Source organism: Mastacembelus armatus, chromosome 13 (assembly GCF_900324485.2).
Source record: "Mastacembelus armatus chromosome 13, fMasArm1.2, whole genome shotgun sequence".
Classification (NCBI taxonomy): Eukaryota; Metazoa; Chordata; class Actinopteri; order Synbranchiformes; family Mastacembelidae; genus Mastacembelus; species Mastacembelus armatus.
Genome location: NC_046645.1, coordinates 23,497,328 through 23,613,796, shown reverse-complemented (window position 1 = coordinate 23,613,796; position 116,469 = coordinate 23,497,328). Strand labels below are relative to the sequence as shown.

Genomic DNA, 116,469 nt, shown 5'->3' with positions numbered 1-116,469 from the left:
TTCTGCTGTACTAGGTGACAGATGTAGCTGAGTGGCAGGACGCGTGTGAGAGAAGAGCTCACTGAATAGATGAGGGTCACGGTGGATCAAAGTGTCTGTGAGTTTCAGAATAATTAACAGTGAAAAGGCTGCTAATAGAATTATCTTTCTTCTAAAGGAGGTGCAAATGACATACTGCACCACAAAAGCTGATGAATTTACATTGCGGGCAACAGGCATAATCTTTCAGCTACCACTCCAATAATTTAAATAACCCATTATTTTTAAAAAAACTTAACGTTTCTACTTCTGTAACTACAGATGCCGCTTCTGTTTTTATTAACGCAGCAGCTGACATTCTTTGGATTCTGACAGACTCATTTAAATTCCTACAATAACCATTAGCCTGACTAGGAATCAGACACTAGTTCAGCTGTAGGCTCGTCTCGCTGTCATGTACTTTATATTTCTCCAGGGCAGGCTGAATTTTGTTGTTATTGGAAGCTCAACCTTAACCTTCTGTTGTATGTGCCAAATACAGCACAATTCAAAAACTACTCTTCAGGAATTTCACTTAAAGCAGCCACATTTGATCCCTTCATTACACTGGACGTTTCAACAGGACTCTGGAATAGGTTTCTCAGGTCCAGTTCATGTAACGAGATAGTCACTGCCAGGGTCTGGGTTTTTCTCTGACGTTAGCACTCTTTTGAGGTTTCTCCCCTGTTAAATGCCCTCATTATGCCTTAATTCATCATTGAATACATTTTAATTTGCATTCTTATGACGATCAATCATTCTGTCATATCTTATTGTTGCTATAAGGCTGCCTCTATTTATTAATCAACATCCCATTTAAAAACTTGGCTTTTATGTAAATGGGAGGCACAATAAGACATCCTGCTAAAAAAAAGTAAATGCCACAATTTTTGCATCCTCTTTGAGTGGAACACTTTGAAGGGGATTTAAGACAAAGCTGTCCTTATTTGACTTAATTGTTATTGCATAAACAAACTGCGTATCATCTAGATTTTTTGTCAACCTGAGCCAGAGGGCAGAAAGTTGAAAAGGACAACTTCCAGACATTGTGGGTAAAAGTTGGCCATGCTCCTTCTGTCCAACATTGTCTGGTTCTAGTATGCAAAGTGTAACTGGATTCCTCAGTCTGGGAAATGCAGGACTGCAAACAGACACACACGCACAGACACACATACACACATGCGCCTCACGCACGCACGCACACACACACACACACACACACACACACACACACACACAGACACACACACACACAGACACACACAGACACACACACAGACACACACACAGACACACACACAGACACACACACAGACACACACACAGACACACACACGCTTTCTGTTCGCCTGTGCCACATTACTCAGCATATCATTCACCACATGGCCGTGATCATCAGGCCAAGCAGAGAGAGGGTCAGATTTATTCTGTTTGGATCAACTGCAGCAGATTAAAGAGCTGAATCACTCCTTGGCTAGACCTCGGCTCCTCTCTCTGTCTCCACACACTGTTTCTTCTCTCTGTAATAATCTTTTTCCTAAACCCTGTGTCACTGCCTGCTCTGAGATCCATTTTTAAAAGTCTCCACAAATGTAGAAAGTGGCAGGATTTTCAGAGCTACTCACAATTATTCTCCCATAAAACTTCTTTTACAATTGTTTTGGTAGATTAAAACATGATTTTTGTCAATAATGGAATCATAGCTTAGATGGGCTCTAAAAATACAGCAAGACTCCTAACACATAGGGCCTTCTTCACATAAGCAAATGGTCTTTTATGCTAGTGTCTACAGGATTTTACTCTCAGCTGTTGGTCACTTTGCTACTCTGTATCCAAAAAAACAAATTAAAAAATGCTCATGTATTTATACTTGCATATTCACACAAATCTACCTCACAGGAACATAAACTTTGAGTTAAATCCTTTCATTCATTTCACAACACATGTTCAGCACCTTCCACCCACTCCCTTTCTGTCATTCTCCCAGCTCACAGCCTTTGTTTCTGCCCAGTCTGCTGCTTCAGTCTGGCCCAAAATAACAAGATCTACACAACCTCTCACAGAATTATTTTTCTTCCACATGCCCAAAGCAATATGTCTGAAAAGTTAAACCATGTGGAAGATGGACTGGTTTATTTTATGAAAACACACACACACACACACACACACACACACACACACACACACACACACACACACACACACACACACCCACACACACACACACACACACACACACACACACACACACACACACACACACGCCCTGCTTGGTAAAATGAAAAATGAAAAGAAAGGATTTCACAGATTCTCCTCTGACTAAGGAATTTCCAGGTGAGATATTTTTGGTTTCAGCGCTGTGGGTTGGTGGTTAGCACCATTGCCTCACAGCAAGGAAGGCACCTGGTTTGAAACCCAGCAGGGCCTTTCTGTGTGGAGTTTTCATGTTCTCCCTGTGCTTGTGTGGGTTTTCTCCAGGTACTCCGGTTTCCTCCCACAGTCCAAAAACATGTATGTCAGGTTGATTGGTGACTCTAAATTGCCCATAGGAGTGAGTGTGAGTGTGTGAGGTTGTTTGTCTCTATGTGGCCCTGTGATGGACTGGTGACCTGTCCAGGGTGGACCCCTGCCTTCCACCCAAAGAGAGCTGGGATAGGCTCCAGCAGATCCCTGTGAACCTGATTAAGGAATAAGTGGGTATAGATGATGGATGGATATTTTTGGTTTAAAACTGGTGTTTGAAAGTGTGCATTCACTTTTTTAGTTTCAAACAAAAATGTTAAGGGAAACTGTTGATCAAGAATACTGACGTGGTTAGTCTGTCTGCTGCAGGAAACCATCTCATTGTGAGAGGAAGTCATAATATTTTGATGCATATACAATGTATTATTGTTTCTCTGCTATGATCCATTTAATAAAGCAAAAATGCATAAAACTTATATTCAAGAGAAGAATCTTAAATAGGAAATACTAGTGTTAGTGAAAGTGTCCATATCACAGACTGTGTTTCTGCCACCCAGTGAAAGGACACCTTCTGCAGAGCTCTTGTCTCTAGCAGCTAATGGACAGAAACAGTGACAGCGTTTTCTGATGCAACACTTCCGCTGGTTTACAAGACCATTATCTCTCACACACATGCATGTCATATAACCGACAATGCAAAAATATTGGGTGGCATCAAAAAGAAGTTTGAAAATGCAGACACAGAGTTTTAAAAGTATACAACTTAAGATCGGTGAGAAAAAAGGAATCACCATTAAAATGAAGATCTGGTACATTCAATCAACAAAACATCTGCCACTTCTCTGCACATACAAACACACTGAAAAAGAACAAGAAGAGCGGATATTGTATCTGCATAGGCAGCCTGGACTGAGGAGACCTACAGTAAGTCAACACCTGAGAGCCCGACAGCAGAAGATCCCCATTACACTAAAAACACCTCAGGCTAACTGTGTGCTCTGACTGTGAGGATCTAACTTTCTTTTATGCTTGTCAGCCAGTTTGTTTTTGTACCAGTGTGTATTTGTGTGATAATGTGTTTATTCTTAGGGGTCTGTGTGTGTGTGTGTGTGTTTGGCCATTAAACGCGTGTCTGTGAACTGTGTCATTGTTTGCAGGGTAGCCTGATCTCCAGAAAACGCCACCTGCTCAGCACCAGTTGCTGACTAACCGCTTAATTAGAATTACATAATCGCTGGCAGGAAAACAATTTGCATTCAAAAAGCCATGACAGTTACGTTTGGATTATATGCCAATAAAGTTTATTGCCAACACATATTTCAATTTGGTATCTATTTTTTCTATTCATTCCTTCGTTTTGAACTGTCATAAAGCCTAAATCTCATTATTGTTTGGTTGTGAATAGCTGTTAGAAATGACATTACTAAAGAACTTTCAGAATTTAAAATACACACTTTCACATACAGCGGCTTCAGGCTGCTTTTCTTTTTCCATATTTTATTGTTTTGTAGATTAAAAAGATTAAATTGCCAAAACTTAAAATTCCCTTAAAAACCTGCCACTGACATGCTCTTGAGCAAACCATTTTCAGGAAGATCTACTAAATCTCTTAAGCTCTTTTCCCAGCACTGCTCTGATTTACAGTCACACCTTCAGGCCTCAATCGGCTCAGTTTTACCACACTTTGCTTCTGCTGCCCACTGGTAAATGTCACCACAGCAACTGGGAGCTCAGTAACTTCCTCATAGGCTCTTTGGTAGTAGCTGTTAAGTCTAAACACATGGTAACTAAATCATCTCTCCAGGGATTTACGCCGGAAAGTTCCCTGTAACTGTCCCACTTCTCTGACCTTTGAGCTGCTGTCACACCCATAACACAAAATACAACTGAGATGTATTAGGGTGGCAAGTGTCCAAAGCAGCACACGACGACGCATAATGACCAATATAGGTCTGCTAATACAAACCCTCCCAATTCTTTCTCCATCACACATGGTTCGTTTGGCCTCAGAAGACCAGATGATTAAAAGCCTGGAGCTGTTTATGACTGTATCTGGTGTGTTTCTAGGTGAAATAAATGCCATCAGGGGCATCAGGGGTGGGTGCCAGCTTTTGGGTAACAAGTCAGGACAGTAAGCTCATGAATCATTCACTTGTCCAGGGAACACAAAAGCCCTGTTCTGCCCTGCAGTGGCACACACGAAAACATTTTGCTCTTTTCCTAATAACACAAAGCTGCACATGTGCATACAAGCACTCACCCACACCTACTACAAGACTTCCCTGTCTCTCTCTCTCTCTCTGACACAGAACACCTCACAATCAGCCCAAAGCAAAACAGCATGTCCATTCCCACAGTACAGCAGCAAAAAGCACAGACATACACGGACACCTATTTATTAGACTTATCCCACCCTTCATAGACCATAGTCTAGCTCTGTTTCTCCATCACATGGATCACTATCCTAAAGTGAAATGTACTATTATAACCCTAAGCCCGAGTGCAAATGCAACACTGCAACATTAGAGAAGACAAAATGTCCTTACAGGTTTTTCCTCAGTCTTCTTGACAAAACACAGCATGCTCTAAGAACAAAAATACAAAACAAACCCAAGACATACACACGTATGATGCAATTCTGGGCAATTAATCCGGAAATCAGACACAATACAGGGGTTTGAATGCAAATAGTTACAGTCTGCACTGTAAACCATTATAATGTTACAGCATTGTTAATTGTGCTATTCTATGCTGCTCTTTGTTAACTAGACAAGCTAACAACTAAACCAAACAAACAAACTGGGGATAAATAAATCGGTATCTAAGCTAATTAATTAATTAAGTCACAAAATCAAAATTAGAGGAATTAACTTTCAGTTAATTCAGTAGCACCATGTGTTTTTCTGTTTATCTCCAAGTGGAGACAGTTTCATAAACCAGAATATAACATTTTTAACCAGCACAGAAGCATGTAAGGCTGTCATTCAAACATGAACACAGCTAGCACTGATGCTCGGCTCGTTGTGTCGATGACACTGTGCAGATTTCATGTATTTTACAAGCGATACCTTTCTGATGCATGTTGTGTGTAAGAAGACAAGAAGAAGAAGACTTTGTGACTTTGGATCCCAGAACTTGGTGGGAGACAGAAGTAAAGGAGGGGAGACACGAGGAGAAAAACTAAAATGAGGCGAGGAGATAAGCAGCATTGGAGGGAACAGAGAGTACAAACGTGCAAATTGCAGATTGTGGTGCAAAAACTATGGCTGTCATAAGTGCTGTGACTGCTTTATAACTCTACGTGGTGATAATGATCTCAGAACGTCACAAAGCGCCAGGAGGATAAATATCACAGCTCAACTTGTGTAATGAAGTTATGACGGTCTCCACTCTGGGAGAGCTTATGAAACAGGCCAAATGTTAAACACACGTGTACATGTAAGGCTACAATAACAACACTACTATAATCCCAGTTATACACATTTACGACATCCACAACATTTATAAGTGTACACTGTAAAACATACATTTACTCCATTTGAGCCGCTAGGAGAATAAAATAGTGAATTCTCAGATATAACAGGCAGGATATCAGAGTCTATTGAAAACATTTTCTTGTTTCTTTTTTTAAAAGCATTTATTAAATAGCTCTTAAGCTAAGTGAATGTGTAAGCTAAGACCCGCTTTGTTAGAGGGCACAAAGGAAATAAGGAGATGGTTTCTTGGATCAAAAACAGCTCAAATCAGTTAAGAGCATCTTTATTACATTATAGCATCCACTGAAAATTGTATTGCTCCTCCAGAATCTGATCTTAAAGAACTTTACCCTTCCGCCATAAGAAAACCCTGATATAGTTAAAAGTTAAAGTTAAAAATATTCTAGATCAAGTCGCTCCTCAGAATTGTAATTCAGATTTGAACCCAAAGGCCACAGTTTGACTTGTTCTTCAGATGTTACCAAATTCTCATGAACATTGTGTCCTATACAAATGTTCCATTTACACATGTTCCCTTGGTTAAATAAATAGCAGACACATTATATTTCATTGTTACGCAGACAACACACAATTATATATTTTACTGCAAGGCCTCCTGACTGCAATGGAGATATAAAATGGTTAGCTTGCTGAGGATATGACTGACAGTTGAGGTAAATCATAAGCTTGACTTCATGCCCACAAACTTAATGCTGATTATGAGAAATCTGGGAGTAAATTTTAATTCATATTTGACCTGTGACAAACAAGTACAAGGAGTCCCACTCGTAATTATCATTAGTTGTTGGGTTCCATTAAAATCAAACCATTTCACTTTGCTGCTAAACTTATTCTCTCCCACCGGGTCTATTGTAGCTCTCTAAATAAATAAATAAATAAAAACACTGAATCTTCTGCAGGTGGACCAAAATACTGCTGGTGGACCTTTAACCTGAACCTCCAGATGAGAGTACATTATTCATCTCTGTCCGAACATTCAAAACAGACACCACATTTGTGTCTTGTGTTGTGATCTATCCTATAATCATCAATCTCATCACATCTCAGTGTTGCTGTTTTGATAACAAGTTGCAAGAGACATGGTGATCTTTAGCTCGAGCCGCTGTTCAGCGTAAATACTCTAAGTAACCAGAACTACTGTGTGACGTTGCCTACATATCTAGTAGATTGGCTATGTGAGAGCAAGTGACTGTGTGTTGTCGAAGCGTAGTTACGTAGGTGATTTGGAGGACCCCCAGCTGTTGCCATAGTGAGGTTGCTAACAAGAGTGGCTTGTGCCTAACCATGCACAGCAATTACTCTGCTGCCCGGCTTACAGCCAGTCTGCATTTCCATGTAGTATAAGATTTCACTTGTACCAGTTTGGACACTATATGTGTTTTTTTTTTTACAATGCACCACAAGGACAGGAAGCACATAAATATGACCACCTCTGGCAAAGGGCTCAGGACTACTGATTTCACGGTGGTGTGGCTGATCTAATAGCTCAGTAAGTTTTGAGAGGAACAGATGGCTTTTCCAACAGGATTTTACATTATTGCAAACTAAAATGATCATTTCACTTAAACTGCTTCCACAGTCAGAAATAATGGCTCTTTTATGCACAACACCAGCACTCACCAAGCAAACATTTGACAAAGATGGAACGGCATAAAGCATTTAACAAGCTTTGTTCATAATAAAATGTTTTATCACTGAGAAGGGAGTGACCTGTGGCACCTGGTTTTACTAGTAATCTCCTAGTAATTGTGTTAAAATCATTTGACCAGAAAGACTGTGGTTAGGTAAAGGAGCTTTCTGTTGTTATGACTGAGTTTCTTTATTCTGATTATCACTGGAATAAAAGGTTTTATTTATATGCAGTGTCACTTTTTGGGTGTGGCCTGACACAATGTATCTAAACCAACCACAACAGGTTTACATAAAAAGACCAAAATAGGCCTCGTCTTCTTCCACCTCTCCAGGCAATAAACACCTAACTGTAATAATCCACAGTGCGTCAGGAGCACGTCAGAAACCACACAGCGGGTTGAGTACGATACCAGCATCTCTCCCGTGTGCATGAACAGGGTATGTATGTCTCGCTGGCTGACATTCAAAACTACAGTCTGTAGCCAGCACAGAAAACTATATTTCACTCATGTCAGTCATTAGAGTTAGACTGGCCCACCCCAAATAATTGCGCAGATTCTACAGTCACAGTGGTAAAAGGTCACTGTGAACACCAGGTAACCACTGGATAAATTCTGCGACAGACATTTGCACATCACCTAAACAACAGACACAGGGATCAGGGTACTGACGACATACCCTTTAAATAACCTTTAGAAAAAAGAAGGGAAGTTGTCTGTATTTTGACAGCTGCCGGCTGGGGCTGCAAAAGGAAACAGCCCATTGTGAGAGCTTCAAATCTGAAAGGACTCACTGATGTTTCAAGCTGCTAGGTAGGTGCCCTTGAGATATAGGTGGATACTCTCTGTGCAGCTGCACTGCTGGTGCTCAGACAGAAAAACAACAGCAGGACAACCAGGCTACCCTGACACAGCACATTTTGTACCACTGGGTTGCCTGTCACCCGGTTTCATCAAACTGAACTGGACAGACCAGGTGCAGAGCTGGAAGTGAGGTGATGGAGGAGGGATGGACTGGCAGAGAAAATGAGAGATGGATGCAGGGCAGGCTGGGTGTGGAGAGGGATGGGTGGCCTTGCATCAGATGAATTAATTATTGATCAGTCGAGGGACGACAAACATGCGCTCTGAAGGCACCGGTGTGTGAAGGAGGTAGAGGTGAACATCCTGGGGCATTTATTTTGGAAAGTCATTGATCCTGTTTGTGCATTTTGTATGTGTGTACCCAGTGTAGCACACCTTAACCTCCACTGTCCCTCATCCCTCATTTCCCCGCCCATGTCCTCCTTCTCCAGCCTGGCTCCAATTGCTACATGTCCCAAATGAGTTGGGGGAGATTAGCAGGCGTCTGTCATGATTGCAGCTGCTCTTTGCACATGAAGACTAATCTCAGGGCCGGGGGGGGTATTATTAACATTTTCTTTAAAAGCATACATCCACATTGTAACCTGCTTCTGTTAAAGGTGACAGATGCACGTCCTGTGTTTTTTCATGTACTTACATGGTCGGGGTTCCGCTCGTTCCCAGGCAGTGCCGTGCGTAAAGACATTTTTGTCCCTGAGTGCGCTTCGCCGTCCAGGAGAAAAATCAGCCGGTTGTGGGTCTGTGTTCACACTGGGTTAGAAACACCCCCGGACCAGCCTGGTTGTCACTCACACCACCAGGCTGTGCGTCTCAAAAAACAAGCCTCACTTCTCATACAATCCTCATTGTCACAGTCCGTGAAGGCAGCACAGATCACCAAGACGGTGATCCAGCTTAAACTGATGCGTAAAAAAAAACACCCGAGTCTCTACATCCACCTCATGTCTGTCTGGTGGTGTTGGTATCGACCCAGACCGAACCCCCCTACTTGGCTTTTCACTTTCTGCCCGTACTTCTCAGACGTTTTCGTACCATTTCGGTGGTTCCCAGAACTAACCCTGTGATCACCGGCTGACGTTCATTGTCTTTGGGTGGGAAAGGAACGAAAACAAGAGTGAGGGTTTAAAAACACCAAACGCAATCGTGGACTCTGCGCGTCCCCACGACCACCAGGGCAGCTTTCTTATCAGCTAGCTAAAATTAATTTTCTGTGTCAAACGCTAAAAAAGGTGGTTCCCACGGAGAAACTCTCAGGAAAACACAACCAGGAACAGTCTAAGTCCCCGACAGATGCTCGGGGCTTTGGGGGATAAATCAATGGCAAACTGCGGTTATTTTAAAGAAAGCGGCGGATGTGCTGCCTCACGGTCTCCGGGCGCTTCCTCTCAGTCCAGCCCGCCCTTGGCTCCTCTCAGTCGGCTCGTCTCAAAGCGCCGTGTCGGGGAACGAGCAGTGGCCGCCGGGGCCGGACGAGCAGCGACGGGACACGTAGAGACGTCTGTTCGTTTTCCGTGAAAGGCACGACAGAAAGCGGGGACCCCCCCTCCACAGGGACGAGGGCACGCGGGAGCAGGTCGACGTGCACGGCGACAAGGCAGGGTTGCTGCGTCCGTGCCCGCGCACACGCACTGACACGCGCTTTCTCTTTTCACATGCTGCCTTCAGGCGCCCCTCGCAAAATCGGCATTCAGAGTGTCATTAACATAGATAAATATTTTGTTGTTTTCATGACAATATCTCTTGAATGGAAAATAACAGTCTGTAAAGACAACATTATTATCTCCTCCTAGTGGTCGAAACCATCTTCTTCTTCTTATTATTATTATTATTATTTTTATTATTATTACTCTTTTATTATTAGTATTCAGTGGTGAGTATTTCCATGTTGTGCTACTTCAACTTTGGACTTTTTCCTGCTCTACATTTTTCTGATAACTTTAGTTCCATTTCAGAATCAGATGGATCAAACAAAATACAGTCTGATCATCAAACTCTATTAATCCCTGGTGAGAAATTCCCAAGACACCCAGCAGTATATAAAGTACTTCAAATTAGAAGTATATAAGGTAGTTAACATCAGCTACCCAGCGGTATATAAAGTACTTCAAATTAGAAGTATATAAGATAGTTAACGTCAGCTACCCAGCGGTATATAAAGTACTTCAAATTAGAAGTATATAAGATAGTTAACGTCAGCTACCCAGCGGTATATAAAGTACTTCAAATTAGAAGTATATAAGATAGTTAACGTCAGCTACCCAGCGGTATATAAAGTACTTCAAATTAGAAGTATATAAGATAGTTAACGTCAGCTACCCAGCGGTATATAAAGTACTTCAAATTAGAAGTATATAAGATAGTTAACGTCAGCTACCCAGCGGTATATAAAGTACTTCAAATTAGAAGTATATAAGATAGTTAACGTCAGCTACCCAGCGGTATATAAAGTACTTCAAATTAGAAGTATATAAGATAGTTAACGTTAGCTCCAACTTTACCAGCTGCAACATTAAAGTGATGAACACAATATTTATTATTTATATGTAATCGGTACAATCCAATATTATCATCACACATACTCCTTTGTTGTTCTACCATGCCCTGTGCTCCATTAGGAACCAAATTTCTTTTCCCTTTATGAATGACAAGGATATATGTAGCAACAACAATAAAGCTAAACTTGAACTTGGTCAGTGTTGCGTCAGTCTGTGCTCAATGCTAAAACACAGACACAAGAGGAGTGACCCAACACAGCGTAAAGAATGACGAAAAACAGGAGAGACACTACAATCCAAAGAGAAACTACAAAGAAAACCAATATCATTAATGTGCTTCCATCTCATCCTTTCTCATATTTCTGTCCTGTCACATATCCTACATGACATACGTGCATTAACACTGGTGGTATTTATTCCATGTTTCTCCTGATGCCATTTGACATTTCAAGGTTGCAAAAATGCATGATGAAAAGCAGAAATGACAGGAAAGGAGATGTTATATAATATTAACACTGGGCTAAATAACACAGCGATAGTTATCTGTACAATGCAATACAGTTGAAAAGCACCACAAACTAGTCTCTCAATCACAGAGTTGAATAAACACTGTTCGAAAACAGTTTAAAGAAAGAATTAACTTCTTTTTTTTATCATGAATGAGAATTTATTGCATGACTGTTAAGTGACATTACATAGGTGTACCCAGTAAGATAGAATGTAAGTGTGTTTATTTAGTCAGCAAAGTAATTCAGAATCTGAAGTAATCACCTATTCTACAAGCAAAGGTGAAATTGTGTATTTGTGACATTTTTAACAGATATTGTGTCCAGCACATTCCCTGAAAAGTACAGCATTGTTATTAAAGAATTTCACTTTACTGATCATTATCATTAATGACATTTAATGACATCTTGACATGAAATGTAGGTGTAACTCTTGATTTGTCACCTGTACAATGTGTAAAAGCTAATTGCTTTACTCCGTCAAGCAACTTTATTCCTGAGTTTGTACCAGAATGAGTCTAAATACTGACACACACATATGACACTTATTCCATCTAATCTCCATATAAAATCCCTTAAAAACAGAATGGCCATTTGGAGAATATAGATTGTGGTTCTGTTTAACTGTATTGTGATTTTGAGAAGGATCAAGAGAACATGTACTCCTGATTAACTTTTATTTTAGAAACAAGTCTTACCTGGACCGATCTGAACCTGTTGGCACGAAACCAGGGACTCATCCTTCCTTTGCACCACTGTTTCCCGGTTATGACTGAGACCTTCAGTGACCTGAACCCCCACAGACAGAGGGGCTGATACTGAAACAAGCAGGTGAGCAGCACACAATCACGTCCACAGTAATCCCTCAGAGAACAGAAACAGAGAAAGAGTTTTAGCAGCAGAGCAGAGTGCTGCCGCTGAGAGAGAATCGATGCCGGAAAGAACAGCAACAGTCCATATTTCCAGGGATTGCAGGGGCTGTACCGAACACTGTGTTACAGAGCCATCAATGGCCTCGCTGTCCGGTCAACTGTGTATAAAACAATTACAGGAAAAAATACTGGATGTGGAATCATCAATACATTTAATGGTCTATGGAAAAGAATGGGAGGGAGATGAGTCTGCTGCTGTTGTTTTCTACTTTTTGAGGGAATGTGTGTATGTGTGTGTGTGAGAGAGAGAGCGCAACAACTACTGATTTGTGCTGCTCTGAGCCCTTCGACCAGGATTGATCCAGCCTGTGGCTCATACTGACCCAGAGGACATCAACAAACAAATAAACCACCACGATGTATTCCATAGCTCTTGAGCACAACCGTCGAGCCTAATTTCCCCACCTAGTTTCTCACCTCCATCTTCACCTCTCATTTCACTTGATTTTGCACATTTTTCTAATTCTAAACAACAATCTGAAACTTATATTTTCCATCTGTATGGATCATGCAAAGCTTAAACTGAACTAGAACATCTTTCTTTCTTTGCTCATTGACCAACATCAGTGTTGAGATTAAGTGAGTGTCATCATCCATAGCTGGATCCCAGCTTTGTCATCAACATAGACTGCCATCTGTTGGTGAAATAGTGTTACACATCTTGGTGACAATATAGTTTGCAAAACAATAAACATTGCTCTTGCAGCTCTCATATTAAAATGATTTGCCAGTGTAGATCCTAATTTCACAGTAAGTAATACATTATTTACACCAACAAAATACATTTTTTAAATTCGAAGTTATGTATATTTAGCTATTTGGGCCTTTTAAATAAATAACTCTAGGTTTTCATGAGAAGAGATAAGGTCAGTGCTACTCAACTCATATTCAAATCTAATTAACAGGGACAAAGTGTCTTGCTCAAAAGAAAGTTTGATTATTTTGTTGACATCTCAGAAAAGGTATCTAACTTTTATTTAATCAGCTAATTTTACTGAGGTTGCAGGAAAAAAAAAAAAAAAAAAGACATCCAGATAAACAAAATGCCTGTAACATAGAACATGCACAGCCAGACAAAGCCAATCATACATACAGCAATAAGTCGTCTGATAGATAATACTATAAATAGTAATAGTAATGATAGCACTGTTCACAGTGATGAGTACAATAATAATCTCTTAATGAAGCACAAAGTGTCAATGAGCTTTATTGTAATGCAATAATGATCCAATGATGTGGTGTGCCAGGGTGCTATGAGGAATTTGAAGTCTGACTTTACGCATGACAGAAGTTTTGCTGTTGTTCTAAGAAAACTCATTCGGTAACCACACCTTCCTCTGCAACACATAAAGACACAGACAGTCTGCAATTGGTGTCACTCAGGTTTCAGCAAAACCATCCTGCAAGAAAAACAACTTCAAGCCCTGTCTTCTCATCAGTGGTAAGTTTTGATTTAAAAACAACTTACAGAAGTCAATATTAGTTGTAATGTGAAATTACAGCTGTTACAGCTTCAATGCCTAATTGAATGCAGTGATCTCAAATGTATTATTCTTCAGTGCATAAAACACTGTGACACAAAATAATGTTCTAATGTTTGATTTCTCCCCAATCTCCATTTTAGTGTTCTGCTGCAGCTGACCATGCTGGCCTTAACCCTGGCCACCCTGGGCCTTTTGGTATGGGTTTCTGACCTCTGCCCCCCAAACTGCCAATGCGTCCATGACCGGGCATCTGTTACATGTCAGAGAAAAGGATTGGACCAGATCCCTGAGCTTCCAGAGGGCACAGAGCAGCTGTACGTCCCCTATAACAAGATACAGGAAATACCCTGGCGTGGGCTGGAGAAGCTGCAGGTAATTCAAATCTCTATTCTTATACTAGACCATAGTTAACAAGAAACACTGGCGGCCTGGAAGATCAGAAATATCAGATGGAAAATATGATCATACATTCATCAAACAGACAGAAACACAACTAATACGTCCTTACACATTAGCTTAGCATAAAGAAAAGATATATATGGTAAACAGCTAGCTTGTCTTATAGTATAAAAATCACCGGTGCCTCTAAAGTGCACCAGCTCACATGCTATGTCATATTAGTGAGCTAGTAGGCAAATTTAATTACCATTAGACAGAGTCAGGCTAGTTGTTTCCATATTTCATGTCTCTATATGCTAGGCTAACAGCAGCTGTTGACCTTTGTCTTTATTCAACACGCAGATATAAGAGTTTCTGGTTAATGTTATTTCAAACTGTTTCCTTAAGCTCTCAGAGTTGTTCTACACCTGTGCTTTAAAAGTGCAAATAAAAAACTCAAATGACTACTTTCATCATCACGACTTTTGAAACAGTGGACTGGCCTTCCAAGACCTTCAGGTTTGATGTATTACCTTACACTATTAATAATATTCTTGGATATCCTACAGATTCTGGACCTGGTTGAGAATCAGCTGCATGCCTTCCTATCTCTCAACCCAGTTTGGCCCAGGATGATGAAACTGTCTAAGCTGTTATTACGTGACAATGGCCTGAGGTCTCTACACCCTGATCAGTTCTTGAAATGCCCTGCTCTCACTGTGCTGGACCTGAGCGAGAACCAAATTGAGTACATACCAGTTGGATTCCTCCGTGGATTAGCTAATCTCCAGACACTGTTTCTGAACTCTAACCAGATTCAAAAGCTACAGGTTGGTGTATTGGAAGGAGCCTTCGCTCTTTCTGACCTCCACCTCAAACATAATATCATAACACAAATAGAGGACGATGTTTTCAAGAACGCCACTGCATTAAATGAGCTTATTTTGTCAAGCAATAGAATCACAAGTGTTGGTGAGGTCAGTTTCAGAGGAGCGACAGGTCTCCAACACCTTGACCTGAGTGATAACCTGCTGGTCACTGTTCCAGCTGAGGCAATCAGGGATGCAGCTAGACTCCAGTTTCTGTATTTAAAGATGAACAGACTCATCACCCTTCCAGAGGACTGCTTCTCTTCACTGAGCCTTTTGGTTAAACTAGACTTGAGCAACAACAACCTGACTACCCTGCCCAGTGGAGCACTGAGAGGTCTGACCAAGCTGAGAGAGCTGGACCTCAGTGACAACCTCATAGATTCTCTTCCCTCGAAAGTCTTCAACGAGCTGATAAACCTTCAGTTACTTTATTTGTATGGGAACAGACTGACATCTCTCCCTCCGGATGTATTTAGTAACTTGACTAAGCTGCAAGACCTGCTGCTGGACAACAATCAGATCTCTGCCATTCCAGATGGAGTATTTGATTCACTGTCCAGACTCAAGGTGCTACAGTTGTCAAAAAACCACATCCTGGAGCTCCAATCTGCTTGGCTCTCTAAGCTCAAGTCATTAAAGAACCTGTACTTGGAGCACAATTACCTGACGCACATTCCTAGAGGCCTTTTCCACAAGAAGAGGCACCTCAAGGAGATAGACTTAAATAGCAACAACATCAGCTCTCTACACCACTCAGTTTTTCATGGTTTGGTAAGACTAAATTCACTTAATCTCTCTTATAACCATCTCTGCTCTCTACACTCAGACCAGTTCAGTAACCTTACCAGTTTAAAAGAGTTAGATCTAGATAACAACTGCATAGCTAAACTTCCTACAAGGCTGTTCGAGAGTCTAGCAAATCTTACAAAACTGAACCTCGACAACAATCGCCTCTCAGAGATGTCTCATGATGACTTTGTTGGATTGACAAGTCTTAAAGAGCTCAGGCTGAGCTTCAATCACCTCCATGACATCCCTTTTTATACCTTCCACCTCCTCCCCAACCTCCGCATGCTTCTGCTAGAGAATAACAGCCTAAATAATTTACGACCTCAGCTCTTTGCACATCTTTCAAATCTAGCAGAACTCAACTTGGATGGAAACAAGCTGGATCACCTGCATCCTGATGTCTTTCAAGGTCTTACAAACCTGCAGACATTGAGTTTAAAGTTCAATCAGCTCAGCACAGTGGAGAGCCAAACTTTGTACCCTTTGAGAAACCTCAAAATTGTCTATCTGTCTGGCAATTTGTGGGACTGCACCTGTCCTCGTATTCTCTCTATCAGCTGCTGGCTCAACATGCACAAAAACAAGCTAGGAGATGTGCCCATCTGCGTCTCCTGCTCTTCTTCAAACTCAACATCCTTTACTGTGCATACCCCACTCTCACAGCCAGTGACGCCTCCTTTGCTGTTACAAGATCGTTGCATTGCATGCTCTGCAGGTACCTCATTGTGTCCATTTCCTCTAGAAGTGCTGAATCTGCTCACAGTGTTTCTCATAGCTGTCTGCCCACCATGATGTCCTTTTGTGGGGTTGTTATTTTCTCTCTTTGCTTTTCCTGTCTGACCTTGGCTTAATGCATTTGCTTGGGGAAGTCATTACACTGGAAGCTTCATATTCAATAAATGCATTCAGAAACTGTGTTAAACAGATATTACAAGGAAATTTCTACACTAAAATAATGTGCAGAAGTGCAAGCTAGCTATGCATGTGTTCATACAGTCTGTCAAAACTCTTGATGACAACAGACTAACTCATAAATTGCTGGGTGTGTAAATTTTAAGCTTTATAAACTTGTTCCAATGCATTATTAAAGTCAAAAGAAAAAAAAAACAAATATTAGCTCAAAATTTCAGTTTATCAGCTTAACTCGCAGTCACATAGTTGAGATATAACAAATATGGACACCAAATGAAAACTTACATATGAAACATTCTTACAAAATAACATTCAATATCTGTTCTCAAGTCTTCTAATGCACACAAGGCAACTTCTCAAAAACTCACAATTGCATTTATCTATGGGAAATACTCATCTGAAATGCACCATATTAGTTTTTTCAAGACATTACAAATATTAGTCTCACAACTTAAATTGGGTTATTTTGTATCCTGAAAAAGAAAGTTACATACAAAAAAAAAAGTCACTCCTCTACAGTCTAGACTTGACCTTTTAGGTCACTGTTCCAGTTTAATAGCTGCCATTAAAATACCACTAAATGTTAATGTAAGAGTGTTTATTCTACATAGCAAACAGGAGCTTAAATAAATTTTCCACATTTCAAATCTGTGTACAATGAAGAACCCTGGGTCTGTCACTTGTAAGACGTTCTACTCTGACTCTGTACAGAAACATTATTCAGCCAACCTAAATTAAAGGGAGTGTATTTTGGAAGTCTAGGCAGATAATTTCTAATGAGAGGTCTGTTCACTGTCTAAATTCTTTGTAGTGCTTAGGAACCAGGCTTTTCTGAGATCTACTAGCAAACACTGCTTACAGACACATTACGAGAAAAAAAAAAACAAAAAAAAAAAACTAAAAGTTCCTCTAGTCAAACACCTTTGATGCTTCTCTTTAGTCCTGACTGAAGAGTGTCTCAGGATTATTGAGGTTTCTTTAAAACTTGTTGCCTTGCACTCACTGCAGGTCTGCCTGTAAACAGGTAAATGCCTTAAAACAATAAAAGGTGCTCACCCAAGCCTACCTTTGACCTGTGTACAGAGAAACTGACCCTAAGATTCCATTTCGACTAAAAGGTTAGTTTATTTGTTCACTCGCCTGAAGTAAACACTGCAGTGAAAATAGCTTAGAGGTAAAACAGAACAAGTCTGGAAAATCTAACAAAACAACTTTCACTGCAAACTCATTCATTATTTTACCAATCCATTCAATCATTTTTTCCTCAGTGGGTAGAAAGGAGCTTACGCCATTCGACATCAGCAGACAAATATCACACATAGAAACACTTGTGGTCCTTTAGATTCCTCAGGTAGGAAAAACTCTTCCCACACTTGTCACACATAAACTGCTTCTCCCCGGTGTGTATTTGCTGGTGGGCTTTCAGGCTGTTGCCCTGATTGAAGCTGCGTCCACATGTGTCACAGCTGAACGGCTTCTCTCCAGTGTGGATACGCTGGTGTCTGTTCAGATTACCTGTGTTGCTGAAACACTTCCCACATGTGTCACAGCTGAACGGTTTCTCTCCTGTGTGGACCACCTTCGGAGAAGGAGGATGAAAGAAAAGCTGTAAACTGACATCTTAAGACTTTCACCTTATTGGTTCTTTCAGCAACACAACTAGTATCACAACAGGAAGTATGCTCTGCTGTATGTCTAACCACACACAAAGGCAGGTGTCAGGGTGACCTGATTGCAGCCTGAGCACACAGCACAGCAGCAGGGTGAGAACATTAATCAACAGTGAGGCATAATGTGTATGCTGGGGCTGAGATGGTTATAATTGACTAGTTTAATTAACCATCTAACTCTCTTAACTTCTCAAAGCAGCCTGTGATGTTCTACCACCCTCTGCCTATTTCATATTGTCTAATACTGTTTCATATTTGTTGTTCTGTCATCTGGGTTTCTGCATTTCAATTTACTTTTACTGTACTTCGCCCACTTCCTAGATACTCCACACTTTTGCCTTTACATTCTCTCCCTTTGTTTATGCATTCCTGTTACTGTTGTTTTGATGCACTATGTATTTCATGCTGTATGCTTCCTTTTCTCTCTGTAAGGTGACCTTGAGACTTTGAAAGGCTCCATGAAATAAAATGTATTATTATTATTATTATAGTAACTCGGCCGATAATACAATCTAGGTCTTAAAAAATTCTTTGACTGTCTAATGCTTTGTTTTGAGTCCTATGGCATGGATGGAGATATCTTCTCTCTTCACTAGACCATGTTATTGGACCTGCCCATTATGGAAACAATAGTCAGGGTAAACCTACCTGGTGTGATTTCAGGCTGCTGTGCTGTGTAAACATGCGACCGCAGATGTCGCAGGAGAAGGGTCTCTCCCCACTGTGTGTCTTGAGGTGAATTTTCAGGTAACTGGACGATTTGAAACTCTTCCCACAGAGCCCGCAGCTGTGAGGCCTGTCTACTGTGTGGTGCTGCTGGTGCGAGCGCAGGTCAGTGATAGAGTTCAGCCGCTGGCCGCACAGCGCACACATACATGGAATAGTTGCCGCATGTGTCTGAAGGTGTTTGCGTAGCGAGTCAACACAGGCTACTGTAGTGCCACATGCAACGCAGGCCAGCGAGTTCTCACCTGAGTGAGAGGTTTTCTGGTGCATCTTCAAAGCACTCTTCTGGATGAAACACTTGCCGCAGGTCTCACAGCTGAAGGGACGCTCACCAGTGTGTATCCGCTGATGGCCTTTCAGAGTGTCGGCCTGGTTGAAGCTTTTTCCACAAGTCTCACACCTGAAAGGTTTTTCCCCCGTGTGTATGCGCAGGTGGCGCTGCAGGTTACCCTGTATTGTGAAGCTTTTGTTGCAGTATTGGCAGTTGTAGGCCCGCTCTCCAGTGTGGACCATCTGATGCATTTTCAGGCCGTGGGCTCGGTAGAAGCTCTTCCCGCACTGCTCACAATGAAATGGCCGGACTTCAGCGTGGAGACGCTGGTGGTTCCTCAGGAGCTGCTTCAAGGTAAAACCCTTCCCACAAATATCACAGGTGTGTGGTCTCTCGCCTGTACGTACAGTTAGAACAATGAGTAATGTGAGGGAAAGAATATGGAATACTCCAGGCATTAAAGCTATAATGTTTTTTAAAGATGTATTAATAAACACTGGGTCACAACCACTGTCAAACATAGAGCTGAGTCCTCACCAGTATGGAGAAGCAAGTGTGCATTGAGGCTTCGCTGGAATGAAAAGCCTCTGCCACACTGAGGGCAGTGGAAAGGCTTCTCTGCGTTTGCCCCATGGATGGCCTGGTGGGCTTTGAGCTGCAGCAGCTTGGTGAAAGTTTTCCTGCAGTGTTTGCAGCTCAGAGGCTGTTGGATCTGACCCAGACTCTCCTTCTTCATTTGACGTTGATAGGACTTGGTCTTTACAACACGTTTAGGTCTGGAGGTGTATCCTGGGTCAACGTCATCTGGATCTTCTGGCTCCACCTAAAAGGAAAAATGTACAATTTAATCTGATACTATACTATTTTCTATTAAGCTTAACATCAACTGGCCTTCACATACACATTTACACATGGACAATTTAAGCACTACTCTCAATTAAGCAAATACAGAACATTATATATATGTTAAACTCTGTACATAATAAAGAGGCAAAAAACAAGAAAGAGAGCAATAAAAATGATTTAAACATTAGGAACTGACAGAATTATTGAGAAATTCATCAAATCAACCTGATAGTCAGGATCATCATCATCATCCTCCCCTTGTTCATCTCTGTTCTGACCAGAATCTGATGATGTCTGGTCAGCAAACGCCTCCAGTCCTTCCTCCTTTATTGTGACCGGTTGCACGTTGTCCTGAGAGAGACACAATAAGAACAGATTTAAGAGTCTGGGTTGTCCTGGACCCCAACTAAAAATAAAGATATGGATTTTTGGTCTCATAGGGGGGGGGCGGAGCCGATCCCAGCATGCAGTGGGTGAGAGGCAGGGTCCCCCCTGGACAGATTAGCAGTCTATCACAGGGCTGACATCCAGAGACAGGCACACACTCACATTCACACCTACGGGCAATTTAGAGTCACCAACCAACCTAGCCTGCATGTGTTTGGACTGTAGAAGGAGAAAACCCACAGGGACAAAAAGTAGACCCCACATAGAACAAGGTCTGTGACCAGAACCTTTCCGCTGTGAGGCAACAGTGCTCACCACATGCCTCCCCAGTACGAAAATAATAAATTAAAACTATGACACTATAGTGTTTTAGTGTTGTAAACCTATTGCTGGAGCAATACATCTAATTTGCCCTGATATATAATTAGTATCAGTGTGAGGAAGAAGAACAGAAAGCAGGAACAAGAGACAAATATAGAGACTCAAATAAGAAGTTGAACTTTACCTCATAGGTTCTGCCTTTCCACAGGTGAATTATAGGTGATCTCTTCACTCCAGCGTCCCCACTAATCACTGTAAAAATTCAAGAAGTTATCTGTACCTCTCTGGCAATTTCTGCTTTATCAGACCATGTGTAGCAGAAACCGAGTGAAAGTGAATAGAAGGATAACAATATGATTTGTTATTGTTAGTACATATTTTGTCAAATGTATACGTACAAAAAGTTGTTTTTTGTAGTTTTTGCAGTTTAATAGAGTTTAATAGAAAGTTTAATAGAGTTTCATAGAGTTTTTGCAGATTAAACAAGTTAGCTGTAACCGATTAATCAGTGAGTTTTAGATGAGTTAAAAGGTGGATTTTATTATTATTATTAGCCTCCTGCTTCAGAAACTATGCCAAGTTAAGCTAACTGACTTCTGACTGACTCTGACATTTTTTTAACTCATTTTCCATTTTCGTCTGTTTAGAGAAGTCCTCGGTTACTGTTTTTGTAACATGAGATCAGCAATGCAACTTCTTACTCAACATTTAAGTAAGAAAAAACAACACAGTGACAAGACAAACTCATCACCTCTGCGACTCTTCCTCCCTGAGCGCTGGCTGATCTCGACAGTCTCTCCTCCTGCTCTGTTGCTTGGAGCCGTCCTGCTGTTTTTCTGTCTGCTGCCTCCCTCTGTGGGCTCCTCCGCTTCCTTCTGGCCTCCACTGCCCTCCAACACCAGCTTCAGCTCCATCTCAGCCACTTCTAGTCTCCTCCTCAAGTCCTCAATCTCTGTCACACCCTCTGACACCTGCACAACAAAAACAAAAAATCAAGTCTTTGTAGTCATCTTGTGTGCCACTAAGGTTGGGTAATATGGTGATAAATATATATACAGTGAGACAATATACATTTGCCAACTATTGCATATTTTACAGTAGATATATTTATATTTCAAGTGTTTGTAAGAAAGCAGAAGTGCATGACTTTGTTGACTGATCAGTCACAATCTGAAATTATAATATTATGAAAATAGTTGTAGTAGTTGTAGAGATGTTTCACATGTTTATATTGGAAGAAATAAGTTATGTCAATGCTGTTGAAATCCCCTTCAGAATACAATGTCTGACAGTACATATAGATAACTGCTGCATCATTTCTCTTCCCCTCTGTCAAACAAAGACCAAATAGCACTTTGTTTATAACCTCACAATATTAACCAAGGCAGTGAAGAGAGGGAGAGAGACCGCTGTTTCAAAGGTAGCTCTAAATGGCAGAAAAACCATCGTGCTTCCACATGAGGAAACTGAGCAGATGTCACAACCCTCTGAACGTCAACAGACTGTGTGTGTAGAAATATCTACATATAATTTCTCTCTCAGAGACAGTGATGATATGTTGTCTCTTTCTTGCAAATAACACAAATCTACTCTTAAGGTAAAAAGCAGTCAGAGATTTCCCTGACAAGCCCTCGGAAAGCACGGTGTAGTATAAACTCATAAAAAGGTTCCCGATATAATAAAGCCCATTTCCTGACGATGATAAGATAAAGCTGTAAACAGAAGAAGGTGAATGTTTCTGTAGACAAAGACACCATCCAAGCAGCTGAGTGACGTACTTCTAGTTGCAGCAGAGACGAACATTCATGGAAGAGCTGGCAGATCTTCTCCACAGCTTCTTGAGCCAGAGATGTCATGAGGCCGCTGAGCTGGATTACCTGCAGAAAACAAAGAAGCTCACCGTTAGAGGCAGATAAACATGGATGAACATGTAAAGGGTAAAAAATAAAACAAAGAAATTAACAGACTAACCACTGTTAATTGGTTTTAAACATTTTTCCATTTTTTAAAACTTAATCAACTTACTTTCTTGTATCAGTGCATGTAAAAAGGGCAAAGCTTATTAAGCCTGTACTGCAGTTCAGTCATGCCTCTGGAAAGATATAGTGCAGTAAAAGTACACAGCTGCACAAAGTCCAACTATTCAAGAAAAGTATAAGTACCTCATGTTTGTACTTAACATGCGTAAAAGTATTTCGAGCAGGTCCACCTCAACATTGAGCAAAACTCGATAATCAGCTATAATTTTAAGGCGTTAGACCAGAGGTCTCATTGTAAAATACTAATAAATGATAGATTATTATCCTGTAGACATAGAGCAGATAGATAGGCCTCAGCCTGCTGTCCAATTCAAAATGGCGTCTGAAGATAGACTCTTCTCGACAGCTGCTCCACCTGGACCAACCACACCTGGACGTTTAAATGTGGTTTCACCTGGACACGCGCTCCGTCAGGCGGTGGGAGTTAGTTTAGTTTTAGCAGCAGCAGCTTCCTAGCTCTTCTATTTCTATGATCAGCTGCTTGTCTAGACAGGAGGGGGCACTAACACAGAGAGGGCTCTGGAAAACAACAACAACCAGTAAACAATAAACTGTAAACACAGCAAACTGTTGCACGCACCTTCTCCGAGGGCTCGTGCGTGTTTTCAGCCGCAGGTGACGCCGCTTGTGGTGTTGAACCGAAAACTTTGGTCATTTCTGTCACAGCCGCGTTGACCAACATCTCCAAAATGGCCCCGACCTGCGCCTTCAAATCGGACATGCTGGTGAATTATAACTATCGATAATTATTGATTAGCTCCAGGCTTTATAATCAAACAAACAGCTGTCGGTGCTGAAACATTGTCGTTACGATGAAAAGACACTCGTGCCCTCACCACACGGAAGCTCTTCTTTTTTCCTAGTTCCCGCCTTTCAAAATAAAAGTATGCATTTTTTTCTCTTACAGTTCTTAATATTTTATTTTTAAGTTAAAAAATCATTTAAACATCTTGAACAAACCTCATCCTCACCACATACATCCAACAACACAAAAAAACAACAAATATAATAAAAGGGGGCAGTGCTTAAAGACAAAATTAAATTGTAATAGTATAATAGTCTATCCTGTAAAGAGGTTTTCTAACCAACCAGAAATGATGAAGTCTCTATGACAGTGTCAATGATGTAACTATGTAATTTAAATAAGGCTGCCAAAATTTTCAAAAAGGTGTTATATAAGTGGAATACAGGTGAATAGAGGTGAATCAGATTTCCATGTCATTACTATACATTATCTTGCCACACATTAAGCAATTTCTATGAATTTAGTTTGAGAATTGAATAGAGTTCTGTTAAGATTTCTGAAATTTCCAAATTTCCTAATACTTATAGCTCTGGGTCCAATGGAAATTCTGTAATTTTGGTCAAAGTTTCACAAAGGTCATACCAAAAAGGTCTTGACCTTTATACAAAGCTAGGTAAAAGGAAGGAAAGAGCCGACCTCTATACCACATCTGAAACATATTTCTGACAATTCAGGATTGGATTTATGTCATTTCTGTGGAGTAAAATATAATTGACGAAGAAAGTTATAGTGAACTAGTCTATAATGTCCATTTATAGCGGCAGATAAGCTACTTCACACAAATTTGACCAGAGCTGTTCATCAATTGTAGTATCTCCCATCTCTCCCTGGGTTTGTGCATATTTGGCTTAGGACCCTCATTCAACAGTAAAGAACACGTTTTTGTATTTTAGTATGCAGGCTCTATGTAGTCCTCATCACACTGAATGCTGGTGACTAGCATCCCAAAGAGCACAACCATATTTAAGTCTTCATTAAAGAGTGGCATCACAAAAGGCTTAAATTGGTCATATTTAATGACAAACTTGAAAGATGTGGTAAAGTAACTAGAGGTAACCAGGGCAGCAGCACAACTGTTTCATTAACATTGTAAGTAAAGAATTATTGTTGGTTTGAAAGCATAGATTTACAGACTCCTAGCTCCTGTACCAAAAAATAACATGGCAGGTTATCAGGCATAAATGGACACAAATGTGAGAATTGCATTTAAGGTAAAGTGCATTTTAGCAAAACCTTGAAGGAACTGTGTCATTTAAGAAAAGGAATATCAAGCAACCAAAATAAAAGACAAGCAGGGGAAAGAAAGAAAACAGAGGGAAAAAGGTTATAGACAAACACAGAACGTTGTCAATACAACTTGCTTAGTGTTTCTCAGTGGTTTAATATTCCAAGCAGAACATGCATTTTTACTACACAATGTACTAATTCATTCTCAGTGTAGTACCCATAGTAAGATTACTTAAACAAACTTAAAAATGATATTCAGTTGTTACGACCCTTCATTGCACTACAGATGAGTGTGTTCACTTTACTAATAGTGTTTCGACCATGGCTTGTCATCTTCATGTAAATGTACAGGCACCGGGAAAGTAGCCCATACTAATACAACAGCAATAAAACTATACTAAGTTTTTAAATGTTATTTTTTATGGCCTGACTGTAATGGCTAACATGGTTGTTTACTGTCCCCCAGGTGGTGACAGCGATGAATGAATAGAAATCATCACCTTGATAGTTCCTAAACTTCTCATTATTCACAGGAATAACACAGTTAAATGACACAGTTCCTTCAAGGTTACTTTTAGTATTAATATTCATATAATATTGGTATCACTCATGGCATTTACTGTCTAGTCAATAGTGTCTGCACTAAAAATATAAGGTTGGTTAATAAACATTACATTGTTCTGCACTATTTTTGCTGTCAAAATAAAGGCATGGTATGTCATCACCTGCACAGCTGTTCAAGAAAATGTCATTTCATCCATCCATCCATCATCTATACCCACTTATTCCTTAACCAGGGTCACAGGGATCTGCTGGAGCCTATCCCAGCTCTCTTTGGGTGAAAGGCAGGGGTCCACCCTGGACAGGTCACCAGTCCATCACAGGGCCACATAGAGACAAACACCCTCACACACTCACACTCAGACTTCATTTCAATTCAAAGAATTTGTTTTACTGTGCTTATCACACAATATAATCAATTACTGAAACAATACAGAGTCTTAAAATTTGAAGCAACTTTTATTTAAATGCAGAAATTGTGGGTTGTCTGTATCTTTTCACACAGTTGACAGTCACAGCTGAGCCTCTAGAAACAGGCTGAAGTTATCTGAAATATAAATTCTCATTCAGGCAGCATTAATCCCATCTGACAATAATGTTATTCAGGATCCTTCTGTTACAGCGTGGTGGTTCAGGTTTCTAGTGTGCAACATCAGTTCTCCTTGCAGTTTTAGCTTGTATTTTTAATATCCAATTAATTTCATTTCTTGATGTTTTGTCCAGAGAGGAAATAACAATTTAAGATCTACCACAGGAAAGTCTCTGCCTGAGGCATGGTGGCTGAATCAATGTGCAGTTTCAGGAGGTAGTGACTGTGTTCCCCTGGTATTTCTCAGTACAATTATGTCTCTTGAGCAGTCTTGAGTCTGAAAATCCAAGTCCACAGCTGCTGCAGGAGTACGGCCTCTCTCCTGTGTGGACCTGCATGTGAAACTTGACGTGTCCAAGCTGCCTGAACCTTATTCCACAAACTTCACACTCGTAGGGCTTCTCCCCTGTGTGGATGCGTAGGTGTCTAAGGTAGTTGGTGTAGATCCTGAAGGCTTTGCCACACTCTTCGCACTTATGTGGTTTCTCTCCAGAGTGCTGGAGCTTGTGGGACTTGAGGGCCTGAAGGATGATGAACCTCTTCCCACATACGTCACAACAGAATGGCCGCTCTCCAGAGTGGCCTCGCTGATGGTAGTCGTATGTAGCTTTGTAGAAAAATGACTTTCCACATGTGTCACAGTGGTATTGCATCTGACCACTGTGAATTATCTCGTGTCTTTTCAGTGAACTCGCAGAGTCGAAGCCCTTGCGACAGGACTTACAGCTGAATGGCGTCACGTCTACAGTCGTTCTGTCTCGTCGATAGATAACTCTGCGATTTCCTCGCTCCCGAGTTCGTCTTCTGATGACCTGACCACGTCTTTCATCATGAGTGACTTTCTGGTGTTTCTGCAGCTGGCAGTTGTATAGAAAAGTCTTTCCACACAGGTCACACATGAATGACTTTGAAGCACCATGAAGGAGCATGTGGGCTTTCAGCTTGTTGTCCTGAATGAAACTCTTCCCACAGACTTTACATTTGAAAGGTTTTTCACCTGTGTGAATACGAATGTGTCTCTTCAGGTTGTGCTGAAGGGTGAAGCCTGCTCCACACGTCTCACACGTAAAGGTTTTCCCTCTGTGGACCGACTGGTGTGTCCTCAGTGATCTCCTCTTTATAAAAGCTTTGCCACACACTGTGCATTTATACGGATGTTCACCTGTATGAACACTTCTATGGCACTGCAGTGTGAAGGCGTACCTGAAACTCTCCCCACACTCCGAGCATTTGTGAGGCTTTTCAGCAGTGTGCACAACCTGATGAGCCTGCAGGTTGTGTTTGGTTTTGAAGCCTTTCCCACAGGTGGAACAGAGGAAGGGCCTCGTGTCGGTATGTACGAGCTGATGAGTCTTCAGGTGCATTTTTGTTTTGAAGGTCTTATCACAGAGCTGGCACTTGAAAGTAGCGTACTTCTTCTCCTCATGTCGCAGCAGGTGGTACTCAAACGTCGTTGTATTCCTGAACTTTCTTGGACACTGGTTGCAGGTGTAAGGCCTCTGCTCTTTGTGAGAGTTCATGTGTTTCATCAGATGAAACTGTCTGGTGAAAGTCTTGTCACAGACTTTGCATGCAAACACCTTCCCTTTGTTCCTGGGTTCTGCATCCTGTGAGCTTTGGCTGCCGGTGTTTTTGGATTCTGCTGCGATTTCTGTGGTGCAATCCTCTGCAGCTGTGGGAAAAACAAAAGCTACCACACATGATCTAGAGCAACAGCACTATACAGCAACAAATGGGAAATTGTGATAGTAAAAGAAAACATTATTACATATAAAACTTAACTTGGATCAAATGAAAGCACACTCAAGTAATCACACTCACTGACCAGTTGGGGAACTTCGCAATGTCTACATATCAACTACTCCTAACAATCTCACCTTGTCTAGCTGCTGTTGAGGACCTGGCTTCCTCTAATCCTTCTCCACCATCTGAGCAAGTAAAGAATACAGGCACATTAATCAACTGCAAACAGCAAAAGTTAGGCAGCCAGTGTCATTTATGCTGCCTGGGACAAAATTTTCTCCAAAACTGGACACAATGGCAGAATTGGTATTTTGCCACCAAGTCATAATATCACAACTACAAATAAAACTGCAGTTTTATAGAAGACCTTACAATTTGGTCAGATTTCACTTTTAATGGAAACGTACCATATGCATCATGTCCAGCAGCAGGCGATGATTCTGTGACTCCCTCTGTTGATTTTTCCAGATTTCTTTTTAACTTACCAAACGGCTTCAAGGTGAAAATCAGCCCACTCTGCTCAAACAGGACGGGGCAGCCATTCAAGACGTTTTCTCTCCACATTCTGGCGTTTTCAAAGTTTTCAGTCGCAGTCTTCAGCTCGCTCTCCAGCTGCCCCACTTTGGCTTTCAGGGTCTGGTTTTCACTGTGCAGCAGTGACGACAGCTGGGAGAAAATGGCGCTGATCTTTCTTGTTGCCTCTCGTGCCAACATTTCCACAGTGCAGTCCAAATCTGGCTGTGAAGATTAAAAAAGGTCACCACCATTTACTATAAAACATCTATTAGATAAGACTATCTTTGATATGAAGATGCATTTGTGGTGGATGCATGTATCTGTTAGTACCAGCTGTTCATGGACATCTGTCAGCATTCAGTTAAAATGTTCCTACAAATTAATTAACATTTCATACCAACTACTGGGAGAATTGTGGACAATACAACACTATCATACTATACAGTAACTATTAACAAATATAACAATACCTCTTGAATTACTATGTTATTTATCAATCTATGACAATGTTTACAAATGCAGTGGCACTAACATGATCAGGGGGGTGGTCATCACTGCTGTGAACACAGTAATTAGCCTGTTTACACTCTATTAATAAGTCAAACTGAATTAGGTCAAATATAAAAAGGAGAATTTTATTAGTGTAACTGATACAGTGACACACAGAGAAGAAGAATAGAGACTTGCAGTTTGAATTTAATATCTTACGTTATTATGACTACTGCTGTAACTATCAATTATTTTCATTATGGAATAATCTGATAATTGTGTGTGATGGATGTGATTATGTAAGTAAAAAGTTTAAAAGTAGTGACAGATGTTTGAGTGAGAGTCAGATGTAACTTATTGTTTTGACCAAGCAGCAGGGGAAAACAAACTCAGCTGTATCAAACCCTACGGCGATTGAAGAATATTGATAAAAATTTAAATATTAATCTACATATAAATATATTTCAAATGCCATAAAACCAGGATTGAGATTTAACTAAAGTGACTATAAGTAACGTCAGTCACATCACTGAGTGGCGGTAAGTTAACGCCGTTGACAGGAAACAGAAACGTAACTTTAAAACTCCAGATAAATATGAGTTTGAGACAATATTTATAAACAAACATGTATATTCTCATGCACCCAGAGCTCCATTTTCCTGATGAGTGTGAAAATGTTAGCTAGCTAGATGTTAAATGTGAGGACACTCCGCCATCTTTGTTACGCTGTTACTTCAGTGGATTTTACTCCGTCGGTCCAATCTCTCCCAGCTACAGCATTTCTGTCGGTAAACTCACCTTATTCTTCTCCTTTACGGGACCTTGTTCTGCTGAATGTCCAATAACAACAGCGGCCTTTATGACCGTCTCCATGATGGACCTCGTTTCTGAATAGAACACAGACTTTTCTGTCATTTTTTCCTCCAAACGAAGAGAAGACGCTCACAACGGCAACTAAACGGCACCATCTGTCCGGAAATGGACGCGTTTACGTACAAGCCTTTTTCAAAATAAAATGCTTCCAAGCTGCTTCGATCGCAAATTTCAATTCCAATTACAAACAAATAAAATGTACATACATAAACACACTATAAAACTATTTTATAATCTTAGTATTTACTGTGTAAATAATATCTTAATCGCACTCTATTGGATTAAATACATAAATAATTATTTCAAAATAAGACAATCAAAAATGACCTTAATTTTCTTTTTTAATATTAACAGGAAAAGAGAAACAGTTTCAGCTGTTGAAAAAAACAAAACAAAACACTAACTCTTAACACAGAAGTAGCTAGCTTTTTTTTTTCATCATCAAAACATTTATAGAGGCGTCATACCCTAGTACCTCTTTCTGGGGTTTCACAAGTTCTATAAAAGCAAACAGCCCAACATGTTTTTAGCCGCTGAGGTTATTGAACTTAAAAGAAATACCTAAAAATGCCACAAAAATTCTGCCAACCTTTACTCTGGAAGAGTCCTGTAACTACTTTTATTATCTAATATTACATTAACTACACCCTAAGTATTTCCTTAACTCTAACATATCAAGAGTAATAAGTGAGAGTTAGCAAAGCCCTTAAGTGTTAAAAGTCCCTAGTTTACCAACAGCCAAAACAAAACAAAAGTTTGCAATATCAAACTTCCCTTTGCCATTACGAAGCTATCACAAGCAAATGTTTCGCATTTTATCTGATAACTGCAGCAACTGGACGTATTTCCAACCATGGAAAATATTCATTTCCTGTTAATGAACTCTCTAAAATGTTTTAACTGAATGAACTGGACCAACAAAAGGTTATGAACAGGAAACTAAAGGTCATTTTTTCTGTCTCACTTGTGAACACAAAAGCACTGGGCCACACTCAGGTCATTTTGTTTCCCTTAATACAACCCGCCTCTCCAATTCAAGACTTTTTTAGATTAACAAGATTTCCAATTCCCCATGTAGACCTACTGAACATGCCGGTGGATAACACAGTGCAGCATCACATCATATGACCTACGACCCATCGCAGCTGTGCTTCTTGAGCTGCCTTGAATCAGAGAAGCCGCGACCACACTGCTGGCAGGAGTACAGCTTATGTCCGGTGTGGACCTGCAGATGGGACTTCAGCTGATTTGACTGGTGAAACTTCTTGTGACAGTACAAACATTCAAACGGCTTCTCGCCCGTGTGGATACGCAAGTGTCTGTAGAAGTTTCCGTCTGTCCTGAAGGCCTTGCCACACTGATCGCATTTGTATGGCTTTTCACCAGTGTGAATCCGCTCATGCTGCTTCAGACTACCAGCATGGAAAAATCTTTTCCCGCACACGTCACAAACGAAAGGCTTCTCCCCTGAGTGGCTTCTCTGATGATAGCCGAAAGAGTATTTGTTATGGAAAGACTTCCCACATAAGCCACAATTGTACTCCTTGTGCTCACTGTGGCCTCTTTCATGGAGTTTGAGTGAACATGCAGCGCTAAACCCTTTCAGACACACTTTGCAGCTGTAAGGTTTAACCAGTGACTTGTTTCGCTGTCTACCCTGGAAAAGTCTTTGTGTGCCGTCTGTTTCCTCGTTCCTGTCCGCGTGCACGTACTTCTGATGTATCAGCAGCCTGCAGTTGAAGAGGAAGGTCTTTCCGCACAGATCACACATAAAAGGCTTTCTGGCACCATGGATGAGCATGTGGGACTTGAGCTTGTTGTTGTCTGAGAAGCTCTTCCCACACTCCTGACAAGTGAACGGCTTTTCGCCTGTGTGAATGCGAAGGTGCCTCTTCAGATTGTTGTTCAGGCTGAACCTCGCTCCACAGATATGACAGGTGAAAGGTTTCTCTCCTGTGTGGACTACACTGTGTCGTTTCAGAGCAGTGCCAGTCCTGTACGACCTGTCGCACACGGTGCATTTGAACGGAGTAATGCCTGTGTGTTTCCTCTTGTGCACCGTCAGCGAATGGGCATATTTGAAAGTCTCATCACACATCGAGCATTTGTACTTTTTGGTGTTTGTGTGAACGATCTGATGAAAGCGAAGCGTGTCTTTACTCTTGAAAACCTTCCCACATGTTTCGCAGTTGAACGGTCTCTCCTCCGAGTGTACGGCCATGTGACATTTCAGCTGGACTGACGTCTTGCAAGTCTTGTCACAAAGTTGACACTTCAACTTTTGCTTCCATTTCTCGTGGCGTAGCAGGTGGTTTTCCAGCGACTGCTGGATTCTAAATGTTTTCCCACACTGGTCGCAGGTGAATGGCTTCGGTGGTTTCAGCTGCTGGTGACGCTTCAGGTGATTCTGAAGCGACTGCTCTTTTCTGTATGATCTTTTGCACTGAGGACAGGGGAAGGGCAGGGGGGCTTTGCTTGACTCGTGACGTAAAAGATGGTTTTCCAGAGACTTTTTTAACAGGAAACTTCTGCCACATTGTTCACAGGGAAAAGGTTTCTTGTGGACCCTCATGTGTTTGTTCAGTTCACCTTTCCAATGAAAACCGACGTTGCAGTGCTCGCAGAAGAACTGTTTCACTGCCCGGGATCCTTTTCTTCTTAATCTGTCACCTTCCACACTGTTGCCAGTTGAAACTGGAAATGGAGTTAAAATGGATAAAATTAGCCCATTATTATCTGAAGATATTGTTGTAATATTTACTTTTTTCAGGAAGGATGTATCCAAGGCCTGCTACACCTGTTTACAAGCTCAAATTTAACATCACATCATGTTAGAAGCAACAGTCTAAAATCTAATCTTACCTTTTTCAGCTTTAGAAGTTGCTCTCCTGGTTCTCCGTGATCTCCCTGAAGGAGGCTCATCCACAGATTTCTGTGAATGCACAAAGAAAAAAATCTGAGTTTCATGTAAAAAGGTTGAAACTGAAAAGATTAATTTACACTCTAAACAGCTGAGAATTATTTTTGGCTCAGACTGTTGCGTTAAGTCAACAACACTATTAGCATAACCCTGCTGCCCCTAAAGTACAGGCTGTAGCTCTACCAGGGTGGGAAATAAACATCACTACGCTGCTGGACATCTGTATACAATCACATTTGACAAGACTAAACTAGAATTATCTGAAAGGCTCTACAATGAAAAGAACCTGAACAGTGTAAGTTTGACGTGTTGCTAATAGACATCCACAGAGCTGAACCAAACATGCATGGAAACATCCCACCTTTTCCTGTGCAGAGTCAGCCTCACTGCTGGGGTCTGGACTGGGGACGTCCTGAGGTGTAGACCCTGGTGAAGCTGCAGGTTTGAGGATGAGCTGTGTTGTTCCGGTAGCTTCAGAGACGGCCGGCAATGGCGTTGGGGGCTGGGTGACGACTTGGCTGGCACCGACTAACAGCACCGTGGGAGCGGAACTGACTCTGCCGACAAACACCATCGGGGTTACTGCAGGTTTAGGGACAGTCAGAGTTTGAGCTGTGGAGCTGGGATCATGGTCGGTGCTCTCTGCTGAAAGCGGCGGAGGGCTGGAGTCAGATTCCTTCACAGAAACCAGAGGGGCAGCAGGTTTCTGGGCAGACTGACTGGTGCAGGTCACTGGGGCTTCTGTGAAGTTGAGACATAAAGCACAGGTTCTTGAAAAGAAGAATTAATGCAAGTGTAAAAAAGAAAGTTGTACACAACAAAGACCACAGTTAGTGTCAAAACAAACAAAAAAAACAACCAGAGATTTACATGTTCCAGCTTCTCAAATGTGAGGATTTGCTCTATTTGCATGTTTTCTATCATTTTACATTTGAAATTCTATTTATATAAAGTGATTCACATTAAAACAAAAATAAAATACAGAACCAAAATAAAAGGACAAGAACATCAAAACAAAAGTAACGCAGTAAAATGCTAGAGTGATGCTAAACGAAGGCCAGTTTAAAAAGACAGGTCTGAGTTCACAGATCGTAGACTGGGGGACAGTGAGTCCCATAGTCCGGGGCCCACAATGCAAAGGCTCTGTCACCTTTAGTTTTAAGCCTGGATTAACAAGCCCTGATCAGAAGACCCAGGAGTCCGACTGGTGACACAGGGCCACAACAGTTCACTAATGTAGGTGGGCCCTTCATCATGTAGAGGCCTAAGAGTGAAAACCAGAACCTTAAACTGAGTTTAACAGGAAGCCAGCTTAATGAAATCAGTAGAGGGGGAACATGGGAGCTCAGAGGATCTGGTCAGGAGCTTTGCAGCTGCATTTGGGACCAGCTGCAGACATGTCAAGACGTTTTACTGACACAAGTGAATACTGAAGTACAATAGTCCAGGTGAGATGAAATAAAAGCACGAATAACAATCTCCATCTCAGACTGAGATACCACAGGACCGAGTTTACTAACGTTTAACTGATAAAACAGGAAAGAACCAGAGCCTTAACAGGCATACATGTCCATCGACAGTCGCCTGTCAGCGGTCACATCACCACAGATCTTTAGGGGTTCACTGGGAGTAAAACACAGACATCACCTGGTCTTAGCTAACTGTCATTGGTATTTTCACTCTTTTCACACAGCAGATTCTCACAAATAACCACCTAGAACTTCTTTTTAATCAAAATTACTTCGACAAGTGTATTTGTCACTGGAAATGCCCTCAGGCTGCCGGTACATGACGTTTCTAAGCTCAGTGTGACCGACAGGTGAGTTCCACGTGCGACCGCCCCTCACCCAGCACCGGGACGTCAGTCGGGCCTCCGGGTGTCTTGGTGCTGATGCTCCTCAGCTCCTTCTCCAGCTGCTCCATGTCTCGGCCCAGCTGACCCACTCTGGCCTCCAGGTCCTGTTCCAACTGCCCGGCTTTCCTCTGCAGCACGTCCTCCAGCTGCTCCACTCTGGCCCGCAGAGCCTCGTTCTCCTCGACCAGCTCCGACGAGACCTCCGTGAACACTTTGTGGATCTGAACCACCAGAGTCTTCTCTATCTCCTGGATTTCGCCGAACCTGGTCTCTTCCCACTCCGTATTCAGCGCCTCTTTGGCCCAGACGTCCCTGAACACGGACACGGCCGCCTGGATCGCGACTTCCACGATCGAGGCCACTTCGCTGCCGAACCTCGCCTCCATTTTTCTGCGGCGACAATAAAAGCTCAGCCCGCTGGTTCCGAAAGCTCGCAGCGCATTTTAACATCAACTGTGACTGAAACTAAAGTCCGCCAAACTATAAACACAGCAGCTCTCTTCCTTCCGTCTTAATCCACATATGGCGACCTGTGCGCCTCTGAAAAGGTTCCGGCCGTGCCGCGCTTCCGCTTCCTGTGTCTAAGTTTTCACAATAAAAGCTCTGACGCTGATTGTGAAACATTTTTGTTGCAGGTGTGTCTGCTAGGATACTTTGTACTGTACTGCAATTATAACACGTTAAGGCAGAACTTTTTTTTGTTTGTTTTTTACTAAAATAGGTATTTTGATAAGATAAGATAAACCTTTTTAAAAAACTAGTTTAATTTTAATTAATTTTTAAATTTCTATTGCTTTCCTTCTTTTTAACTTCCTATTCCTAGTGAATCGGAGTCAAATTCCAATAAAGCTGACTCTGATTCTTTCTTCATCCCCAAAAGGGAATATATCAGGTAGTCTTGTAGTTAATCAGTCAGTCAGTAGTGAGAGTAGTCAGGTGTCATCTGCCATTGACTAAGGTGTTGTAGAGCCTGATGGCAGTGGAGACGAAGGATCTCCTGTATGGTTCAGTCCTGCAGCTGCTCTTCTGCTCCCTCAGGATGTAGTGAAGGGGATGGTCAGTGTATTCCATTATGGTCGCTACCTTTGTCTGTGAGCTTCTCTCCACCAGAGCCTCCAGTGAGTCCAGCTTCATTTCAGAGACTGAAACAGCTTTTCCCACCAGTTTGTCCAGCTGCCTTGCATCCTTCTGTTTTATGCTGCCTCCCCAGTAAACTGCAACATAAACAGCACACTTGTTACCATAGTTTGGTAAAACATGTGCAGCATCTTCCTGCAGATGTCTAAGGACCTAAGCTGCCTTAGGAGGAAAAGTTGCCTCTGTCCTTTATTATATAGAAAGTCCTTGTTCAGTTACCAGTCCAACTTATTGTCCAAGTGCACGCCTAGATATTTGTAAGCTGGGACCACTTCAATGTCCACACCACAGGTGTTGGTGTCTTCCTGTCCATTCCTGATACAACAATCTAAATTGATCATAGTATGTTGAATTAAATGCTGGATTACCAGGATTACCAACAAGAAGAACCTGATGTCTGAAGTTCTGGCAGTTTGATTAGTGACAATGTATGAAATTATGTGTAGCCTTTTACATCATATCAACTAATGTGGCTGATAATTATTAGGTAACTGACTGGGTCTCTTTTGAAGGGATCCTTTGTGAAACTAGCTCAAAGACCATTGCTGTTTGTGAAATCACTTCCTGTTTACTACACAGTGCACTGCATTTCAAATTGAAATGACTGACTAAGGAATGAAAAAGAGTGTACAAACACATGGTGTACAATAATATTTGCTAACAATCCTACAGAGCAACACTGTGTTTTACTGAGTTAGTGATGATGCAAAATGACTGTGTTTGATTAACTCTCTGACATATGAAATTACTGCACACGATCTAGGTAACTACTGAGGGTAAAGAGATATGCATCCAGTCTAACTATGGTAACATTATAGATGAAAGTTATAGCCCATATATTCAAATGTTGTATTTCTTACTTTTATAAGAAGAATATTAACAGCTTAGAAGAATTCATTATAAAAAGTAGACATCTTTTTTGTCTTTGTTGTTTATGTTATAAACCCACCCAAGAACATAAAGATGATGAAACATTTCCAATGAACATCAGCAAGGAATATTTTTCTTCTTAAATATGCAGAAATACAGAATGATACTATCTATTATATTACTACTACTAGCAGGCTAATTCCTGCTTCTGAAGAGTGCAGACGCTTTTCTGCTTGCTCCTGCTTCTGCCAGCTTTACTTTGCTTTTATTCCTTTTTATTTAATTTATTTTTACCCACTGATTTTCTAATACACTTTTTACCTCTTTTTTTAACTGTATTTGGAATTTTAGTGAGGATTTTATTTTTCTTTTTAACACTTAATTTGACCTATTAAGGGACTACAGCCATGGATTGTTTTCAACATAAATATTTCAACATGTCTGGAAAAGAAAACACATTGTGCCAAAACTGCAGGATATATCTTCAGGAAATCAATGTGTTACAAATGAAGATTCTTGCACTGGAATCTGAAAGAGGACTTCACGGCACGCTTCTGTTCAGACCCAGTGGTAAGAAGCCGAAACCTACTATCAATAATAAGTGCTATGTTGACCAAAACGCTACCTTGAACCTGGACGATACAGTGTCTTTCCCAAAACTTTTAAGAGTGGGGATTGTTCAAAATGAAGCCACCTGGCATGAACTTGGTGCCAAGCCAAAGCGTCACAGAATTAGAAAGAAGAATGGTGGCACCCCAGGACCACATGTAGCATCAACAAACATACAGCTCAGTAACAGGTTTCAACCACTGTCTGAACTAAATCTTATTGAGCAAGAAATGTCTGCTGTGACTGAAAACCAAAAAAGCAATAACTTTAAAAACAGGAGCCATGGAACCAGTCAGAGAAACAGATACAAAGAACCTGTGACAAATGTGAAGGACAGAGATATCCTTCTGCTTGGAGACGGTGCTATTAGTGACATAAACAACAGCAGAATTATTACATGCAGCTACCCAAGTGCCATGGTCACTGATATATCAGCTCTCCTCCCCCAGGTCATCTCAAAACACCATGGAGTCAAACAGCTGATCCTGCATGTGGGTGCCGTGGACACCAGAAAGGGAGAATCAGAGGTTTTAAAAGAGGACTTCTCTAAATTATTAGAGAAACTTAACAAACTGAAAATCCAGTCATTTGTCAGTGGGCCTCTCCCAAACATCGACAGGAGGATTAATAAATTCAGTCGGCTGCTTGCATTGAACACATGGCTGTCCAAGGCCTGTGAGATAACAGGAGTGCACTTCATTGATAACTTCAACCTGTTTTGGCAACGCGACGACCTGTTCAAGGGAAAGGGCCCATATCTGAGCAGGTGTGGAGTGAGATGGATAATGGATAACCTCCTCCACTCTCTGAGACACCACGCTGGGTCTGGATGGCCGTCTGAACAGCTAAAGGCTCCTCTGAGAGAAGAGAGGAGTGAAGTAAACACTCACACCATCAGCCAAGGATCCCCCCTCAACAGCACTTTCAATGGTGCCCCCTCCACTGCCCTGGGCCCCCCCAGCTGCATCTGCATCCTCTGCAGACTCATCATTGACCATCCCATCCACGGCTTCACCAATGGGATTTCCAAATCATTTGGAAACCTTGGTGAAATCAGGAATTAAAATGGTGCCTCTTACCCCTAACCTGGCAAGATCACGGGTATTATCATCAACGCCAGTGAATTCATCCCCCAGCAAACACCACCCCCTTTGCCACCCAGGAGCATGACCTATGTCCCTCAATCAATTAAAACTCCACTTTCCTCAGAGCACCCTGTCAGACCCCCCCCACCTGCTCCCGGACCAAAGATCCTGACTAGCATCAATGCTGCTATCAGCAACTAGGACACCCAGGCACCCAGGGCCTCTGCTGTTCTAGGACTTATAGCCATAATAAACCACTTATCGACCTGAGGCCCAGGGAGAGAACACTCTCCCCCAGTGCTATAGCTCCAGTCAAAACACGCAGAGTGGCTAAAAGAGTGACAGTTAGACTGTCCAATCAGAGAAATCTAATTCAAATCCCTTGCAGACAGATAGTTTCAGGTCCTACTCAAACTAATTTGAAACTTGCAGTGCTCAATGTCAGATCTCTATGTAACAAATCATTTTTAATCAATAATTTTATCTCCTCTTACAATCTTGACTTTATGTTTTTAACAGAAACATGGTTAGATAGCAGGACAGCAAATGTAGTTCTTATTGAATCCACCCCACCTAATTTTATATTTCTATCAGAAACACGAGAAAACAAAAAGGGTGGTGGCGTCTGTGCCTTTTTTAGGGATAATAACGTTACCCACAGGTTGTCATTTGGGGAGTTCTTATCATTTGAGTATGTATCTTTTAAAATGGAGCAAAAATTATCTCCCTCTGTACTTTTTATTATCCTCTACAAACCTCCCCAATGCTGTCAAAATTTTATTGATGAATTTACTGAGATGCTTTCAGTTGTCCTCACAGAGTTTGACTGTTTGGTTATTACAGGTGATTTTAATGTTCACATGGATAAGGCCTGTGACAGATATGCTAAAGAACTTTCTGCCGTCCTTGAAACGTATGGCCTTAGCCAGCACGTTAGGGAGCCGACCCATACCAGAGGTCACACTCTGGACCTTGTCATTACTAAGGGTGTTAACGTTTCTAATATCACTGTGATTGATGTTGCTTTGTCTGATCATTTTTGTGTCTTTTTTGATTTGTCCATAATTCCCAAAGATGCAACTGGACCTACACTTGTTCAGAAAAGACACATAAATGATAACACCAGGAAACTGTTTATGGAGATGATTAGGTTTGAAAATACCACTTTCTCTCATGTTGAAGATTTGTTGAATTCATATACTTCAAGTGTTCTAAATGTCATAGATGTGATTGCTCCTGTTAAGGATAAATTAATCAGGAACAGGCAAAAGCCACCGTGGAGAAATGATGACTCGGTCAGGGCACAGAAAAGGGAGTGCCGGAAGGCCGAACGAAGATGGCGTAAATCAAAGCTCCAGGTTCATTATGACATTTATAAGCAGATGCTGTGTGTGTTCAATGAAACTCTACGTAGAAAGAGAGAAATGTATTTTTCTGAAATCATCAACAACAGTAGTAACAACTCACGTGTTCTGTTTGCAACAGTGAGTAGGTTGACAAACCCTCCATCTCCATTACCATTGGAACTAATTTCAACATCTAAATGTAATGAATTTGCATTATTTTTTAATGACAAGATTCAGGGTATTAAACAAACAATAAATTGCACAAGCCAGATACTCTGCAGCCATCCAGGAAACACTTGGTAGAACTGAAACACTTTACACCAGTAAATGACATAACAGTTGAAGAGATCATCTCAAGTCTGAGCTCATCCACCTATTGCCTTGATGTTTTACCCACTAAGTTTCTGAAATCAGTACTAAGCAGTTTGTTACCACAACTCACTCAATTAGTTAATAACTCATTACAGTCTGGAACATTTCCAAGGGCCTTGAAAATTGCTGTCATCAAGCCTCTCCTGAAGAAGAGCAGTCTTGATGCCATGGTACTGAACAACTACCGGCCCATATCAAATCTGCCGTTTTTAGGCAAAATCATTGAAAAAGTTGGTTACCAACAACTTACTGACTTTCTCATGCTAAACAACTGCTTTGATGTTTTTCAGTCAGGATTTAGGCCCCATCACAGCACTGAAACTGCCCTCATCAAGGTGACAAATGACATTCGTCTGAACACTGATGCTGGCAGAGTCTCTGTCTTAGTACTGCTGGATCTAAGTGCTGCTTTTGACACAGTGGACCATGTGATCCTGTTACAAAGGCTAGAGGACTGGATAGGCATCTCTGGTACTGCCCTTAAATGGTTTAAATCCTATCTTGAAGACAGGAAGTATTTCGTTGAAGTTGGTCACTGTGTCTCAGATCAAATGGTGTTGACATGTGGGGTCCCCCAAGGGTCCATCTTGGGACCCCTTTTGTTCAATCTTTACATGTTTCCTTTAGGCCAGTTAATACGCAGCAATAATGTGTCCTACCATAACTATGCAGATGACACTCAGATTTACATTTCACTCACAGCTGGTGAATATGGACCAGTCGACTCACTGTGCAGCTGTATTGAACAGATCACTCTGTGGATGCAAAACAACTCTCTCCAAATAAACAGTGACAAGACTGAAATAATCATCTTTGGGCCTCAGAAACAAAGAGAAAGTGTCAGCAGTCACCTTGAGTCTCTTCCTCTAAAATTTAAAAATCAAGTTAGAAATCTAGGGGTAATCATGGACTCAGACTTGAATTTTAACAGCCACATTAAATCGATAACATCGTCAGCTTTTTACCATCTCAAAAACATTGCCAGAATCAAAGGGATCATGTCTAAACCAGACTTGGAAAGACTCATCCATGCATTTATCTCTAGCAGGTTAGATTACTGTAATGGCCTGTTCACAGGGCTCTCAAAACGAGCTGTAAGGCAGCTACAGTACATTCAGAACGCTGCTGCTCGGGTCCGGACTAGAACCAGGAAGTACAATCACATTACTCCTGTTCTCAGATCTCTGCACTGGCTTCCTGTCTCTCAGAGAATAGACTTCAAAACAGCACTGCTTGTGTATAAGTCTCTTCATGGCTCAGCACCACATTACATCTCTGTCATGCTGATGCCATATGAACCATCTTGAACTCTGAGAACATCAGGGACAGGCCTTCTGCTCGTGCCCAGAGTCAGGACTAAACAGGGAGAAGCAGCGTTTCAATTATATGCAGCTAAAACCTGGAATAGTCTTCCTGATGATGTTAGACAAGCCTCATCTAACATAACTTTTAATTATTATTTCTTGCTTATGTATTTTTAACTTGTCTTTTATTTCTGCGAAGCACTTTGAATTACTATGTGTATGAATTGTGCTATATAAATGAACCTGCCTTGCCTATTATAAAATTTGATGGGCCATTCAAAAAAATCTTAAAATGTTTGATCCCCTTTGCATTCAGTTTGCTACCTGTATTGAAATAAAATTGAAGAGAACAGAGAAAACACCATCTGTGAGACCCCAGACCTCTTTTATCAGTGTCACAAAAAACACACACACAAACATTATGTTTCAATATCACAATTTGTATTGATCAGTTCAAAGAAATGACTGTACAGAGTCAAAGATTCGCACTTGGTTCTAATAATTTTTTACATTATTGGTTCATTCATTCACCTTTTTCCATGTTGGTAGTTTGTGTCGCCCCGGTATGATACAGTGATTGTACAGTGGAGGGATGGGACTTCAAGACATGCACAGCAGAACTGTAATAGACACTATGTCATTCATGCAACCTCTTTGTCCTGACGTGCGTGTGCGTGTGGAGATGTGGATTGTGTTCAAGCCACCGTTCGGTACAAATTAACAAGCTCGCTTCAACACAGACTCAAAAAAGGTTCAACTTAACAGATACAAGGGGCAGTTTTCTCAGCATCAACATGAACTTTGTTTTTACAGAAAATATTTCTGGGGCAAATACATTTGTACAGGGAGGCAGACAGGCTGAGGGCGGACAGACAGTGGTGCTCTGGAGTAAAAATAGTCAGTATTGTCAGCATTGGATTGTCTGTGGCTCTTTTTTTAACTCTGCGAAAAGTGAGTTTAAGTCAAAGTTAATATGAAAAGGATCCAAAATAAGTAAAGGTTTTGCTAAAGAAATGATATGCCATTACGTGGCCCACATATTTGCATTTGCTTAAATGACCTCAAAACAAAGATGATGATACCAACTGCAAAAAATAATCAAATAATTGTATTAACCCTCATCCAGCCATGTTTGCAGAAACAAACAAAGCCTATTGGAAAGTGAAAGTGTCACCTCATTAAGTGTAAAAGTGTGTACAAATGTGAGAATCAGGAATGGCTGTAAACAAAACTCATGACTGCACATTAAATTAAATGTGACTGGATATAAATCATAAATCATGTTTTGTTTTAAAGCAGAAATGAACAGTTTTATGTCTGTAATTGTTACGTTTTTGTAGAACATTTGTGAATCTCTCTCTACATCTAGGCTGAATCTGTGACCTGCACTCAAATATTCTGAGTACACCATCCTTAACCTCATTTAAACAAATTGCAAATGTACATTTGATCAGTCAGTACAACAGCTGGTGCACTCACAGATATTATTGTATATGTTTTTGTTGATGAACGGTTAAATTTACCAGCCCTGATTGTCCTCAGAAACACCTAAAGGCTAAAGGAAACAACATTATATTTAAAAAGTTTATAGTTTGATTGCATTCAGTGTCATCAGAGCCCTCCTTATTTTCCTGTTATTATATATCCTAGGCAGTGTGTGTGTGTGTGTGTGTGTGTATCATCACCTGAACAAGCAGCAGTCTTTGTGATTAATGGATGATGAGCCTGATGTAAACTGGCTGTGGCTTTTTCGGGCTTAACATGAGGTGTTTGAAACAAATCATTAAGAAACGCTGCATGTCATCCTGAAGTTTTCACAACTGCTCTTTCCAAGTGCATTTCATTAAAACTATGAGTTAGGGCTGCAAGTAATGATGTATGTCATTATAGATTAATCTGGTCGTCATTATATCAATCAAACTATTAATAGATTGGTCTACAAAAGGTCAGAAAACAATGAAAAATCCATTAAAATTTTCATGGAGTTTTGTTTGGGTCCAAAGATCTTTAGTTTGTAATGTTGAGAGGAAAAGCATCAACCAGTGAAAAGACTTGAGCAATGAATTCATTAGCAAACCTTTTGCCTTTACTGTCACTAAATGAATTTAATCAATTAATCAACTAATTATTTCATCTATAGCATGAAGAGCAACTCACAAACAATTGATCGTTTAAATAAACACGTCAAGTCGTAACTTTCCTGGATCTGATTTTCTCGGCACCACTGACCATCAGGCCTCAGCTCTGCAACAGGCCAGTGTCTCTAGTGCAAAGAAAAAGTTGCATAAAGTCTCAGGTCACTGCTACCATGGACATCATCAATATTAACAAAAATAATTTCTGAACACAGCCCTCTACAGTCCTCAGAGATTATCCTCTACTTTACTGCATACTACTGAGTGGTTTTGGTGTCTTTACAGCTGAATGACTGAACGGTATCAGACAAAACTGCATCAGTGTTTCCCTCTGCTAAAGTATAAGGAGTTAATATTTATACAAGTCAGCAATTATAATAATAACAGAGACTTTATTTTGTAGTAAATAAAGATGAAATTTAAAGTATAAAGTATATTTTTATTTTCCTATGACAGGAGATCAGGAGGAAACACTGGTCTGAGCCAAAACTTTCATTTCTACATTAATTTCCACTGAGAGAAGAAAAACCAAATATAAATACATCAAAGATAAACCAAAATGTATTTTATTAGTCAGTTCACCTCGGCCGACAGACTGAGGTCGATGTCAACAGAACAGTACAGACACACACAGACAGGCAGCACATCTGCACGCTCGTTGTCCTTTTAGTTTTAACCCAAATCTGAACATGCGCACGTCAGTCAGTCTGTCATGATATCACCCAGGATCACACACCTGCTTGTTTCTGCTGTCAGCAGCGGAAAATGGCTCAAATGACTTTCATCTGTTAGTGAATCAGCTGTGCTCTGCATGTATCAACAGCATTGTGATATGTCAGTTTCTCACACTGTTCGATGGATAATCGACAGCAGACGTTTGTTCTGTGTCACTTTCATCCTAAACTCTTTTAACCCTGACTTTGTTTGTTGTGTCCAACATGCACGCACATGGTTGTATTGATCTGCCATTCACGCCTAAGTCTGATGCAGAAAATGTGTTGAGATAAAAACTGACTGAAGACATGTTTGATGATGAACACAAATTCAACCAGGTCAAAAGAGAATTTAAAGTCCTGAAGTGAAAAACATCCGACCTGAAAACCAAAACAGGCAGATAAAACAATGCTGTGAGCAGATAACGTCGTATTCCACATTTCAGACAGAGAAAATGATTCACTTGACCCCAGCAAACTCTGAAAATATAAAACCAATTATGAGTGGGATGCCATGGAAATGAGCTTAGAGGAAGTCTAATAACTCAGTCTAATAACTCACATTTAGTCGGCGCTTTCTGCAGTCACAGCCATTTCCACTGCAGTTGTTCATTACATATTTTTCTATTACTGCAATGAATTAGAGCTGAGGTTTAGCTGAAAAATCAAAAACATCTGAAGAAGGATTTTTCAATCGAAAGGAGTTTTAAAAGGACTTTAAATGCTGTCTGACCAGGGTCTGGAACGTAACTTCAGTTTTCCCATCAGCCTCTGCAACTGGTGCAGATACATTTACCAGCTAATCAGACGTTTATGGCTTCGTGTTGCGTTTACAGGGAATTCAACATAAGATGATGAGTAGCCAGCAAAAATAAGCTGTTTTTAGATGAGTGATTTCTTTTCAAGCAAAACATGCAGTCTCACACCCTTCAGTCTAAATATTTGGTCAGTGTGACATCTTGTGTGTCTGCTCATCCATGTGTTCATTTATTCAGCCATTCATTCCTGTCTTTACTGCACTGATGGACAGTTTATCAAGTCTTTACATTTTACATCTGCTGAGCTGTGTGTGTGTGTGTGTGTGTGTGTGTGTGTTTGGAAGACTGAGGTGGCATCTGAGGGGACAAACTCGTGAAGCACACAATAAGCACACACACCAACATAAATAACCTGAGAGCTATGGAGACCCTGGGAGCAGAGAGCAGCAGCACACGCACACAAACACACTCACACACATGCACACAAAAATAAGGTATTTTGAAATCTGTATAAAACGAATGTGACAGTTTTGTGTGAATATGTGGGAGAGAATTAAAGGCCTGTTTTCAGCCTCAGGGCCTCATTCATTAAAAACATGCCTGGTGCAGATTTTGTGCTTATGACAAACTTAATTTAAGGAAAACTGATCAGTTCCAGTGAAATTCACCAAATTTGTTAAGATCAATTACCGAAAATAGGAACACTATCATGTTTTTCTGTTTTATCTGTTAAATGAACAATTAAACAATACAGTAATAAACGAGGCCCTGGAAGAGTCTACCATCAGTTTAAGTCCAGTTGTCTTCTCTCTCTAATCGCTGAACTGTGTTACTGTCTTTATTATCTTACATTTGAATGAATCAATTGAATTAGACAAGTGGCCGCAGAGATCAAGCAGCCCTGGAGTCTTGATGTCACAGTTTAACACCTTGAAACTTGTCTGTCCTGCAGAAATCTTCCAGAGAAAGTCTTTATTCCTACATAAATCCTACAAAAGAACAAGTCGCTGTGTTTTTACATTAATTCAGAAAATATTTCAAGCTAATTTAGAAATTGTGACCCGGGATTTTAAGATTTTTCTATTCATGTTTGAGCAGCATATTGTTTTCTCTTGTTTCGCTGGCACCCTCTACTCCCTTCTTTTCTTAAATCATCATCTTTCCACCTTCCTAGGATCAGGACAGAAGCTGTTAATCAGTGTTGATTCATCCAGGTTGAGATAAATGTATCAGAGAAAAACCTGTTTCAGTTTCATGGCCAGATGGGATGAAGTGGAGAAAACAAAACTCTTACTTTGTGTTTGTATTTCCATAAAACATTTTGGCATAAATCCATCAGCCTTCGATTTCCGAGGAGTAATAAGACATAGTGTAGGATGTCTGGACTTACAGACAGATAGATACAGTAGATAGGACAGACAGACGAGAAATACATACAGATACAGCTCATCTCAGAAAAAAGCATGGAACAGTATGAGCTACATTTTATCGCACTACCAGCCTTCCAGATAACGTGATGCGTGTCCCGCCTCTCTCGCGTTTACGCTGCCCGGGGTTCAGCAGCACAAAGCTCCACCCTCTGTTCTCTGAAACAGCCACTAGGGGGAGTCAGCGGCTCTGCGTGTTCTCACAGAGACACAGAAGAGAGAGAGAGAGAGAGAGAGAGAGAGAGAGAGAGAGAGAGATGTCTCCTGCTCCAAATCCGTCCTGCTCGTCCTGTGAATGAGCCTGGGTCCGTCCTTCTGTCCTGTGTGTCACTTTCCATCCAAACACAACCTCTTTGTTGACAGTGTTGGAGGCGGAGAGTAGGAAGGGGGCGTTCACTACCAGTCTACGGCTCCGCCTCCTGCCCAAAGTTCACACGTTTCAATCCCAACCAATCAGTTGCCTGAATCACTTTTTCTTACTTGACTTTTCTGAGCGCTTTGTGTCCGACTTCCCGCCCCGATCTGACCTCTCTGACCGTTCTCCTCTTTCCTTCTCCTTATCTCTCTCCTTCTCTTTCTCCTTATCCTTCTCTGCCCGTTCGAGCCGCTCGGCCCGGTCTGAGCGCTCGCCGCCTCGCTCTGACCTGTTGTCCGCCTTGCTGCCGTCACGGCGCGTGCCCTCGTCGGTGGATGAGGTAGTTGGTTGGGGGTGACCCCATTTGGCAATCTCCTCGTGCTCTGAAATACTGGCGGTGATGTTGGTCACCCACGCTTTGAGGTCCTCCTGCAATGCACAGAGGGAGGACAGAGGTCACGAGTCTGGTATGGGTATGGGTCAAATAAATCAATTTTTACAACTCCAGATATGAGATGTGTAAAGAAACACAGAGTATATCTCACCTCATCTTTTGCATGAAACAAAAACTCACTGCCATCCTTGGTTCTACAATAAGAACAGAGGGCATTAACTAAGCAACAGTGCCAAACAGGCCCAGTGGATCATTTTTAAAGAAGTGTTTTGTTTTTTTTTAGAGTTAGACCTGGCTCAAATAGTTTTTGCAATCTAAGAGGTAGCACAGCTCATGTCAACTTGATTCATCCATCCATTATCTATACCCACTTAGTCCTAACCAGGGTCCCAGGGATCTGCTGGAGCCTATCCCAGCTCTCTCTGGGTGAAAGGCAGGGGTCCACCCTGGACAGGTCACCAGTCCATCACAGGGCCACATAGAGACAAACAACCTCACACACTCACACTCACTCCTATGGGCAATTTAGAGTCACCAATCAACCTGACATACATGTTTTTGGACTGTGGGAGGAAACCAGAGTACCTGGAGAAAACCCACACAAGCTCAGGGAGAACATGCAAACTCCACACAGAAAGGTCCCTGATGGGTTTCAAACCAGGAACCTTCTTGTTGTGAGGCAACAGTGCTAACCACTAAGTCACTGTGCTGCCCAGCCTATTTCATGATAAACAAAACACAAGCCATAAACACATTTCCAGTGATTCAGCTCAGTGGCATCCTTCTGCTGCAGCTCATGGTTATAGCTCAGGGTTACGGTGGATGACAAGGGCAAACACGCCGCAACGGCCAAAACACATGCAAGAGAGAAAACACATGCAAGAGATAAATGCAGCAATGGATCACATTTTATTTACACTCAGAGAAACCAGCTGCATCCATGGTCGACTCTGTGACTGTCCATGTAGCTACTCAAGACAAGCTGCTGTTGGTGGACCACATAAATTCATCAGTAAAGATGAAGGCTCCTGAACAAAAACCACACATTAAACATTGGTGCGAAAATGGCCCCTTACTTGAGCGTGAAGACGTTCTTCTTCTTCTTGTAGCCGTTGGTGACGTCGCAGTGGCAGTGTGAGAGGCTGAGAAGTGGCTCGTTGTTGTAGGGTGCGGTGGTGTTCTTGGCGTCCTTGTAGAAACCCATCTCCCCTTTGTTCAGCACGCAGTACAGGTTGACCCATGACCTGCTGTGGTGTGGGAAGGCAGGAAGGGACAGTGGAGGAGGAGGGGGAGGTGAAGGGGAGGAGTACGGGGAAGGTGGTGGTTGGGGGGGGGAAATGGGAGGAGTCAGGTAAAGCTGCAGAGTCTTTCTCGCTAAACTAACACCTCACTCACCTGACCAGAGCAGACAGGTAGGAAGGCGGGATGGACCGGCACCAAGAAGGGAGAAGGAAACACACTGCTAAACAAACACAGACGAACTGACAGACGGACGCACGGACGCACAGAGAGGGAGGTGGGGATGGACGGATGGGGAGGTAGGCTATGTACACTGTTTGTGTGTGTGTGTGTGTTTGTTTGTGTGGGGCTTATATATGACTTACCTTGGAGGAGATGTCAGGAGCAGCCAGCAGCATGAGGAGGAAAGAAAGAGAGAAGTTTGGTTAAATGGCATTTTGGCAGCAACACAGCTTTAAGGTGTAGTCACGGCTCTTTTCTCTGTGTGAGGGTGTTTATGTGCACACAATACTCCAGCAAGCTGTCTGTCTACAGAACAGTGAAGAGTGCTCTAAAAAACAAGAAGACCTTCAGTTAAAATTCAGTGTCAACCCTCATTTTTTGTTTGTTTGGACTGAACTATGACATTTGCCCTCAGTCGTGGCCACAGAGATGCAGAGCAAAAGCCCAGTTACACTGTGCGATCATGGACAGTTGAGAGAAATGTCAAAGTCTGGTTGTTAAAAATGGTGGCGAGTTAAAATAAAAGAAATGTTTGATTCATTCATGTTCCCACTCTTCATACTCTTCATACCCAACTCTGCACCCTACCCTAACCCCCAACTCCCTGCAAAGTACACATCTTTGATCATTGTTAAAATAAATTGTTTTGCAATTACTGCAGTACTTTTTCAACTATCTTAAAAACAGATATTATAATGAAACAACCCTTTAATTAGACACTGTACAATAACAGCTCTAATAAAAAAATAATGTAAATATTAAATGTCACTCCTGTAATATATAACAGATTTTTATTTCATGATACGCAATCGTGCCTTCACATGCACCATTGCTATCCTGAACAGGATCAGAATATTCATGTGCACATAAACATACTCAGTGGCTCATCAGAGACAGGTTACATCTTTGCTCCCAGACTAACCTGTCGTTCTCAGTGATGATTGGAGGAAAAGGTCTGAGGATCTGCAGATCTTGTCTTCCAATCAAACACAAATCAGAGAGAGCACTTAAAAGAGAAGCTATTTTCAGAGTCATTCTTGTGCAGGTTTAAGCCATTCAGTACTGTGCTTTACCTTGCCATGTACATAACAGGACATGTACATTCGAGACATTCATCCATTGCCTTGAGTGGACGCATGAGTGGGACTCAGCTGGAGGATGATGAGCTTTTAGCTGTGCATAGTCAGCCCAGCCACTAGAGGGCAGTGCAGAGAGAGAGTTCATCAACTGTGTCTCTGGAGGAAAGCAGGGCAGTCATCTGGGGAGGCAGGTAGTGTGTGTGTGTGTGTGTGTGTGTGTGTGTGTGTGTGTGTGTGTGTGTGTGTGTGTGTGTGTGTTTGTACACATGAGTGTGAGTGTGTTCAGGCTAAGTGATTGGTCACAAGGCATCAATAGCTTCATCAGCATTCACTCTCACATTCATCAGTCAGCCAGTCAGTCAGCCAGTCAGTCAGCCAGCCACTCCTGCTGTGCTTTACTCTGTGGACTCATGTTAGATCAGGACGAGGCATCAGAAGCATCATGCATGAAGTTTTCACATGCGGTGAAACCGAGCTGCTGCTTTAATTCATGTAACACTTATTTTCAAATTCTGATGCTGACTTTACGACACACATCAAATATTCTGCAGCCTGAAAAGAGGCTATGTGTCTCATGGTGCCATTATCAGTGGAATACTCTAATGTTTAGATTTGTGCATGCTCATGTTTCTTTATTAGATAATTGTTCAAATGTGGCAGAAACTACACAAGCATGATGATGAATTAATAATTAATAACCGCACTGAAGAATTTTATAATTTTAACATTCCTTAAACTGAAACATGTAAACCTGAACATATGCACAACACAGAAAAATAAAAGATGTCTGCTGAGAAGATCTAAACTTATTATTGTCTGTATCATGCTGACACACAAAGAGGCACCATGTGTCATGATCTGAGCCACAACATGTCAGTAGAGTGTGTTAGCTTGTTAGCTTCGCATGCTAAAGTCATGCCCCTGTCAGCAGTTTTGAATACCATGAGAAACAGGCAGCACGAGTCAAATAGAACTTGATAATGTTTTAGCTTTTTTTTTTTTTTCATTTACCTAACTTCAGTCTAGTTAACAACAATCGATAGGAAAATCACTGAGCAACAGTGTGGTGGAGTATTAAGTCTGATCATGTGAAAAGTGCTCTTTTATGATAAACTCCACCCATAGTTTAGAAATATCGTTCCTGAAGAACCAAATTAGACTGTAGGTGTTACTTTACTATTTGACCAGTGTCCATCCTCCTTTTCTATCATCTGTTCCACATATTATGGTCATCGTCATGACCCTGAAGACCCACCTGTTGGTGCTCTTCTTCAGACTCTCGATGTCCAGCTTTCGGAACAGGAAGCCCTCATGGTGTGCGGTGTGTGTTGGTGGCTGGGGGACCGCCGGGCTGCTCTGAGCAGGAGCGGACCTCGACCTCCGTGTTGTGTCTCCTGGTTCTTTGGGTCGCGGCCGGCGGCGTGGTTTAGGTCTGTCCCTAGCTCGAGGCCGGTCGGGACGGGAAGACTTCTCTGGTAACCCGTTAGGCAGGCGAGGCACCTCACCACGGGCCTGAGGGTGGGGAGAGGAGGTGGAAGTAAAAATCACTGTTAAATCTTTGATGTTTTTCATCACCTAAAGCTGAAATGTTGTTATCAGGGATCACTCCAAACAGTAGCCAGACTAAAATATCTACCAGTCATATCCAGTTTTCTCTGACTACACAGATACATCTTCACACTCACTGCTTTTAAAGACAACATCACTCTAAAGCTGGAAACCCACGAGCTACGTTTAGACACCATGGCTGTTTAGAAACAACTGTATTTGAATGAAAAGGACAATAGATAAAACTCCAGACCTGCGCTGCTTCTCTTTCCTGCAGCTGCTCTACAATTTCTGCCAGGGTGGATCTCTTTTCTCTGTGGAAAAAATGCAAATTAGACAAACTTGCTGGAATTTGAATTAAGAGCTGAGGATAAAAACATACTTCAGAACAAACAACCCAGAGACACCTCAGTACACACAAAGTCTCACCCTCCTCCAGAGCGTCTGTCCGAGTGCTCCTTCCCAGTGTCATGCTCGCTGGATTCTTGTCTCTCCAGCCGGTGTCGGTCCCTCTCTCTCCGCCGGCCCTCGTGGCCCCCGTGGCCCTCTTGCTCACTGGAGGTTTGTCTCTCCAGAGTCCGTCTCTCCCGCCTCTCGGCCTGTTCCCTCCACACCTCCTGAGGCAGCTCGTCCCTGCGGGCTTGGATCAGCTGCTCGCTGGACAGCTGCCGCTCTATCCTGTGGTCCCTGTGGTAGGTGTGCGTCTGGACCTGGGGCTCAGCGTGGCCTAACGGGTCAGTCCTGGACCCTCGAGGCCCTCTGGTGGGCTCGCTGTGCAGACGCTCTCGGGTTGGCTCCTGGAGCACGACCTCGGCCATCACTGCCACCTCTGCTCTCTCTGTACCTATTTCTCCCATCATCATCTCTCTCTCCTTCCCCCGTGCTTTCTCCAGACGGCTGGCCACAATCAGCGGCGTCACAGCATCATCCAGGTGTTTGATTTTGGGTTGCCGTAGATACTGTGATGATTTCACCTCCAGTTCCCTTCCTGCCTGACCTGGGTGCAGGTGCTGCATTGCCTTTGTCGACTGGTCTCTCGCCGCACTGACACTTTCTCGGACCTGGTTGGCCGAGACTAGCATGGCTGCCGTGGCGACCGACGCGATCGAGGAAGCTGCAGGTTTGCCTAGTCCTGCGGCCACACCCACCACACCACCATGCCGTGCCTCCAGGGTGCGGCGGTAGCTGGAGCCGTTCATCACAGGGGTGTAGTTGGCTACTGTAGACCCCAGCTGACGAACTGCAGAAGAAGGCGAGGGTGTAGGGGTGGCAGGCGAAGGTGAAGGAGGAGTGCTGGCTTCATTCTGTTCATAGATGGTCTGTCTCATAACGGGGGAGATCGGGAGGCGAGGGAGGTTGGATGGACTGGGTGAGGCATCTTGGGGGTCCAGAAAGACTTTACGACCAAGCAGAGGAGTTGGGGGTAGTTTACTCTGCTCTGCCTTCAACTTTTCTACCTGCAGAAAGAAACAACAACCAGTTTTAGAATCAGACAGTCATGCAGGACCTTGGCACAGTGCATGATATGGAATATTCATCTTACCAATGATTTTGCAATTTACAACTTTGCTTTTTCAGTGGAAATCTCTCTTACTCTGGTCAGATTCTGCATTTACATGATGATGAAGATGACTTTACCGTGGTGAGCCGTCGCAGTGAGCTGAATCGCTCCTCCCAGGTGGCGGCAGCTTTACGGAAGGCTTCATGACGACGAATCAGCTGCTCCACCTCGTCTACACTCTCGCCCAGCTCGTTGCTGCTGATGAACGGCTCCTGAGCGGTCAGCCACGCCTCCGCCACCACCGCATCCTGAGCAAACTGGTGAACCTCCAACACTGAGGGGAGGAGAGGTATGCTTCAGTTTTTCATTTCTCTTAATCTGCATTGTCCCCTTGAATATATGTGTATTTAAGCTTCACGTGTTTGTGCAGATTTTCTAAACACTAAAAAATTATTTGTATGCGTGTGTACTCACACTGCTGGAGGACTTCCCAGTGCTTGTCCCACTTCTCAGAAAGCTCATGCTGCTTAGAAACAACTTTGTCCAGCTTCTCCTTGATCTGACAATACAAGTCATCCACATTAGAACCACCATTAGAGTCAAAATTAAAGTAACCTGCATTACAGAATATTTTCTAGGCACAATTGCTGTACATATTTTTAATGGTGTTAGTTATTAATTGTACCTCAGTTTCTAGTTAAGATGTTAGTTAGTAATCCAGTTTCCCTTGGAAATCATTAAAGTTTAACTTAAACTTCCTCATCTCACCTCTTCAGCCGCAGGGTTTCTAGCAGCCAGCAGGGTCTTTCCCATCTCGATACACTCCAGGGTGTTTCTGCTCCGAGCCTCCACTTCGCTCTTCAGACTCTGGTGATAATTCATCAGCACCTCTACTGAGGACACGTCTCTACAGGGACCACAGAGCACACAAATACAGACACACTGCTTAGTTTTCAACACCACTGGATACCACACTTTACCATACTAAGCCAAACAACATCAGAATGATATGTCCTTACTGGATTTGTGAAGAAATAAATTAATCATGATTGAAAATGCCAATGGAATTAAACACAGAATATACTACAACAAAAATCAACCTTCTCATTTCGTGTTTATCTATTGTCCTGTGACACAGATTCTGTGTTCCTTGTTCCTGTGGTGAGGATACCTGGGCTTCTCTCCTGTCCCTATCTGACAGATGATTGACTCCATCCACATGATCTGATCTCGAACCATCCCGAAAAACTTCAGCTTGTCCGTTTCAGTGGTGATCTGCAGTCGACACTCCTCGCAGGAGGTCAGCAACTCTTTCCAGCACTGCATCACTTCGTGCTCGCAGCACGCGATGGCTTCGGCCTTCTCGCCAGCGTACACCGTCCTCAGCTGGGCTGCACTCTCCTGCAGTTGACGCACCTGGGAGGGTGAGGAGAGCAGGTTTTAGGAATAAGATAAAATGAAGAAATAAGGAGCAGAAATTAACAAATGGAGCGATATAGTTTATTTTTACAAATAATGCACAAAACACAGCTGCTGCTGTGACGGCTGTGTTTATTCAAGACCAAATAGTACGGACTCTGTCACTTGACACAGCAGCTGTGATTTTGCATTGTTCTTCAGTAAAATATATCACTGTTTCTGCTCCCCAGGTGCATGACAGAGTTTAGAAAAAGCAAAATTAAATGCTGAGTAAGAAGATAGTTTTGCCATGAAGAGTCAGACACAGACTCAAATTCAAAAAGATCAACTCCAACTTATACCGGTATGAATGGGAGGCAGAGCGTGACAAAAAGATGCTACAAAGACATCTGCTGGATTAAGTACATGCGAATCACAAAACCAGAAAGCAAAATTTGGATTTTAAAAAGTGCTGTGGACCATCACTGCTGGGAGTCTTTGTGAGCCTGAATACTTTAGAAGATAATTTTCCATGCTGATTGTTCGTGTGCATGTTGCTGTACCTGTGTGACCAGCAGCTGTATGTCCTGTTCGAAGCTGTGCAGGAGTCTCTGCAGGGTGCTGGTGTTGGCAGTGCTGCCCTGCCGAGCTCGGACTTCTGGCAATCTTCGATGTTTGTCCGCAATCTGGGCCAAAACCTGACAAAAAATAGATCATAAAGCAGTGCAGCTGTTCTCACCACAAAGTGGGTCTTGCACTACAAAACACTAAAACCTGAATACTGAATCACTCCACATCAGCGTTGCTCCTTAAGCATTTTACCTCTCTGCAGTCGGAGAAGAACTTGTGCAGCTGGTGTGAAGCCGCAAGCATCTGAGCCCTGGTCTCCATGAGCTCCAGCAGGTCGGCCCAGGCCTCGTTCACCCCGTCCTTCCATTCAGCGATGGTGGCGGCCTCTGAGTGGCCGTAGTCAATGAGCTCATCCACCATCTGGTTGACTGCCGTCACTCGTTCCTGCCCCACACTGCCCGTGTCTGACGCAAACTTTGTAAACTTCTCCTGCAGGATCTGGAGGTGTGGTAGCAGCAGGAGGTAATAAAGAAAAGAAAATACATGGAGAAGAGAAAAAAAGATATAGAAACTTCTTGTTTTATATTTTTAGTAAAAGAACATCTATTATTCTCCACATGCTTTTAGAAAAGTCCCTCATTCAGAGAGCAGATCTATTAAAGGCTGTAAATTAATAATCAGAAGCTATAGCTGTGCAGATCAGTGTTATTTTCATTTCAAAATATGTTTCTTAAATCTATTATTCATCCACAAACACCATCTGTCAACACACTTACTGTGACATGCTCAAAGTCTTGACCCAGTTCAGGCGAGCTGGCGACCACCTCCCTCTGAGCGATCCACTGCTCTAGTTCGTCTACCTCCCTGTTGAGCTGGTAGAGCCAGTACTGCTGCTCCAGACGGCTCTTCCTCTCCTCCACCAGGTCCTTCAGAGACACGTACAAACGGTCGATCTGTGACTGGCGCTTGCTGATTTGCTCACTGTCACAGAGAGAGGAGAAAGTGAGTCAGCCCAAGTAAGAAAAACAGGGAAGACTGTGGTATTTAGCTCCAGCTATCTGCAGCAGCTAAACTGCCATCAAAATTACAAAAGATGTTGGTGCTGGTGCTTTACCTAAGTGGTCTATAAGAAGCTTTGTGTGGCAGTACTGCAAGAATTCATCTATCGTTATCTAAAGTTTAAATTTGCAAACGTTCTCAGACAAAGACTACAAGAAAAGGCAAGAATCTTTGTCAGGGTTAATAAAACATTAAACCACCTTTGAACAACAACAACGACATTTGCAGAATTTTATGGATGTGAATGACAAATCTTAGGTTCTGTATTGTTTTAGTAACAAAAATAATTTAAGAACATTTTAGTCTTAAAATATTTGTCTTGGACAGGTCAAACATAACCAAAGATCCACACTGAAAATATGTCTTGTCATTCCTGTAATCTGTTTTGCGATGACAGAAAATCTCTGTTACATGTTACTCACCAGTCGGGATGCCCCATTTCCAACAGCTGTCGACACTGCTGCGACAGCAGGCCGATGGTTTCAGCGTAGTCCTCGATGGTCTGTTCCAGGACCAAATGTTTCTTCAGCAGCTGCAGTGTGCTCGGCTCGTCCTGATGGGCGGAGGCAACGATACACACAATAAAAAAAAAAGTAAAAATAGTACAGATAAATGCTTCATGCTGTCTCTGAGAGTTTATGTAAAGAGTCATGAGCTGAATTTATGGTCAACAAAGTGAGATGTGCAATAAAGCTTTTGTGCCTAGTGACTATGAAACAGTCCTTTATTGAAACAGCGTATCTCAGACAAGCACTCACCTTTCCCTTCTCTTCATTCATCATGTGCAGCTCTTGCTCACTCAGCCAGGCCTCCACCTCAGCTGTGTCAAAGTAGTACTGCTGGGCCTGGTACATGGCATCCAGGACCAGCTGCCTCCTCTCGGTCTCGGCCCAGAGCACAGCCCACAGCTGGGCCAGCTGGTCCTGGCCGACTCTGATACAGTCGACCTCGGGGCTGCGTATGGAGGCGATGATCCCTGCTCTCTCCAAGACGTCCTCGATCCTGCTCCTGTGGCCCTGCAGCTCTCTCTGAAGTGTCTGAAGAGAAGCAGCGGATAATAACAGGGACGAAGACGAAGCTGTTTGAAAGTGTGCACTGCATATCACAGGAGTAACAAGAAAACATCATAGGGTTCTGTATGTGCAAAGATGTGAACAGATATTTTCACATTTAGTTTCTCACATATCTTTTTAGTGATTTGACCCTGATGAGTTGAAATTCTGATGGTGACGAACAACAGGATGAAAATACAGTTTAGATACGTGTTAGTTAAAGGCTGTGGTTAGAATCTGCTCCTCTGATCTTCTTACCTGATTCTTCTTCATGAGCTGCTGGACAGCCTGCAAAGTGGAGCCATGTTCCTGACACATGGCCATCGGGAGGCGCTCTTGGACCCACAACTACAAGCACAACAACACAGCACAGTAATAATTGTTTTACATTATTTAACGTATATTATTTTGAACAATGTTTCCTGTTCCCACTATAGTAAATAGGAATCTGTGTGTGTTAGCTGATAGTTGTCTGACTCACAATTTCATCCTCCAGGTCTCGTCCGACTTGGTGGACCTCTTTAGACGCCAGCAGGATGCGTCGCCTCTCCTTCAGCGGTTCGATCAGACGCACCATCCTGGCCTCCACGGCGGCCTGTCGCCCGACCACCGTCTCCTTGACCTGTGTCTGCTGTGGGAGGGAGGTCGCCTGCACCTGGAGCTGCCCCACCTCCTTATACCACTCCTCCATCTGGGTCTCCATAGTCTGAGGGGAAGAGGGAGGAAGAGGAGAAGAATGGCGGGGGACGGGGAGTAGAGTAGAAGTTGTCAAAACAGACAGAGGACGAGTTGAAGGATGGAAGGAGGTGAGAGAAAGAAAATAATTGGGCGGAGGTGAATGATAAATGTAGTCATAGGAGAGAAGATGGGATAAATCTCAGGTGAGAGTGAAACCATGTTTATAGCTAAAATGCTTACTCATGAATACTATTATATAAAGTCTAAAGTATATTTTTTTACACCAAATTGAAAGGATCACTTGAAATCACTTGAAAAAGGCTGAAATAGTTTGTGTTCCATCCAAAAAAGTCAGGATGCCTGATAAAAAACACAAATGGTGGAAAATAACAAAAGGCAATAAAGTTTTTAGACTATTCCAATGACAGTGAAGTATCTTCCTTTCACTGAAATGTCAATTTGTGATGCATTAAAGCAAAGATGAGACTGAAAATAACCCAAAACCGCAAAAGAAGAGTTGACATGAGACAGACATGAAGTGTAGTGAAGGTTACTGTACCCCTTGCCAGGATGGATGCTGGGTAGTGGAGTTTGGTTTGGAGTTAGGATGATGTGGGAAAGCAGTGCTGTTAAAGGAAGCTGTGAGCAGCATGCTGTGGGAGAGGAGAGTGAAAAGATGTTGGGTGAAATGATGAAGTGGTGAAAGGATGAATCTGTGTGTCAGCACAGGCCACAGCTGCCTGCTGGTTGCTGTGGAAAGAATCCCACTCTGCATAACCAGTTGGTGATGGAGGGCAAGTAAAGAGTTTCATCCCAACATCACATGTTCAGAAAGAAGGATTTTTAAACAATATGCTTAGTATCACAAAATGAAACCTGACCTGACGCATCAACACAGGATGCAGCAATTGAACTCGGCTCATTATTTGCTCTGATGACTCTGAGCCTTTCATGATTCTCCATGTTTAAAATGTTCAAATGGCCAAATAATATCATTTTAAAAAGTAATTAAATTCAGGATTTTCACTTCTGGAGCCTTCACCAGCTGACAAACCCATCTGCTTGACTTCTCTGCTGCTGAGACTTTGATTTAAAGAATAAACGCCTGGTCTCGGGTAGATTAGCTTGAACATCTGCAGACAGTGACTCCATTTGTATATGAAATTATATATTGCTGTGTACATCCTCCCCTCCTGTATGAATACATAATGATATTTAAAAAAAAACATAAGAGGGAAATAAATGCTTCGAATGCAGAGAAAGCATTTAGAAGATTTTAGATAATGTTTGCATTTTTTGTTGACTGAAAGTTTTGGTCAGTGGTAAATTAACTGCACTATACTGTATATATATCCCATTCATGTATTTATATACACAATACTTTAGAGTATCATCTGGACCACTTTGATAATCAGTGTCTCTAATCAGCAGAGTATCTGACAGTACAACTTCTGTCAACAAACGAAAGATATTTTTCCAAGCACAACTGCACAACTAGAGACGTAACATCAGTCTGAACTGAATAACACATGAACCAGTTGCTCAGTGTTTTATATTTTTCTTTTCTAAATGATAATGCGGTGGATGTGGATAACACAAATGAATTTAATGCTCGATTAGCATGTCCTACTGTGAACTAACCGAGCACAGGACAAACATGGATGAAACAGTTTCCAGCCGGTCTCAAATGAAATTCTGTTGATTTAGGCGACAAACAATAACCACGTTCTACAAAATGCTGGCAGCTGTATTTCAAAATATAATCACTTTAAACTTCCAATCATCAGTATCTGTAAGATGATCTTGGGATGAAACTCATAAAAGAGCACCGGGATTGTATGAATGCTAATTGATGCATAGTGTTTCCAAAAACCATCAACACAAATGAAAAATTAATGTGCAAATAAAAGAGCCTGACTTTGCTGAAACAAGGTGAAAAGCTGAACACAAAGCACAGCAGGCCCTCAGTGACAAATGTTGTTGTCACTTTCAAACATGCTGGTTTGTTCAAACATTAATGAGACAAATGTGTGACAGTATTTCCATACAGTAAGCAGTCATTCTGAGAAGTGAGAAACAAGGCTACACAATCACAGTCACAGTTTAGGTCAAAATGTACATCATGTTTCTGTACAAATTGCTCAAAAAAATGGGATCATTGCAAAAACCAGAAAAAAGCATTAAAAAGTGCCACACCCAACTCAGAGGAGAAACAGAGCAGCAGGGCCCTGACCAAATATAAACGTTTGTCAACATCCAAACTGAAAAAGCAAGAAAGGGCGAATGTCATCAAAACACACAGTAAAATTTTTTTCCTGTAAACAAACATACGTGCAGTTTTTTGAGCTGCTTGTTGACCGTAGTGAGGTCCTGTCCCTGGTCCACGTAGGCCAGTTGACCTTCCAGCTGGCACAGTCTCTGGTCCAGGCTTTCGTAGCTCTGCACAAGCAGGTCGGCCTTGTTGGCCTCAAAGAGCTGGCGTGCTCTGGCCTGAGTGGTGCTCTCCAGATCCTGCCAGCACTCCCTGATCTCCTCCAGCTTCTTCCGAACCACCGGGCTGAGCTCTGGCTTCTCCTGGATCAGCTGCTGGCCTTCCTGGATTGATGGGATGAGGGAGGAACACGGGGAGAGTTGAGGCAGAGGTAATAATAAGAGATCAGTATACACGCTGTACATTTCATAGCATTCAGATTGGTTCAACATGTGCAGCAGAACAGAAGTTCCTCAGGTGAATATTGTAGATAAAATACAAACCTTTGCCATAATCACTGTGCCATATTAAACACATCCCTATATATGATGATAAAGAGATCATTAAGGAGAATAATTAACAAACTGATCAGTGTATCTATGCAAAACTCTGAACATATATCAGTAAATCACTGTTTCTTTATCACTGTGCAAATTATGATCAAATATCTAATATGGTTATTTCCTCTTGTAAAATGAAATTCATATGATCAATTTTGCCAAACAATGAACTGTAGTTCTGCAATGATTAGACATGTAATTCAACATCATTATAAACTGAACATGTAAAATATCCTTAATTTCAGCTAATTTCCAAAATAATATCTGTTTTTTTTTTAAAATCATCTCCAATAGTGAAGTGAGTATTTTGGGATTTTGAACCATTGATTATATAAAACAAGTCATTTGAAAATGTCACCTCAAGCTTTAGAAAGTAATGAAAATACTGAAAATACTGAATCTGGACTAATCAACATAAAGGAGGCTGAGTCTTTCCCCATTTCATTACATCGACAAAAATTTACTGGATAATTATGTGCAGACACTGTGGAACTGGGTTAGGAGCTGTGTGTGTGTGTGTGTGTGTGTGTGTGAGTGTGTGTGTGCGTGTGTGTGTGCGTGTGTGTGTGCGTGTGTGAACAGATTAAACCTCGTCGTATTAAAATGCCTCATAAATTACCTCACACTTCCCTCCCCCTTTTCTCTCTCTCTGCTCTCTTTTTTATATTTCTATCCTTTTGTACCCCCCACTGCATTCTGAACCCCCTTTTAGATATGCACATGCACATGCACACACACACACACACACACACACACACACACACCGTTATTCCTTATGTACACCTGCTCCCTTCCTCTTTCCTATTTAGCTTCCCCCACAGTGAAATCCTTCCCCCAACCTATTGCAATTTGTCTTGTGCAGCCTGTGTGTTTCTTTGTGCGTTAGAGAAAGAAAAAGCTGCAGAAAAAAATGAATAAATAAGATCTGACAGAAAAATCACTGGCCTATTTATTTCTGCATCAAATGTCCGTGTCAGGAAGGTCACTTTAAATCCAGTCTGACTTACTAACTAGTGATACTATAATTAATTTGGTGTCAATATTCGTTTGCCTTTTCAAAAGACAATAAATGAATCTCGCGACATGGTTGCATTTACACAAAACCAATCCCAGTGTGCTGGTGAAATCTGAAAATTAGCAAAAGCTGAAAAGCCAAAAAGGAAAGGCAAAACTACATAAAAACGCAAAATCCCTGCACCAGATTTTATGGCAATCCATTCAACCGTTTTGCCAGTACATCTAATAGATGTTTCATCTTGGGTTCGACTCATTTTCTGGGGAACAATGAATGTGGACTGACTGACCAAAACAACTAATGAAATTATAATACTGCCAAGCTACTAGCTATCACAACAATAGTAATTTTATTTTTTGGCAGACATATACCAAATATTCATTCTCATAAAGTGTTCATAAGAGGTTTCCTGATTTTAAAATTCATCACACTGCACATCAAGTAATTTAGAATTTTCAAGAACAAATAAGTTATTGGTCTGTCTGTTTGCTAACTGTTATTCTCACCATTTTTTATGCTGTTGACTAAAATTTCCAGCATTTGGTGCTCGGCAGGTGGTAATTTCAGACTCTGCCAAGAAATCTCACAAAGACGATAAAGTAACTTTGAGCAGTGACTCATCATGCACAGAGGACAACATCCCGCCTGATTTACTCAGGTTATGATAAAATCTGCAGACACAGAGCTCCCTGATGCCTGGAAACTAGATTGCACTGAGGAGATAAAAAGGCTTTCAGTTCAGGAAATCTCTGTTTGTACCAAGGTACAGTAGCTCAAGGTGCGAATGTGTTACATTTAACATTTTCCACCTATAATTTCTTAGAAAATATGTCTGGATTCATGGGCTCAGATTCCTGTAGCAGTGACACAACAAAAACAACAACAAAAGTCTTCAGAACTGCAGTCTGTTTGCAGTAAAGCAAGCTGGATATGTCTGGGGCTACCTTCAGATTTGAATGTGTGCACATACGCCAACACACATAGAAAACAGAGGTGAGTTTCCACACACCACTCGCTGTCCTGTAAATTCCTGTGCAAGTGCGTTACACAGGTTTTTATTCTGGGGTGGTGTTGCTCTGGCTGCTGATGTGTGCCATCCTCTGCGGTGAGTGGGGGTGTTGTGTGGGTTTGAGCAGCTTCACCCACAGACTCAGAGCTGCTACTTCACACTCATCCACACTCAGATCAAAGAGGAGAGCTATTCCTCTGCTCATACAAACAGCATCTGCAAAGATCCCACAGTGAACAGGAAAATCCAAGTCCAACACAGAACACTATGTTATTTTTAATGTGGCACATCAATGACTTCACAATTGCAGATGTTTAGTCGGTGTGTGAAAACAGCTGTATATTGTCTCTTATTGTCCTCAGGGTTTTCCTGGCTTGAACCTGGAGGCATAAATTCAGCAGAAAGGCTATTTTAAAAACCTAGGGCTTAGAGTTCAAAAGATAGCAAGCAATCAAGCAATCAAGTTGCATCAACTAAACAAAATTATAGTATCAAGTGTTGTTTTGAGCCAAACCAGGACTAAATGTCTCTGTTGCATTGATTTTGACCTCTCTTCTTTCAACCTGCTACTCTTTTCCACAGCTTGCACTTCTTTTCCTTTCTTATTAATAAAGCTTGAGCTTCTTAAGAAAAGGCTCAATTTTACCAGCTCATCTGGTGGTGGTATGTGTTACTATCCTAAATAGACTTTAGAGCTTAAACTATAAAAACTTTCCTGATATTACAGATAAGCTTATGGAAATGTGTGATTTCAGAAGGTATTGTTGGGTTAAGGCACATAACACATAACCTCAGTTTGAATCCTGACAAGTTGTCACTTGTCAACTCTCCTTGAAACGCACAAATTCCAAAAGAAAACTTAAAAAATTAAGGTAATCATCTAAATCATTTCTCAAAACACTTGTGAACACTACAAACACCACCCACTGGCACATAATGATGATAATAAACAATCTGCTGCGACTGACAAGATAAACAGACAATATCTGAGCAGAACAAAATGAAGAAGCAGGCAAAGTGGTAAACAGGAAGAAGAAGAAGAAGAAGAAGAAGAAGAAGAGAGAAAGTCTCCTGACAGGACACTGATGCTAACAGTAACAGATGGACTGTCCTCATTCTGCTGGTTGGTCTGTACATCACAGCAGACATCTGCTCCCGAGTGTCACTGCTGACACTCTGCTGGTCAGTGCCTGTCACACCCAGGCCACTGCAGCTACTGTGTCAATATTTACTTGACGTGAAAAAAATCTGCTTCAAAATATTAAATTAAATCTGCTTCAGAATATATTCTGTACATGACTCTTTCCTGATGAAAAATCCCTGAGGTGCACAGAAACTGATGGAGGCACAAAAAGGAGGAAAAACCAACAGCAGAAAAGATTAAACTGTCCCAGATCCACCCTGATAATTCAAAGTAGGGTTTTAATTTGTACGATAGTGTGTTATAGTGTCAAAATGTAGAATATTCAAACCAGACAAAACACATTAAAAACATGGACGTCTCAAGTTTCTCCAAATGCTTCTCACAGAAGGATGGAGAAGCCTTTTGCAGCTGGTAAAATAATGCTAAGATGTGGACAGTAGTGAGACAGGTCCAGAATAATGTTGGACAACAACAATAAAGAAGCATTTGCTGTTTTCTTTCAGCTGCTCCCTGTTAGAGGTCGCCACAGCAGGTCAGTTGATCCGCATGATTGATTTGGCACAAGTTTTACACCGGATGCCTTTCCTGACACAACCCTCCTCATTTACTGGGGTTTGGGACAGAAACTAAACTCGCACTGTGCAACCTGAGTGGCTGAGACTAACGGCCCCTGGTCTCCCTTCCAAGTACTAACCAGGCCTGGCCCTGCTTAGCTTCCAAGATCAGATGGGATCGGGCACTCACACTCAGGTGTGGCTGCCCAATGCTGAAAAATAGTAATTTAATGAATTTCCATTTGGCATTGATGTGGTAGTTTACAGTACATACATTATATATATAATTGTACATTACATGGAACTGGGACACAGCTAAAGATCATCACCTACTAACAAGACAACAGAAGATTTTCTGGCCCTGAAAAACTGCACAAAATCTGCCACATCCATCCTACTGGTGCTTTTTTAGTCATTGCGCATTGTCTGGTTCACTATTCATGTTGTTAATGCAGCACAAAGACAAAAAAAAGCAATAATGAGTTGTCACCCACACATACAAGCAGCCAGCGCTGGCTAACAGAATAAAGAGATATGATATGTACACACACACACACACACACACACACACAAACATGCAGACCCAGTTGGAGATTGCATATTTTCCAGAAGGTGCCCAGCTAGAAGCACAGATGAGCACTGTTGTCCCAGCTACCTAACACGTGCCCTCCTCGCCTTCTCTGTGCTCCTGTAAAATCATCACTAGGTCTGGAGGAAGAAAAGCAACAAACCTTCATTTTCGCTTCTGTCTAACTCAACCCTCTGAGCATGCGTTTTTGTATTACGAGCATCAGAAAGCTCCAGGAACTGGGAGGAATAGAAGAAAATTAATGTATGTACAGAGTAAACCAACAAAAACTATGAATCATTCCTACAAAGTTTAAACACAATGATCATAACACGAAATGAAAAAATGAAATATTCACTGCTGCAGAACTAACAAGACATGCTTAGAGAAACAATATTTGACTGACTGCTGAACATTTTGGATCACAAAGCAGTAACATTTCTCTAAACCTTTCTTGGTTTAAACCTCTAAGCTGTGCATGCAGGCCAGTCAAAGTGGAGCTCTTTTTGAAGGATAAGTGTATTAACTGCAGGGTTGCAGTGCAGACAGGGGAAGCTACTGTACAGTATCACTGTGAGACATATTGTACTCAGAGTCAGCAGCACAGACACACACACACCTGCTGCAATAAATCAAATAATAAACTGGGCTCCAGTAAGTGATTAGAAGGTGCAATTGACCGTTTTCTTTTCCTGGAAAAGTCCATTTTTATCTGCATTATTGTATTTTGTTGGTTGTTTTAGGGAATGTCATTCTAACGCCAATAAATACAGAATGGTAGAAAATAATAGTTAAAAATAGGAATGTCCTTATGTATTATAATACAATATGGGAAACATATTGAGTGGTAGATTGGGTCTTGATCTCTTTGTGGGTGGATTCACAATCCAATACTGTATCACAATGAACTCAACTCTGAATTCTGATGTCTGTGAAATTTCAGCAAATACCAGAGTGTGCAGATCAGTTTTATCAGAGCTGTTGCAGCCGTAAAATAACCTCTGTCCAGCTCAGTTTCAAATCAGAAAAAACAATCTGACTGTGACTCTCTCGCCGCTCTTTCCATCTTCCTCAGCATCACTGTCTCGGTTCAGTCCAGTCCTAAATGCTTTTCTGGCATGAGTGCTGCATGAACAGTGATGCCAGAGTATCTAAATAAAGCTGGAATAGATTGAAAGGAATAAAAATATAACAGTACATCTCTATCTCAGTTTACCATTTGGTCTCAGTAAAAGAGATCCATTGATGTTCTCACCACATGTAGGTACACACCCGCTCACACACACTCGCTCATTCACACACACACAGTTTCTCATACACTGCAAAGCCAGCACAAAACTACAGGTCAGAGATTAATGCACACAGGGCTTTGTGAGTCAGGCTATAGGTGCACTGATGTACAGGGTATAACAGGAAACCTCCCACCTGCCTCATCTGTAAATGAGCAGGACCATATGGTTACAATGATAAGTAAGCATGGTAGCTTTAGGATGTACCATTTAAACTATTATTCTTAGCATTATGTGACAAATGATCTACATCCAATATTCTTGTCAACATGCTAAACGTGGACATGTTTACATGCTAACACTAACACTAGTTGTGTTTTAAATGCTGACGGTAGCATGTCCCCTTATAGCTTGCTCAACCTGTGTTCTGCAGTTAGACGGACCGAGCATAAACACTACAAGAAATCATGATACAATAAGAAGAGAGGAAACTACTCACAACAAAATAACACAAAACAATCATTACAAGCATTAAAAAGAAAAAATATACCAAGGTACCAAGTTTTAGCAATGAAAGAGACCCATAGGCGTAGATAGTGGACAGACGGATGCTTCATTAGAGCACTGTTAAATCATCAAGTCAATTCGTAGTTCATTCTTTTCATCGGTATTTATCTGTTAAGTCGGATCAGGGCAGCAGAAGCTGAGATTGTCGTTCTTAATGAGTTAATGAAGGCAATTAATTATCAAGCATAAGAAGAGAGAAGGCCCAAAGCCCTGTGGGTTTAGGCTACTGCATGGGGGGAAACAGCATTTTCACCGTGCACTCATACACTCCTCCACATACTCACACACATATAAACATAATCTGCTGCAACTGAAGCAAATCAGCTATAACTGCCAGTGTCTAGTGCAGAGTTACATTACAGACATTACAGAATGACTAGCCATGTCTTTACAACCAGCACAACTCCTAAAGGTGTGCAGGCTACTGGCACACAGATGTCTAGCTCTGTAAATAGAAAAAAAAAAAAAACAGGTTCTAGTTTTGGTGAAGTGGCTCAACAAAATGTATCTGGTTTGTTTTGTCTCCGGAAATGTCACAGTATTAATCTTTCCTCTGTCAAAACAAATGTTCACAAATTTGGTCATAGTTTCCCATAGTGACCCACATAGTGTACATTCAGCTCTGTTTATCTGGCCCACTAAGGGAGCCCAGTCATCCTGCAGCAACAGAACAGCAGTTATTGATTAAACATTGCATTTCACATTCAGAACACTGCAAACCTCAGCTTATTAGATTTGGCCCTCTGATCTACACTACATTAACACCAATGCTGTAGCCAATCTCAATACTCCAAAGCGGCTTTACATCACTTCCTCCCAAAGCTCAACCTGATTCCTGGTTAGAGTGCAGAGGACTGACACTGACGGAGAGAAGGGGAGGAAGGAGGAATGACCTTCACACACGAGCTGTACGAACAGAGGTGGGAAGACCAGAAGAAGGGAGAAGGGATTGGATAGCTGTCGCCTGGCAACCACCACACACACAGGAAAGAGGAAATACGTTGGTCCAGCTGCCGCCAGCTGTCAGACGTCAGGCTGACAGCAGGCCATCAGACTGACACAGCACATGAGATGCATGATAATCATCCAAACAGGTCTCCTCTGCTGGGGTGTCCCCCATCTCCCACACTCACCCACACACTGGTTCAGTCTTTCTTTTACACAATTACATCCTTTCAGACATGTGATCACACAGCCCTATGGCTGACACAAAGACAAACGCACTCGATGGTGTCTTGCTCAATGGTCAATAGCTGCTGAGGGAAGAGATTTATACTCATAGTTGTTTTTTCCCAGCATTTCCAAGGGCTCAGAGACCATGGGACCACAACCACACTTTTTAATTATTATTAGACATTATTTAAAAATGTCAAAAAAATTAAAAGACCTAATCAAAATGTGCATACATTTCATTTTTAATGACAGAACATCAGCTGTGTGGCAATGATGGAACTGAAAACCAGGATGCCAAGATTATCAGGATGTAATCACACCTGCAGTTTTTATGTTATGCCCCAACGCAGAGAAAAAATATTTAACTTCAGTGTGTTTAGTTTCTTGAGGTTCTTCCTAAATAATTGAGCATTAACCACAGCACATGCACTCACATGAGGTTTAGTGCCATCATGTTGAAGCAGAGATTTTGAAGGGAATCAAAACATGCTGAATCACTTATTCTGTTTCCTGGTAAAAGCTCAAGCATACTGTTTTACATGTTACACAGATACACTCACAGATGGCTGAAGCTACCCTAAAAACAGATGATGTGCTTCCCAGAGTCCTTCACGGCAGAGAGCGGTTCTTACCTGATGACATAAATAGACTGGAGACTCTCAGAGTACACAAACAGGTGAATACAAGCAGGACACAAAATGCAGAGTGTCTGTACCACAATGAAAAAGATCACAATTAGCTCTAACACCCACACAGTTTTGTTGTTTTCCTTATCTAACCCATTTTAATCAAAAAGCATTTAAAATCTCATTAGAAAATACAAATGGAATTCATATCTGGACCTACAGCATCACACAAAAGGACGAAATGTTATCTTGCACAAAAATTGTAAGCTGAAATTTTCAGTATGCAGAGCAGGCATGTGGGGTGAACATGGCGACTGCGCTCATATGTCTTCAGAAGATAAATGTTGTCCATCTGCCAACAGCTAGACAACCTGGTGTCACTACAGTCTCCTGAAGAGGATAAGCAGGGATCACTAGAGCTGGATACGCATCAAAACACCCATACACACTTGTACACTGGGATAATATAATCCTGACCTACCATCATATCACCAACCCTAACACCAACTCCTGACCTTGAAAGGCTTCTTTGAAGAAACAATGACGAGCTAAAACGTCCCACATTTTCCAAAAATCTTTTCATTGTTATGGTCTAAAATTGGTCGAAGACCAGTGGAGAAAAAAAAAAAAAGTTGCATGCACCTTTTCTTTCGTCCCATAAGGTCAGTTCCTCTAATGAAATAAAAATAAAATTCAAATGCAGATCAACCTTTTATGTTATCAGGTTTAAGCATCAGCACTGTAATTTTGTTACATCATATTTTCTTAATGTTTTATTTTAAATATCAAATATTCAAATTGGTAAAATAAAAAAGAATGAAATTAATATTTACAGATTTCAGTATTCTTTGAGTAGTGTAAGATTTGAGTATGAATTTTGGATTGAGTGTCAGCCAAATTACATACTGTCATCTGAAGATGAAAACAAAGAAATGCACTTAGCAGTACTCTGATACTTCAGCTCGTGGGAGTAAAAACTAACAGGCTCCATTATACATCAGAGCAACAGCTGATCTGAGATCTTTTTTAGACAACCGAAAGCCACTATTGAATAGCTGTCTATGTTAATCATCCCAATTAGTCATATTAATTCTGAAAATAATGCAAATGCACAATAGGAACTTATAATTTGGTCTATTATCATACATTTACAAATCACATATTATCGTTTGCAGGCATATATATTGTAAATACAGCTATAAATGAGTGTTTTTCCTCTATCAGCATCTCTCTCCTCCTGTAAACATCTTACAGTAATCCACCTCTGTCTCAGAATATGACCTATGACAAAGGGAAACAACCTGGTGCTCTCTGACCACACATGATATCACTGTGTACTATTACACATCAATCAAACCAATCTTTCCACATCATCAAGTCCACATTATAGGCATGCACATGGCCAGACTAATACACCTTATCACACACAGACTTCACAGTGTCCACCATAGAAGAAGAAACAGAGAGACATGGCTGCACAATCAGGCATAAAGTAATTAGACATAATGAGCAGCTTTGGCTGTGTCTGCTCACAGCTTGGCTCCTCTTCATGTAGTGGGTGAAGATAAATACCTGTGTGGACATCACAGCACTACAGTGATCAGTGTGCTGATTGGACAGGGGCTGAGAGATGATATAATACTTGGCACTCACTGTTTTATTTTAAAGGTTTTCTGTTCTGAAATTTTTAAAGGGAAATCAACATTAAAGGCTGTTTTGTTCTGAAAGGTTGATATATCTGGACTGGAAGGCTGTTGATTTACACTGAACACATTCACTGTGACAGGGTTACTACACAGAGCTGTGGTCCATATACATACATCTAATGGCTCCATCTACCCCTCCGAACCATTTGAACCATTTCCTTAACCATGTCAAACGTTGTCTTACAGTACGGTGTGTGTTGTGCCTTGGTTCTGTTTACTCTGCTTCCACCAAAGGAGCTCAGCTTCAGCCCTGCCCAGTCTGAGACTGCAGGGGACTGAGCTATATGCTGCAGTCGACCACACTATATGCACCATCACAGTAAAGCTATGATGAGAGTTTTTATGACTGAGATACACACAGTAGCCATTTAATGCTTCAGTTCATAGCACAAGTGCTAAGCTTGATGATAATAAGTCAGTGTAATGTTTCTTCACTAAAAATACAGCAACTCTTTGGCTTTCCTCAGAACAGATGCACTGCCAAGATTTGTTTATACCATACACCCCACCAGACAGAGTCGCAGCGTGCTAATGAAACAGTCACAGGTTTGATTTTCTGTAACACCCCATATGGGTCCATCAGTGTCCATGTGTCCTGTTGAAACACAGCAAGTCAGCCGCCACTCACTATTCCTCACTGAGTGCCATCACATATTGTATCTAATATTGCAATGTTAATATGCACAGTGACGATGCTGAATGATATCCATCAACTTTATACATGAAACCACCACCTGAAACAGCATCAGCAGGTCAGAAAGACATGAGATAAAAAAAACTAACTCAGGAGTCATGTCGACCATGACAAATAATACCCAGATAGAAAAGTGGGTATTATATCACCTTATATATATATATTAATCTCCCCTTTTATATATTGTCTTGTTTCAGTATATGCATGATCTGTGATTACTCATTTTCCAGAGGAAGTGTTCAGTCACTCTGGTGATCAAAACACTTCACAGGCCTCAGTTACAAATAAAGCAATTAGGCTGGTGACCTGTAGAAATCTATGGATCATATATGTAGCAACATTATATCTAGGGCCATCTGTAGTATTATAACACAAGCAAATGTCATTCAATTACCACTTCTGCCATCTCTCACAGGACAAACACTGAGGCACACACACACAACACTACGTGCAACTTTGCCTAAAATAGGATCACACATCAGTGATGAGACTGAGACAGCCTGAGGAAATGTGGCAGTGAACTACAGCTCTACTGACCAGTAATGATTTTACACATCCAGGTTCACGTCACAGCAGCCAGTCAGAGGCGTGAACACAACAGCACAAAGTCAACCCAATGAAACCCTGGCTTGCTGATGGAGAACGGCTGGCTAACCCAATTACATGTGTGTCGACTGCAGCTTTAGACAAGAAGCTGATGTGCTGTTTAAAGCTCCCTAATATGAAACAGATCCTATCAGGTCAGAGCAGTGGTGAAGGTTACAGTGCTGCTTTCATTATATAAAGCCCCTCTGTAATCTCTTCTGTCCTTGCCACTGGCTTTGTTACGCTTTGATTAACTAAGTTTAGAGCTTTAGCGTTTTTTACAGGGACTATCCATCTAAAATTTGGCCTTAGGTAATGAAAGACTGTACAGCTTTGACTGAGTGATGCAGACTAATGAGGTCGCTTCTATTTAAAATGATGCTAAAAAGCAAAGGTTAAGTGGCAAAACTGCTGCTATAAATCTTTCCAGACACAGCTATTGTGATATAATTCATTCACAAGAGTCACCCTAACCCTAACACTAATAGCATGGTGAGCTAGCTGACATCTACTGTAAACATCCACATAAAGACATGCATCTTTCCATTTGTTGTTCTGTCTCTTCATCTCTTGATATTAAGTGCTCTTTAAAGTGTAAACTCATTGAAATGCCCTTCTCACCTTTAGGGGATAGACAGAATAATGTAATCACCTGATGAATACAGACTTTATCTCTGAACACACATAATCATAAATGCAAATCTGTTATAATGATTCTACAAAGAAGCCTGATGTTCAGCACCTTGATGTGTGAGCAACACACGCAGTGACAACAAGGCTTCACAAATGCCAAATTATCTGTGCACCTGCAGGAGCACTGGTCAAAAAGACTCCAGAACCAATTTTGTTTATGACGTGTAGAGTCTGAACTAATATTCCACATTATTCCTTCTCAATGTTTGTATCTTGACTGCTTGCTGACAAAAGAAAACACTAACCTACTATACCTATTATACACAAACAATCCATGTTTCCACTGAGGATTTTTTTTCCATTTCAAGGAGTCAAAGGTCATCAGACTCACTCAACAACAAAATGATCCTGTGAAGTTTCAATCAGGAGGAAAAAAAACCACCATCAGAAAACCAGGAAATCTCTCAGCCTTTCGGCGACCAGCAGCACTCACCTTTTCAATTTTGTCCAGCCAATCTTTATTCTGGGCCAACTCTGCCATAAAGGCCTGGTGCTTCAGCCATTTCTTATGAAGCTTCTGGGTCTCGTCTCGGCTGCTGTCCCTCGCCATCAGCATCTTCTCACTAACCCAGTCCCCCAGCTGGCCGAGAGAGGCAGAAAGGGAGAGAGAGAGAAAGGAGAGATACTGTTGGTACCATAAGATACAGAAAAACACACACACACATACAGATAGGTGAATGCAGAAATTGTGTCCAGCTCACAAGAGAAAACATATCTTTGACTGTAACTGTCATACACTGACTTGGATTCCATACACATATGTTTATATTAACTTCTATTGTGTGAAAAATGTAGACAAATTGCTATTTAATAGGCGAATAACATATAAAATGAGAAATACAAAGTCCCACACATAGACATATATTTAATGTGACAAAGCAGAAACATGTAGGCAGACACACATTTGCTATATAAACAGGCATGGTGGCAATAATTCACATGTTCACGCTACAGAGCAGGGTCCACAGTATCAACACACATACACCTCCACTATCCACTGAAATATGAAGCCTAAAATCTGCTGAGGAAGACTGTGTCTGTGTGAGGCAAACGCCACATGTGCAAACGCCACATGCCTAAGCTAACAGCATCACCAGCATATTCAGGTCAGCTTCAGCACCCTCATCTATTTGTCACCCACATCCTCACACCTGCATGCAACATCTCCACCTGCAACTATACCATCCTCTCCTAACCCCACTGCACAGCGAATAACTCCTTTACCAGCGGTCTTTAATGGAAACAGTCCACCGGGTTTTGGCAGCTGCAGGCAGCCGCTGGTATCCGCATCCTCGCTGGTCTGCCGTCACACACATGCAAAGATGCTTTTTGCCACAGAGCCCGATGAAAAGAGAGAGGAAAAGGAAATGAAAAAGAGAGCTATACAGAAAGAGAGATGCCTTCTGGAGAGCCAAACAAGCGACGAGAAAGATGTGCTGAGCAGAAAACACCAGGCAGGAGGGTAAATAACAATAATACTGGAGGCTGAAGAGACAGACTGGAGACTCAGGATTGAGGCTGTGCTCCCCTCTCTCCTCTCTCTCTTTGCTGTGTTGCTGAGGACTCACTAAACCAGAAGCGAAAGAAGCTTTGGGGGCGGAACAGTGATGAGTGAGAGGGCAAGAATGAGAATGACTGAGAGAAGAAGAAGGGGAAAAAAATCCTCTTTCCCAAAACAATAAAATGGCAGGCAGCCGAGCCAGTGCATGGATACCCCTCCCCTGCCTCACACCTTCAGCAAGCAGGCGATAGAGTGAGTGAGCGAGCGGGCTGGTTGGAGGAGAGATGGAGTGGAGGAGGAGAGGAGTGGGAGGAGCGAGACTGGGATTGTGAGGGGGCAGGGAATGCAGGCAGCGCCTCCAGGCTCACCGGTCACGGCTAATGATGCTGAACTGGCAGGGATGGAGGGGGAAGGTGGGCTGTAAATGGTCTCAAAGCAGGAGGATGGGTGAGTGCGAGAGGAAAGAAAAACTGAAAAACTGAAGCTGAGATTTTCTGGCTCCTTTAATGGACTGAAGCACACCGGTCTCCACTAACAGCTGAGCTCACGACTCATCTGTAGCTGCTTGTGTTTGACTCTTCCCCTCCCACACTACAAACAGCATCCCCCTGTACCATCCCTCTCTTCCTCTATGCAGCAGTCCCAGGCAGTGGTACTCTCTGTCTCCAGCCTGATGCTGCTGCAGTGGTAAAGCAGGGAAAAGAGAGAGAGAAACAGGAGAGGTTCAGAGAGAGGAGAAAGGAAAGAAAGGAGAAGGAGTGACGGAGACAGTACAGGATTGGACAAAAACATGCTGTCTCCTCTTACTGAAGTTAACACACAGTCACACACGGTGCAGACAGGTAAGGACACGCCGGCTAACACGAGTAAACGCACCTCCCACATTAGCGCACACACATACAAAGTGTACAAACACACTAAGACTTGAGTGCTCATGAACATGCAGGAACACACAAGCTCACACACACACAGGTGTCATGACTACACAGGTCAAGGAGGGTCATGGCCTGATGCCCCCCTTGAGACTGTAAATGAATTGAAGGATGAAGAGACGGACATAGGGAGTGTTGGGGGGTAAGTTGGAGACAATGAATAAGTGGAGGAGGAGATGAGGAGGAGAGGGAAAACGAGGATGTGAGAAGGAAAGAAAGGTATAAACAAAGAAGAGGATGAGTCTCAAAGATGAGGGCGATTAAAGAGAAAAGAGCGATTTGAAGCCTCATCTCATATACAGGCTCCATCACCAGGTTGGCCTCCATCTAACAAAATTTATGTCAAGAAACCTTCTCAGCTTTGCTATATAATAAAACTATTTGACATTTGACAAATTGAAGAAAGTTGTTTAGAATATGTGGAACCAAAAATAATTAGTTCATTAAAAAATTAGACAAGAAAATTTCAATAACTGATCAATGTTTAGTCTTTTTTTGCTGAGCATTCAATATTTTTGGACTGGGGACTGTTGGTGGAACAAAAACAATTTGAAGAGGTTACCTTGTGACAGAGCTTTCTGCCATTTTATTGACTAAAACCTTAGCTACAGAAACAATTAACAATTAATTAATCGACAAAATAATTTACATATTCTATAAACATGTCACAGATGAGTCCAGGACTAATGCTACTGCAGGTGCTGTATGAAGAAGATAAAGGAGATGAATTGCCAAATGCTGAAAAAATATTATAAACATGCAGCCACTGTATTTTATATGTTTTTATAATTTATATGTTTTTAGCCATGCAGCCACTGCTCTTTTCTCGAAACAGACCCAGAGGTGAGTCCGGGTAAAAAGCTCTAACTGGGTTCACTTCTTCAGGCTCCTTTTGTCCTGAACATGGAGTTGTACTGTGGATAAAGTGGAAAAGAAATTGAAGATGGACTTTTAAGATTATATAAGAAGCTAAAAGTATTTTTTCTCAATATTTTTAGACTTGGATATTGTTCAGAGTGAGCACAGGAACTCCAAGACCAGACTATGTAAAAATTACAGGGTGAATTAACCAAGTGAATTGAGATCCTGGCTGTTTACCAGATGTGCAGTATAATACATACATAAATAAATACATGGTTCAATGAAAACAACATAACAAATATAACACAAAAATAAGGCAAACCTTTTATAAATACGTTCTGCTTTGTAATTAATGATGGTGCTTTACTGTCTTGTATTTTAGTAGAATAAATGAAGTACTCATAAAGGAACAGGTCCATCTATGGATTGTATCACAACTAATGTAACTGGTTCATCTATAAACATCCAGTCAGTAAAAACTACAAAATAAGGTGAACCTGGTGCATCTCACAAAAAACATTAACAAAGTCCTGTTGCACCACTCACAGATGTGGTCAAAAGTCAGATTTTTGCCACATGTCACTCCATAGCTGGTCACTGACAGTGTCACTCACACGCACGTTCACACGCACTCACTCCGCACGCACACACAATATATATATGCACACATAGACATAGACACACACACACACACACACACACACAGACACACACACGCACACACACACACACACACACACACACGGCTGGGGAGGACTCCTCATGGATACTGTATTTCTGCAGGCATGCAGACCACATATGAGTAGGCAGATAGATATATGCTGACACACACGCAAACACACACATATATGCAACGAGAGACATTGAATTAGTGATGAAGAGCTGTGCTGCTGAATTATTCAGGAGAGCCAAAGAGAGAAAGTTGCTGAAACTAAACAAGATTTTGGCCCAGAAAGAAGAGAATGACTGCAGGGTGAGAGAGCAAAACCTGCAACACAACTGGACGTGCATGAGGTGCAGACCCTGACGGTGATAGCTTCTAAAAACATACATAAAGGTAAAAGTGGTTATTGTCAAATTGTATTTACATTTTCCACAGAACCTCTGACAGAAGTGATGTCAAGGTGAAGCTTTGACTACAAACAGCAGAGGATAATCTGATATCATTAAATAAAAAATAAACAGGAGCTATTGCTATGTCGAGACAAAATGGAACAAAAGTTGATCCTGATGTGAAAATCATTTTTTCAACATTTCTCTTTCTGACCACAGGAGGAGTGTGAGTTATGTTGTGTTGCCACTAGAGGCTGCCAAAATGTGACATTAAATTTTAAGGATATTTCCTTGTGGAAATTCTCTAAAAGTAAAACTGCAGGTTTCTCACCTCATGGCAATCCTGGAGAAACCTCTGAAGTTCCCACTGGTCGTTGAGTTTTTCCAGCCACTGCTGGGCCAGTTCTCTGTTCTGGTTTCCCCTGTGAAAGTGACAAAAAGGGATCAATAAACTCACAACAAATTTAGACAGATTTAGGGGTGACTGTATCTATCTGGATTTTAAGCCTGATTTTAAGCCTGTATCTTGTTGATGGAGTTGTTCACAGGCAGAACAACAGTGAAGAACGATGAAGAAAACACTTTTGGATTTATGAGTCACTATAGTAAACGTAGTTATATGATCATTCTTGTTTTAACTCATTAATTCATTTGTAATAGTTTGAGAACATGAGATTTATTTGTCAACTTAAAATAAATGTAAATACTATATTTCTGTGTTATGTATATTCAACCATAACATCAATTACAGTTTGAACCATTCACAGCTTTGATTTAATATCAGAGAGAAATGTCACTGTGAAATTATTTATCACAGAGTCACAGTGTAGTACAAATAAATGTACAATGAGTTAATTCCATCCATTATCTATACCTGCTTATTCCTAACCAGGGTCCCAGGGATCTCCTGGAGCCTATCCCAGCTCTCTTTGGGTGAAAGGCAGGGGTCCACCCTGGACAGGTCACCAGTCCATCACAGGGCCACATAGAGACAAACAACCTCACACACTCACACTCACTCCTATGGGCAATTTAGAGTCACCAATCAACCTGACATACATGTTTTTGGACTGTGGGAGGAAACCAGAGTACCTGGAGAAAACCCACACAAGCACAGGGAGAACATGCAAACTCCACACAGAAAGGTCCCTGATGGGTTTAGAACCAGGAACCTTCTTCCTATGAGCCAACGGTGCTAACCAAGACACTGTGCTGCCCCACAAGTTAATTCATGTAAATGAAATCTAGAACCATATGGAGGTTGACCCCTCTTCTATTGTGAGGATCTGCATTCAACCCCCCCATTTAAACAACCCCCCAAACACATACACGCACACGCCTGCATACACATACACATACACACACACCGCCTCAGCTCTCACACAGATTTCATGGTCAGGTGTCAGTTGCGGCCCATACACACTGGGCTCTGTTTTCTGTGTTTTGTTTCATTTATACTTGTGAGTCCCTCTGCTTCAGATTCTTCAGCTGCTATTATCCTTTTTAAGATTGTTGTGTCAAGTGTGTGCAGCTGCGTCGGGCTTTGTCCTTTAGAATCAGCTTAATGGAGAACTCGGTCAGTGCGTGGTGTTCAGGTTAAACCAAACTCAGTGTGCCTGATGAAAGACACCTTAGAGGAGCATCATCTTAGAGTCCTTCTGTATATTTATCCCAAAGTCCAGATGTTTTCCTCTGTATTCCTTTATCTAATGTTTACATGCAGCAGAACACTTACATGCTACTATGAAATACTACTCATACTGCTTCTCTTCATACGTCATGAAAACAACAAGGCAAGTAGTGATATATTACAAAAAAATCAGCTAACACTGAGTCTAGGCTTTAATCCAAGTCTTTAGCCTTTTCGTTTTTTTTTATGTATCTGGTACCTGTTGGCGAGGGTGTCGATACGCTCCCTAATACGCTCAGAGTAGATGTTGTTCTGGCTGATCAGACTCTCTCCAGCCTCGATCACAGCTTTGATCCTGTGCAGGTTCAGCTCCATGGTGGTAGTGAAGTCCTTATGTTTCTTTATGGCAGCTTCAACAGTTTCCACCGTGGTGGGCAGCTCCACGTGGGCGAGGGCCGACTCCTGGAGGTAAAGACAGGAGCAGGGAGGTGATTTCTCAGTTCAGGAAACACAGCCAAAAAGCAACAAAAAAATAAAAACCCCAAAATACGCAGGAAAATATCACATGAGCACAGTTCAGATAAGAAAAATCAGGTTACATCTGATATGGGCTGGTGAAGAATCATAAGGGCAACAACCCATTTCACTCTTACAGAGTCAGTGTTGGTTGTTAAACCAACTAACATTGTCAATTTAACCTAATCTCACCCTAAAGCGAGTAGACAATCACACTTTGAAAATACTATGCAACGTGTACTCTCCTTTTCCATATGTATTGTACGCAAACTCCCACTTTTCATATACAGACCATACGTCCTTTGTTTTCAAAGCCTGGTATTACATCCATCTTGCTCTAGGATCAGGAAGAAAAATGATAGTTCATGTTAACTATTTGTATATTTCCCCAATTGGCTGAGTCACTACAAAGCTAACATCCCTGAGTTCAGGGATAAAACATTATAGTGTGTTTCATTCTGCAAATCATTTTGAAACTAAACTATTCAAATCAAATCTCTATCTAAATTCTCTAAATCAGCCCCCAGGCTAATAAGGAGACCTGGTCCCTGATCTATTAGCAAACCAAAGGACACACACGCACACGCACACACAGGAGTCAAGAGAAATCTCTGTCTGTGACATTTCAGATTGCAAAAACAAACCTCTGTGACTACTGGTCTATACCACATGGCACAGGATAATCTACAGATCTGGACATGTCAGTCACACTTACCAGAAAAAATGATGACAAGATGATTATATTACAAAACTGCTGCAAGAGAGCTGGAAATGTAAAAATACTTTTATAACTCACAGCAGGAATAATCATCATTCAGCTATGGTAAATCCTGTAACAATGTTGATATCTGCTTTAAAAGGTAGTGGACCTTAAACATACCAACACTTTAAAAATGAAATATCATTTGTGCCACTACAATTTTTTTGACAATGCCTGCAATATCATATTTTGTTAAAGTAATATAATCTCAATTCATGCAGCATCTAAACTGACTTCAAATTCAAGTCTGAGCTTTGCAAGCCAAGTACTTGTACAGTAAAGTACAAATTATGGACAGAATTCAGACAAAAGCAAGTAGAGTTTCCATTTTGTTACAATAAATGCACACCCAATCAATCACGCCTCACTCTCCTCCATTCTCTCCACTTTTACCCAGGACGTTAAGTGCCACACCAGGGAGAACAAGACGCTGGACCTGCTGTATGCAAACGTTAAGGAAGCATACGACTCTAACCCCCTCCCCCCACTTGGCTGTTCTGATCACAACCTGGTGCAGCTGCTCCCCGAATACACACCCAAGGTGAGAAGCGAACCTGCACAGATGAAGACTGTGAAAGTGTGGACTGATGAGGCCGGTGAAAGACTGAGAGACTGTTTCCAGACTACAACTTGGGAGACACTCTGTAGCTCTCATGGAGAAGACATCGACAGCCTGAGACACCGCATCACAGACTACATCAACTTCTGTGTGGAGAACACGGTACTGACCCGGAGGGTGCGGTGTTTCTCTAACAACAAGCCCTGAGTGACCCCTGAGCTTAAAGCCCTGCTGGCAAAGAAGAGGAGGGCTTTTATTTCAGGGGACAGAGAGGAGCAGAGGAGAGTTGAGCATGAACTCAAGTACAAGATCAGACAGGTCAAGAACAGCTACAGGAAGAAGCTGGAGGAGCGGTTGGAGCCGAACAACGTTTGAGACGTGTGGAGAGGCCTGAAGACCATCTCTGGCCATGGACAGAGAGGAGGCACAGGGACGGCTGATAAAGACCATGGCTTGACCAATGAGTTAAACCTGTTCTTCAACAGGTTTGATTCCAGCCCTCCTCCCCCCACTTCACACATCTACAGTCCAGCGGATACACCCGCCCCCATAACCAGCCCATCTCTGCCCACCACTCCACCCCCCTCTCCTTAACTTCAGATCAGGTCAGGAGAGCACTGAGGCGGCTAAAAACCAGGAAAGTTGCAGGTCCGGACAGCATTAGCAGTTGTAATCTCCAGAAATTCTAGATGACTCGGCCATTGTTGGCTGTGTGTCTGGGGGGAACGAGCTGGAGTACAGGTCAGTCATCATGGACTTTGTGGACTGGTGTGAGTGCAACCACTTGTGCTTAAACACCAGTAAGACGAAGGAGATGGTGATCGACTTCCGGAGGAGGACACCACATCACACACCGGTGAGCATCCAGGGCTCAGAAATTGAGATAGTGGACAGTTTCAAGTACCTGGGCGTTCACCTAAACCATAAGGTCTGGACTGGACTAATAACACCGATGCCCTGTACAAGAAGGGTCAAAGTCGCCTCCACCCTCTGAGGAGACTGATGTCCTTTGGAGTGTGCAGGCCTCTCTTAAGGACATTTTATGACTCTGTGGTTGCCTCTGCTATCCACTACGCCGTGGTCTGCTGGGGAGCAAGCAGCACAGACAGGGACAGAAAAAGACAGCTGGTCAGGAGGGCCGGTTCTGTCCTGGGCTGTCCACTGGACTCTGTGGAGAAGGCGGGTGAGAGGAGGATATTGGCCAAGCTGACATCCATCGTGGACAATACCTCTCATCTACGGCATCAGACAGTGGCGGCGCTGAGCAGCTCCTTCAGTGGAAGACTGTTACACCCTCCATGAAGGAAGGAGCGGTACCGCAGGTCTTTCATTCCCACCGCTGTTAGATTATACAACCAATCAATCTCATATTAGCTTATCTTGTGTAGTTTATTTTATTTTAGACATATTATATATAGCATTTTTATTTGTAAATATTTTGTACATTTGTAAAAAGTTAAATCTCTGCACACATTTTGCACACTTTTTAATTTTCATTCTTTGCACCTTACTGTTGTACTGAAAGTGAAAGTGAAAGTGACTTATATGGCCAAGTATGGTAACCCAAAATGCTCTGCATTTAACCCACCCAAGTGCGCACACACACACACACACACACGCACACACACGCACACACACACCTGGAGCAGTGGGCAGCCAATGCTGCGGCGCCCGGGGAGCAGTTGGGGGTCAGTTCAAGCTCAAGGGTCTCACCTCAGTCGTGGTATTGAAGGTGGACAGGGCACTGGCTATTCACTCTGTGCCACCGACAATTCCTGCCGGACGTGAGACTCAATCCTGCAATTTTCAGGTTACAAGTCCGACTCCCTAGTCATTAGGCCACGACTGCCCCCCTGTAGCTGTGGTAACAATTGAATTTCCCCACATCTTATCTTATTTTATCTTATCTTATCCTATCTTATCAGTGGCAGCCAGACTCATTCTGAAAGACATCACCTAAAAGCTGCAATGTAAAACACAGCCACATAAAAGCACATCACACACACAACATACAGCAGATGCTTCCATCTGGCTGCCAAGCATCATACTAGGGTACCTAAAAAAAATGCTAGAAGAGCTTCCTGGAGATGCCCCTTCTTAATGCTGATCAACTGCTTAGTCTTTCTTTGTCTCACCTGGTTGTTGAGGAACGACTCGGCCTGTTTAACGTCTCGCAGGAACAGGTGGAAAATGTGAGCCTGGACCAGAACTTCTCTCCTGCTCTCCCACATCTCCAGTAGCTTATTCCAGCCAACATCGAGCTTCTGGAGCCACTGCTGCAGGGCAGCCTGAGGTAGCGGAGCATCCTCTGACTCCAGCAGCTCGTTCATGGCCTGCAGGCGCTCGTAGTCCTCTTCATAACTGCACAGACAACAGCAGAGATCCCTGATCTCCAAAAAACTGCTATGTTCTTTAGGACTTTTTAGGTAACATAGGATAGTTCAAAACAAAGAATAAGCCTTTTGTCCCTCATTAACTCACTGTCCGATCTCCTCCTTGACGGCAGCGTGTTTGTTGATCAGCCTCTCGGCCTCCTCAAGGTCATTGGGCAACTGATCTGAAGCGGCAGCTGTCTGCGTCTGGACCAGCCAGGTGAGGAACGAGTCCAGGTCCTGTCAGAGAGACATGATTTACATTTCATCAATTCTGCTGTTAGTCTACACCAGAGGTCTCCAACTCCAGTCCTTGAGGTACACTGTCCTTCCTTTTTTTTCCAACTATTCCTGCCCTATCCACTGCTGATTACCTGGATCAGGTGTGTTCAGCCAATCAGAAACTGCAAGGGGAGGGATTTACTTTCATTTTATTTTATTTACCGAGGGAACGGAGGTGGTGAAAGATGCCAGTTCAGAAACATGTTGCTGCAGTTCCTATTGATTATCACTGAAAATCAATCAGCGTAATGGATTTCTTCCTGGTGAATGAACTACTTGTTTGTACCTGTATGAAGCTTTGCAACCTGCTAGCCACCATCAGTGAGTCCTCACAGCCTTGTAAGGTGCGTTTCAGCTCCTCCCACTCCACACTGATGCCATCAAACTGGACAAGAACCTCCATGGCCCGACCAGGATGAGCGGTGGCCAGATGCTCTGCCTCCTCCTGCATCACCAAACAGATACTGCATTACGGTAATTCTGGTCTTTTAGTCTACAGTTTGTACCTGCTATGTTTTTTTAACTCTGTGTTTACATTTGCTGGTGCATTCAAACTTTCTCGTAGCAGTAAGAGTGATTTGATTGTAGTAAATAGAAAAAGAAAAGAAAAGGAAAAATAAACGGGTAGATAATGGTAGCTTAAAACTGCCACAATGCTATTTTTATTTGCAATTTTTAATTTACATGGTAATATGACAGTAAAACCTTTAAATAAGTGCTTTCTCAAGTGTTTCTACAGTCACTGTGCTTTCCTACCTGCAGATGAAGTAGTTTGGGCTCCAGGACAGACAGAGCTCCCTCCATGGTGGAGAGGCGTCTCTGCAAAGCCAGGACTCCTCCCAGATCACTGCGCACGTACTGCGTGGCATCGATGGCTTTTCTTTTGTCCTGGATCTGGGACTTGATCTCAGCACACTCCAGCAGGTAGTTCTGCAGGCGTAACATCGAGTCCAACTGATCTTTCTTCTGCTCAACCAGCTCCACAATGCTGTTCCATCTGGTACGATGGGACACAGACAGGACAGAGAACAGGTCTTATAAAAACAAAACCAACAACATATCAACTGAGAAATATCACAACTGATAGGATTTAACCACTAGGTCATGGAGAAATGCTGTACTTACGCAGTCTAATGAGATGGAAAAGATAAACGTTCAGGAAAATGATACTGGTGCTTTTATTTTGTATTTCAGATTCTCTTAAGATCTGCTGCCCTTGACATTAAACTTGACATTGAGAAGAGACAACCTGCATGATATGAACAGCCACAATATATTTGAGACACATCTGCTGTGGTTTTCAGCCCAGGCCTCTTCTGCTTACATATCAACATACAATATGTTCTCCTGATCATTCTCCAGACCAGCAGGTCTCAGTACACACCCATATTCAGCCAAGAAACATACACACACACACACACACACACACACACACAGACCCTTGTGACTGTAATGAGGTAATGGCAGTGTCACTGAGAGGCAGACAGAATGCTCAGCGGGCACGACGGAAACAGCTCAGTGACGCTGACCTCAGAGCTGCAAAAATCGTCCTATAAATGACACCAGCATTTCACCAGTGGTGACTGGGGAGCTGAGGTGTGAGTGAGGAGGGTCGCTGCTCCACACACAATGAGAGATGTATTTGTGAGTATAATAGAATGCAGTATTATTTTTTTGAAGCATAACAATGAAGGTTTGCTAATATCAATCTTGATGATTATTAATCAAAAGACCTAAAAATAAAGCAATATTGTAATACTAAACATTTCATCTCAAAATCAGTAAAGTTATTGCCACTTTATATTTATGTTTCCACTGTCATTAACTGTGATTATTTACTATGGCTGCTAATTAGAACAGAAGCAAGAGAAATAGGAAAAGCTAAAAAGCTATTTAAAAGGTAGGATTAATATAATATAGTACAAAACTATGCACGTTACACAGTGAAAATATTTCACTAAAGGTACTGTTACATGTTTCTGTTTACAATCATTTCTTGCTGTTTCAATTAGATAGAAATATTATTTAGATATTATGTAGTTACTGTTCTAAAACTAAAACAGAATTTAATAACTAATATGAGAGAAGTCCATCAGAAGAGAAATGTGTTTCATTTGCATGTCTGTTTATATTTGTGGGACAAGTGCTCTCGACTGGCCGTGTCTTGACTGAGGCAGCCAGCACAGATGGTCGCTCCAAGACCGACACTCTGTGCCAGGGTCACAAGACTCATGGATACCCGGCCATCATGAACACTGGTGCCAGACATAACAGCGGTCAACGAATATAACAGAATCAGATAAAAAAGCCAATCCCATCTGTGGTTGGACGTGGCCGAATGTTACTGCAGATAAACACATCAGCCAGACAGAGACAGACAGACCAGCGCAGCAGACATGCAAAAGTGACGCATTTCAATTTATATCTTGGGCACCGAGGTCATGCTCCAGGAAGACCAGAAGGCAGTTGGGAGTTAGACAGAACAGGACATGAGATGTTTGTCAAAAGCAAATTTAAAACATGTCACTTTATCACAACACAATCAGAACAAAACGCACAGGAACCTGGAGCATGAATTCCCCTGAATAATTACAGTCCCTCCAAACTTTCTTCTTTTCTGCATCTCAGGTGACTTCCTCCACTTCCCTCTCCACACACCTACTCCTCCCCTGTCCCCGCAGAAAAGAATGATAGTGATTTGATAAACAAGTGCTCTGATTATCAGGCAGGTAGCTACATTTTCTAAATATTTTTTTTAACTTTACTTCACTGTTTCATTTACATGTCCACCAGAAATGGACTTTTAACATACCCTCCCAACTCTTAGGTGTTTCAGAGTCTTTTTTAACCGCACTACAATAACTCTAGATTTAAATTTTACAATTACATTTTGTGCATTTATTAGTGGACTATAACTGTGTCATGAACCAGGTGGAATGAGGGCCAGGAAATTGCCAGACACCACAACACAGATGTAAAGTTTTTATTCATTCTTTATGGAAAGGGTACTGGGTGCAGCTGATAGATTAACCAGGAGGTGGAATGCAAACCGAAGTGTTTATTGGAGGGTTGATTACTACCCCGGCCTAGATCTGGTAACACCAAAGGAGGCGAGGCAGATGGGAACTGGGGTCCAGGTTGTAGTTCCACAGAGCAAGTCCAGGTTGTAGTTCCACAGAGCAAGATCTGGTGGCGTTTCCTTGGTCAAAGGTTTCCAGATGATCTGGTACAACACAACTAAGAAAATCAGTACAAGATGTCACCCTACTGCAGGGTAACTTGGGATCAAACATTTCCTCGTGGGCAAAAAACACTCCTCTTTCTCTTCTACATAGCTTGGCATGGGTGGAACAAGATAAAGGTTTTCGTGAACAGCAGCTTACAAGGGCCAGGCCGCATAGACCAGATCGGTGCAAGACGAACCAATTTCACTGTAGACACCTTGGCTGAGTGAATTACAGATAATCTGTCAGCTTGTCTGTGGCTGTGGGGAGGTATATATGCTGTGACCAGAGGAGAGAGAAAAGGTGAACTCAATTACATAATCAAGTTGGCTGTAGATGAGTGGGTGACCAAACCAGGCTTTGTTTTCAAAATAAGAGCATGAAACAGGAAGTAAAGCTGCTGATCATCACACGGCTCGTTCTGACTGGTTTCACTCAGGAGACATGGAACATGGGATGTATGCGCAGTGTCCTGGGTAACTGGAGTCGGACAGCAGCTGGGTTTATAACCTTGGTTATAGGAAATGGGCCAATATACCGGGGGCTAGTTTGGGGCATTCCACCTTAAGCGGGATGTCCTTAGAAAATAGCCATACCTCGTGTCCTGGTTTGTACACAGGTGCTGGTCATCTTCTCTTATTTGCCTGCTGTACATAGCTGGACACTGAGCTCAGGAGAGCTTGTCTGGCTCTTCTCCATGCCAAATGGCTCTGAGGTTCCCCAGGAGTTGGGATCTCTAGAGCAGTTAATACAGAGGCCTGTTTCCAACTCCTGGTTTAGCCTCTCTGTTTGTCCATTAGTCTGGGGGTGGAAGACGGAAGATACACTAACAGTTATTCCCAACAATTTACAGAACTCCTTCCAGAACTTGGCTATGAATTGTAGGCCTCTGTCAGAGACGATGTCCTGTGGGATCCATCATGGAGTCAGAAAACATGGTCTACTAGAACCTGGGCTGTGGCTGAAGCTGAGGGTAATTGAGGGAGTGGAACACAGTACACCATCTTGGAGAAACAGTCACCAATTGTTATGGTGTTCATACCTTGAGAGGTAGGTAGGCTGGTAACGAAATCGATAGACATGTGAGACGTCTCCATGAGGGGAGGTGAGTCTGTGAAGAGGAGATGCTATGATACTGTAGTTCTTGATGAATTTACGGTATAAGTTGGCAAACCCTAGGAAACTTTGTTATTGCTTACGGGTTGATGGTAGTGGCCAGTCCTTTACCACCTGAATCTTAGAGGGGTCCATGGTGATTTTTCCTGGTGCTGACATGAACCCTAAAAAGGATGTCCGGTGCGTGTGGAACTCACATTTTTCAACCTTGACATACAGTTGGTTTTGTAATAGTCTGTAGTACAGCTCTGACATGATGAAAGTGTTCGGTCTCAGACTGGGAGTATATGAGAATGTTGTTGAGGTAGAAAAAGACAAACCTATTCAGCATATCTCTCAACACATCATTGACCAGGTTTTGGAAGATGGCAGGGGCATTTGTGAGCCCGAACAGCATCACTAGATATTCATAATGTGCCATAAGAACGTTGAAGTCCATCTTCCACTCATCACCTTCCCTGATATGGAGGAGATGGTATGCATTGCGGAGACCTAACTTGGTGAATATCTTGGCTCCCTGTAATAATTCAAAGGCAGATGATATGAATGACAGGGGGTATCGGTTTTTTATTGTGATGTCATTGAGTCCTCAGTAATCTATGCATGGCCTAAGTCCTCCATCCTTTTTATCAGCAAAAAAGAATCCAGCTCCAGCTGGTGATCTGGATGGTCGGATGATTTCGGCAGCTAGGGAATCCTGAATGTATTGTTGCATGGCGTCCTTTTCAGGTCCTGAGAGGGAGTAGAGGGGTCCCTTGGGAGGCTCTGTGCCAGACAAAAGTTCAATGGCGCAGTGGGGTCGATGTGGGGGTAGTGAGGTAGCACGAGTCTTGTTGAAAACATCCTGGAAGTCATGGTACACTCTGGGGACTTCAGTCAGGTCTGGATCGTATGTATCCTGTGAATGAGAGGGTGTGGGGTTTAGTGCGGTGCGAAGACAAGCGATATGGCAGGAAGGGCTCCACCCCAAAACTTTGCCTGTTACCCAATCCAGGTGAAGGTTGTGAAGCTGTAACCAGGGAATGCCCAAGACTACTGATGAGAGCGGTGAGTCTATGACGTGGAATGAGACATACTCTTGATGATTTTCTATAGACATGAAGACTGGTTTTGTTATAAACTTGATTTGTTGCAAAATGGTATCATTAAGAGCTCTCACCTGGAGGATTTGGGAAAGGTGTTCAGTCTCAAGATGGAGCAGATTTATCATGGACTGGGACATGAAATTAGTGCTCCGGAGTCAATGAGGACCTGTACCTGTTGTTGGTGAGTGATTGCACCAATAGTGACTGTGGTGAGGGATCGTGAGACCATATTTTTGATCAATGTTTGTCAGTAGGGTCTTCATTCCCCCTACTGAGCCTGGTCTTTTGATGTACAACTTTGCACCAAGTGTCCGGGTACCCCACAGTAAAAACACAGTTTCATCGTGCATCTTCACTCCCTCTCTGTTTGGGTTAACTTATTGCACCCTAATTGCATAGGCTCTGGCCTGGGTGAGTTATTTCCTGATTCTGGCACAGAGGTCTTATGAGGAGGTAGTGCATACTGTGAATACACATGTTGCCGGGATTGTTTTCATTCATACTGTCGTTCTTGGAATCGTTGATCTAGATGTGAGGTTACTTCGATTAGGTCATCTAAGTCTGGGCTTGGGCTGATGAGCTAGGTCATCTTTCAATCTGTCATTTAACCCCAAATAAAAAGGATCATACAGGGCAGCCTTGTCCCATAAGCTGTCCTTTGCCAAGGTACGAAATTGGATTACATAATCTGACAGGGGTCGATTCCCTTGTTTTAACTCAGCTAGATGATGCATGGCTTCTACCTCAGGCCGTACAGGGTCGAAGAGTCGTGACAGCTGTTCACCAAACTCCTTCACTGATTTACAAAAATTGTCCTGTCTCCGCCAAGCTGCTGTTCCCCATAATCCTGCCTTATCTCCCAGTAAGGAGAGAACATAGGCGACTTTGGCATCCTCTGTTGGAAAGGTGGATGGTTGCAATGAGAAACTGATGTCACACTGTGTGAGGAAGGAACGGCTCAGTCCTGGCTCACCACAATATCTGGCTGGAGGGGAAAGCTTGGGATTGGGACCTTCACTTTGCCTGGGTGGTGGTGGTGAGACAGGTAGGGGAATGGTAGATGCATCCCTGAAAGACAAAGCCTGAAGTACCCGGGTTAATTGGGCAGAGACAAGATCAACAGATTGAGCAATATTGCTAAGCTTTCCCTCATGGACTTGAATGGCAGACTCAGTACCAGTGCACCATGGTGACTGAGTGAGTGAGGCATGGTCCATAGTGGCCAGATTGTACTGTAATGAACCGGGTGGAATGAGGACCAGTAAACTGCCAGACACCACAACACAGATGTAAAGTTTTTATTCGTTCTTTATGGAAAGGGTACTGGGTGCAGCTGATAGATTAGTCAGGAGGTGGAATGTAAACCGAAGCGTTTATTGGAGGGTTGATTACTACCCCAGCCTGGATCTGGTAACACCAAAGGAGGCGAGGCAGATGGGAACTGGAGTCCAGTTGTAGTTCCACAGAGCAAGATCTGGTGGCGTAGTTTCCTTGGTCAAAGGTTTCCAGATGATCTGGTACAACACAACTCAGAAAATCCAGAGATTGTGATTATTAACAGTAAACTCCTCCAACAGAAAAGAGCAAACTAAATATCCATGGAGGGAAAAAACTCAAGATGGCCCAATCTGGCAGCTTGTCTGTGGCTGTGGAGAGGTATGTATGCTGTGGCCAGAGGAGAGAGAACAGGTGAACTCAATTACATAATCAAGTGGCTGTAGATGAGTGGGTGACCAAACCAGGTGTGAGTTTTCAAAATAAGAGCATGAAACAGGAAGTGAAGCTGCTGATCATCACACTGTTTCTTCTGTACTTGTGGTAGCAGTAGCCAATGTACTTCTACCTCAACTGTTCGCAGGTCAATTTGATTTCAGTACCTGGAGTTGAGGTGGTCCTGACAACCTCTGACCTCTGTAGAAGATGGATGACCTCCATCCAGCAGCTGCTGAACTATCTGATTAACATCCAGGATCCTTCCCATCAGGCTGTTCATTTCCTGGTCCAGGCTCTCAAACCTGCAACAAGGAGCAGTGATTCAGTGGGATGGTCAGAGCTCATCACTATTAAGATTTAAAACACATGAATCGTTCACCCTCCTCCTGACCTGTGTGCCACCACCTCCACGTCCTCCAGTCTCTCAGGGATCTCCATTTTGTCCAGCCACTGCTCCTTCTCATCAATCCACAGCTCACAGGCATTGACTTCACTGAACATACGGTAAACAGCAAGGGCATCATGGAGCCACTGCTGTCTGAGCACTGCCACCTCAGCCACCTCCGTATACAGCTGCTCCACCTCTCCCATACGAACCTGCACCTCCTGCAGAGCAGCGAGGAGAGGAGTGAGGAGACGGGAAAGGACAGAGAAGAAATGCAAGGACAAAAAGAGTAAAAAGACCAAATGTAGACCAAAATCACTTTATGTTTAAAAATCTAAAACATCTTTAGCCCTCTCCTTCTACCCACCTCCTGTTCACGATATTGCAGAGGCAGCGCCACCATGTGTTTGCGAAGTGCCACCACATGTAGACGATGTTTGTCTATGGCTTCGCTGACTCCTCTGTGTTTCTTGAGCAATGACTGAGTCGAGTACTCATCATGTCCAAAGTCTTCACTGGAGACCAGGCGGTAAGCATCCTGCAGCCAGGCTACAAGGTCGTCTGTCTCCGTAGAGAACTGAAAAAAGTTGAGTGCCTCCTGCAGGTGGCCAAGATGCTGCGCAGCCTGGTCCTCCAGTCGCTTCCACTCGCCCTTCACCTCCATGATGCGCTCCTGGATCCCTGCGGTGCCGAAGCTCTTCTCACTCAGGATCTGCTTTCCTCGCTTCATGGTGTTCTGGGCAGGGTGGAGGAATGACTGTGTTACTTTACAATACTGAGTGCAGTAAAATGAAACACTGACCAACATGTTTGTTAATGATGGCTCACAAATACAGACTCAAGCCTGTTTTACATTCTTTTATCAAAAAGATTGGTCAGTGTGACTAAATCAGACATGAAAGTATATATCAAGTTTAAATAATAATTGAAATGATTTATGTTTCAAATTAGAGTCTACAAATTAAATTGTAGTGAAAACGTAATACATGTTTCTTATATGCAGATTTTTATATATGCTGCATGAATTTACTGAAGTATGTGAAGTTCAGAAGAGAAACCTGCAGTTATTCCAGGTGCTGATTCCCTCAAACACAAACACACACCTGCAGCAGCGATCGGTGAGCCAGCAGTTCTCCAGCCAGAGTCTTGTGTTTTTGTAGTAACCTCAGTACACTGCTCAGGTCCCTGCCATAACCCTGAGCTGCCAGGATGGAGCTCTTCTCTCTGATCCAAGCTTCTGACTCCTCCAGCTCCTGCAGGAGAACAAACAGACAAATAAGGTTTAATTTTTTACATTTAAACAAAAACCTAGTTAAAAAATTAATCAGTAAAGACCAAGAGTTCAGAAATGCAGCTCATTCCTCTCCTATAATCCTTAAACGGAATCTGAAAGCCTCATGAAAGGCAGAAGGCGAATTAGCCAAATGAAACCATAATGTGACATAACAATTCAATAATGTGAACCAATGACTCTGCACAAAGAAATCTACTATTATTATTATTATCATAGTTCAATCTAGAAGCTACAAGCTTATCGCTAAAATTAATACAGTAAGTCATCCATCAACTTTGTGTTTAGAAAGTGACAGACATGGATGTGGACCAGAATAAGACGACATGATGCATATAACATTATATATATGTATGCATCTAAAAGTCACAATATAACAGGCAGAAAAAAAGATGAGTGATTCATGAAAAACACTACTGGTGTAGTAAAACATCAAAACAGAAAAATCTCCTCTGGTGCAGCAGTACAGTGCATCATGTGAGCACTAATGTTAAAGCAGCAAACTAAACAACATTACACTATGTGCTGTGTTTTATCATCTCTTTAGTAGACCTTTCTGTTACATCTCTACTCTAACCAGCTAGCTTACCCAGCTGAAATATGTAAATGGAAACTCTAAACTCTTTGAGAGGATCTTAGAACAGGATTTGGACAAATTTATAAAAATGCAATAGAATGAAGTGCCAAACACAAGGACTGGCAGTCGTAGCAGTTAAAAAAGCAACTGGTCTCAACCTCATCAGCAACAGAAACAGTAAAAACAGATTGTTTATACCTGGTAACAGTATGTATCGGGACCTATCCTACCTGAAAAAAAGCCCACAGTTGTCTGGATTCCTCGAGCTCAGCACGTCTTTTAGCCGCCAGTTGTTTTAGCTCCTCCAGACAGGAAGAAACATGGTTGACACGGTTACAGATAACCTGTGGGTCACATGGTTGGTAACCTGAGGGACGACAAAATAAAAGCACAGGTACAGCACTTCATTATTACAGTAGTACACACAGAGCTGGACTTCTTATGAAGCCAAGTCATCCTTATAGGCAATACCAGCTAAAAACTATCTATCAAGATAGTGCTACACACAATACACAGGACAAAGTCTCTCTATACCCTCTATGGTGGTGAATTTAAGTGCAGCTGTGTTGAGCATCTCGACCCTCTCAGCCTGCACAGCGATGTCAGCTTCCTGCAGGCTGTGTTTCTGCAGCAGATCATCCACCTCCAGAAGATGCTTCCCAAAATCCTTGGACAGCAACTGCACCTGGGAGGGACAAGAAGATGGGAGGATGACAACATGAGATAACATGAAATAAGAATATCCTTTTATTTACTTGTCTCATTTTCACTATTATGCTCCATGCTTTCTTAATTTATTTTCATGAACCCAAAATATACACACCTTTACCTTTCATTTTGTTTCTTAGCTGTCTATGTAGCCAATACATACACAGGTTTAAAGAACCCTTCAGTACCTGTGTGTCCTCCATCCAGTCGATCATGTAAACCATGTCCTGAAAAGTCTTCTGCAGGGCCAAATTTTTCTCCAGCCGACTCCTTCTCCCAGCCACCAGCTCCTTCAGTAGACTCCACTGCCCCAGGATGTTCTCCTTACGTGCCAAGATACGCCGGATATCGTAGTATCCTTCAGCCTCCATCTCTGCTGCAAGTTCCACTACCACGCCAATTCGCTCTTCGTATGAGGCTATGTCGGCCTCGATGGCCTCGTGTTTCTTCATTGCTGCCTCGACTGCCGGTAGATCGTAGCCAAAATTGTCCTGGACACGGAGAGAGGGAAAAACAGAAAGAATAGATGGTGTGCAGCCGAGAGAGGAGACATAAGGGGAGGAGTGAAAACAGCATGAGACTGATGAAGATGAAACACTAAAATTATTGTTAAATAAATACATTGCATACATATAGGAGATGATTCTACAGTCTTTCTGTTGGATAAGCCTTTCTAATGCAGATGTACTGATGCAGTGCAAATTACTCTATACTTAGCACAGCTTTTAATTATAATTATATGACTATGCAATTAGACTAGTGCTGTTCACACAGTTTAACTGGTAAAGTATTTATATATATAAATATATATGATTATGTTACTAATTATTTGCACACAGTTGAAATATAACTGGAGATAGAGGTGATTTGGTTCGATCCTGCCCTTCCCCTGAGATTCCTACCTGTGACACAAGTCTCTGGTTTTCATTGAGCCAGGCTTGTCTCATGGTGGTCTTGTGGTCAAAGCGCTGAGCCAGCAGCTCCAGCTTTTCCTGACGAATCAGCTCCTTGCGTAAAGCCACGCCCCTCTCATGCTCGGCCTTCTCCAGCCTCTCCCAGGCCTGGACAGAACAGTGGTAATGAGGAATGTAAATGTAAAACTGTAAGAGGTCACTATAAGGTGAAAGCTTTGCAGCTTTTCTCTGTGAGATTGTGGTAATGTTTTAATTAATGGATAACTTGCTCGTATCAGCTGCCGCTTAAGAGTTTACGAAAACGTTAAATATTGGAGATAACATAACAGAGCTGGCAGTTGTTTGACCTTGTTGATATCTGAGATGAGCTTCCCATCATGAGGCACGTAGGGTTTCTGGTTGTTGGCTCTGAGTTTGCTTTGGATGGTGAAGAGAAGGACCTCCAGATTCCCCTTCTCTTGAAACCTAAGTGAGAAACACAAAAAACAAGTTAGAGATACCATTTCACAATATCATAAAAACTCTACATTAAAAATGTTTGGATTTGACTCCAACTATATAAAAAGGCATTCAGATTAATTAACTGTGCTGAAATAGAAACTTAAAAACTGCTGAGGACAATTTCTCTGCCCACTAAACTAACCTGCTGCCCAGTGCCACAGCCATTCACCACTCTGAGGGCACCTACTGTATGAGCAGCTGTGTTTATTACTGCCACCAAAGACCTTGATTTACAAGAAGTGTCAATATGTGATTTGGATGTACACATGCGCTCTTGCACCACATCTGTTGATTATTTTCATGATTAACTGATTGTTTTTCAACAATAGTGAGCATTGTGACCATTATATTTTCCAGGTGATGCAGGCTAATGTCTTTTATCCAATCAACAGTTCAAAACCTCAAGATAGTGATTTATTATTATATGCAACAAAGAGGAGTTTGATAGTACTGGTCTGTTTGTATTGTTGACTGTGAAGAAGCTCCTGGCTCAGTAGGTCTGTGTTTAAGTGTGTTTCATGCCTCTTTGCATCTGCATACACCAGGGTGTGATTGACTTCAAGACTTTTAGTTTCACTCTTAAGAAGACCTGCTTTCATTAATGATTATTTAATCTGACAAAACCTACAAATAAGTCCATATTTCCCTCATTTCCACCATAAATGCCCAGTTTTTACCAACTTGTATTACTTTAATTACATACATATTAACTAATTGGTTCAGCACTCTATACAACACATGAACCAAGCTGCCTGTAGTATAAAAAAGCAGCGTGTTAATGAAATCTATGTTATTCAGTATATAGTGTCCTCATGCCCAGGTCTGTGCATGCTGGTTTAAGTGGTTTGAATGCGTGTCTGCATGGGTACAGTGTGTCAGTGCAAAAAGATAATTGTCCAAAAGGTCACCTTCAGTTATTGCTGATTTATTTTCCATAGTTCATATATCCTCTATACATATCACAGGTCAAAATTATATTTCCTTCCATAACTTAACTTTCCAAACACAAAACACCATGACACAGTCAAACAGTTCGCAGCGTGCACACCTCTGTGCTGATTACCCACATGAATATTTACCATGAACACAGATGCTGCCACCTATCAGTGCAAATGTGCAAAACAAAGGAAACTAACTATTTGGCTCCTACCTGGTATAAGGTATGAGGTTCCATTCCAACATACTGCCAAGCATTCACTGTGCCAAAGTTCTTGAGCAACAAGCATCTAACTGCATCTAACAAGCATTTAACTAATTACTTTCTGGTCAAGTGACTTGCCTCTTCCCTTAGGAAAAAAACAAACTACCACCAATTCTCACAAGCCACTTTTGCCCTGGAAGGGGCAAAAGTAACCAGGGGCAGACCCACACCACTGGAGCATGAGCAGCTTTGGACAGCCCATGACTGCAAGATGCTGCGGATATTGGTTGGCAGCTTGTTTTTCCACCCAGAGGTCGCAACCACTACCCTCAGGCAAAATAGCAAGAGGGGGATGTAGAGCTGAGGGGGGTGTACCTGTGATGTCAGGTATTACCACTGAGCTCTTTGGAGAGGTCATGAGTGCACCAATGAAACATCACTGAAGGAGGGTGCCCACCTGATGACCTCAATGACATATCTGCCTTCCCAAACGTGATCAAAGGACCTGTCTATGTCAAGATGAAGTATAGTCAATTGGTACGCTCTCACACATAAAGGATGTCTATGTGAATTTATATGTACAGTATGTTTAAGCAGGCATATTTATGTTTGTGTGCACTAGATAATGGATGTCATAAACATGGCTTTTAAAACATTAAGATGCCAATTAAAGAAACTATCAATACATACTTAATGGGCTTCTCTATGGTGCAGTAAGTTGTGAAGGCCTGTAGCTGCTGCTGAACTCCAGTCAGCGAGTTGGCAAACTTCTGGTTGCTGATGACTGCAATAGTCTTTTCAATCCAGTCCAGCAGGTCTGATGCCAGAGCCTCATAACGGTTGATGATTTCCTCTGCTTCAATGCAGTTGTCTAGTACCTGATACCAAGAGACAGAGAGAATATTCAAAGAAGACGAACGGCATAGTAGAGCAAGAGGAACAGATTTTCATAAATATGCCTGTATATGTGTCTATTTCCTGCACATTTTGATGACTTGTCAATTGTCTGACAGCTTACTAACGCTGCTGGGCTTTCAACTTTCAAAGTAATGGCATGTCTGTCTGTAGATGAGTTTATTCATTACCTTGCCAACCCTCTTGCCCTCCACAATAAGGGCCTTCATCTTGGAGAAGTAGTGGTAGTAGGAGACCACATAGGTGATTATGGACTTTTCATCTGGGTTCTCTGTGTTCACATCTGTACCGGACACAGAGATGTGAGCAACTCATCACTTTTAGGTCATCATTGTCATTGTTATTATTAATATTATTATTATTCACTTTTAGCTCAGTATTCTGGGTAAACATTGAAGTGCTCACCCTCAGGGTCCAGCAGTTTGGTGAGGCCCAGGTGCTGCTCAGCGACGTTGAAGGCTTGCTGGAGGTTGTGTGTTGCATTGGACCGCGTCAGTTTGTGAAACTCTATCAAGTCAGGTCTGGAGGGTGCAAGTTGAACAGAACTTGTCATGAGTCTAATCCTAAACTTGCATGTCAGTCAAACCTGTCTTTGCATTCTATTCTATTCTTGTCTGTTCATCTAAATATGAACGGATGTATTTTGTTTTGTCATTGCAGCTGATTTTGTGTCATATTATTGCATCAAAATCCTCTTAGTTCAATTTGAAAACTGGAAAACTAGAAATATATAAACACAGAAAACAATGACGCTGAAACTGCTCTGTATCTGCTGCTGTGATCATGTAAAACTCACAATTTAAACATACTGTAAAAACATACAACATGACAGTAATAGCACACTGTGTAGGTGTGTTAAAAATACCACTGACCTGTGTCTGTGAATGAGGGCGTTAAAGGCAAGGCCATCCCTCCAGCAGGTGGTGAAGTTCTGGATGTTGACCTCAGGGTACCTGAAGCATCAAGCAATTTATTGTAGCTTTAAATGCAAACCAAACAGAACCAATGTCCTACCAATACCATAACAGTCTGGTACATTACATTAAGGATCATGAAAGTTACTGTGGGAGCTTATAGTTTCCTGTACATTTATTTCATTGCTTACCCTGCAGTTTTCATCTGGCACCAGAGCAGCAGGGCATCCTTGGCAGAGCGAGTTTCTCTATTGTCCTCTGTCTCTATTTTGATCACCTGGATCTAAAAAAGAACAGGGCAACGTGATGCGTCAGTGTTTGAGGGAGAGACAATGTGACACAGGCCGTGCACCTGTTGTTTCACAGAACAGCACACTATATTAACTGTTTGCCATTGTATTTTTATGTCATTTGTAAAGTGAAATTTCTGCACTACAGTTGCAGAGGGTGCTTGGATGACAATGGTAAGCTAGTTAGCAGAGTTAGATTGCATATTACCTGTAGCTGTGCTCCCATCCTGAGTCAAATATTTGATCTTTAATCATTTGTATTTATTATATGGCACAGTTAGATCTGTGATTGAAATGTTGACGGCAACAACAAGTTGAATCTGGACCATAATCCAGAAGCCTCATATGAAGATACACAATATGAAAATAAACAACAAACACAGACGAGAGCGATAATAGCCGATGATTTCAGTGCAAAGAAGTGCAGCACAATTACAAAGGCTGATGATAGCGACACTGACAGCTATTCAACCGATCACATCACAGTGACACGATGCAAGGTAATTGGGGACATGACACCCAGGAACCAGCTGCTACACATCGTTAGGCACAACGTGCACCCACACACACGGTCATGCATTCTCTTTAAAACTAGCACTAAATGTCATTTCAGCAGCAGAGACATATTTTATATATAAATAGTCCCTAAACTGCCTTGTTAAATAAAGCACGGTCATTTATTAAAAGGCTACGTAATTTAAATGTATAAATAGTGAACTGCGTATTGTGTATCATTTTCCTCTATTGTAGCTCTACACATTTATTATTATTATCATAAAGCCAACTTTTACTTCTCATCCATGAAAATAACCCGAAACCGACTTCAGTTATCATTTACACATACAGTACCCAATATTAAGTGATGACAGCTTCATACTATAATCAGTGGTTTCAGCATTAAAATCAGAAAAACAGTTAACCATTGGCCTAGTGGGAGAAAGAAGAAAGGAACACACTAATGACACTTAGACAACTCTGCTTCATTCAGAAACACTGTTCTAAGTTCATCATTACTGCAACACGTGTCTGCTAAGTGTGAGTGCCTGCAGTGCTCCTGCTACACTGCAACACAGTAACCAAAAAACAACACAGACAACAACAAACCCACACAGTAAAAAACATTAGCAACATCTCCCTGTCTAACTCAAAATATCTACTGTATATCTCACCACATACACAGTAAAGCTATTTTACTGTGCCTTGATTCAGAGTTACTGTACATTATATGTAAGCACATGTACACACACTGCCCACAAGGACACCCAGCCAACCATATACAACACTATAATTGAAGTCACTGCAAATAACAACAGTCTGTTATTATTTGTGTATGGTTCTGTAAATACATTAGGATTACCTCTTCCTTTGCCTGCCAATCCTTTCCACCCCACCCCACCCCCCTCCCCCTCCCTCTTTCTGCCTGTATGCATTTGCTGCAGTGGTTTGGCCCTACCTGCTGACTGGGCAAAGCCCACACTCACTTTCATCCCAGAGGAAGGGAGGAAAGGTGGAAAGAGGTGGAGACGAGGTGAAACAAAGTGCAAGAGGAAAAGATAATTGTAAACCACTCAGACAACACAGACATGAACAACCTGCTGACATAATTCTTAGCATTGAAATGTTCAGTTAAATTGATTTACTGGCCTTATAAACATGCCTTCAGATTTTAAATTAAGCTTCCAACAATTAGGATCATAGTTATGGTAGAAATCCCAGGGCAAAGCGTACAATCAACATTTTCTTAACCTAAAGCAGACCGGTCCAATAAAATAACATAAATAGTATTCCATAAAATGTCAGACCAGTCAGCCATACTGCACACACACGCACACACACACACACACAAGCAAAATTCGTCGTGCCTGGTTAGCTACAGGCTAATTCTGCTAGCAGTGCTTTGTGGTAGGTAGCCAACCCTAGCATGACAACACTAAGTCCCAGGAGAGAGCTGCTAGGTGACAATGCACAGTTAGTGTTACAGGAGGGGCTGAATAATGCTAAGCAAACATTACATGCCGAGGCCACACTGTAGCATTGACGCGTAATGAAAAAGCTGCACTTACACTCTGACTCTATATCTCTGCTGCTACAGCCTGGAAACCTGTGTATCAGTGTGAGTTTGTGTGATAGTATGTGCATGTAAGGAAGTGAGTAGACTACACCAATGGACATAAAGGTAGGTTTATAGAGTGAGAGCCTTTATATTCAAGAGAACAAGTGTGTGTGTGTGTGTGTGTGGGCTTGAATGCTGCTGCTATGTCTATGCTGCTAAGCCCTGAGTGACATTCAGGCTTCGTCCACCAAACACCACTGTCGCCGTCGCACTCTGATGATGCAGCAGCTGTGCCAAACCACTGGCAGCTCATCCTGAATGAAGTCACTGCTGACTACAGCGAACTCGCACTTCATCAAGCAGCATGGTAACATATGCCAGTATTTCAGTGCACTCACAAAGAAGCTCAGGCTTAAGCCTCCATGTCCCACAGGAAGTCTCAAGTACTTTAATTAGCTACAAAAACTGGTAATGATCCTGCAGGTATCAGACCACTATTAGGCTTAATGTTATAATAAATCATTGATAAGATTTTCAAGACAGCAAGCTCCCTTTTTGATGCTGTCAAAAAACAAAATCTTTTTTTCCTTAGTTAGTGGCTTTTACTGTGAATGTATGCCACTGAAGTCAGCACTGACCACAATCATTCATCAAAGACACATGCATCAAACGAACCAGGCATTTGCATTTGTTGTCAGTTTTAACTCTTGCAGAGAAAGATGAAATAACGAGCAGCTACAGTGTTAGAGTGTTAGATTAAGAGCTGCACACTTTCAACTCATCAACAAGAAGACAAATGGTGCCATACTGCTGTGTGAAAACTGCCCGTGCCATGCATGAAATCAGATCAGTTACAGTTATTGTGACTGAGTACAACAAAGTGAGTTTATTTGGCTGCTCAAAGACTGTTTGTTAAAGTTTTAAACACTGTAACCATCAGTGTCACCTAATCAGCCAGGATGATTATTTATTAGCATTATTCAATTACTAGTTTTCTCAATGATAAGAAAATCATGTATAAAACATCAGAAATAAGAGAAAACACAAAATCATTTTGTACTAATTGCTAAAGGGATGCAAGGTCAATATTTTGAACTTTGGGCCATGGCTCAATCAGATGAAAACTAAAAGAGACTAACCTCTGATAACCATCAGAGGTTAATTCCAATACCTTGGTTTTATTTTATGAGCGACTGTTTTTACCTGAAAGCGGAGGATGATGGTCCAGATTAGGCCCAGGGTGAGGCGGTGGTTTCCATCCACAATGTCATGGGAACCAACATTTTCCAGGTGAACCCTCTGTTCTTTCAAGAACTGCAGGGCTTTGTCAACGTTTTCCAGGCAATGGATCCGCATACGACCCCGTGTCGGCCTTGGCTGAGGAAGGGAAAAATACTCATATGAAAGCCCTTATTTTTAAAGCGTTATATGCAGCGTTATGTAGCACTAGCACTAGCACTTTTGCCAAAAACAGTTTGGAAAGGAGTAAAGCAAAAACTGTAAATGGAACATAAACATTTTCCATGATCCAGTGGCTACAGTGAAATGTACAAGACAAATAGTGAGCAGTTTTACTCACAACAAATTTTACAACGATTTCCTGCCTCGTTAACACCTTCATCACTTCTCCTCACTGACCGATCAATTAAGAGAGACTAAAACATTCAAATGAAGCCCATGATCATTTGAGCTATTTTATATATATATATATATATATATATGTGTGTGTGTGTGTGTGTGTGTGTGTGTTGTTTTCCCACCAGCAGCTCTCCACTGAGGACCTCCAGCAGTCTGGTGAGCATGTATCCATCTCTCAGGTCATTGTAGAGGTCCGATATGCGACAGGACACTCTGGCCAGATGAGAGTTAACCCACTTGGTAAAAGTCTTCTTCTGCACCGCATCTCGTTCATCTGAGGGAATTAAAGGAATCAACTTAACGCCATTCGCGTGCACTGCTCAAATGATTTGTGCTCATAGTGTTAATGTGTGTGACCTCTGACCTGCCAGGGCCTTGATCCGGGAGCACTCGAACAGCTTGGAGCTGGTGCACTCCGTCTCCCAGAACCCAGAGCTGATTGGTCGGTTGTTGTTGTTGAGCTGGCGCTGGGCTTCCGCGTTATCCAGGTCTGGGGAGGCATTAGCCATCGCGCCCAACACCCTGAAACACACACAGATGCATAGGTGAGTGGGAATGGTGGTGAGGAGGACACAAAGGCGTCATTACCGTGTTCTTGCTGTTTGTCGCCTTCAAACTAAATGCCTACAGGTGAAAGTGTCTGTCCACACATCAGACTTTATGCTCTTAGTGACGTTTCACACATCATCAAACACCTTTTAAACCCAATTTAGCCACACAAGTTCACTAAAATAAATTCAGAGTCATGAGTTGAATAGGACAAACCACAAATCAGCAGCTGAAGCATTTCATGATTTAATCAGGACAAATCACTATATGTTAAAATCAGCTACACTCAGTTTCATAAGTAACAGCTCCTTCCTGATTATGAATGATGCATAGCCTGTCTTTAGCATCAGAGCAGTTTACAACAGAGAAGCTTAAAATAACATTTCTTTGATGATTGAAAGACAGAGCAAAAATGATTCAGCTCCTTTGTCTTTCCCACTGAAAACCTGAAGATAAAAGTAACTTTGAATCTTCACCAAGAAATCACACAGATTAAATTACCCCAGATTTCTGTTAAACATTAAATTAAATCTGGATGGTTGTGAACAACATTGTTCAGCCAGTGTTCTGTTTGAGGTAAAACTGAGCGCAGACATGCCTGCGTGAACATTTATGCTCCAAGAAAAGCCTGGCTGCCATCAAACATGAACATGTTTTTCACTGATGGGCAGCTTTACTGATTTTTCTCAAAAGAGTTCCTCCCTTTTTATTAACTCCCATTAAAATATCCATCTTTCTTTCAGTTTCTTTGGCTCCAGTATTGTATACATTTTATAGAAAGGCAATTACAGTTGGAGGTGGCAGGATTGAAGCTTTCGCTAACAGCCTCCATGAGTTCCGCTCCCACTTTACATACAAACCATTAGGGATAAATTAAAAGCATAAATAATCAACAGATACAGTAGATCCTGTCAGATGTTTGTTGGCCTACACTAGTCACCATACTGGTAACTGTTATGTGGTGTGGGGTGTGGTGCACGATGAGAAGAGAGGTAGGACCCAAATGCGGGACACAAGAGTTAATTTTATTTCCTCCTGGATCTCCCAGGGCTCAGGTACAAATACAAAATCCCTGTCCGGGAATAAATGCTTCTTGGTGTGGACAGGCAGGCAAACAGGTAACTCTGCTATGCACATGAAACAGCTACCACTACCACTACTAATGCTCCGACCAAGAACAAAGGACAGAGGGAGTATAAGTAGCTTCAGAACAAAAACTAATTAAATGCAGGTGAAAGTAATTTAACTAATAAACATAAAGGTACCTGCGATTAACATGGGGGGCAAGAGGAACTAAGGCACCAAAATAAAAGTTCAACCGGAAATACAAACCCCAGACCACAACAGTTAACCTTCCCTGCAACTACTGAATATCCTGTTCCTGAAATGACCTGTAAAAAAACAAACAAACAAAAAAAAAACGTGACAAGTTTCTCCCACTTTCTCCCATCTCTCCTCTGCCACACATACACACACACACAGGCCAGATCACTTCAGAGGATTTTATACTGACTAACATTCATTTCCTGGACACTCCGCCCCCTCACATGTATGTGCCACCATTGAATGTCACTTTGTGCCTTCTCCCTCCCGTGGTTTGTCCTCTATCTCTCTGTCCTCCCGCTCTCTCTCTCTCTCTTTCTCTCTGTACCTTCTGCAGGTCCTGGAGCTGTATATTGCTGATGTGCAGTTACTGGTCCCACCAACCTGTTCAGTGTCTATTTGTTGTTTATTGTTGCTGTTCTTTTCTCTCTGCTCTATCCACTCACCCCAACCGGTCGAGGCAGATGGCCGCCCAAACTGAGCCCGGTTCATAAGGGATTTGTTGGGTTTTTTGTAAAGGGCCTTGAGATAATCTTTATGGCGATTTGGTGCTATACACATACAATTGAATTAAATTGGATAAAGTGAATAAAAACTTACTCTGGCCTGAACCATAACCACTGCTTGCTTAATCTTAGCCCTAACATAGTTAGGAAGCTGAGTTCTCACAATGTAAATGTGTAAACAGATTTATGTCCTTAGGACTACAGTGGTACCATTACACACACACACATACACACACACTCACGCACGCACACACACACACACACACACACACACACACACACACACACACACACACACACACACAGGATGGATTTTAAACATACTATAATAGTAAGACAATGCACAATTTGCAGAATAAAGAAGAGTTTATGTTGAAATTGCTGGCTGCATATGGTGGTGTGTGAATAAGTTTCCAGGCTTTTCTCTATCATTGACTGCCTCATCCTTTTTGTTGGAAATCTCTTTGTCTTCTCCTCATCTCACCCCTTTTTCTGGCCTCTCCCGCCCTCTGCACTGCAACAAAGGCCCAGGCTCACAGTTGTCACTATACCCAAACCTTTGGAAAACAACATAGCCATATCGAGTAAATGTCAGCATTCCCTGCAAGACAGAGAGAGGAGGGGTAGCATGCACATGCACTTAGCCATTCTCCCTGGAGTGAATAACAGCAAAACATTACAGTGCCTTCTATTTGGTGATGAAGCACATACAGGGCTGCAGGTGAACTCACCAGAAACCTACAGGAGCACAGCAGAATTCATAGGGTTACTACATAAATATATTGAAAGCAACATCTTGTTTGCAGAAATGTAAAGGTGCAGTTCTCACTGTGTCATTAGGTGAAGGAAGCGAAATAGCAATTAATTATCATTTGTTCATCACATTTTCCCAAAATGTCCAATATGCTCCAATATTGAAGATAAAAAGTGGCTGACTTTTAAATGCTGTTTGATCACAAAGTTATTTATCAAAAATACAAAAAATAAAAACAGTGCAGTGAAATGGTTTGTATGATTAATAATTTTATACTCATGATGGAAGTGTTTTTATATTTAGCATTGCTACTTAAGTAATTAAAGGATTATGGGGAACAAACAAGTGCAACTGAGGCACTGATTTTGTCTTTTCAAATGATTATAATAGTTTATCTGCTTAATTTTGTCTCAGTGGTAACTAGTATCTAGTATCTGTCCTGTCTGTTTGTTGAATATGGGTGTAAACTGGTGTCTGCAGAAAAAAAATTCAGCTATCCAACCCCCTTGAAGCTGTACTGAAAATACCTCCTCATGGCCTCATGTCTATTTTGTCTTAAAGTCTGTGGCATCTGATGGTGTGAGCTCAGATGTTGCAAATGAGGTAGGTCAGTATTTAGCCTCCCTAAACCCCTGTACATTTTTCACCCATATCCCTCGTGTGGTAAAATCCTTCACCAGCATTTCCCCTCTGACGGTGTGAGAGGCAAAATCCAGATTACCTGCACACAGTCTCACTGTAGGCTGAGCTGACTGACACCCACAAACATAAAGCTAGCAGGGGTTCACACAGAAACACTGCTCACTTGCAGACCACAAACAACACACGATAATCTATTAAAGTAAGAGTGATCATTTTAACCATGTTGTTCCTTAGATACAAGACAACATCAATACCAACATCAATATTGAAATTTAAAGAGCTCCAGTCCAACCTCATACAGAGCAAAAAAGTATTATTGTTGTGTGTTTCATGTATTTATTTTAGGAATGTGACCGTTCACATTGTTCCACCAAATCTGTTTTCCTCTCAGTGGATGTTGAAGTCATGACCAACGTAACTACATTTGTTTCCATTGCACTAATTGCAGTTAGTTTGTAATTGACAACTTTTCTATCTCAAAGAACCATGAAAGCTTTTTTATAAAGCTTTTTAATGCGACTATTGAAAATACACATAAAACATATGTATAGAATGTATAATGTCACTATAAGATATAAAGTGGTTGCATGTACAATTGGTGCATATAGGAACCTAAGTAAAAATTAAAAAAATTAATTTTCAAATTTGAAATATACTTAAAACATTTAGAAACGTATGAATTAATCATGATGAACATGAAGCATTTGACTTGAATGTCCTGTGAAGAGAAAACAAATGGCAGATGAACACAGATGTGTGATTTGAAGAGATGGTAATGTTCTTCAAATTACATATTAATTGCATAATAGATATGAATCTTTTAATTAGGTCATTTTGTTCAGCCTTCTTCTTCTGCAGTGGTTAAATGGCATCCAGCTAGAAAATCAGTGCCACCAGCTGTTCATCTCAGCAAACCAACTCTACTATTCACTTAACAGTAGTGAGTAGAAGTGCACAATGTTCATTTGTATTTTCTTTAAGAGATCTTCTCGTCATTCTGCAACAATTTGCACTCTCATTGGATAGAAACCCACTTATAGGAAGAGACATTTAGAAGACATTACAAAATCAACAAACTGAAATACATTTCAAATCCCATTAGTAGATTAAAGAGCAGAAACAATCGCTGTACCACAGCAAGCCCACATTAGACACAGCCACATCCTCATGTCAGTCAAAAACAGTCCTTGTGTATGTGTTGGTGTGTGCTCTTCCTGCCTTGATCCTCGCCTAACATCAACCACCTGGTGTCTTTCAGTCAAGTGGGACTGTTCTGTGTTTCAGTGTGTGTGTTAACGCTTTATTCAAATAATCGGACTCAGCTGTTGAGGACTCAGCCCACCCTAGGGAAAGAGTTGACCCAATATCTGACAATCTCACACACACACACACACACACACACACACGCGCGCGCACACACACACACACACACACACACACACACACACACACACACACACACACACACACACACAGACACACACACACACACTCCTGGCTATCCATTTTCTGCTCTATAAGTAACATCAGCAGTGACAGGCTTCATGATTTGCCTCCAGAGACCGAACAAATCTCAGGTGATGGAGATTGAAAAAATGACCACATAAAAAACTTCACCTGCATTTATAGCAGCATAAATATAAAACCAATGTACATGTTTCAGCGTCAGAATATCAATAGTAAATTAATTCTAATAATTCAGTTTGACGCTTCTGTCACACACAAGCAACAACATCTGTCACCAAACGCTGACGCCAACGCAAAAGTTGCCTTTCGAAGCCCAAACCCAGATAACCTAAAGGACATCATAAGGGGTCATTGTGATGACCTTAACAAGCTCCATCCACAGCTGGGTTAAACACTAAGGTATTCACCCTGACAGATAGACTAAATGAGATGAGATGACTAAATCACTGGGAGTATTTAAGTAAATGGCAAAAAACACAAAATTCTCATCCACATCTTTCCATATCCAAGTCCAAATAATTCTCATCCGATGGTGTTTTCTCTAATATTATTTATGACTTTAGAGCCCTACAATCGCGTCTTCCTCTGTTCCTGCTGCTGATCTTCACCAACTGAATCCAAACAGGATCATGAACCCAAACCATAAACACTGTTTGAACTGACAATGTCATAATGTATTTATATTTCTAAAATTGATTTACTGCACAGTAGTTCTCACTACTGAGGCCTTAAGCTGACAGATATGCACTTTAACTCAGTATCACCTTTAACTTTAAGTTAAGGGACAATCAAATTGAAGAACTGATTCTTTATCAAACGACTTTACTCCATGTCTCGATGGGAGTGACTGCCAATGAGCTTTAAACAAAAATGAGTTAAATATAGTCTAGATAAATAGAGTATAATGCAAGTCTGGATTTCCTTTGTTTTACAAAGGTTTTCAAGTACAGTGTATTGACTGCAGTGTCAAAAGATAAAGTGCTGAGTAACGCTGCTGCCCTCACAGCAGTCAGTATGAGGAGATGGTCAGTAATCAACACCTAAAACCTCAAAACTGCACTAAAACACAAGTGATGGGAATAAATCTGCTGCTGAATGCTTTCATTTTCCCCAGTCCATTTATAGTGCTCATAAATACAATACGCTTCAGAAGGTTCTCTTCAGTAAATCTGATCTGTGAATATTGTTCTTTAAAATGATGACAGTGCAGTATCTTGTTTTACCATGCCTTTGTTAAATCTGCTGAGATCTATTAGTTTTGCTGAAGTGATATCATGTAATCACTAAGACTTTGTAGATTGTAATGGAAATGAACAAACACCGGCCACTCTTAACACAAAACATTATCAAGCACTAAACCTGGAGCAGAAAAGTGGGAAAACAACAGCACTAACTCAGGTTCAGGACAAAGGATGTTTCTGGATTGTTTTATGCTTTCCCAGAGTTAAAACAGAGCTGATTCTGGTTCTGAGGTTTATCCTGCTGGACTCTGTAGGGTTACAGGGTTCACATGTTTCAGTCAAGTCAGTGTACACTGATCCAGCATTGAAGGATCAGAGATTCAAACAGCAGCAGCCTCTCTGATCTCTCCATGCAGCTGGAAGAGGGAGCAGGAATCACCTCTGTGTTTGTGTGTGTGTGCGCTCTGTCTTTAACATCCCACATACATTATTTAACCACAGTAGCTACACTGGAAAGATGAAGAAGCACTCACATACAGGACATGTAGCAGTCAAATATCAGCATTTTAACCTGTAAAGTGCTTTTCATATAAATCCATTGTAAACACTCCTGTCTGCTACGTCTCTACTGCCACTTTTGTTAAGCTGATTAATCGAGCTGCAAAATTAATCACCTGCAATTTTCAAAGTCATTGTTTCTTTGTTTCAGCTCAAATACTAAAAAGTCCCTGGTTTCATGTTATGAATGTCAGGATTTGCTGGCATTCACTGTCATTACTGATCATTTGTGGGCTCAAACTAAAGCATCTGAGTTTTGAACTGTTCCTCTGACAAAAAGCACTTAGAATAATTCACCATAGACGTTGTGAACCTGCGACAGCCTTTACTTTTTACTCTTCTCACAAAACAAATATTCGATTAATGTATAGAGTAATCTGTAGATTGATCAGGAATTGTTAGTTGCTAAAAAGAGGATGAACAGGGTAGTTAATGTTAAGTGATAACAGACCTTCAGACTTCATGAACAAAATAGTCCAACACAGTGTCACCATGTCCATGTTTGAGACAGCAGAAAAGACTTAGAAAGACTGAACGCAAACAGACATCTTCTCGTCTCTGTTTAAGGGAGAATCTAGATCATCTGACTTGTCTGTTTTCCTCCTGGTGGACCTGCACCCTAACCACACCATGGTTTATAGGACAGCATCTAAAATGAAATGTTCTAGATTCAGAGCGGCCCTCTTTGTTTCCCCCCTAGGTGGTTTGAGCGTGTTTGTGACTTTACTTCAGCGCTGTCACTACTCCTTCAGCTGTTTTTTTTTTCTTTGCTTTGAAGCATCATAAGTCAGACTCCTACCTGTCTGCCTCACTGACACAGTTTAAGAGACTGCAGCTCAGCCTTTCTTGGTCATCACTGTGTACTCTGGTATGTGTTCAGTCATTATACTTTCTCCTGTAAATCCACTCAGTTATTATTGCCCTCTCTCAGCAACACTGTCACTGTTGGTAGCCACAGTAACTTACAGTTCGACTGATGGTGTAACGAAAGCGTCAGCCCCACCTCCCTGCTCACTCCTTTTATTATGCTTCACACTTCTCAACTGTCCTGTTCCTCCGACCCTCCCTGTGTAGCCTCCACAACTTATGTGTTGACTATTGCCATCTGGCATGATGCCTCCATACAACCATACTACTCTAATCTTTTCAGTACTTGGGATACCAAATATCAGGGACCCTTAAAACATGGACTTAACCCACAAAAGCTGCAGTGAAGTTGTTCAGTTGCAAACTGTAGGTCATTCAGTAGCCAAATACTCAGGGTCCTGCCATTATTATCCGTTATCTAAAACTATGTGAGTACGAAACACAACAGTGCTGAAGAAGAGCAAATGTACCTTGCAGGTCACACATACATAGAAATCAATCTAGTTTGAAAAATAAAGCTGCACAGATTTAGTCTCAGAGGTGACTGAGAACAATTAATTATGCAAAACATATGAAGAACATGTGTCAACAACATTAAACTAAAATCCAACAGAAACTTCACAGTTGAAAACATTCGAGCCCCTCATAATAAAGACACATTTGTGTACTGTGCACTGATAAACCTGAATGCATTTGTCTGACAACAATTTAATGTTGAACTGGTTGTTTTGTTTCTTGTGATCATTTTACTGCACTAGTGATTCAAGAATAGCCCAGTGTGCATCATGGATGTCGGACTGTCCTTTTCTTTAGATTTAGAGGTTTCATTTACAGACAGGAGGAGAGAGGGAGGCAGGCATAATTAAAGAGGCCGAGGGGGATGTTACAGAGAAAACTGATGCTACAGAGTAACAGGAAGGTTGACATGGAAGAACAGAGGAGAAACTGAGAAAATAATGGTCAAAGAAAGAAACTGAAGAGAGAGTTGGAGGGAAGACCAACAGAAAGATCAAGAAAGAGAGAAGAACAGTTGCTATTGTTCATCACTGGCAACAGCTCTGTGCCTCAGTTTCTTTAAGGGGTCACGGGGACCAGACCCAAAGTGTACTTCCCTTTTTTCACACAGCATCCTCATCAGCATCGTCACATGCAGACCACATCCTCTTAGGGACATTCATCATCATTTTATCATATACCATTATGACCTGTTTACTGTTTTTCTGTTGTCACTAAACTGAATTTACCTACATACGTTTAAATTAGGCTATAAACCCTGCACAGCCTCAAATATAGAAAAATGGGACATCTTATTATTACTACTTAACACTACTTATTATGGAGTATAATGTTCTTCAGAGTTTTGCTTAAATGTTCCGTTTGTTAAAACTCATCCTAACCTGTTTTCTGCATCATTATTTGTTCCCCCTGTGCAAATCTGCCAATAGCAAAGCAGCAAACTAACACCACTGTGCATTGGCTACAAACACAAATTAAAATGTACACTAGGTCTGTGTCGCAGTAAATAGCTCTTTGGATCTGACAAACATTTGGAACATTTAAAACATTTGTATTCAGTCTGGGAAACAATTTTCTGAACTTTGCCTAACCTAAGGACACAGCTGAAACTTTTTCCAGGACTCCACTTTGCACAGATATCTGAAACCTGGATTGTTCTTGCAGGGATGGAGGCTCACACACACACACACACACACACACACACACACACACACACAGGATCCTTCACTGTGACGTCAAGTTGTACGCACTTCACACTCTGCACTGAGTCACTTCCACTCACTTCACCTTAACAGAGTGAAACAACATCTGTAAGAAAAAGCAGCAGCCGACGCCCAGGTCTGAGTCGGCAAGTCCACAGTCTTAATCAGAACAATCACCCTGTGATCCAGTAAACAACAGAGCAGCCACAGAGAGCTTCAGTGTCCCAGAGAGGCTGTGTATCATCCAGACAACAGAGATCACAAGAAGAAGGGGTCAATAAGAACTGTAACATAGCTGAGTAATGTATTGTAATGTCAGATATACCAATAATCATTTTGCTAAATCACTGCACTTTTATAATGCTGAGCACAATACTATACCACAGCTATATTTAGTAAATATATGCATGTGTCTATAGACTATATACTGTGGTACAATGTTAAGCACTTTGAAAGTTACTATAATAATGTACTATAATTAGTACCACAAGGAGTATTATCCATCTGTCCATTCATCCATCAGCTATACCCACTTATCCTTGAGGGCCAGTGGGAGGGCTGGAGCCAATCCCAGCAGACTCTGGGTAAGGGGGCAGGGTTCACTCTGCACTGGTCTCCAGTCTATCATTGGGCTGACACACAGGGACAGACCACCATTCATGTTCACATTTACATACCAGGAGCCAACACTTGACCCAAGTCTTGGTTCAGTATCACATGATACAGTATGAGAGTACTTTTAATGCTTTTGGGGACAAGGTGAGTCACCGTAAGCAAAGTGTTGAATATGACATATATGTGTCAATATCAGTAACACTACTCAAGATATAAAACCACAAGGTTTGACAAATTCACTATATAGTACCACATTTCCAGTACATCACCATGTATTTGTATTACATGACTTGTTTAGTGACATCTCATTAAGGTAAAAAAACTAATAAAACACTAGTCTATTATTTACTATGGCATATACAGATACTACAAACCCCCAGAGCTAAATGAAAGTGAGGGAGTCAAACTGGCTCAATAAATATCACTTAAATTACCTACAGTATTGTTGCCTTTTTCTATTACCCATCATTAAATTACTGGATTAAATGAATCAAGTATATTCAGGCATTTCTGATCATTGTGCCTTTGAAAATGAAACACTGTCCTGTTTTCCTCTTCACTCTCTTCCAACACATACACACTGCTTGCACCATCTAACCAAACCACTAACTAACCCACAACTGCCTGTACTCCTCTGTGTGAGCTGCATGCAGCAACTCTGCATATATAACATTCAATTGCCAACAATGGTGTCAATGCAAAATGGAGTTTGTAGTCACCTTTTACTGCAGCTGTGATAAAACACAACACTTCAATACTTGACAGACACAGTGCTGCTGTTTCTTGAGGTGGTAACTGGACCTGTACTGTCCCACTAAAAAATAAGAGTAAGCTCAGTGAATCTACCCGCTGTAGGACTGCCCCCCACCCCAACACACACACACACACATACATAGGGACAGAAATGCCATAATAATGATAATGTTGGGTCACATAGTGAGACCACAGACACACACTAACTTCGTCAGGTATTTAGAGCTTTACTGGATTTAAGGTTCAAAGTTCAGTTTCTACTTTCTGTTGTCTATTGGAACAGTTTTCCAAAAGAAAAGCGTGGTGAGTAACCATCAGTGATTTATTACAGAATGGTGATAATAAAGCATAAGATGCAACAACATACCATAGCGCACTAGGCCGCTATTTCGCTTCTGAAGACATTTATCCTTTAAAATTAGACATCCAGCCCTGGCAGGAATCATAAGCACATTTCCGAGCAGGCATCATACTCATGTAGGTTACAAAAGACATGAAACAGCGCGTCCTCACTGCGGTACCGATACCCTGCATCCAAATGCAGGCCGGCGTCCCTGTAAAAAAAAGAAAAAACCACCATGCACCTCGACTCCTTGCTCTCACACACAACATAAAACGACGTCCCATGGAGAAAGCAATTACCCCGTCGTCCTTACCTTTAGCCAGTGTCAGGGTTTTCTATTTGTTTCTCCTACAAGACGTCGTTGGGTCGAATCGATAAGGACAGCGGTTTGTCAATGGAGGAGACGGACGCTCCGCTTTTATTCCAGCTGGGTCTTCCCTTGGTCAGACCTTCTTACAGGAGAAAGCGGTTTGTGTGAGCAATTACAGAAGCAGCCCGGGGAGTCCGCAGCGTGGAAATACAACGCCTCGGAGCGTAAAAAGCGCACGACGTGCCTGCAGCGGTGACCGCCGGCCGGGAGACGCTGTCGGCGCTGAGGATGCGAGCCGGTGGAGGGTGATGATGATATCCATAGAGGTCCCCGTTTCCACCTGACACAACCTCTCCTTCCTCCTCCTCCTCCTCTTCTCCGGTGGTGATGCTGGAGAGAAATAGCAGCATCAGTGCGGCGAGCAGGGAGAGAGAGAGAGGGGAGGCAGAGAGAGGCTGCCACAAGGGGCCGTGTTTTACAGTGAGCTGACAGCTGCAGATGCGTTAAGAAAACAACAGATATGTGTCCATTGTTATAGATTCTTTCAGCTGACAGGCACAGCAGGTACACTCAGTTCAGCCATAAATCTTTCCACCATGACAGAGAGTATGTTGAGCTTATGTTGACACTGTTTTCAGTCATAATTAAACTTTAGGTACATTTTGCAAACTATAGTTTGTGGGGGTGGCAGGTGTTTCCATTGCCACCTTATTTAACTCAGTGAGCCTATGGTTAAATGACTGTTTAATGCAGGACAATGAAAGGCCTCCGCTAAAGTTTAACAGGCTCACACATTAATGTGTAACTAACCTAAATAATCTGTTTTGTTCAAATTCAGCATGTTCCTTTGCAGTAAGTATTAGTACTGTGTATGTAGGTATATTCAGGTCTTAATTCAGATATTTCTAATGTGAGACTAATAGAGGCAGAGTCTCATTTTTATTTAAAAAAAAAAAGACAAAACCTTTCAAGAGGACCTGGCTGCAGACAACCTTAGAAGGAAGTTGTCAATATTAGCTGGAAGTTAACATGGACAGGTTCAGGGTTAGGGGTCAGGGCTAACATTAACCCTAACTCTAACCCTGCTTCCGGAAAAAGGTTAGCAGTGTCAGAATCCTGGTTACAATATGGCATCCTAGCCCTGACCCTAATCTTAACCCTAACTCTAACCATGAACTTGTCAAGGTTAACAACTTCCAGCTAATACTGCAAACTGTCTGCCAAGGTTGGCAGCTCCCTATCTTGTCTGCAGGCAGGTCCTAATCGGTCCCTCTCAAGCTTTTTGACAGAGGCATAAGTGACAAACAAAATATATAAAGGTCAAAAAACTAGTTTTAGAAAAGAGCCAAAGACAGCTAAGCACATTTACTCTTGTCCTGTCTGTGTTTTTAGGAATAGTCTATTTTCACTCCATTACAAGTCACAGGGGAATATTGTACCTGACGACTATAGTTACTAGTTAGGCTATTACTTTTCAGATCAAGGTTTTATGAAGAGAAAAGTTAACACCCAACAGTAGCATATATAATATTACAGAACAGTGAGTCGGTAATAAAATGAATTTATGATAAATATATCTATATATCGAGTGTGAGTGTGTGAGGTTGTCTGTCTTTGTGTGTCTCTATGTGGCCCTGTGATGGACTGGTGACCTGTCCAGGGTGGACCCCTGCCTTCCACCCGAGAGAGAGCTGGGATAGGCTCCAGCAGATCCCCGTGACACTGAGCCAGGAAAAGCGGGTATAGAAAATGGATGGATGGATGGATGGATGGATATCTATATATCCAGGCTGACCACTTTTACTTTTGATACCTTAAGTACTTTTGCTGATGTTAAATGCAGGACCTTTACTTGTAATGGAGCATTTTAATTGTGGTAAGTGGAATGTTTGACTATTTGACTAAACGAAGAGACGATCAATCCGACCTCTCAGTGAAAACAGCCCATGTATTATGTATTTATCTGTATTATTATTATTATTATTATAAAAGTGAATGTATTTCTACACCCAGGGCTCCTTTAACTCTCTGGGAGGAGGAGTCTGAACTGCGGAAGCGCCACTTTTCCCGTCACCTCTCAACTAAAAGAGGCGTTTCTCAACGTCCAGTGTGATGTTTAAGTGAAACTGTCTCCTGCTTTGCACGCAAACTGTTGTTGCTCTGTCGCGGACTTCGATTATCACAAATCATGTCAGATTCCGTCAAAAACGTCGCGATATTTGGAGCCACGGGAATGACCGGGCTGGCGACTCTGCCGCAAGCGGTGTCTGCAGGTGAGAGTGGGATATAACAGGATAGATACTACACAGGTAGCTTTTATTGGTCCAATTGGGAAACTGGGAGACACAGGGGTCCATGTTGGGTCCCAATAGGCTCCTGTGTTAATATTAGATTGTTTGTTGTTAGTTTGAACTGGAGTTTCATTTGGAGTCAGGGAAAACTGGTCTGGCCAAAGTTTTCATCCTGTAGTCTGGTTAATACAGTGATGATATCTTGGACTATATTAGTAACCAATACACCCATACTTGTCAACTATTGAGGTGTCAGTGGAATCATTGTATCTTTATATGTTTCCAATGTCTGACACACATATTTTCTCTCAGTATTTCCTTGTGTGTACATGCACTTTTGCACAAAGCGTTTGATCTTGTCAATATACTCCTGTAATTGCTTTTGAGGATTGTAGCTCACTCTTAATGTAAACTAACATTTAGAACTAGACTTTCTTTATATGTTAACTTGACATTGGTTTGGGGCCTCAGCCATAAGCCTGTGGTGTAATTTGACAAATGCACCATATGATTAATTTGATTTAGCAGTGTTTTCATTTCCTCTCCCCCTGCTTACCAACGGGGTAAAAAAGTGTTGAGTCATGTTAGACGTTAAGGGACAGCATAGTGCTGAGTCACCGCAGGCTGTGACACACACTGCTGATACTAAAAGCTGTTCACTATCTCGCCTCGACACGAAGGGTGGGATCACCGTCAGATTTTTACAGGAGTTTCTGGACTTTTATTCTAGCTCCTTTCTCAAGAAGCTGAGATCATGCCACTCTCATGGATTTTAACCATGCAACAGCCGTTACACAAAAACCAGGTCAAGGTGACAGTTTTAGTATGAAGGTTGCCAAGCAGGTGAAACTGTGAGTTATCAGTGTGGCAATAGCACCAATCTTCTAGGGCTCTGACTGTGTTTCTGTAATACTGGCCCAGGGTGTCATAGAAAGGCACAGTGTCATACTGCATAATCATTACCTATGTAGGACTCTGTCAAGATGCAATTCAGCCTCAATTTTTGGTGCAATAATTTGATATCTGGAAATATCATGGTTATGATGGTGTGAGCACACAGACACGTTTCATTTTACTACGTTTTCTTCCGCCAGGGTACAATGTGACGGTGCTGGTGAGGGACCCTGCCAAGTTGCCTGCAGACCACAAGGCGTCCAGGGTGGTGGTGGGAGATGTCCTGAATAAAGAGGATGTGAAGAAAACCATGGAGGGCCAGGACGCTGTTATCATCATCCTTGGCACCAGGAACGACCTCAGTAAGACACAGGAACTACACACAACTAAGCAGCTGTTATCAGAGAAAAAAACAACATTGTGCAAGTCTTGATTAGGCAAATAAAAAGTCACATTTTTATATATTTCTGTCACCACAGATGTTTGATTTCAGAAGAACACATACAAATTGCATTTCATTATTTCAATTTAAATTTGTAAAAGACTGCTTTCTACATTTTTATTCCTCAGTTTGCACATTCCTCTTTCCTGTGCTTTCTGTATTCTTGGATTATTTGATTTTCATGTACTCTTTGGATTTTTCTATGTGGGTTTGAATTCGCTGTCAGAGCATTTTTCCTACTGTTTCACATGTTTCTCTGGTCACTCTATGATTTTTCTTTTATAAGGACTGTACTAGTATTCTTGCGTTCATTGTTTCCTTACATAACAAGCCATGTTGACCTTACACAAGGACTGCACCTGGCGTAATAATGTGAAACATTCACTAGGGGTCGTCGTAAGACCGCAACGTTTAATCCTAT

The 116,469-nt window shown here is 41.8% G+C and overlaps 5 protein-coding genes across 5 annotated transcripts in view; 2 read left to right on the top strand and 3 right to left on the bottom strand.

Annotated features, from left to right (window-relative positions):
* Nucleotides 1-12,063: 12,063 nt before the first annotated feature.
* On the top strand, nucleotides 12,064-16,842 carry LOC113145594 (leucine-rich repeat-containing protein 15). Its single transcript, XM_026332495.1, has 4 exons — nucleotides 12,064-12,305; nucleotides 13,759-13,847; nucleotides 14,031-14,262; nucleotides 14,838-16,842. The coding sequence occupies exons 3-4, from the start codon at nucleotides 14,050-14,052 to the stop codon at nucleotides 16,719-16,721; spliced, it is 2,097 nt and encodes a 698-aa protein (XP_026188280.1). The 5' UTR covers nucleotides 12,064-12,305; nucleotides 13,759-13,847; nucleotides 14,031-14,049; the 3' UTR covers nucleotides 16,722-16,842.
* A 1,047-nt stretch (nucleotides 16,843-17,889) lies between these two features.
* On the bottom strand, nucleotides 17,890-29,990 carry LOC113134921 (zinc finger protein 729). Its single transcript, XM_026314519.1, has 12 exons — nucleotides 29,830-29,990; nucleotides 28,434-28,764; nucleotides 28,161-28,211; nucleotides 26,496-27,955; nucleotides 23,682-23,831; nucleotides 22,841-22,939; nucleotides 21,814-22,033; nucleotides 21,247-21,314; nucleotides 20,580-20,705; nucleotides 20,046-20,331; nucleotides 19,160-19,905; nucleotides 17,890-18,420 (listed from the first exon to the last, which is right to left on the bottom strand). The coding sequence occupies exons 1-12, from the start codon at nucleotides 29,944-29,946 to the stop codon at nucleotides 18,154-18,156; spliced, it is 3,921 nt and encodes a 1,306-aa protein (XP_026170304.1). The 5' UTR covers nucleotides 29,947-29,990; the 3' UTR covers nucleotides 17,890-18,153.
* A 237-nt stretch (nucleotides 29,991-30,227) lies between these two features.
* LOC113138465 (oocyte zinc finger protein XlCOF6) lies at nucleotides 30,228-35,209 on the bottom strand. Its single transcript, XM_026320925.1, has 4 exons — nucleotides 34,672-35,209; nucleotides 33,186-33,565; nucleotides 32,767-32,836; nucleotides 30,228-32,598 (listed from the first exon to the last, which is right to left on the bottom strand). The coding sequence occupies exons 1-4, from the start codon at nucleotides 35,063-35,065 to the stop codon at nucleotides 31,034-31,036; spliced, it is 2,409 nt and encodes an 802-aa protein (XP_026176710.1). The 5' UTR covers nucleotides 35,066-35,209; the 3' UTR covers nucleotides 30,228-31,033.
* Nucleotides 35,210-44,209: 9,000 nt separating this feature from the next.
* sptbn4b (spectrin, beta, non-erythrocytic 4b) lies at nucleotides 44,210-113,008 on the bottom strand. The gene is made up of 43 exons (XM_026298615.1): nucleotides 112,425-113,008; nucleotides 101,200-101,357; nucleotides 100,958-101,109; nucleotides 100,401-100,574; nucleotides 97,046-97,137; nucleotides 96,813-96,893; nucleotides 96,346-96,461; nucleotides 96,111-96,223; nucleotides 95,716-95,903; nucleotides 93,731-93,848; nucleotides 93,372-93,530; nucleotides 92,658-92,960; nucleotides 92,296-92,446; nucleotides 91,992-92,128; nucleotides 90,997-91,146; nucleotides 90,261-90,629; nucleotides 89,900-90,114; nucleotides 89,673-89,810; nucleotides 83,127-83,367; nucleotides 82,657-82,815; nucleotides 82,198-82,328; nucleotides 81,852-82,077; nucleotides 78,141-78,343; nucleotides 76,583-76,673; nucleotides 72,338-72,484; nucleotides 59,862-60,125; nucleotides 57,334-57,558; nucleotides 57,111-57,200; nucleotides 56,559-56,837; nucleotides 56,223-56,353; nucleotides 55,518-55,722; nucleotides 54,994-55,239; nucleotides 54,735-54,869; nucleotides 53,945-54,189; nucleotides 53,542-53,680; nucleotides 53,248-53,332; nucleotides 52,911-53,107; nucleotides 51,702-52,729; nucleotides 51,526-51,586; nucleotides 50,980-51,236; nucleotides 48,261-48,428; nucleotides 47,336-47,378; nucleotides 44,210-47,219 (listed from the first exon to the last, which is right to left on the bottom strand). The coding sequence occupies exons 2-43, from the start codon at nucleotides 101,342-101,344 to the stop codon at nucleotides 46,902-46,904; spliced, it is 8,115 nt and encodes a 2,704-aa protein (XP_026154400.1). The 5' UTR covers nucleotides 101,345-101,357; nucleotides 112,425-113,008; the 3' UTR covers nucleotides 44,210-46,901.
* Nucleotides 113,009-114,522: 1,514 nt separating this feature from the next.
* blvrb (biliverdin reductase B) overlaps nucleotides 114,523-116,469 on the top strand; it is a 4,222-nt gene continuing 2,275 nt past the window's right edge. Inside the window, exons 1-2 of the mRNA XM_026298709.2 lie at nucleotides 114,523-114,694; nucleotides 115,807-115,968. Of these exons, the coding sequence (XP_026154494.1) occupies nucleotides 114,610-114,694; nucleotides 115,807-115,968 (247 nt within the window). The 5' untranslated portion in view covers nucleotides 114,523-114,609. The remainder of the gene's footprint in view (nucleotides 114,695-115,806; nucleotides 115,969-116,469) is intronic.

What these genes read in the sequence shown, in the direction of transcription:
- LOC113134921 (XM_026314519.1), bottom strand. Translation starts at nt 29,946, where the DNA reads ATGACAGAAAAGTCTGTGTTCTATTCAGAAACGAGGTCCATCATGGAG. An exon ending in GGAACACAGTCACTACCTCC is followed by an intron (nt 23,832 to 26,495) that starts TGAAACTGCACA and finishes CGATAGTTATAA; the next exon opens with TTCACCAGCATGTCCGATTT. An exon ending in GCAGCCTGAAATCACACCAG is followed by an intron (nt 18,421 to 19,159) that starts GTAGGTTTACCC and finishes CCTTCTCCGAAG; the next exon opens with GTGGTCCACACAGGAGAGAA.
- sptbn4b (XM_026298615.1), bottom strand. Translation starts at nt 101,344, where the DNA reads ATGGCTAATGCCTCCCCAGACCTGGATAACGCGGAAGCCCAGCGCCAG. An exon ending in TCATCTCAGATATCAACAAG is followed by an intron (nt 93,531 to 93,730) that starts GTCAAACAACTG and finishes TGTTCTGTCCAG; the next exon opens with GCCTGGGAGAGGCTGGAGAA. An exon ending in AAGAACGTCTTCACGCTCAA is followed by an intron (nt 47,379 to 48,260) that starts GTAAGGGGCCAT and finishes TTCTTATTGTAG; the next exon opens with AACCAAGGATGGCAGTGAGT.
- LOC113138465 (XM_026320925.1), bottom strand. Translation starts at nt 35,065, where the DNA reads ATGGAGGCGAGGTTCGGCAGCGAAGTGGCCTCGATCGTGGAAGTCGCG. An exon ending in GACTGACGTCCCGGTGCTGG is followed by an intron (nt 33,566 to 34,671) that starts GTGAGGGGCGGT and finishes TCAACTTCACAG; the next exon opens with AAGCCCCAGTGACCTGCACC. An exon ending in AACTTCTAAAGCTGAAAAAG is followed by an intron (nt 32,599 to 32,766) that starts GTAAGATTAGAT and finishes CTCCATTTCCAG; the next exon opens with TTTCAACTGGCAACAGTGTG.
- LOC113145594 (XM_026332495.1), top strand. Translation starts at nt 14,050, where the DNA reads ATGCTGGCCTTAACCCTGGCCACCCTGGGCCTTTTGGTATGGGTTTCT. An exon ending in GTGGGCTGGAGAAGCTGCAG is followed by an intron (nt 14,263 to 14,837) that starts GTAATTCAAATC and finishes GATATCCTACAG; the next exon opens with ATTCTGGACCTGGTTGAGAA.